The sequence below is a fragment of the Anopheles marshallii genome, chromosome 3 (genome assembly GCF_943734725.1).
Source record: "Anopheles marshallii chromosome 3, idAnoMarsDA_429_01, whole genome shotgun sequence".
Taxonomy (NCBI): domain Eukaryota; kingdom Metazoa; phylum Arthropoda; class Insecta; order Diptera; family Culicidae; genus Anopheles; species Anopheles marshallii.
The window spans coordinates 67,340,211-67,451,877 of record NC_071327.1 but is presented as its reverse complement, the minus strand read 5'-3'; the positions used below and the strand labels follow the sequence as shown (position 1 = coordinate 67,451,877).

Here is a 111,667-nt window from a genome sequence, read left to right as displayed (position 1 = left end):
TTTGTTTTTATTCCTTATCACCCCCTTCTCCCCGCGTTCTCCACCCGACTTTTCGTGTTTCATTTGTCTAGAGTGTTAAGTAATGGTACCTAGTATGCGAGCTTCTGTATTCGCGTCCGCTGCTGTCGCACGGTTGCACGCCCATCAGCACGACTAATCGTAATAATGTATCACATTTTGATAATGACGAAACGAATGTTTAAACTAAACAGATCCTTCACCCCCGAACAAGCTTCGGCTGTGATATATCAAGTATATAATTGGTTTACATTCGATAATCGCTACGGTGCTGCACTTGCGTGGAATAGTTTACAGTATCTGCTCCACTTATCCGCTCAGCTGTTTGTGTGTGTTTTTGTTTGGTTTTTGTTCCATTCTGAGAGCAATTTGTTTGTTAAGTTGTTGTGTTTAGGCGCCAATTGGTTAAATATGAGTAAACCGTCCACCATTCGCTTCCGACCCATCGCGGTATTGGCAATGTTTTAAAATGTTTTTTTTTCTTCTTTCGTTATCATTTATGTCTGTGTGTGTGTGTGTTGCTTTTTGTTTGCACAATTTGCATACTTATACGCTTTATATTTCCTTTTGAATTATGTTGCTAACGTGAATAAACGTGCCGGAACGATTCTACTGCACTTCTGATTGGTATAGCGCCTAAACTTCCCCTTGCGAGGTGGCAAAAAGAATTGCGTATGCGCTAATGGAAGCAGATTATAACTTCATCCCTTCAGCTCTTCATCTCTTATCGATTATTAGAAAGTTTTGACTTATGATTTAGTTGTTTTCTTTACTCTTGTTACGTTCGCTTGCTTATTCGGCATAGTTTCATAGCTACATTTGTTATGTACACTTCGTCGACTAATGGAGAAAGTTGTGGATTTTTTTTTATACTTTACACGGTCTGTACTAGAGCTTACTTATTTTACTAGCCTTGGCAATAATGAATAGGTTCTAGTTGTAATTTGCTACCGTTACCGTACGAGTTTACGCTATATAGTGTTTACTTGATATTGCCTCTATCACTAACAATAAACCGCACTCAAGAAAGGAAACGGAAAGTAATCGAACTACCTGCTGATTTTCATCTAAATCGCTTTGCAAAAGTGTTTGCAGCATTCACATTTGAAATTTCGATACCAAATAAAGAAAATAAAGGCTTCGCACTAACGTTTTTTTTCGGTCTACTTTAATTGGCGACGCCTACGCCGTGGTGTAGCATTCTATTCTGCTTTATGGTTTAACTCTATCGCACAGACAAAAAGTTAAAATGTGCTGGCAATGGATATGGGCTCTTCCAGCTCATTGCAGCTTTAACTACCGAAAGATGAACATGTTCCATTCCGCTCGCTATCCACTTCAGCTGCACCTGCCGCCGGCGCGTCTTAAAAGCATTTGTTCTAGTTTGGTTCAAAATACTATTCTCCAAATCAAAAACCCGTTTAGCATCTTCTACATGTATAACATTTCCGCAGTGGAGTTTAATAGCTGTGCCTTAATTGTTTATCGAATTAGATTTCATCTTTGCTTTGTTTTGCTCTATAGGTTGGGTTTTTTTTAAATAACATCGCCTCGGAACTATCATCGTTTATGGTTATTTATTTCATCTCTTACGTTTAAGTTCATGTAAAGCTCTTGTACCATTTTCTGTGATCCCTTTATTTTTTATGTAAAGTTATCATGTATATTCAAATTGTTTGGAAAGTAAGACAAAGTGTTGAAAGAAGGACTGTTCCGAACACAAGGGGATGTGTAAGTAGGAAAAGTGTTTGAAGGAAAATAAATAAGTTAAACAACATGGATAAATACATATGAAATGATTTCAGTAAACAGTAACAAAGCAAATCATTAGTAGCATTGGGTGTTCAAGTAAGTTTCTAAGGTTCAAACCATAACCAGAGTGTTCGATACAGAAATGAAAGATCTCATTTTCCATACTTATTGGTAGTGCATTTGCTCATAATATTGTATCATTATATTTTGGGATTACCTAATGGAAATCCAGAAAAATCATGGCACAGGGTGCATTGGAGAATTTACGTGTATTGAGTGGTTTAAACGGGCTGGCAGATAAAATGGCAAATTCAGGAAGATAAGAAGTTGGGCGTTTTGCTGAGAATCTCTTGCATTACGGACATCTTGCATTATAAGAGACGAGCCAAAGCAATTCATTCCTCTATTTGGCAATGGATATTATTCAAGTGAAAGCCAAATAACATCAGAAATGTTAGAAGCAAGTGTGTCGAGAGTATCACTCTGGAATTTCGTAATTTCACCAAATAGACGAGAACTTGTTCTTGTCCAATATCCATCATTTGAGTTTGTAGTTTCCGATAGCAAATCCTTTGATAAAAAAAACTTTGACTATCGTCCTTTTTTTTCAAATAAGATTGAAAAAGATTGAAAGGGAAAATAAAAACATAAGCTAACTCAATTGTACACCCAATGTAATGAAAATAAAAAGGGGCGTAATTAAAACACAAAAGAAACTAAATTAATTACAAACGAAAAACAATCCTTGAAATAGGACATCCAAAAGGTTTCAAATAAAAACCACCCAAATGGAAAACAATTCACGAACTGTACTGTGTTATAAGTATAGTAGGTAATACAACTCAGAAACTAAATTGTAACAAAAACTACAACTGAATAGCTGAATTCGTCTGTCGATGTTAAGGGACACACATAATAACGTTTGTTCAAACAATAAAGATGTGTGTAAGTAAATGTTGGCTTAACTACAATTAATAGGTTCCTGTCGGAACTCTTGTTTCTCCCCAGCTCCGTCTGTGTTTAGCTATATAGATAGTTTTTTTTGTGTTGTGTTACCTCTTCTCACACTTACATAACTTACATTCTGATGCGCCAGGGCATATGTTCAGACATTGCATTACTATTTAACCCCCGATAAAACCCAGCTGACTTGAAACCGCATTTCCACGCGATTTGGCAGTCGGTAGTAGGAACTTTTGCAACTGAACAGACCTGTTGTGTTGTGTTTTGTTTATTTGCTTCGAAACGTAAGGGACGGTATAGTCAGACATCTTTAGTTTTGCTTCTTAAAGAAAGGTGAATCGTTTTACGATCCGTTGCAGGGAACACCTTGTTTTACGCTCTCTAAAACCACTCAAATGTTTCTTTGACAGTAAATTAAGTAAACGAATTTCACAAGCTAACAGCAAAATTTAGCTACTTCCAATCACTAGGCAGCGCTCAACAAGTACTGGGAGTGCTGACTAGTGGCTGAATGGGTGAATCTTTTTTGTTTAACTCAGAAACAACACTACCATATTACCGTACCTTTCCATCTCTTTATCTCTCTCTTTGTGAAGCGATTACATTAATGTGATTAAACAATACGGTTTGACGAACTTACGCTAGCTACACGTTATGTGGTAATGTGTACGGCCTTATATACGGGGGGGGTGTTGGAAACTATTGTTATCTCTCTTTTGCTGTACATTCGGGGGGCATTGTGCGGTGTCTATGAAACATGCTATCCATCAGTTTCGATTCGATTCCCTAGGAGTGTAACGGGTATCTTTCTTGCCAGGTGGCTGCGGCACCACGCTATGTACAGGTTTGATGAAACGTTTCCTTAAAACTGTGTTTCCTTTTTTGATTTACTGAAATTTACAACGTTTTATCCGTCTCTTGGTTGAGTTTTTGTATCGCTCGCCATATGTACAGTGTTACATCAACAGTCTTACATCGCTAATGATCGTAATCAATCGTTTGAAGGAAGAATAAGTAATGGGAAGAAATTTAGCAAATTAAAAAAATAGATAGAAAATAGATAACTTTGAAAGCACAAAGCAATGTCATAGTGCTAAAATATAAAAAAAAATAATGGTGCTAGGTACAGTTTAAAAAAAAATAAACAACAATAGAAATGATCATTTTAAAATCGAGAATAATAAACAATAGACAATGCAAATAAACACATTAAGTAATAGTATAATATATAGGAAAATTAAAGACCATGAAAAGTGAAAACCAAGCAATACAACTAAATAATAGAGCTAAAAGTGTTTTTAGAGTAGTTAAATAGTATAAATAGAAACATTATATAAAAAATGAACAAAAAATAGTAGAATTAATAAATAAGAAAAATAAACAAAACGAAGAAACATACCTTATAATAAATAAAAAAGCTAAGATAAATATAAAACACTAAACTCATAATAAAATATTTCACATATAAAATATCATAAACAAAACACAAAAGTAGAAGCTGAAGCTGAAAAAAGGATTGATGATTTATTTAAAAATGTAGATAAATGATAAATGATGTTTATGCAAATATCAAAGATGAGTACAGAAAAGTTTAGGTAAATAAAAATCAAAATGAAATAAAGTACAAAAAAATAATCAAACAGTAACAATTTTTGCCTTTTTTATTGAAAAACAATATGAAAAATATGTATTCAGAAGTTCGTCTGGGAGCGGTAGAATAACGTAACAATGATTGATAAAGGGGACTGCAAAAATATCATCAACCGATAACCGAATGAAACGTTCTTAATCCATGTGCTATATCTTACCCGCTAACGCTTACCGTGCTAATTAAACCTAGCAATTATCGTCCTAGCAACTATATTCACGCGTTTCCATTGGAGCAGAAGGTTGCCATGGTTGCCAATGGATACACGCTCCGTACACGTTTTTGCACGCGTGAAGGACGACATCTTGTTCGTTCGTTTTTCATTCTTCCATTCTTCCAGGGTTTTGTAATATCACTAGTGTATTTTGATGGCATTTGGGTTCAGCTATTTGTTTAGCGATTTTGTTTGTTTGTTTGTTGTGTTTTGTTTCCTTTTGATTAACCACTTATTGTGTGTGTGTGTTTTTTTTTTACAACTATGAATACCATACTACTACCGCTGGCGAGTGTGCGTGAGTTATGTTTTCGCCTAATATTTGCGACCACCTCCAGCGCCGTCTCACTTCATCTTTCACGGTTGGCGAGATTCATCGAACTTTTCTACTCATTCGCTACGAGTCGCGCTCAAGGTTAATAGATGTTTTGTTCCGCTCGCTTAGTGGTTGTTGTTTTGTGTGTTCGGTTTCAAGCTAAACACGCTTCACTACTCATACATTATTGTCTTCACTCGTTCGGAGTGATGTGCGTTCTGTTCTGCTTACTTTTGTTATGTTGTTCTGTTTATCGCTTACTTTACAACTCTAATCCTTCCGGTTCTGTTCGGTTCTTATCTTCGCTAAAGCATTAGGTTAGGTTGCGTTATGGTTTGCGAATTCGCCTTCATTTCTCCCGCTCATAATTTGTTGTCTTTTTTCATGTAGTTTCTCATCTTATCTAAGTCTTTGCTAAAATGAACAATATCTCACCGTTATAACAAGTGTTTTTTTTCTAATGATGAATGTCCGAATGGTGGTTGCGAATAGTAAAACTAAAATACTTGTTTTATATTTAATTTTTTAATTTCGTTTACTACTGTCTGGGTGATTTAAACCACACAGCTCTACGTTATGCCATTTTGTGGTTGTTGTCATTTTCTTCTTCTTTATTTTATATGTGTTGTGCGAGCTTCGAGTGTTTCTTTTATACCGTTGTTGTTGTTCGCTTACCCATTACTAAGATTAATAATTGACATGTTTGTGTGTGTGTGTGTGTGTTTTTTTCTCTTTTGTTCATGTTTCCAATATCCAATACCACATTCCGGAACGGAAGTCAAGTGTCAATATGCCGTGGTTTTTGGGTGAGTTTGATCGGTTTTGGTTTTGATTTGAAATCGTTCTTCCGGTGGCACGTTTGCCAACCTCTCTTAATCGCTATGAAATCCGTTTTTGGCCATTTTATAATGTCTATATGCTTTTGCTCTAGTGCCCTACCTAACCACGGTCCGGGGTACGGGGTGCCTCTGCTATGCCTCCCGTTGCTGTTGTTTCATTTTATTCGCTAGTGAATCTTGAACTACTTAACAAACTGCATGTTCGCTAGAACGCTAGGAGGAATTAAAGTAGGGTATAGAAAAAATGCGCTATCATTGTTAAAACTGTAACAGCTGCAGCAATGAACCACCATTCGCTGCAACACACTACGAACGTTAACCGTCGCACTAACGCGCGGTGAGAATAATGGGTTTTTTTTTGTATTCTACAGTAATATTGTTCATGTTCACTAAACCGTAATGTGTTTGCTAAACCGCGGTAGGGCGAGCTGGCCCATTTGTGCCGCACACTCCACCGGTTCGAAGGATATTTAAGTTGATCTACAGACAGTTAGCGAAAAACCGTCATCGATTCGAAAAAAGAAACCCGAAGAAAGGATGACCACGTGACTACGCAAAACATTAATGGCGCCCAAGGTTTACACAGAAGATTGGCAATATTAGGTATGGTTGCTAATTGTTTTCTTTTTTCCTTCTTTCCTCCTCCCACGATGCAATGGCGATCGAGTGCGTTGCAATTCACCTTTGACTGCAACGCGAACATTACACAAGCAAAAGCCGATCGTTGATCGTTAATTATCATTTCGTTTAATTTTTTTAAATATCGTGTGCACTTAATGCTGCTTTTCGAATGGATTTCCTTTGTGTCTGGCTTTATGCTACAAAACCCACCGCCCATCGTACGGCCCAGGGAAAATTCGAAGTGGCACAAGAAATAACAGACCATAAAATAGAGAGTGTGTGTGGGTGTGCGTAACTAGTAAAACTAAGCAACGTTCGTGTACTGTAATGGTAGCACCATATCGATGAGTTGGGGAATACAACGGGATCGAAACGGCAGGGTGATCTGCCCGCTGCGATCTAGAGAGCGATTATGATGGATAGTTTGGTTTTTCTTTACCGGCGTAATGAGTATGAGCGTCCCTATGGGGCGAGAAGGCTTTAATCAACAGGGAAATTAACATCTTATCCATTTCGCTTTCCACCCCGAAATGCGCCTACATCGTGTTTGCGAAATTTCGTGTTGTAAGATTGCGGCTAGAGGCTACGACTATTCAACAGTAGACTGTAACAGACAACAGGACCGTCTTCTAGGAAGGACATTTGGAGGCGAATGAAATCAGGTCTCTAGGAAGTGGTTTTGTGTTGCGTACTAGCGCCACGGTTGCTTTGGTGCGAACCGGCCGATTAGCCCGTGCCCGTCTGCCACGGAGTGCCGTGGTCCCGGGAGACTGTGCACGTTGGTTCGTGGTCGCGTGGAGATCTCGCACGATGCGTGGCGGCCGAGCAGAATGGTGCTGCTGCTTCGAGCAGAACCGTAAGCAGGGAAGATAGGCCGATAACGAGCGAGGGAAGCGATGAGTGCTGGAGCGGACGAATTGCACGGTAAGCGATGGGCGTGAAGGGTGCGTGGTGTTGGATCCGGAAGGGATGGTGCTGCGTGGAGGTGCAGCCATGACTGGCCACTGGGGATGGTTTCAGCCATTCTCATGTATCGTCCGAACCGTTGCTCGCTCTCTCGGGCTTGAGCGAATCCATCGCGCCGCTTGGGCCGGTAATGGCCAGCATCGGTTGCTGCTGTTGCTGTTGAAGTTGTTCGCCTTCATTGTTGTTGGCCGCAACCTGTTTCGACCGCCGGTACTCTTCACTGTCCATTCGATTTAGCTCGAACGCTGAGCTGACCTATTGGACGATGGGAGGGAAATTGTGCAAATGTGTTAGAGTTATTGTAGGACTTTTTTATAAAAGAATTATTACATTTCACTGATAGATTTTTTTTTCAAACAATGTTTAATAATTATAAAAAAACCCTTCAAACACAAAAATAGTTTTAAAATGTCTGCAACAGTTCAGATACATTTTTAAACACTTTTTATCGCTGATCACAACTGATCCTTGCCGTGCAACGTTGTAAGTATTGAAATTGAAATTTACGATGGAGACGCCTGGTGGATGTTGCCAAAAGCAGCATATTCCGACAGGTCAGCTTTGGGTAATGAAACCATTCCCATCCCTTGATCGGAACCCCAACTTACCGGGCTGATAGGCGTGACGATGATTTCCGTCTTGGCGGCAGTTCGCAACAGTGCCGTATTTTCCGTCGTATCGTCCTGATCCTCCACGTCCATGTCACCGTACACGTCCCACGGAGGGGAATCGGGATCAATCTCCGCACCAATATCGAGATCCTCCTCTTCGATGTCCTCTTCCTCGTCCTCCTCATCGTCCTCCTCGTCCATCATGATAACTGGGCGCACGGTACGGTACGTAAAGACAATGGGGGAGAATGAAACAAAGAACGAGAAAGAGAGAGAGAGAGACACAAAACACACACAATAGAATGCGTTGCAAGGGATAAATCGGGTAAAGAAAGTAACTAACCGAAAACGAAAACAAAAAGTTACAAAAAAACAACAACACCGGTGTGACGGGGTGGTGGGATTAACAAAAAAAAAACACCGAATGAAATAAAACACACAAGAAACATTAATGTACAGTGAACTTCCAAAACACAACATTCAGCACAGCAACATCGACGGTGCCATCGCAAAACGAACACAATCAACGGGAGATCGTTGTTGACCGAAAGAGGGAGGAGTTGCGGCGGGATGCTTTTCCGTGTTTCGGAAGAATGTACCCCAAAACAACGGAATAAAACTCCCTATGACTGTGTTTGCGTGTGTATTTGTGCATGTTTTACAGTGTATTTCTTCGATGCGTTACACAGCTTAATCGATATGAAAAAAAAAAACACAATACCTCAAACAATACAATTACAATACGTCCAACAGTAGAAAACAAAACAAGGGGAAAGAACAGGAAATCAAAATGGTGGTACAATCACGGTGTGCATGTGTGGTTGGGGCCAGCAAATGAATTGCGCTTGGTAAGCAGGTAAGGCTTCGGATACAAACAACACACTCACACACGGTATCACACACATCGATTCGACACACATTCACACACACACACAGTTGGACAAATGGAAGTGATTAGTAAGGTTGGTTGGTGGTATTGGTTTGCCAGTGATAACATTGGGATCACGTTAAAATGGTAAAACATTCATAAAACAATCAAACACACACGCACACGCGCAACAACTTTCCACGTGTACACAGATGTTAAGTAGGCCGTGAAATGCCGGGTGAGCTTTGGCAGTGTGAGAAAAAAGAGGGAGGATTGTGCTTTTTTCGTTGTCAAGTGCCACTCGTGGCGGGTGAAACTGTGCGTCAAATGGGAACAGCAAAGTGTAAGTGGTTCACATTCCGGTTCGCACAAACGTGTTTAGCTTAAATTTATATCTTCCACTCGTGTGGAGCCATAATGCGTTAAAGCTTCGCCTAGTGAAGTGGTTGCCGCTGTCAGTTAAACGTGACAGCAGGGTGCACATTATATATCATTTCCGGCTTTTCCGGCAAAATGTCTACCCCAAAGCGATCGGTTATAATAAACATGTTTCGCAAGGAATAGGTTCGAGTGTTCGAATGGACCAATAACCCCCAAACTAACTAAATCCTAAAAAAAAAAAACACATACATAAACATACACTCTCGCCATTACTGGGGTTTTATTACTACTCGGGGAACAAAAAAAAAAACATTAACGCAAGACGAAGAAAAAAAGGAAACATAAAACACTTTCCAAACAAAACAAAAACACCGTTTAACACGTACATGCACCACAGCACCAAAATGGGCGTTTTTAGGGGGAGGAAATAAAGAGACATAAAAAACAACGAACAACGATCACAGCTTGAAGCTCTCAATCCAACCCCTTGACGAATGCTTCTTTATCGCCGCCTCCACTCGGCGAGGGAGCCAACGCCGAAACCAAACAACACAGTAACATAAATTGTGAACTCTGTGCAAAAAAGGGGTAAGATGAGCATCGGAACAAAAAAAAAATTCTAACCTCACTTCACCACACAAGCAACGAGCTGGCAGACGAGCGGTTGTTGTTTTTTGTTTGTTTGTTATCCATTAAAAACCCTTCGATAATCGTCTGAACGCGAGCGCGTGAATGATATCGTTAAGCTCGTTTTTCGGCTGTCGATTGCCGTAATGACCTTCGTCAGCACGCTTCTGTTTCTGCACGCGTATCACACCACCGCCGGAATGGCCATCGATAATAATTAATATTGACGATTATAGGGTAAAAACACAACCCGGCGGGAGGGAAAAAAACGCACTTCCAACTCGCAGTGCGATTTAAGTTTGAGTGATTGGAGAAGTTGGCGATCTTCCGCGTGGAAATAAAAGGGTATAAAATCAAGCGTCTACCTTTTATTTCTTCTACAAGATTTATGAACACATTTCAATCGAGGGTGTCGGTTGTAATGGCGGATGCCTTTTTCGCGGTGCCATTCTTGTGAGGCAGTGGAAAAAAGAAAACAACGCCGCAACGTGTAGCGTGTGTATCCGTACAACCGAAAAATCCATCTTCAACGTTCTTGTGTCGTGCACGGAGCGACTGGAAAGGCCATTTATCCTATCATTCTCATACTCTCGGCGGATTTCCGAGCATGCCGATGTAAGGGAACCAGAAGGCGAATGCATCAGTAGCGGGAAAATCCTTGGGAAGTATGTTTCTTCATTAAATTTTATGCATCCCTACTCCATTTTCTCCATCTTAAAATTCCAACAATTTCCGCAATTTCCCGGCGCAGCTTTGCGTTGCTTCAGTTTTGTTCAAGACAAGACCCTCCGCTTCACCGTATGTGACGTCACTCCATTGTGTACGTCGTCAGCGTAACGATCGCGGCAAGATCGCAGCAAGCCGAGCGTATGTACGCGTTTATCGTTACACTTGTGAGACGAGAGCTAATTAATTAGTCTTTACTAGATCGGGCTGCTGCCAGCATACGCCGTATCTGCCATCCTACAGACCGTGGCGCTGCAGTTGCCGGGGCCGTTGCACGGCGCTAAACTAATGGTTCGTCTACACCCGAAACCGTGCGCAAGTTTCGAAAAACCCGTACCGGCTTGAAACTTTGTTTGACATTAGTGGGAAACATTATCGTTAGCAGTATTAGCGGGAACACGCGGGCGTTGGATTTACATGCAGTTTGGTTATGTTTGGCGGTTCCCAATCCAACCGGCAGCCGGAGTTTTCGGGCGTGCTTCAGTAAGCGGTTTGTAAATGTTTAATAGAGTTCTATTCGCTACTCTCCGGTGGGGGAAAATTTGGGGTCGGGAGAAGATTATTTGTTTTACCATTCCGCTTAATGGCACTAGGGGGGAGATGTTGAGGGAACAATAAAATAGAACACGGCGGCCGTCTGTGAAGGGTGGAGCGGTTTTTTTTACAACGATTGGTTTGTTTAGTTAGTTTATTGTAGATCGTGCTTTAGTTGCAATACGACCCAACTGGAATCTGTTGCGCATTTTTTCTTGTTGAAGTTACCGCACAATTCGATGCCGTATTGGCCAATTGGCGTATTGGCCGTTAAAAATATGTTACGCTATGCGTTGGATGCAAAACGCCTGAAGGTATGCACTGGCGTGTTTTAGGGTCAATTTTGATTGAAGGTTGAGTTTTAAGAGACGGGTTTCTAGTTAAAATCATGCTCGAGTTGACTCAATGACTCAACGAAGTCGTAGAAACTTAATTGGTATATGATGCTTTAAAACAAATTGCATACTTGTAGGCTTGGGCACTCAAGATGCTTCTCAGGCCGGATAGGTCGAGAATAGTAAGATACAAGTATCGTCTTTTTACGTGTTTAAAATAAGCTAACTTGGTGATGTAATAATAATTGAAAAACTGATTGATTTGACGTATGCTTCCAATGTAATCGTTTACGCCTAAAGTTATGCAAACATCCAAACATTACTGCTTTAGAAGAAGGCATACGTTCTGAACGGTCATGTTGAATTTTTGATGGGTGATCCACAAGTTTACAGTCTCGTTGAACTTACTGTAGTTCCGTTAGGCACGCCTTACAATCTGTACCACAACAAAAACACGTCGCCGAGTATAAATTGGTGATTTAGGGATACTTTTAACACATCCTTTACCATCATTTTTTTGCGTACATAAGCTACAAACTGCTCGATTTGTTCGCAAAATGCTTCACAACCTTAAAAATAATTACCCGCTTGTTTGGTTTGCCAGATAGCTATCGTGTCCGTTTTACGGTGCCCAACTGTACGGAGATGCAGCTCGAGACTGACGCCATGCTACCGTTAACGTACCAAGCCAATCATGCACGAAGATCCGAGACCGTTTAGAAGGGGGGGGGAGGGGGGGGTGAGGGATGGCTGCCCGTACAAAACCAGCTGGCAGCAACACATCCTACGGCAACGCATACGAAACGAAGTTTCAACGGCAAGAAACAACAATGTTCTGGGTTGTTATCCTTCTTCCGGTAGAGCATGTACTCTAATGATGCTGATACCAAACTCGCTCGCATTCCACCACAAAGCTTCCAACCGCAACCGGGTTGGGGTTTTCTGCTTTTTCACCGACCTTTTGCATCATGCTAGGCAAAACTACACGCCAATGGGCCACCGGGTGAATTCACCCCGCTCACCAGAAAAGGTTGAAATGGTGGCAGAGCATAAGCATTTGCAGGATGTGCCGGATCGTCTTCATCTTTCTGCCAGCGAGGAATACCTCTGGCTAGGTTTGGTTGGTGGGTGGTACGCTTTTCTAGATTTTATCGACTGTCGACTTCCGGTTCTTGAGTTGGAAATTATGTACCTTCTGTGTAGGCTCCGGGATGTTGGGAAGCTGATGACAGGGGGTCGCCTTTTAGGGTCGACGTTACACAGAATTACGAGGAATGCGAAGTGTGTTAATATGCATACATGCGGTGGATGGTAGTTCCGTGATTGGAGCGACGAAAACGGGGAACACGATAAACACGATCAAATTATTATCGAACCGTGAGATATGGTACGGTCGGAGCCACAGCTGATCCCTGCTTTATGATTGTTTGTGTAGATCGGATGGTAGGAAATTGAGGAAATGGGGAAACATTTCATCCCCATCCCGGACGGCCGGTGTCTGGGAGGGCACGTAAGCCACGGGAATGTTTATTTTGCAACTTACCGGACATTCGCATAAAACCATAAGGTAAGGCTTTGCGGAACATCTGCTTGCGTCGAATCCAATAATCCTCTTTGGAACGATCAAAAAACCCGGACAACCGCAGCGCTGCCAAAGCGATCCGCCACGAAACCGCACGCTTAGCAAAACGCCGAGTCCAAGAGTTCCCGTGGGATGTGGTAACCAAACGGTGACACGCCTTTCGAGTTGGCCCCAGGGTTTGTGTAACGCGAGGAAGGGTTGTTCCAGGGGAAGAAGCGTAACGCAATAACGTCCAATCAAACGTTACTGCCAGCGGGAACAAATGTAGCCTTGTGCGTCTTGTCATGAAAAAGGAAGCGGTTGAGAAAGCTTCAGAATGTAAGTAGTACTTAAGCTGATGTTCGGTGACATAGCTACGGTGCCGTGTTGAAGCGTTGGTTCGTTTCGTACCTTTCCTTCCCAGGTCCATTTTCGACCGGAGTCGCTAAAAGGCACTATTGATGAAAGCTACAATCTATTTCCACCGACAAACGCACATGACACTCTTGGCGTATCCGGCGATGTGGGGCGATAAAATCACCCCCCTCAAAGCCACCTGTCCGGGCGGGCCGTAACGAAATGAAATTTTTCTTATCGTTCGTCCTCGAAAGGGCGGCTGCACGATCGTTTACCCTTCCACGTGGGAGTGTGGGTGTGTTCCCGAGGGACCGAACATCCTTCCAGTAATGCATTCAGCAAATTGAACTGGAAGGTTTAATAACACGTCCTTCGTCTGCTCGGCGGTGGCTTGTTTTGCTTCGTTTATCAGACATCGTTTTTCGATTGAATTGTGTGCGTGCGGGTGTGCTAGAGTCGGCCAGAGTCGTAGTTCAAGCGTCAGGTGTGTAGCGTAGCTACCGCCTAGCAATGGGTTTGATTGGAGCGACGATCCAATCATCAGCGTCCGGATATCGGATACGATGGTTCGCTTACATGTTATTGCAAAGCAAATCAAAGCATAAGCGAACCGGACAGGGGAAGATATGTACGTACACGTTGCCGATGTGCCTGCGAAACGGTACACATGCAGCACCACTGCATCCGTTACATTCAATTTAAAAGTCAATCGTCAGTCACCGGCGTACGGTGTGAGCTGCCGTACGCGTGGTGTTTCAATGTTGCACCGATGTTGGCAAACACACACTGTGTCCGCGCGGGGAAGAATGGAGACGAACGTTTGCTACAAATCAAACACACGTTCCGGCCCTTGGGTCAATATCTCACTGCAGCTAAAAAGGGATCCCATCCCGTCGGAACATGGCATGCGCACGGTGTTGTTGCACTGAAGACGCATTGAGCTGAGTGAAATTTAGGCTGGCGATGTTGTTAAACGTGTTAGTCCCACCACCATTTTCCTTCCTTCCATTGTTTTTATTACTTTGTAAATATGATCCGGCAAACCCAACCAAAAAATGCTTGAACCCTGCTCGAAAAACAAAACATTCGTGGAAGGATGCTTTCTTGTAGTGCAATTGTTTTGATTGAAATTGAAGCTTTGCATCAAAGTCAAAAAAGCTTTACCTTATTCTTTTTTGCTACCCGATACGATAATCGCTTTCGAAAGGTTCTTTTAAGGGGATCCTTTCGGTGTGTACTTGCAGCATTACCAGCAAAAGTATCGATGGCGCAAAGAGCAGCGCATTATTCCTTTGCACCTTCAATGCGATATTACAGAACAGCTCGTAATCAATCCGTATTGGGGCTATTGGCCCAAAAAAAAACAAACAGTTCTTCGCTTTTTTTTTTGTTTATTATTCTTGGGCAAAAGGTAACTCGACCCTCGAGCAGACAACCATTTTCGTGTTCATCAGTTTTGTGTACACCACTTACTGCTGCGTTACTGCTGTCTGCCTTTTAGTATTTGGTGGAATATTTTCATCGCACTTTGTGATGATTTGGCATGCATGAGCCATGCAGCACCCGTTAGCATTTGCCCGCCGGTAATGCTTTTTCCATTTCTTACACACTTATCGTAATGCTTGCACGTGGTGCATGCTTCCACAACCGTGGCACGATCACACACCGTGATCCGCAGCAAATGGAGAGTAAAACACACATACATACACACATCCGAAAGTGGAAGGTGAAATGTATTGGAATGTGAAATGGAATGGAAAAACCCTCGCCATCAGCCGGGAGCAGTACCGAGGCATGATATGATTGTACAGGTCGACCCAAAAACCTCATACCGTTACAGGGCCGTTTCAGCTTATCTGTCTGTCTTTTTCACACTACCGTTTGTGTGCATGTGTGTGTTTTTTTTTTGTGCGGTGTGAGTTTAGAGATTGGAAAGGATTAAGTCTCCATTTTTGGGGACGTTATGTGTGAGGAAGCTTCTGTTTACCGACCGGGCAGACGGGTGGCGCACATCTACCCCGGGGCTACGGGTACGGTATAGAGAGGGAAAGTTTAACGTGTGAAAATTGCTGGAAAAAGTTATCTTTTTTTTGTAAAGATAATAGCCTCTCGGTCGCTGGAAAACAGGTGTATGGATAATTGGATTTCGAACAATTGTTACGTATCTATTTCTGGCATGACTTAGTGGAATTTATGTGTAGAAATGGTTGAATATTTGTCAAGTGTCAAATAATGCTCTGCTAACCTTTCACTAGCTGTTGGAATGTATCATTCATAATATTTATGAATAGGCATATGAAGATGACCGTGGTGACTATATTATTAACAGTAAGAGGCTTTATAGAAGCTTAAAGTTGTCATTAAACTTTAGCATGAAAAGTTTATATCAGTTCACGCGTTGAAAAAGTTATCAGTTATCTTAACCATTTTGTCAAGAAATTAATTGTAGTAGAACATGCTTATTACTAAATTACTCTCATGTCGGAATTCATTTGAAAATAGGTTGACGTTCATTGAGTCAATGATGTTGACATCTGCATTTTCCACGATCATTTGTGGTTTATTTTAAAACATTTTATAAATAAAAAGCAATCAATGTACACAAATATCTGTCATTGATAGTTTTTAGAACATTTAAAGCAACCTATTTCTCGTTTACAGTATCTTCTTTCAAGTACTTCAAGCTTATTGAACTTTGAAGATGTATTTATCTCTCCCTTTTTAACGGAATGATCTTCAAGGAAATGATATTCAAAGTAATTAGTAAACAATGTACCACTCAAATTCCTTATAGATAATTAAGACTCCATCTGTAATGACAGTAAACACTTTAGTTTTTGCATTCTCTTTGTACTCTCTTGGTTGATTGTTTGCATCAGTATGTGTCACTCGCATAAGAGGGAAATTACGATTAGCAATGAACTGATCACAACAAATGAATGTAGAGAGAGAGAGAGAGTGAAAGTTTGTTAAAAAAAATAAGAATTACTAACGAGTTAATTACTGTACAGCGTAGGTAACTATTACCGTACAAAAATACAGTCATTACGGATCCTCTCACTAGAAACCCTTCATTACGATCCTGCTTCTGTCTGTTAGCCTCCAGGCAGGTAGTCTAATTTTAGATACCAATCCGAGCAGAGCGAACAAAAAACCCTTCGATTAGTTTTTCAATTTTGCATAGCACGAAAATCATCCGCATTCGAAAATAAAACCAAAAAAAAAAGGTAGTCCAGGGGTCCTCATGATCAGATACAAAGATAAACACTCAAGGATAGGGTCCGGTGGTCGATACGTTGCACCGAAACCAATATCCGATTAAAGGCGAAAGAGAGAAAACGACAGAATAAAAGAAAAAAAAAACCAACGCAAACTAGCCGGAAGTTTTCAAACTCAAATTGGATAGTAAAGAAGCGACAAAAATGGGAAACGACACATTTACAAAATGATCTAGAACAAAAGTGCCGGTCCGAAAACGAACAGAGGACTAAGAAAAAACAAACCAAAAAAAAAAAGTCCAAACCAAAACAGAACAAAAAAACGAATGGAATCGGATCGGAAACCCACCCCCACCCAGCGGAGGGTGTTTGTTGCTCAATTTTAATCCAATTCGGAATGCTACCGATTCGACGCTATCAATGGACTATCGGGACACTAGTTTGTGGTAGCAAACATTTTGCTTGTGCGTGAACCTGCCAATGAACAGTGGTGGACGTGAGATTGGCCCAAAACGATGGCACTAGGGATGGCAAAGCTAAACGTGTAAACATACAAACAAGAACAACACATTGAATTTGAAAGGACACTATGAATACAGACAGCGGGAGATAGATCGGTAAGAAAGACGGAACGGGAGAGCGTGTGATTGTAGAAAGGGGAGACAGAGACAAAGAGGGAGAGAGAAAGAGAGAGAGCGAGCGAGATAGACAACGAGAACATCCAGGCAGACACAGGCAGACAGATAAGAACAAAGCAAGCAACGGCTTTCAGGGAAACAGAAATAAGAAAAAAAGGAAAAACAACAGAGCGAGAAAACAGATTTCACAGACTCACTATCGAATGGTTTTGATGATGTTTGTGTTTGCTTGTTTTTTTTTTGTTTGGTTTGTTTTTTGTTTTTGCTTCGTATTATCATTATTGTTCTCTCTCTCTCTCACTCTCTTTGCTTTGCTGATGAATCTGGGTGATATGGTGGGTGAGGTGATGTTGGTGGTGATGATGGTGCGGTACTGTTCTGTTGATGATGGTTCGAGCGGGTCAGCACAGCCATGGACGCGTACGCATTTTGTTAGTGAAGCTTAAATGATTATTTGGGCCACCGGGCGCCTCCATCTGATAAGCCGTTGGGCGGGGTGGGATTTAAATTTTGTTGCATTTCCATACGCTTTTTTCTCCCCCGTTTTTCTCCTGCCTGCATCATCTTCGATAGCGGCTTATCGGGTTTCGGTTCTGTTCTGTCCACTGCATATCGACCACAGCGTGAGAATCGATTTGAAATTATATTACCACGCATGCAAACAGATCGAACGGGACAGGTATGCGAAAGCTCATCGGTCCAGCCATCCGGTTTACGTCCATTGTCAATGTTTGGCTGGTTGAAAATTGTAATCGCCCACTGCGATGGAGAGTTCCATTTTTATCCCCTCGTTCACCTTTTGCAAGCTTATCGCACACACGGCCGAGTGACGCACGGGGTCACGCACGGATGTCTGTTATCGATGTGTGGCACATTGGTGGCCGCTTTGAGGTGTGGAGGCTGTTTTCATCTCTCCTTTGTCCACACGCACTGTGCCCCATTTCGTGTTGTTGGGTTGGGATCAAAGGTTATCCGATTATTCAAATGTTTTCCCCGACCGCTTGGAGAACAATCCGTCCGGTGTGTTGTGCATCGCAACGCCCCATACTGTGGCAGATGTGCCCTTTGTGCGCCTGTTTATTCGATGTGCTTTGTTCAGATAGTTTCTCGATGACGCGTAAGCGATAGTCCGGGATAGCGAGACAGCGAATGGCAGAGTGCCGTGTGCCATCGACTGATTCCGTTGCTTCATTTGCCAGCGGGTAGAGTTCGCGGCTCAGTTCAGCCCCAATGGCTGCAGGCTGCGCGTCCTGTACACTCCGGTTGCCACCGTGGCCGCCGTCGACGCCGACACTGTTAGAGCGATGTGGATGAACTATAATCGTCGTACGATGGTGCTACGAAGTAGGAAGGTAAAAGGCCAGTTTTGCAAATGGAATGCAAGGGAGTTTTATTGTTATTGGATTGGTCGGCATATTTTTTGTCGTTGTTTCGTTTGTGTTTGTTTGTTCTTTTTTTTTTGCTTCTTTAAGTTCGTCCGAGCAAAACCATCCGAATCGGAGTGACGAAATGGGGGCACGTTGATTAGAACGAAAGGGGAATAGTGGAATAGTGCGAGTGGGTACAGTAGGTTTTGGGGAGAAAAAGGTTGCCACTTAAGAAATCGGTACGATTTATCACAAGCGCAACATTGTTAGGCGCTTCACGTGTGGTAGGAAAGTCAACTAGAGAAAATAGGAATACGTCGGATTGAGAGGATTTTGTTTGTTTCCGTCAAGGGCATGTTGAAAAAAAGGGAAAGAATCTTCCAGAAATGAAGCGGACAGGGCTTATTATTGAGCACATTTATCAATATCGAAAAGGATCACATCGTTCTTCCATGGAATGGTAGGGTTGTTTAAAAAATGGAGTTCTTTAATAGCCAATCAGTAAATTAAATATTCCTTTTTAACGAACGATATATGGCGCATTTAGACAGGTATCGATGTAGAAAGACCATTGTTTTAAAATTGCATTCTTTCAGGCTTTTTTGTTTTGTCATACCATGTGCGTAGTAAAAGCGACGAACGTTCTATCAGCATAACGCCGGAAGTTATGCAATTCGCACACAATTCTTATGAACAACTGTGTAAACGTGTTTTTTTATGTAGAATTAATTCTAAATGGATATTGAAGAACTTTTAAATTCAGATATGTTTTAAGGATCGTTTAGTTACAGCTACAGTTAGTCCCGAACATACACGGTATAAAGAAATTCGCAGAGTCGAATATTTGACAAAGTAAATGAGTTTTTTGTAGAGAAAATCTCAAGCAACTAGGACAGCAATAGTTGCAAAATGTGTTTCATTTTTGTTCATCCTATTTCCTTTTTGATAATTGATTGTTTTCTAAATTAAAAACGCATTAGCAGCATATACGAAAAACCGACCTCATAACTTGAAAATATAAACGAAATTTTATCAAGATTTCACAGATGCAAAAATTCCGTTTCAAAATTTTTAAATTTCAAAATTCAAAACTTCATTAAGCAAAGCTTCGTGGCCAGCTGTTATCGTGTATATCGGAGACTTTCTGTAAACTTTGTTTAAAGATAATTTTTAGTAAGTAGTAAATTTATTTCTTAAAAAAAAGATAATTTAATCAACAGAAGCTAGAATAACTAAGTTATAAGAGGGTTTTAAAAAGTGATTGATGGAAATTGATTGTTTAAGCTATATCAAATAACAATTTTTTGCATAGTTCAATATTGATTACCCCAAAAATTAATTCCACCCTAACGACCCTGCTTAGTGTAGAATATCAGACTTCAAGAAAAGTTTGATGGTACTATTTATAGACAAAAATTCTCAACAGTGCTCGGAATAAAGATAAAATTGACGAGTTATGTTCTCCCGCCAATGAACGGTGCTTGAAATCTTGTGGTAACGAAAAGGCAACGCATAAAAAAGAGGACGCAAGAAGAAAGTATTTACATCTTTGTCGAAGCGAACGGAAACATTGCGGAAGACACAGTGGGGAACGCTCTCGGTGGGCACTAGCAAAGAAAACGAACGGTTGTAATCTATCAACAAGTTTCATCTTGCACGCAATAGATGTGCAGTTTTTGGTTGGTGTTGGTGTGAGCGTGTATGTGGGGTTTCTTTTTGGCCTACAAACCGCCAGTACGGTACACATCAATGCTTTGTACAATTGCTTAACGAGTTTGTCAATGTGAATCCAGCGTTCCACCGTAACGATCGGGTGGCCCGGGGAATCGGGCGACCCGAATGTCCGTGGACGCCGGTTCGAGCAAACTGGTGGTAGTTTTCCTATGTTCAACTACAGCGATTTCGGTCAGGGTAGTACACTAGAGCCACATTGCATTCGTATGGTGCGGTATGATGTATCTTTCTCACCGGCAGTAGTTTGAGTTTTGGTGGTCCACCCGGAAGGGATGGACAAGCCTACACACAAGTCTGTATGCGAGATCCTCGTCGAGTGGAGTACTCAGCAAAGCAAAAGTTTTCTAATTCTGACACTGACACAAGCGGGGTCGGTTCGCAAACGGATTTGTTTGGTTTGATTTTTGGTGTTTTTTTTTTGCAGGAAGAAAGAGAGAAAGAAAGAAATTTTATTAGAGCGCGCAGAAGGAAGCGGAATGCAGGGTTTGCGCAGGTGAGTCTCACCGAAAACCTTCATTATTTTAGCTGGTGCAATGAAATAAAGAATTTACCATAGAACTATGGTGGAAAACCCTGTTTAACTTTAAATTTCGTAGGAATAAAAGCATAACTTTTCAAATGAATCTCTTAAAAAAATGATAATCAGATCTGCCTATTTCTAATACAAGGGTAACTATTACTGGATGTCGATTTGAGACGTTTTGTGTCTACCATTAATGCTGTACTTTAATACAGTGCGCAATATAAATATATGTCAACAAGTTATTTGAGAAAAAATGATAAAGTTAAAGAGATAGATAAGATTGATATAAACTATACTTTACTGTACAAATAAATAACGATATTATCGAATTGGTAATCGATGCAGCACTGTGATAAAAAATATAGCCTTATATTACATGAATAAAATACCAAAACTAATAGCTCATAAAATATTTTTCTTAAAAGCACACGAAATTTTGAATCGGAACGCTGCGTTATTTCATGTGGTTCGGCTTGTATTTTTAACGAATGTTGAACAAATGTGAAGAAATTAAACAAAGAAGTTTAAAAAACATTTTCGTAATATTATGATTAATCTTTCTATAAAGATTTGAAGATTCTTGCACACAATATTTTCTATCCTTTGAACTTTGTCAATTATTCTCCGACTAGAACGTTTTGTTCTTATACTTATAATACCTACTGTAGAAGTACAGTTGACTAAAAAAGGAGCAAAGGAATAAAACGAAAGTGCAGAATTTTTATGTCAGCGAAAGATTTGAAATCTTTTAGTTATGTTTCCTAACACGATAGGAGGTCGTTATGTAAAATGATTGTTAAAAAGTTCCCCATTCAAAATAAATGTGAAAAAAGGAGAAGGAAAACTGTAAACAATTACTCAGAGCTTATGTCAAAGAAATTAAGTGTATTCAAAAACAAATGTTCGTAAGAAGTTTTTGGCAGCAATAAGATCTTTCAAATAAAATGTAACAGAAAATAAAAAAAAGGAAAATGAATAAAACTCATTTTAAATTGTTCTTTTAAACGCATTCGCTTTACATTGCGTGAGTTAATTTAGGTGACTGTCATGTTGAGTCAAATTTAATTTTGTTTGTAATGAAGCCTCCCCAACAAAAAAAGCCCATTTGATATTTTAGCATCGCTCTTGGCGTAAACACGTTTTTTTTTTAAGTATGTGAGGTGTGCAAAATGTATGTACAGTGACGTTCAGATGTTAAATGCAACACTAGCAAACATTCGTTTATAGCGGCAAAAAGCGGCCAACACTGTACTTTCGCTGCAACACCACAGGAATGTATGGAAGAAAACGTCGGTGTCGTTTGCTTGCTTGCTTCGGTTAATGTTTGTTGATTGCTTTTATTTTTACACAACCGTACCGCCGGTACGTGAGCGCTTCAGCAGATAAACGACGGCACACGGAGTTAGGCGAAAATCAACAAACAGATTTATCAAAATGGTAACACTTACTTGAACTTTCCGTGATGGTTTTGGGACTGCCCGGTTCGATCTCGATCTCCGTGTCGATGCAGACGGAGGCGAGATCCTCGATACCGACCGGTTCCAGATGCTCGGAATCGATGTTCGGTACTACGATCACAACATCGCCACGTTCCGATGGCTGGCCGGTACTGTTGCCAACGTACTGTGGTGGTATCGAACTAAGCAAGTGGGTAAATAGAATAAAAAAGAACTCCTGGTAAATTTTCAACCCCGAGAAAAGTCTCAGCGATTCGCGTAACTTACCTGAGCGTGACGCGCTTCTTTATCCTATGGCCCAAATCGGAGAAGCCGCGCTGCATTGGGGGACGTTTCTGCTGCAACGGTTGTTCCTCGAACGTTTTCGCTATCGGTGAATTCGGTTCCGAAAATTGTTTATCTACTAAAATAGGCTTTGGCTGGAAGGGTAACGATAAGCGGTGAGTGTTCAGAGGATTCATGTGTAAAAAAGTTCCCGAGGCCACTTACTTTCAACGAACCACTAGAACTAGTTTTCACAGTAGTGATAACAGCCGCTGCTCCACCGCCTTTCGGTGGCAATGATGGAAGGTTTGGATTGTTGGAATGTGATGTGTCAGGATGTAGTGGAAGTGATAAAAGACGCATCCGATCCTGCATGTATAAATCTATAAATGAATCTACCTTTGTCTCTATGTCGTCAACCTGCGTTTGGTGGGAGTTACAACAAACCAAATAATGATCAGTGCACCAGTCCTTGGCGTGGAACGATGTGCCACTTACTTGTCTTTCAATTTTCACTACACGCGAAGCTAAACTAATTTTCGATGCATACACATCTTTTGATTTCGATCCTTGCTTGCCAAGAATTTGGTCTAACCTGAATTTCGCAGTGGCCACACGGGGGTGGGTGAAAAACCACACCGGAGCCGGGCGGGGAAAGGATAAAAAAGAAAAATGCTGCATTAGATATCACTCATTATTGTCGATGCATAAACTGCTGATGCAGTACAGGGGGAGTAGAAGTGCATCGGTTCGATGAATGCACATCAAGAGATGGGAGTTTAGTTTTATTTGTTAGTCAACAACAAACACACGGATAGTGGCAACGTTACAAAACCATAGCAATGGTACGGCACGAAAGGATGCAAACAAATTACCAACCGACCTCAATACTCCAAGACTTCGACTTCGATTGGAGTGATGTGGTGACGCGTAACGCTACAAGACACTGGTTCGTGTTGCAATCGAATTTGCATATTCCGTCGCGATTCGCAGGGCGCATATATATTGTCCAAAACGGTACGTTATTCAGCAACGGGTGCATCGAGTGCAATCGATTGATACCAAGCACATCAGCGTCGATGAACACTAGATGCAGCGATTCACAAAGCGCACAAGAAACGCTTCGGTTGTCTAGACGACCTTGGGTGTATTTCGTATGCGGAGCTGAGCTTTTCGGAACAATGAAGCCTTCGTCGAAGGATGCGCGGGTTGAAACTTTGAGCTACCGATCGATGGCCGAGATGCATCAGGCGCTGAATAAAACATCGCAGTGTCATTTATGATGCTTTGCCATTTCTCTCCCCCCCATTGTAACATGATTGATTCGGTGGAAATTTACTTTTATCACGAAAAGCTTCATTGTCTATTTCGACCACCATTTTGCGCGGAATATGATTATTGCTGCGTTTGCTGATTTGTTTTCAGCTCGAAAAACAATTTCACACTGCAGTGGAATCGAGTAGCGTGCGACCGCGTCTGCGGCAGTACGAAAACTTTTGGCCCTTTGTTTGCAGCCTTCCGTGCCGGGAAGGTTTTGTCCTGTGCCGTTTTTTTCCGATTTTAGACTTTAGGTTAATGGGATGGTATTTTGTTTTTTTTCCTTCTACCGACTACAAGTCATTTACGAGAAAAGCAATAAGCAATCAAGAGCACAACAGAGAAATAAAAACAAAAACCATAGCAATTGAAAAGCGAGGTATGCAGAAGCTTCAAACAAATCGGAAGTTATTTGACACGACGGGCTTATTATGGCGTATTCGTGCACAATAAGCATGCAAGCCAGGTTGAGATTATCATTTTTCGACAACATGCACAAGATAGCTACAAACACACACACACACAGAGATACAAACATGCACACTTACACTAAACAACTATAGCGAACCTAGGAGGTGGAGAGATAGAAACTATACACAACAATCCACCGCCATTTTAAGCTTGAGATAGTTTTTTGTAGTAAAATAAGCAACGATAAAACTATAAACAGACTAAACCAAACAACAGAAACCCGAAAGCAGTCAAGCGTGAAGGAATTAATCCGAAAATGAAAAGCCTTGTTGATTGTGGCCGTGTGCAGTGAAAATGTGTTGTTCGTTAAGCAGGGAATTGCTTTTTTTTTGCTTTGCCCAAAGCAATTTGTTTTATTATTTACAATCCGAAACTTTTTATAATCAGACGTGAGTTTTTGGGGTTTTGCTAGCTCTACACTGTTTGTGGAACATTGCATGTTTCCCTACGAACAAACACATTTTTATTAAAAGCCATAATCATCTGGTACGGCGATTTCCATTAGGGCGCTTAACTACTTGGATGAAAGCTGTCTAAATAGATGGCGGTAATGTCGGGACGGTGTCGGCAACTACTAGCCGAAAACAAAAAAGGAAGAGGTAAAACAGTTACTAAACAGTGTCAATCATGGTGGAAAATTATGAGCCACAGCCTCGGAGGGCTCGGAGGGAACTGTCGAACGGATTTTGTTTTCCATTACTTGCACGAAAGCGCTCAAACGCAGGAAGGAATAGAGCGGAACAAAGCGTCGGCCATTTTTAACGCTCGCTGCGGACACTAAAGGTAAAGTTTTGGGAGTTTGTTTTTGAATGTTTTTGTTCGTGTGTTTACGGGTATGGTTACTAAACGATGCATTATCAAAAAGGGGAGGGGCGACGAAATTGTACGTTCCATCTTCCGGAATACTGTATTTACGCTAAGTTTAATTAAATCGCATTGCAGTGAAGCTACACGCTGATGTATTCGTGCTGGTAAAAGGTCTGGCCTAGTTTATGGACGTGCTGGGAGGTTTTCTTTTCCCCGACTTTCCGGACATCCGAAGGGAAGTTCTTCATTTGAGCAAAAGGAAGACTTCTGATAGTTGGAGGGTGATCACGGACGGAACGTAACGAAGGTGGTTAGTGTTACAAAAGCTGGCACACAGAAACTTCACCACATCAAAAGGGACATATGTTGTGATGTTTAACCTTTCAAAAGAACCTTCATTAATCCGATTACATTTCGCTTTGTCACTCGTGGTTGTCTAAAGCGGCAAACTTCACAAACTATCATCCCGGCGTATTGATTGTGATGTTGCTACATTGCTACAGAAATGTGTTTCTCATTGCTGAGAAATCAAAGATAGTGTCCGGTGAGAACGATGCCACAAACAGATAAACAACACGAGTACATCAACGGACAAACACATTTCGTCCAGGGGTAGGTGGCAGTACCAGTTACTAAGCCGAAACTTATCATGCGTGTGTAATGGTTCGTGTAATGTCCAGTGGCGTTGGCTTTGAATGTCCGAATGAGACAGGCATTCATTTCTCCAGGAACCAAACGCACTCGGTACATGGCGGTTCTGTGTACTCCAGGTGTTTCTAGGGGAAGTTTCTACTTGCAAACATAAATATTGCCTCAATCTACTCGTAGCAAAACTACACAACAACATGCACTTTGCAGGTCATTTGAGACAGCAAGCATAGAACGGGGAATGAGCTGGGGGAGGTTTTTTTTGTGTAGTTGTGGGGGGAAAAACGACACCAGGAAGGGAATGTGGTTGGGTTTGTGCGAATGAATAGAGATTGGCAGGAGTAAATGTTCTACATACAAACAGTAGCGGAGGAGAAAAGACTCGAGGAACGTGCTGGAGATCCCGTGAAACGACAGCAGTTCTAAGTATGTCTTCCGCAAGACAGCGATGGAGTCGTTTGCAATCAATCAGAGATGGCTGAGACAGAAGTTATGATTTGAGTTCATCTAAAAGTGTCCTCGTAGCGAATGTTTATAATGTTGTTCCTTGCCAATTCTGCATTTTTAGCATTGGTCTTTCTATTTAAATTTGTTATATCCCTCATAGTTGTCCTTTTTTAAACATTCGATTACTATATTTATCTACGTTACCTCTACGTCTTTATTCCTGATCGCAAACGGTAGCCTGGTTTCTCACCTTAATCTAAATATCTTGAAGCTGAGCTTTAGAAATTAAAGGAAGTTATTAAAAACGCTAACGTTTACAAGCACCTTAAGCACACTATTTACAAAGCCATGCGGCTACGAAAGACTTTCCGCTCGGTTTGGCCTAAATATTACATGGAACGAATTTGGCTTTGCAGGTACGTGAATGGAAAAATCAACATGTTTGCTAGTGCTGCACTGCTCCGAAATCTTTTGAAAATGACTCCCGAAAGGCACGACATCAACATGAACGGGCAAGGCAACTACCACAAGCACGGTTGGGGCAGTGTTTTTCTTGCCTCTTGCCCTTCTTGGGAATTTACTGATGTACAATCTTAAACCTGGGGTCAATCATGGGGCTACCGTGACCTGCTGTTATTCAGCACCGAGTTCCTAGCCTGGAGTTGCCACAAAAAACGTTGCTAAAGGAGGGATAGTTTGAAACTGTGCGCATAAACCAATGAAGTTGATTTACTTGCGAAGCTGTCGCGACAAATCGGTAACGAAGGTGTTGTTATTCTTTCGTTGGCGGGTACGAGTGTTGAAGGAGATGGCAAAAAATAACCGAAACCGGCTCCGGGGTTTTGACGTTACGGATCAGCACTACACGGGACGGGACATTGAACACGGTTATCGGTGAGTGTGAGTGTTTTTTTTTTGTTTATTTACAGTGTGTACACGATGGGATGGAGCGGGAGCAGTGTAGGTCGGGTAGGACGATTGCCCCCATCGTACGGGGATTTGTGTGTTTGCTTTGAGGAACACTGGAGCGGATGGATCGTTGACGTGTGTGGGTAAGGGGTTTTCTTTTACTCTTTGTTGTTGCTGCTGTTCATTTACTCGTTTGCACTACTAGCTGTTTGTTTGATCATCTACTGAGGCACGGCTGCAACTACGGCATTTAACATAATGCTGTATGGCTGATTGTATGTACAGGTGACCGGAACGGCCCATCATTATAGCCCGCGGGGCCGCTCCCGCGAATCGAACAGCAGGTGCGAGAGCATTTGCGATTGGTACGGCACGAACTCTTCTACGCTACTCGTATTTGCTGGATGGGAACGTACTGACGACGCGTTTGATCCGGCGCAAAGTAAACAGAACGACGCACAAAACGCGACTGTACAAACCAACAGGCGGAAATGTCCAATCAACAAGTGTAGCTTGAAACGTCATTGATGAAGTTTTGTTGTTGTTAATGCTGTTGTTTTGAACTGACTCACTGTGTGTTGTAGAGATGTTTGGAAAGGTAAATATGGAAACATTTAGTTGGATACATTTACGTTTTGTAAAATAAATATTCGATCGCCTCATCACATACACAGTAATTCAATAATACTCGCAAGCATCTGTACGGTTTTCCGGATTGCAAATAATTAATATTTTGTATCGTTACAAATGGATATTTGGTAAAAATCAACTGAAATGTACATCTCACAACGATCACATCGAAAACTAAAAACGATCACATCAAACAGCGTGTTTAATTGAGGGTTTGTTTTTTTGTTTTGTTTTTATTTCAATCCGTTTATTTCGCTGACTAGCGTTTAGCAGTTACTATCGATTTCGAGAAGGATTTAGTGAGCATGGGGTTTATAAAAATTGTTACACAAATTAAGGATGAATATAGATACAAAACTGACAAAACCTGACGCTACACACACGGCAATGATGTACGAAAGAAAGGGAAATGAATAATCAACAGGTTTTCGGTCCCAATAAACAACAAAATCACATCAATGACATTCAAAACTATTCGACTTGAAAGTATTTGAGCGTTATTTTTGGGGGCGGAAAATAAATGTTGGGAATAAAAGAGAGCGAGATAGAGAAAGATAGAGAGAAACAAACATACTAAACTGAACAAAACCAACGAGACGTACATCACGTAAACTCGCAAAACTATTCTAAAACGGTATGGCTGTAGCGGTAAAATACCATACGGCAAAATTGGCAACGGAAAGCAAACTGAGCATACACATACAAACGCTGCTGATACGGCAATAATAAGGTACAAGGGGGTTTAATATGCTTTTTGGTTTTGGTTTGATAAATATGTTTGTATGGTATAAAACAAAAAAAAAACAAAACCAAAGATAACCATACGAACGGTTATAATTTTTGTACAAAATATACGACATGTCGAAGTTCGAATGAGCTGAAAACACGCAAACGCGAAACAAATGAAATATTTAACTGCCTAACACGGGGTAGCACAATTGAGGTGGTTTGAAATGGTCACAGAGAGTTGAAAAAATAAATGGGCAAACATTGGTCGGTTGGAAGCTGCTAAAATGTTGTAGTTTTTATTGGTTGAATAACAAATGGAATAAAAAAAACCAAACGGAACCAACCAAGGAAAATAATCTTTATGTCGTAACCCATATATCGATAGGAGCTTAAAACAAACTTTGGCAGTTTATGGCGTTTCATGGAGCAGTGAACCATATTGGGAAAAAAAGAAAGGAAGAAAGAAAATATATAAAAATCACAATAACGAGATGCTGAGGGCAAAAGTGTATTGATAAATGAGCGATAGAAGTTATTCAATCGTAAGAATTCAATAACTCGAGTGCGGCACAAGTCCTTCACCACAACAGGCACCTGGAACGGCGGCAGGCAAATTGATTCGATGCAATTTTACAAAGGAATGCATAATAAGAAAGCGTTGAGTTTGAAGCTCTTCTTGAGAAGCTTTTTAGCATTCGGCAGGAGAACGATCCAGCAATGGTTTGTTTTTTTTTTTTCGTTGCTACCAGGATCGCAAATACAGAAGGCAAATGAAAATGAAAGAAATAATCTAGCAGCCATTGGATGCTCGAGAGTTCGACCCATAGTGATTGAGGTAGAAACAGAGCGCAAAGGGCGAAAGGGCAGGAAAGACAGACAGAGCGAGAGAGGAAACTAGAAAAATATCTTTAAAAGATGAGGCAGAACAATCGTCGAAAGAACGGTAATGAAAATGGAACTAAAAATACCAAAGTAAAATGAGTAAAATACTGCAAAATACACGGAAAATGAAGAATCAGTCATGGAAATGAAGAGAATAACAAAACAGACGGTAAAGCAATCGGAATAGAAAGAGTAAGTGGAGTAGTGCTCTCACCTAAACTGTAGGTTCCTGACGCGGGTCAGCAGATCCGCATGTCCCGAAGTGTACTGTTCCATAACATCTTTCACATCGTACGGTTTCTGTGCCTCGCGGAATTTTTTACGTGCCACGAAATACTTTAGCTATTTGAAAGGAACCGCATAAACGGAACGAGGGGAGGTGGTAGAAGGAATACGGGTGTGTGTGTGTCGGTTTTACGTGTTTGTGGTGGAATATATAGGACGCATGATGTCGATATTCACAACGTGGGGAAAAAATCGTGTATGTGTTTGGGTGATTTTTCACGAGTGTATTTGTGTGTAGGTGTGTGCATTTTACACAAAACAAGGATTGTGCGTGTATTTGCAGTCGTGTTTGGGAGTTTTTTTTAATGTGATTGAAGGAAATGGGCACCGCAAACATTGTGTCAGCGCCGGCATGTATGCAATTTGTATAACAATATGTTGGTTTGTAATTGCAACAATTGTACGCAAACAAGTTAATTTACAATTCGAACATAGTTTGTACATAGTTTGATAAGGTTGGATGTAACAAAAGATTGAAACGAAACGAATGAATTACATTGGATAAGTTACGACAGCGTATCGGTTTAGTACACGGAGTGAGAGAGAGAGAGAGACAGAGAGAAAGGCAAGAGCGAGAAACGGAGAGTGTGTGAATAGTGAGAGTGAGAGGGGAGAAAGAGAGAATAGAAGAAAGAGTGTTATGAGTATCTAATAATGTCGTACAGTACATACAGTATTGATAGAGTGCAAACACGGTGAGGTAGTACAGCTGAATGGCTTAAGTCGACATAAGTCGACTTTCGGAGCTTTCGGCACGATATCAGCAGGTTTTGATTTTAGAACAACTTCCAAGTTGATTTCTTATTCAGAAGTATTTAATTTGATGAGAAATATAGTTATACCAGCAGTTAAGTTTTATCACAAAGACCTACGTAATGTGAGAGTAATATTTCATTCAAGAAAACCTCAATGTTTTAGTATCACTTATGTAATCCTAAACGAAAGTATCAAGACCGATTCTATGACAGAGCCTCACCAGATGCATAGTGCAGACTCAACTCAATTACTCCATGTTTGGAGTGGGCAAACTACCATTAAGCCACATACACAAAACCAAGTTTGGTTTCGTATAATTGCAATCAAAGCGACAACTACCACTACCCATTCGGATAATCGTTTTGGACCATTGTGCTGTTGGACAACGGCTGTCTATGCAATGGAGACCGATGGACTGCTGCCCTTTGTCGGTGGTTGCTATATATCACCCGAAGAACGTTCACCACAGACGAAGTTCCGCAAGTTTACTCGGAGAGTTTGTGTAATTCGTACTTACAGCACTGTTTACGCCACTGGGAAGGAGAGGCACCGGGAATCTTCCACGGTGGTAGTTGGCAGGTAATAAGCCGAAGGAATATCCTCATCGGACCCGGGAACGAAGATGTCCGTTTCGGTTACTGGACAAACATATCCGGTGCGTGGCAAACATTCAAGACGATTTTCAAGAACCCTCGAAAGTGGTACGGAATACATACACAAAAAACATGGGCAAAACCTGGCTTGTTCGCTTGCCTGTGCCGGAGGATGGCTTTGCGATGATTTATACGCCGACCGACAAATATTTGCTAGGGCTATAATACCCGTTCCTTTTTACTTCGCCACACGCGCACTCACTGCTTCACGCCCGGTAATCTCGATTGGAGCTGTGGTGCTGTTTGCCGGGGGCGTGTTTTTGTACCCATCCGGGCAACGATTCCACGCTTGGCATGCTTGTCTTTACACGGAAGCGCTTTAAAAGTTGCTGACTTGTGTTTGTGTTTGTATTTTGTTGTGAAGCTTTCCGTTTCACCCCCTCAGCCCCAGGGGCCGGAACACTAGGAAAATCGACAGTAAAGCATGACTATTCGCCGGGCAGAAGTTGCTCTTCACTACTCCGGGTTTGCAAACGCAACGGAATCGCGCTGCCGGCTAGGTGGTATCGTTTCACCTACTGTTGTTGTGGCTCCAACTAGTTGGTCAATAATTCAGAGATACTTCGGTCAGCGGTACAGCTTTTAAGTTTCATTTCCTGCTCGCGCGCGGGCTTAACTGCGGGTTAGCGCAGCAACACAAGAAAGCGGGCACAAATTTTTCACATTTTATTTTGCCCGCGCGCCACGGTGCCAATGGCTTAGAAGCCACGGCGGTGAAACGGAATGGACCAACTAGCGAAATGCAAGGCGGAAACGGAAGTGAACGGAACAAACAAACATCAACAACAAAAAATGCCACGAACCGGGTATAGTTGTGTTCACCGGCCGCGTGGCAAATGGTGACCGGGCGCTTATTTGTTATGCGCATCAAAGTATCCGGTCGGGAAGCTATGAATAATTTACCGCCCACCAGGAAGCGTCCGGTTGTGCTTTGGTGCTGTACCCCCGGGCCAGTGCAACACGGGCGGCCACAGAGGCAAACCAAAGAGGCTAAACTTTAGTACAAGATTTTTGGACGCAAGCTCTGCTTCGAGACGGGAAGATGTTGGTGAAAGTAAACCCGGAACCGTTGTCGAAATGGGATGGAAATCTTGTTGTTTTCCTTTTTTTCTGGGGAGGGATGCTTTTAAATCGTTTTCCACAGAGAACTAGCGGTGGGACCATAAATGGTTATGAATCCGTGCCGTTCCGTTTCCCACCAAAGTTTTTGCCGAAGCCATCTTCCCGTATCTGTGGCACACTGGGAGTGGGATAGTTTTCAACCTCAACCCGACGCCACCCCATTTCCCGCAGGAGCTCCCGGGGGTGGGAAATTAATTCAATTGTATGTTGTCCAAATCGGACAGTTTAACCGAGGGGTCGTGGTGTGCCCTAATGCGGTGTTTGCACTTTGCCCTCCGCAGCCCCCAAGTGGATGGGAGAATAATGGAAGTTTGTTTAATTTAAATACGTATCCACCGTGCAACGAGTGGAGTGGCGTTTGATACAAATTTGTACCTTGTTCCGGTGGCCACCGCTGCTGTACGGTGGTGGCTGTTGCGGGTGTTAAAATTGTTATTTACACTCCCCAAAGACTAATTCTGCCCACTAGTCGAGTGTTTCGTGTTCGCTGGTTTGTGGCAATGGAGGCTTTCGCAAGATTACGACGCTCTAGAATGTATCGTATCGTACATGGCGTGTGTGCCCAAGTGTTTGTGTGTGTGTGTTTGTGTTTGTGTGAATATGAACAGATAATCTGGGCAAAGTTTATCATCCAAACGGTGTAAACCTATGAAATATGAATTTTCTTATCGATTGTTTTACATTCAGTGTGAAACACCTACGTGCCGCAACTTAATGTTGAACAACGCATAATAATCTCATTTGTGATCTTCAATTCTTTGTGAGATGTAAAAGACGTGTTTGTTTAACACTTAATAGAGGCAGTTAATAGAGAATGGTGAGAAATATGCGGTACTGGAATGGGTTGAACAGCCAACATGTATGGAACGGCATGGGTTTTGTCTCAGTGTGGAATAGATCACTACTGCCGCACAGTGAGGCGTTTAGACAGTGGGTGGATATTGCATGTGTTGAGCTGGACTGAATCGGTTGATGCTACTGCGGAGAGATAGAAATCAGTGACGGTACAAAAGAAAAAAAAACACACACACACATATACATACAAATGAAATAAACACATACACACACAGACATAAATGTATACAATCGTATAGAGACATATCGAGCAATACACGAGTTACAGTAAGCGTAAACAAATACACATTCACATTGAGAGAGTACAACAGCGACAACGACATCCACAATATTGTATTTCGAGCAGTACGGGCACACCTAGGAAGTAGAAACCTTGGCAGGTTGGTTGATGGTTTAGTTTTAAATAATCGATGTTATGACACAATGAATGCAGGTGAATCAATATTTATGATGCATGAACACATAGTAAGAATGGAAATGAATAAAACTGAAAAGTACACAGAACAAATCCAAAATCCAACATTGATCAACACGCACACACACTTTACGGTTACGATTTTTGATCCAATTTGAACCGTGTGTTTTATAGCCATCGCGAGAATTAAGTTTGAACAATCTTGCAAATAACATCATTAAACAATAAGATTCGAGCACGTGTTGGCATGAAAGGTCGCAACGTTGCATGCGGGAAACGCTAATAAAACGTGCCCAAAATCCACTGTTTTAAGTCCTTCTTTGTAGTGCGGATTATGAACTTCAATCAGCTACAGTGTGTGTGTGTGTTTTTATTACTGCCGCGTGAGCATTCGTTAGATCCGTTTTTGCAAACTTTTGCTTTACGACCGGATTCATTCGCGTGCGTTAAACCAATTAACAACACATACAAGTGCCGCGCCGCAATGGATGGTTCGTTGGCCAATCTTTTCAAATTTTCATCCTGCGGTACACTTATTTCATGCTGTTTTCATGGCTGATGTCTCTTTGTGAACCGCAACGGACTGGAAGGCCCGTACACCGTGCCAATGGGGGTGGATTTTTCTTTTCTTGTTGTTGCTTTTTTTTACGGGGTCAAATCCATCCCATTTTTTGGGGTTTCCATTTTTACGACCAGCAGCAATCAGAATCGGATCGGGACCCATTTTTCACAATTGTACAAGAAATACTTAAATCCCACGAATCGGCCATAATCGGGGCCCCGGACCCGAACGTGGGCATATGGGGCGAGTGCAAAGATTAAACACCATAAAAGTGTAAGCAGTTTTCACACCGCGATGGCGAGTTTCGATACGTGGGTTGGATTTATGGCTGTACGTTCGATACGGGAGTTCGATCGCTGACCGCATGATCTAGGTTTGAGTGTGTGTGATTTTTTATTGTCACCGAAATCGCCATCGAACCGTGATATTTACTGTAAGGGATTTTATATTTTATGAATTGTTGCGGTGCTGGGATGATGTTTTTTTATGGGTAAGTCCGATCAAAGCCAACGAAGTAATCTATTTTTCACTGTTGATGCGTTGACATAACAACAAGAAAGGATGCTTCAATATACCACCTTGCCGTTTCTTAAATGCGATAGAAAGCATGCGTAATATTTATAAAAATAAACAGAAAAAAAAAATCCAACACAATTAGTCACACGTTTTCAGCGCTTTTAGTTTCATTACCATAATACCCTACCCTTCTGTCAGCATTTCGTTACCACTCTTGCCAAGGTTATGAATTTGATAATCTCCCGTTGAGCATATTTAATCTGCCAAAAAGGTCTGCTTCAGGTTGGATGAAACCGCCCCATTTATGTGCCATTTGAACTTATGGAACAACGTACTTTCCAAAAAAAACCCCCCCAAAAAAAAACCAGACACGGCACTGTTGAACCAGGGACATACATCGGTGTTATGAATAAATTTACACCAGGAAAAAAAAAACCACACACGCACACCTTTTCTCCGACCATTTTGACCTCGTGTGCTCGAGCGCGAGTGAGTGTAGAATGTAGACGATTGTGCAAAGTGAGCAAAGCAAATTCATGTTCCCATATGGTGCGTTACTTTTCCACGTAATGGCTTTTTTCTTCTTCCTTTGAAGAGTGAAAACAACAGCGATATTACAATCAAAACATCAAACGGCACCAGGCGTCTCCATTGATTTTAGTTTCGTGAAGCACCAGGCGCCTCCATCGGTTTTAGTTGTGCGAAGCACTAGGCGTCTCCATCACGACAGAAAATGATGTGCACCACCAGGCGTCTCCATGTCAAAACTCTCCTCTGCGGAATGATACTAAATATTCTAAGTAAATAACTTATTAAACATAACGAAACTCTGGGTAGAGTTTTGTTTCGGGCGATTTTTTTTTTGTTATTGCTGAATTTAAAAAGCTTTTTTGGCTTTTTCACTTCAAACGGCACCGGAAAACACTTCGGCGAATTGAAGTACCTTAAACTGAGTATTATTCAATGGTTCATGGGCGTTCAAGCTCGTTAAAGGAGTTTGATACGGCGGTACGTGGAAATGAGTGGATTTCAGCGAAAAACTGAAAGGCAAGCTAAAAGCTACAAAACGACTCCCAAGAAATCCACGCACACACCACAAAACATTGAAAGCATACACGAAGCAAAAGGGAGAAAGAGGGAGAGCAAAAAAAAAAAAAAAACACCTCAGCAACTTAACGCAAAACACTTCCCCTTCATGATCGGATTGTGGGCGAACCGGTGCTTTTCGGCAATGTGGGAACTGCTTTGGCAGACAGCCATAAAATTGGTTGATTGAATTACATTCCCCCGAGAGAGCGAGAAGAGGAGTGAACATTTCGGCGCATTTTTCAACAAAACCCGCCTTGAGAAAGTACTGCCTGGTGGTGTTCCGTTTGGTTTATGACTTTGTTTCGCCTGTTTTTACCCAGGGGCACCGGGTACACCCAGCGCCGGGTTTTATGGTTTAAAATGTAACAAACAAAATGAACAAAAAAAAATGCAAAGAACAAGTTGATGAGGAAAGCAGCAGCACAGAGCGATGGGCGTGGAAAATTGGAAATCTGTTTGTTACGGCACGGGCCTAATAGCTTCGGTGCGATACAATTGGAATCGAATTGAATTGATTTAATTATTGGCAGAATAAATTCCATCAGCGTGCACCCCCGCGACCGATAAATCACTTTCACGATCGTCTTTCAACAGCTAACCGCACCGCGCAGCAAATCACGGTTGGAATGTTCATGGAAAAAGCGACCACAGTCGGAAGGGGGAGAGGCATGTTTTTCCATGCTTAATATTTTAAGAGTGATTTAAGCACTGGGCAACGGTGAGGCTATAATTTAATACCACATAGATAACATTTTGTTTAACTACCCACGTTAATTGATGTACGTTCCGGCTGATTAGCTTTCAAGAGAGATTAATGTTGTGGAAGGTGAAAAGGGGGCACACACACACAGTGAAACCCACCAACAGCAGCACTCCCATTAACCCTTTTAACCCGATCCATCCCAACGCACGAAGGGGTAAAAATTGCCCGCAGATCAAATGAATGAATGATGGACAATTTGCTGGCCGAACGGTAAAGTTTGTCGGGGGGGTTTTTTTTTATATCCCGATCATAAAATGTACAACATAAACGTAACAGCTGGAGATAAGGTGACAGGAGTGTGTCGTTAATTCTGGCGCCTTGTCTTAAAAAAAAAAACACCGCCCTCCAATGGATTATGGCGTAACGCGTACAACCCTAGCCGAAGTATACCGCTTTTAATGGTTTCAAATCTGTCTTTATGGCTTCACTTTGATGGTTTCGTACAACGTTTAAGGTTGGCGATAATAGCCACAAACACACACACATACACACGAGCACAAAATGGAGAAAGAAAAACCCAACCGATAACATTCATCTTCGATCGATTGTGTGGAATTTTTTGTCGAGCCACAGTGTAAAGTCGCTCGGTCGACCATTTCGTGTTAGCCTAATCGTTGGAAGCAAAACTTTATCTCGCTCATCATTAAATTCGCCATTTTTGAACCAAACACAGCTGCAAAATGTTACTGGCTCTGCAACAGTATAGCGCCGATGGTCTATTGTGTGGCATTTTTCGCTGAAAAAAATATCATTCGAGCGGAAAATGAATCCAATTTTGCAACGACAGTGGCCGCCATTGCTGTGATATTTTTTCTTTTACCTCGTCAGCACAAATTCGTGACAAGCTTGTCACGTTACGGATAGTAGTTGATTATTGCACGACATAAAGCCGCCACTGTGTGTCCTTCCGGTCATTGTCTGCGACTTTGCGTTCTGACGCTGGCTGTCCTTCAGCTGTTTAACCTTTATTTTTGCATGCCACTGCTACCGGGGAGGGATTCTTGATGGTGTAAGCTCATCATATTTTACAACCAGGTGAAAGGATTGCCGTGCCACTGTTGGTCACCGGGATGACCTTCACAAGATCAACAGTCACGGCCTTTATTCGTGTGCCCTAGCCCTAGAATGTCCACTCCAGCAATTTCGACTTTCTTCGAACAACCTTTGCTTGGCAGGAAGCGAAATAAAAGGACATTCAACATATTGTCCTAAAATATGTTAAAGTGCCTTCTTCAAATCTCTTTAAGTGAAGCAAAAAAAATACAAACGCAAACGTAAGTGGTCCACGCTCGAAGGTAACTCCGAATGGGGATAATTTTTCAGCCCTCCCTTGATGGTTTGATGATACCCAAATTCGCAACGTGATTTATACGTCACCGGGAAGCACCGGCGGGTGGGCTGACGTTTCTTTGAAGATTTACATCCCGTGGCGCTACTTCATTACCGTGGCTGGTGCCAGAGCGTACGCGCCTAAACGCGAGCAACGAAGCACAATAAAGGCAAACGTTGTGATTTGCCTTGTTCACGACTGTTCCGAACTCGCCGTAGCGAACCGAACCGATCTCCGGCATCAGTTTTCTGCCGCGTCGGTGTGTGCGTGAGCGGAAAGGTAAAACGTCTTTGGTGCCCACCTAACCAACCGAAATGGGAAAAAGGTAAACCAATTCCATTAATATCAACCCAAGCGCTCCGGCCCACGGTGAAGCACGTGGCTGCGATGGATCAGCTTACAGCATTAAAGCTGCGCCTTGTTAAACGTTCTTGGTGTATCCCCTTTTTTATGTGCGTGTGTGTGTGTGTGTGATGTTTCATTGTCCTAAAAGCTAATTTTAAGACCAGCACATCTTGCGCAAGATGGATCGTACCGAAGAATCTTTAACGTTTGTGATAAACTGCCAAGCGTAATTAAAATCACTCCGCGCGTACCACCTTTAATGGGGCACACGGAGCAACGCGCAAATTTCAACGCACCTCCAGATGGGTGCCGACGCTACCAAAATCGGCTAATCGCGCTTCATTTGTTGGTAATCCATTGTTTAAAGGGACATTTTATTGTTTGCTTCCGGGACGTGCCGTTGCTGATTGAGAAGCGATAATCAGGGGATTAATTACCGACGCTTGATTGAAACGGGCATGGGCACCACAAAGAAGTGGGATGTTAATTTACACTCGACTTACAAACGTAATCACTGTTTGGGCTGTTTAATGCTGCAACAAAATATCGCATTTACCAAACAAACATCGTCACGGCAAAAATTCAACCCAATTATTAAATACTCCCTTGTTATTGGTATGAAGTTCTCCCGTCGGTAAACACTAATCATTAAGTTGGGTTCTTATCAGCTGGTCCAAGATTCCAATTCCCATTAATTCCCTCCCGCAGCCCTGCCGGGCATGTCTACGAATTATCTGCTAATGATAACCTTGATAACCTACAAACGAGCATCAGATACGAAACAGTAGCCCTCCGGCATCGACAAATGATAGAGACATCTCATCATGGCTCCGGTGCCGGGCCTTCGCATCTGCACAATGCATGTACTCGGGAAGATAATCGCTTGCCCGTCGGACATTATTTGGACATAAATTTGACAGATCTGTTACCATTGTCTAACTTCTGTCACACGACAGTGCCGCCGGCGGGCTTTGGGCCGTAGCGTACCATTGTCTTCAAACATGGAGGTTACGAAAAAGGGAACCACATTCTCCGTCCCATGGAAGACTTTCGCTAACGCGGCAATGGTCGCCATGTTGAAGAGCTTTGTTTTGCAGTCAAAAATGTTTCGTGCTTGTGTGCACCGTTTCGTACTGCCTTCGCAGCCACATTTTATCTTATTGATGGATTCCTTTCGTTAGCAGAATTTATGGTATCAAATTTGTCTCGCAACAAGATACACTCTCACTCTGCGAGCAGACGCTGTGCTCGGCAAAATCCCTTGGCGTCCTATTAGGGATGGTATTCTGTGACGGTGAAGGTCCGCCGTTTGGTTGTGCGGACGGTGTGTCAGCTAGTTGACCGTTTGGTTGGACTTGTTTTGTACGATTTGCATAGGTTATCCGTCACCGCTGTAACCTTCCGGGCATAATGAAGAAAGAAAACTGACAGTATCACAACAGGATGATAACAAAAACGAACCGATGACGGGTGGACGTTGCCTTTGCACCGACAAACACCAGCAACCCAAAGCAAAGTCGACAGATTTTGTGCAGTGTTAATGGTAATGCCGACAGGCATAATAGTTTCGACAAACAATCGATATCACCGGTCGTTGGAGCTCGCTGCCAGTATCGTCTGAGGTCACTGGGACTATCGTGCCTTCAGTGTATTCTTCATGTCCTGTAGACTTTGCCCTTAAGGATCCTAAGGTCAGAGGTTATTTTTATATGTCCTTTGGCTATACGCGGATCGCCAAACGGTGCTACGACTTGGACGTCTTGATAGAGAAACTTTCGACACAGAATCGTACGCGCACCGGCGAACGGCTAATGGCATTCCAATAACCGGCCTCGGCCGTCGTTTTATGTGTCTCCAATCATCCGTGCAACGATGTCCTTCCGGCGATTCGTACCATACGATCGAACTGAACAGCCGTCAAGGTGCTTTACTTAAACAACTCCCAGCCCATGCCGGACTGCATTCGATACCTCATTACCGTGTGTTTTCATGCTGCAAGAACCGTGAACCTTCTTGCGGTGACGGGTTTTCTACCGACCAAGCATCCACCAAGGGTTCCGGTTCGTCTAGACGACAAAAAACCTCGACGATGGCCAACCTTTAAAGCGCTCCAAAACCAATCGAAGAAAAACTTGCCCACCGACAAACATGTTGTGCTCTCGGTAAAATCGTCCCACACTGCGACCTACGGCCGCCAATATGGCCGTGTGAAAGGTGTGTCATAAAAAAGGCGAGAAGCAAATTTTGCGCTCGTAAACTTCCACCATTTCACCAAATTGCGGACACGTTTAGCGCACACCGTTAAACGGTTCGTGGGTGACACACTTTCCCACACGTCACCCGTGAAGAAACTTTGGGTGGACTGGACTGGACTTTATGTATTTTTTTTTTTGGCGATAGCATTAAGCGGAAATATACATTCTAGCCGTCGTTACCATTGAAAGCGTCCTAATAGACTGTCAGTGGCGTTAGAGTGGGTCCGTGTGCGAAGGCAGGAGTCATAAAATTTGTAAAACGAACTCTTTTTATGGCAAATGGCCAATGGTACGCAGTATATGTTTTTTTGTTTTTGTGCTGTAGCCTGCCATAGCTGTCTAAGTTTAGAAAACATCGTTTTAGGGTATAAAATTGGATCAAATATCGTAGATGTAAAAAAAAGATAACATTCCAAACATATAACTTACAAATAAATAATTTAAAATAAGACAATCGACAATAAAACAATATCAACACTGAAAGCATAATACATAAAAGGCAAACAAATAATAATAATCAAAATACAGGTAAAATACATAAAACCGTAAGATGGATATTGATGTGAAAAAATTAGAAGCGAATTTCGTAAAAACAAAAAATCACTTTTCGACAGTTTATTCACACACCCACACACGCACACACACTACTACTAAAGAAAAGAAATACAATACACACGCACACTCATAGACACACGAGACACACGTGGGACACGCTCTAAAGAAAAAACCCGTTACAAGTGACAAAATCATTCCACAGTGTTAGTGTGTTAGTAGTGGTAGGAAAGAACGAAACGAAAAACAAAATGGAGTACCATCGAAATAAAAAAAAAAATACAGATCACGACTAGCGCCACCGGGGTGTGGTAAGAAACGGTAGTACAAGAGAAACACAATAAAAGTGTTGTTAAAGTGTTTAGGAGGTAGCTGCGAGTGGCAAACAGTTTTGCTATGAAACGAGCTCGTTGTGACGGGTGGTTTTGAGAACATTGGAAGGAAGAAAAGGTTTACACTAGACAGCGGCACGTGGCCCGTATCGAGCAGGACAAAAAAAAAACGAATGTGTTTGTGTGTGAGTGTCTTATCGAAAGCATTATTAGTTGCATTAGTGATCGAACGCATAAGTTTAGTTTACGGTACACGCACTTATGGGTATTGAAGGGTTGGAAAGTTGTTTTTTTTTTTGCAGCAACCTTGCTTTGCTTGTTTTTTTTTTGTTGTTGTTGTTACTTTCCACCTTAACAACAGCAACTTCCGAACGCGAAATGTTAACTTACACACAATCAAACATAACAAACTACTACCAGTTCCCGAGAAGTGGGCGGGGTGGGGTTGGGGTGTTTGGGTGGTTGAGAAGAGAGAGGTAGAGGCGGGCGGGTGAGGTGGACATATTACTGTTCGTAACATTAGTGGGTTGGTTTTGAGCAAGGGTTGAAGCATGAGCTCGCTATGGTTCGCATTTTTGTGATGGCTGTACCTAGTTTGAACGTTTTTCACGCGGCCAAGCAGGTCGACATGTCCGGCGGCGTATTGCTCCATGACGTCTTTCACATCGTACGGTTTTAAGGCCTCTTTAAACTTGCGGCGCGCTACAAAATACTTCATCTGCGGGAGTTTTGCAACCGTCGTGCGGAAGAAGGCCATTGGCAAAAAACGGAAACGAAGAGCAGAATGGTGTGAGAAAATGGAGTTATCGTGATATATATCGTGCATTAGCATATGGTACTACGTTCCGAGCGTATCGGGCCACATCCAGCTGGCCTTGATGCTTCGAAAATCATGATTCTCGCTAGCATGCATTACCTTCATCCTGTCGGCCATTGCACGTTTTCGCCCGTTTTTTACGCACAATAAATCGAATTATGTTAATACCAGCAAGCGTACCATCCTTTGATCTGAAGGATGCACGATCCAATCGACGTGTATTGCACGTGCTCTCCCTTCAGGCGATTGCGGTATGGAGTAAAAGTCTGCTCACGCATTCGGAATGCAACATTACACTCATTTACAACCTTTCGGGGGATTTTCTGCATTTGGTAGCTATTGAAATTGATTTAAACCGATAGCATTAAGGCGCATTGTTTGAGGCCCCCGAGTGGGCAGAAGTTTTGGCGTCAAAAATCCCCCAAGGCACTCCGGTCCATAAATTACGCGATCACACGAAATTCCCACGCGCTCGTGCAATCTGAAATATTCCCAGCCCCATGTTTGCGCGTTTGCGCCTGCCGGAATTTGCTGCTCACCAAATTGTATGGTCGGTGCGGATAGGCATCTCATCTCGGCAATGGTATGGTAACTTACCTTACGGATGAAACGGATGGCCCCCTTGTGCTGGTTCGTTAGCTGCACACATCTCGGTTCCTCATCTTCGTCTGCATCGGCAGGCATTTCCACGGTGGAAAGTGGCAAATGTGCCGCGGTGTCCGGATCGCCACGCCAGGTGTATCGGGTTTCGACCAAGTTATCCAAATGTGTGTAGGGGGGGGGGTTGGCATGGAACATTTTTATTATTGTGTGTGTGTGTGCGAGAGAGAGATTTTTTTTTGGTTGTTGTCGTTGAGCACCCCGTCCAGGTGTTGTACGGTGTGTTGTTGTTTCGGATTGGCAAGCAGATTAAAATTAATTTTGAACAAACAGAGGCCGTTTGAAACGATTTCACCCGCGTTGCCAAAGCATCACCGTTTAGAGATTACGACGAAGGAAGCGTTCCGTCGGGTTTTTTTGTTCGTTTGGTTTGTTATCAGCGGGAATGTTTTTGGGGGGGTTTTTTTCGGTTCGTTTTCGAATTTTCGAAACGAAAATTGGGCGCATGAACGGTGGAAGGGTGGGAGAAGAAGAAGAAAGAAAAATTGTAATTAGAAATTGAGTTATGGAATGTTGAAACCTTACGAAATACGTTCTAATGCTAGTGTCTAATTTATTGCTTTACAAGAGGGAGGATATAAATTGTTAAGGTGATGAGAACATTTTTCACTTTCACGGCTTCTGGGCATATGGCAAAACGTGTTCTCTTTTTTCGCTTGTTGGCTTTAGTGTAGAAAATTTAATTGTCATTGCTGGTGCGATGTACATATTTACACTCATCGGTACGCGGTGGGAAGAATAACGACAGAAGAGCTAGCTAATTATTAACTAAGATATTGCAAATGTTTGTGTTGTACTGAGTATCTTAAAGATGTCTTGAGCATCTTAATTATCGCTTTCAAATTTTGATTGATTAAGGTTCTATAATTTAATTATTTAATGAAGCCTTTTGAAGGAATATTAAATCAAAATACTCTTACATCTGTCACTGATGACAGTTGACAGCTAACGTTTTATCGATTGGTGCGCCATCTATCGGGAAAAAATGCAACAATCCACTGTGATGTTTAATTTTATCATTTTTTTTTTACTGTTTCCTATACAAAACTTTATGTTCATTTCGCAGATGGCTCCGTAAGCTCGTTAAAAAGGCACCTTTTACGTGCCAGACACATTGAATGTCTTTCCCACCCCCTCGAAATGAACTCGGCACCGCCAAAACCCCAAAGGTTATGAAAGCACGATTGAATTGCTTTTGTCATCCGACAAGTAAACTCCACATACACATACACAAGATTATAGTAAAGCGATACACGCCCAAGACTGCTATCGTTGTTGCAGAAGGAATCGAAACACATAACGACTGCCGAACCGAGGCGCTAACCTTGCGTAATGTCCCAACGGTGCCGTCGTGCCCGTTGCATCGTTACAATAAAATCAATGTGAATGTGTCTTTTTAATTGAATTCTTGATCGCATTCGGAAGGCATCGCTTCGGCTCGGTGCTGCATCGGTTTCGTACAACGTTCGAGCGTTGGTGTGCTTCCTTTGAGCTGGTGAGCTTGCAGCCCCGGCAATCTTAGCCGAAAAGTCACTAATTTGTGTCTCTGGTGGGATGTACATTGTCAAGTGAACAAATTCTAGCCAAACCTCACTGGGGCATGGTGCACTTGGGAGTAAAATATGGAAATATATTCCAAGCTTACAAGTTAAAACATTGGAACTGTAGCACCATTTCTATTTTTATTTAACCAAATTATCACCACACAAAAAAAAACAATCACGTGCCCTCTTTCTTATGCCCAGGATTGATCGGTCCTCTCATTCTCAGCAGTGCCAAAAATGCATGGATTTTCGAAGGAAAAATGTTCTCACCCCTTGCCAACGCTATGACGTTTTGCACTGCTTTTATTCTGTACTGCTACAAAAACAAAGGTTCATGTTCATCTTTTGAAACATCTGTAACTGTGGGCACACTATTGCGGAGGGTATATCAGCATTAGTATTTGAATAGTAGTGAGTACAAAAAGTGATATCGGCTACCGTAGGATTCAAATATTCACACGGTGAGTTTGATGCTAACGGTGGTTTTTTTTTTGGTTTGTTGTTTTTGGAAATGTTTAAAGTAATAAAAAATTGTCACTGCTGTTAAAGGTACAGCACAGTTTATTTAGGCTGCTAGTTAGAAGGTTAGTTAAGTGTTTATATGTGTGTGTGTTCGTATTGTTTGTTGTTTTGACTTTTGAACTCTGATGTCTGAGTACTGAAAGTAGTGAATTTTGACTATTTATTCTTACACTGGTTTGCTCAATGGAAGGCTCTTTGTTATCTTACACTATCACTAGTTAGTTATGGTCTATGTATAACTATACATTCTGTATATACAAAATGTACACAATCGAATGGAAGTTGTGTTGGTGAATGTCACTATGAACTCATCAGCAGATATTCGTGTGGAGTGGGTAGTGTTGCTTGTGATGTGATGTACGCACATGTGGTGTATTACGGGACGTGTACGAGTGTGTGTGTGTGGGTGTGTGTTCCGTATTCCACTGTGTAAGGTGGGTGGTTTGATGTGAAGTAGTTTGACTAAACAGCTACCAAACAAACATGACACATTATCTGCGAGTGGGAACGAGCAAACAGCGAGTCGCAACAGCAGCAGCAACAGCAGGAGCAGTTTGAAGAGTAGTATACAGAGGGCACAATTAAAGCAGAACAACAACACTCACACGCACACACACACATAGTTGCTAAAGAAACAGGGGTTTAAAACAGGAAAACAGAGAAGCAGCGTCACACACACACACACAAAGAGCAAAACAAAAAGCAGAGGAAACACAACAGAACGATAGAGTGCCGGAAAGCGCTGGTCCACCAGCAGCTGGTGGAAATGTAAGAGCAAATGGACACTTTCTTTTATAGTTCAAAGCAAAGTTTTTTCTTTTCCCGTACATTTTCCGCATGCAACAACACAGCCAGGTTTGCAGCAAACAATGGACAAACTAACAACATCGTGCAGTTGGGCACGATTTGTTTGCGCATCCGCGCGTAATCAAGCGGAGAAAGTTCAAGCGCCACAGCATAATTGAGTGTTGCAGCAGATATGCGAGTGGCGCGGATGGTGCACACAGCTAAAACGCATAATGGGTTTATGTACAAGTGTTTTCTTGACGCCGTTTGCTGCTGTTTTTGAGACGCGAGAAGCCCTTTACACACTTGCGCATGCAAACACACGGGGTTGGGACGGGGAATGGACCCGGCAACGGGTGATGTTGGTGTTATAATAAAACAAATTAGAAAAGTTCACAGAATTGCACATAATCACGCACATCAAGTGTCGGTATACAACAGTGCCTGAAGTACCTGAAGGACCACGCGAAAGACGGTGGCAAAGGGGAATATCGACATTAACACTAGTGTACGCGCTAGTGTCCCTGCGGCTGAGGTAACGCTAACGGAAGAGAAAGCCGGAGACGGGCGAGAGATTGAGTAAGTGAAGGATTTATTTTTAATTTTCCCTTTTGTTTTATGTGTAGCCTCCTTTTTCAAGCGTCACGGCGCGGCAAAGAAAAACACCCGCTCCGCGCCAGGGATAGTTGGAAGCATCGGCGAAAAGAATACAATCAGCTTGATGGAGCAACCGAAAGAAGACGAAGACGCTTCCGGGGCGAAGGAGAATAAAAATAACTACCAAGCACGTCCAGTCAATTCCGCCGGCACTTAGCTGTTGCCCTTTCGTACATCCTGCATCTCAACGCGTTCGCAGCTTTGTGCTGTGCTGTGGTTTTTTTTGTGTTGTCGTTGTTGCTGAGCTTCCACCGAATTGTTTGCCTTGGTTTCACTTGCGCTGGTAAAGGATACTGGGTAAATTGAATTAAAACGACACGATACCAGGTAGTGCAGGCACGGTGCTGTTCCTTGCGTCCGGTAAAGAAAATACCCGCCGGTTAGCGGTTGCCGGTGAGTTGGTTCGGTTTAGATGGTGACAACGCGCGGTCCAAGGAATGGTCATTTTCCAACCTTTTTTTTAACGACCTTCGACCACTGCTACCCGTACGCCGGGAGTGTTCTGTGCGATGATGTGCTAAGAAAACGGAACGCGAGAATCGGTTCAGCAAGCTGGTTCCATTGCTGGTGATGAAATGATTTTGTACTTTACTCATGCCAACCGGTGCGTGCGCTAGGTCGCCCCGGTTGCCTTTTTTGCCGGGCAGTACTTCCGTGGCACAGTAAAAGGTGGACCGTGGGCAATAAAGCGAATATTAGCTGTGGTTATGGCATTTCTTGACTGATGTTTAAGAGGAAAAAAAAAGCGGAAGGAAGTGAAGAAGGACGTGGGCTAAATTTGACTCCAAGCACGTCTTGAATTATGTTTGTCAAATTAGGCTCATCTTGCTCAACTGTAACCCGGAATGAATCAGATTGACTAAATAAATAAATGTTGCAGGCGAGGCGAAGCAAGCTGCAATTGCTTGAAGGTATTACAAAAACAAAAACCTTAAGCAAAAAAAAAAAAACATGAAAGAAGATAAGCACCATGAAATGTGTGTAAATTAACTATAAATTTTCATTTCGGTAAACATATCCTTATTTCAGAGCGAAACAATTCCAAACGTCGCGTAACATGACTGTTTGAGAGTCGAAACGCCGGAAGGTATGCAATTAGCGATACTAACATATTTTTTTAGCAAATGTTGTCCTGTATGTTTGATAGTTTTCTTTGTGCATTAATGAATTCAAAGTTTTTTTTTTATTTAATTTGTTTCGTGTAAAACATTTTGTTATAACATATTGTTAAACTTCACGAACTAGAATTTTAATTGTTGGATTTTAGAAATTTTTGAAAATTAATCTGATTGACCAGATTTCTTGATCTGGAAAGTATCAAAAAACTTTTCAATCTATTACCCATTCGAAATTCCACGCTAAAACGCATTATTGCATACCTACAGGCGTGCACGACGAGACATAATGAAAAACACGCTAGTATCATACTTCTTACACAAATAGACAGGAGTAATCTGACTGATCAGATTATGAAATTCAATGCAATTATTATGCATCTCTTCCAAGTCAAATAAAACAAAAATCCTCCCTAATTACGCAGTCAAAACTACGAAGCAAAAGGAGTGTGATGAATGAGTCCCTGGTGCAACCCAGGATATCATCGATGCATGGCACAATTCAATTGGTAAACATAACTAAACGGCATCGATTAGAGGAGCTAGACTGAAAGGACTCGAACGGTAAAACCTGGCGGGAGTTTCAATTCGTGAACCAGCGGTAATAGTCGAGTTTGTTTTTCTTTTTCGTGAAGTGTGTACGTTCGAACCAGGTTAGCACAATTGATCACCGGGACCACGAACGGGCGGGGTAACAAAAAAAAAAAACTCCCGAATGTTACGAACATTCGATGCATACAGTGTGGTGTCCCGTAGTTCCGTGCCGTTAATTACGAGCAGTGTTGTTTTGCTGTGTCGGATGCAACTCTCGAGTGGACTTCCCTACCTGCGAGCTGATTGCCGGAAGCAGCGACGGTGGCGGCCGCTGCCGCAGCAATCGCCGTTGATGCCGACGACCTGCTGCGGAACAGTGACTCGAACGGCGTCCTGAAACGAACGATCCGGTATCGGTGCGATGGTTGCTGATCTGCTGCCAGCGTCTGGGACACAAGCTCGCCACCAGCGGCTACCGGGAACGAAGAGGAAATTCGATCAATTATCGATATCTGGTGCCGGTACGGTCGATTTACCGGTGGTGCGGTGATGGTGTTGGCTGCAAACGGTCTCGATTTAGTCACAGGGTTTTGTGGATATGAGTGCGGGATTTTGTATTTTTTTTTTGCGTGTGCGCACCGGTTTGGACCAAATGGCCGAGAATCGTTGGGCCGTTTGAACGTGCAAGTGATATTTTAGCCACCATATCCTGTGTGTTGGTTGGAAGACCGTTCGAGAATGCTGGCACAGACTGGACCGGGTGGATGGTTTTATTTTTACTACCCAAACCAGTTTCCCCAAAAGGATCTACTTCTTAACGCTAGCCGGAAGCTTTTCTACTCTACTCAACGTCAGGGATGATATGATACCGTTCGTTTACGTCTACAAACAATCCGCGGTGAGGTGTGCGTGTGGTTTTTTTTTTCGTATGCGTTTTGTGAGTGTGGATTGACGTGGATGAGATGAAGAACGAACATGAACGATGAGGAAGCAGTGTCGAGTGTTTACGTTAAGCCGAAAACGTTCGACGTTGATGGACTCCCAGCAGTCTTCCAACGGAAAAAACCATCCCCCAGTTGCTGTTCTTGTTTGTCTACGGGAATTCGCTTCAATTTTTTAGCCGTAAACCAGAACAAATATCGATTTTTGATGTCTAGATTTGAGGAATTCTGGTGCAAAAGCTTCACTGTTGATTCTACTCCTCCACGCCCCCCGGCCAAAAGCCAACGGCGGGACGCTCGTATCCATCTATCGGATTTCGTTTCGTAAATCACGTTTTTGGCTGCCCCAGCAAAATCGTCTGTAAAATGTGACCGACTACAATGCCGTGCCGGGCCTCGGAAACAGCGGGACGATCCGACGAGTTTCAGACGAGCCGCGATGAGGCTTACAACCCGAAACGCAGCAAGACCGAACACGGTACGCTTCTATGACGGTTTCGCTACCGGAATTGCTTATTCAGCAACGGGTAGCGAAACCCTTTTTCCGATCGATCGAAGAAGATGGTTTGCCGGTTGTTTAGCAATGTCAAAAGTACGCACGGATGAAGATATTGCGGGCGGAGCGAATGAAACACGCGCGGGAGAAGGCTCAAACTGAAAAGGATTGCCGCACGAAGATATCCCAGGAAAACCTGACGCAAGACGTACCATTGTTTCAACAGAAACAAGGTAAACAATGGACCGATTTGGTTCATTTCAAGGTTCTGCCCTCCGGGAGGTGATGCCGCCTATGCCGAATTCCAATAATCTATTAAGATCTTTTCTAGCCGATAGCGATACCCGAACCTTTTTTGTGTGTCATGCTGAGCTACCTCTTCTCTGGAGATGCTGGATCTTCTGCGGAGGGATGATGCCGAACGTTGTCCCTAACGAAAGCCCTTACCTCGGCAGCTTTTTACATCAACTGACCTGGGACACGTTGGATTACGCGCAGTCAATAGCTCACGAAGAAAACATTGCCGTACCAGAGCTTTAACCTTGCGCTGAAGCGAATTTCTGGAGCGATCTTCATGGGACTATCCGGAAAGGTTTAGTGACTTCATGAAGTGTGCCTATTTGCATGCGAATGGTACTCCATTTGCGTTTGGTAGGTATTTGAAATTGGGTACCTATTGATTTAGGATACAGGCATTGACATTTGATGGTTGGAAGTTTTGTGCCACATCAGCAACATGGAACCATCGGAGTTGATGGTACGCATATTTGGAAAGGAAAAACGTCACAGAGTTGATTTATGACAAGTACTTCTACTATTCCATGTGAAATGACTCCATTCGCATTAGAAGCTTTATGCTTTTCTGCTACACTTTAGTATAACTTTGCCCAAAAATGCTGACTTTCATCGTATACTGAACTCTCGGCGTAAATCAACCATCCATTAATGTTCTCGTCGTTTCATTAGCTTTCAACGATGCGTCGCATGGAACACATCCTTCCGAGAGAGTGAATGTGCCGAAAGAACCATCTCACAGCGTCTCCAACAAGTACCCATCTCTAAACCCTTATTTGGGTTGACTGGCTGGCGCTGACCTTTCGGGCGGCAACATTATGACACTTTTGGCTAGACATCGGTCAGGCTCGCAGCTACCAACTCCTCCCAGCGTTAATTGGCCACCATTCGACAGTCGGGGGCGACACAACATTTCTGGACTGGATGAAAATTAGGATTTTAATGGCGGCACCTTCCCAAAGTTGACACAACGATTGGTGTCGGTGGGAGCGTTTCCGACGAGCCAGGGAGCAAGGTTACTAAACAAGTTAAACTGTCGCTTACACCAGTGCGCAGAACTTTGTGGAACCCAAAGGTGTAAACTATCTCGCATTAAGAAGGGAATATGAGCAAACAAACACACACATGCATATGCGAATTAGCGAGAAAGTGGAGTTAGAGCCGCTAAACTTGGTCTTGAAAGGATACGTCCCGAAACTTGCGCTCAAAAACACGCACGTGAAGATAACTGTGAACTTTTCCAATTAATGGCACGAGTTGGGTTGGGTTGTGTTTAGCTCGCTTGTGCAGCGAAACAACTGGCTAGAAGGCTAGTGCTAGAGCACTACAGGCACAGACAAAAACTATCGAGCACCACAATTAGAGGATGCCTAACGCATTACGGACCGTGTACTAAACTGCGAGTGCACGCGGGTGGATGTGGTGATGTGGATCCCTGTACTAAACCTGGTGACCCGGTGGGTAAGCGGATTAATTAGCAAAAGGGTGTCATTCGCACGCTTCATCTCAGCGAAGCGATCCATTTGGCAGTGTTGGGTTGAGTGGCAAGAGACAGGAAGCGATTAACAGGTGCAGCATGCTGGCAAAAGGATGCGCTCGCAACCGAGAAGTGTGCAGCCGTGAGATTTGTTTTGCGTGAGCTAACGAGTGCGAGCTACGATTTACTGGCTACCAAAAACTAAACAGCTTAAAGTCGAGCTTAAAGTCATTTGCTTAGTGTTGGTGCGGCTTGATACAAGTGGCATCGAAAACCTGCTGGCTGAGACTGAGCTAAAGAGCGCTTTTGTCTGTACAAGGAGGGCGATGTGGAGGAAATCAAAAACTTTCCATAAACGAAAGAAACTTTCATAGCAAGATTAGCAAGAGAGATATGTAGAGAGAGAGAAAGAAAGACTGAGAGAGAAGATAGACAGTAAGTAGATAATGTACAAAAAGCATTATTGTTAAGTACATTTGAATGTTGCATTTGTTATTTGTATATTTGGATTTTATGGAACTTCTTTATAAAAAGAAACAATAGAGCGAGTGTGAGTGAGATAAGCAGTGCGTTCATGTAACTCGTTCGCTCCGAGTGGGCTTTCGACGCTCAATCGAAAACGAACGAAGCGAATATTTATAAAAGTCAGAATTACTGTTTATAGGTCATGGATTGAGTTTAGCTTGTTTTAAAATGGCAGTTGAAAATTGTTAAATATTATGGAAAACTAAAAGTAAATGTTTTCTTCACTGCAATGTTCAAATTTCTACAACATTTCCACACTTTAATTTATGATTTTTGCAAAAAAAATATATATAAAAAGCCTCTTAACTGCAGCACAATCGCGGTTTGTTTCCCACACAACCGGGAGGGAACGCTGCCAAGAGTTCAACGTGTTAAAATCCATCTAAGTAGACCGTATTTTCGCAATGAGGCGAAATGAGCGCACATGTGCACCCGGGGAGCACAATGAGTTGCATGATCGCACTGAAGGGAGAAAGCTAGCGCGAGCAACAAAGATAAGTGAGCAGGGGTTCAGTGATAGTGAGAGAAGGTAGTAGAGCAAGTAATATTTAGAGTGAAACGGTAGTATGGTTTCTTTTTTTTTTGGTTAAGAATAAAATCGACTGATAATTAATTACGCACTGTTTGTGCTAATTAGATGGTAACTCATCGAGTCAATGGTTGGTTGTGTGAAAAATGATAATTGTCTGTTAGTATGCTGCTGGACGAGCAGTTCTTTCTGCAGCTGCCCGCAGAGTAGGATCGGCAGGGCGGATGCACCGCCGAACCTGAGCATAGTGGGCACGTGCCCAGCGGCCTCGCTAGCGTCAACAGCAGCAGAGGAAGTAGTAGTAGCAGTAGTAGTAGTAGTAGTAGTAGTAGTAGCAGTGGTTCTAGTTGTAGCAGCGGCAACAGCAGCGGCAGCACCAGCAGCATTAGTAGCATGTTTATGATTAATACTAGTATTGTCATTGAGCAACATATTACTGTTAAGGGCAACGGTAGCGGCGGCGTGTGCTGCGCTCTCGTTTCCGCTGCCGCGCCGCTGTACGGCCGAGGCGAATATGCCACTGACGAAGCTGCTGCGCCGCGATGACGATGGTCCACCACCGCCAAAGTGGCCACCACCACCACTGCCGCCGCCGGTCGAGAGGAAGCTACGGCCGCCGATTGCGATATCATTGCCGGTGGCCACCAGTGGGCCCGCGCCGGCCGGAATCGAGGACACCGAGGCCAGCTCAAGTCCGGCTAGGTTTCGACGCGGGAAGTGCACAACGGGCAAGCAGCAGGCAAGTCCGCGATGGAGCGAAACGGGGTTTGAAGGATTGGTGTGCATTTATGTATTTTTTTTGTTTTTGTTTTCGTTTGTTTTAAAAAGGAGTTTGTTTTATTTGGGGGAGTTTCATACAGTGCGTGCGATTGAGAGAAAGGTAGCAAGTATTTTTATTATTTTTGTTTTTTTTTGTGAGTTCGTAACATGAGTTCGTGTGTTTTTTTCCATTTTGCAGTGGTCGGTTTAAAGAAACAGATTGTTTAATTTTCAATTTACCATCGTACAGCACACAGGTGGCGACAGGGCGAAGAAGAAAAATAAAAGAAACAAACGGAATAAATCAGACTGGATGCATTTTCCTTTTGGCACTGGGCTCACTGAGGTGGGTGAGTGGGTGTTTTTTTTTTTTGCTGGTGGGTTGGGTTGATGACGGCGGGAGGGGTTGGTGTTATTTGTTTCTAAATTCTTTATGCGTCTGTAATTTTCATCTTGGTGCGCTGGTTTGATTTACGAGTAGGAAGTTGTGCTGTGTGGTAACCGGCAAGGGGCGAGTGGTAGATGAAATGGGGAAGTTCTGGGTAGTTAGGTATGGTGGGTGCGGGGTCGGTAGTCCAACCTCCCAGCCAAAGCAAGCGAACAAACCAAGACCAAGGTGGTTAGTGGAGCTTTCGGGGATGTTTTAGAAGGAAACCCGCCAACAAAAACTTGAAACACGGTGGGTTGGAAGGATCCGTCTTGGGTTGACCTCTCGCCATAGCCGTCGGGAGGCTTTTTCATTGGGGAGGAAAAGGATACCGCTACGTGGTCTCCAAAACCCCTGGCAGTAAAGGTACTGGTATAGTAGCCAGACACAATGACACGGCCGTTGGAAACGGGTGCTGCTCCGAGGAACAAAAGGACAGAAGATAATTAGGGCTCATTCATAGACACGCTGTTGTGCCCGGGGTTCATAAGTATGCGAAAACAAAAATGGGAGGAAAACAAAAAAAAAGGGGGGACGAAGATCTGGCCACTGCGTTCCGTTGCGCATGGCTGATGAGGTCACGTTTAAGAGCATTATCTTCGTCAAGTAGCAAAAGTAAATGAAAGTATGGAAAAACAAATATGACAGAAAAACAACGGCTGCAACAAAAAAAAAAAAACAACAAACAACTGGAAGCGAAAATAATAATTCCTTCTTTCTTTCGTGTTTGTAACAAAGCGTGCTACCAGACGCCGTAGTGTCTGGAATTACTATCCCCACGAAGTAGTTTCACTTGTTGGAAAGCTTCGCGTTTCGTCCGACTGGAGAATGTAGACTGCGCCGTGTTTCTGCTTCTTTTAATTATGTCGCCTGCCTTCTGCGGGCTACGGATGGCGTCAGGTTAAGGGAAGCGAAACAATGCGTTCGCTTGACATGTTTAAACTCGTTTGCTTGTTTAAATAGTTTGTACGCTTAATAAATATTTAACGACGGTTATTTATATACGGTATTTAGCTTTGCATCTATTGTTGCGTTTAACAAATGCGTTATATTTAGCTCAATCTAGAGATGTATGAAAAGGAAAAAAACATTAAACAACATACGGTACGGTATTGTAACAACTTTAGCAAACAACATTTACAAAAAAGAACATTACAAGACACTGGGATAAGGCGGCTGCCCACTTGAACGATGTAAATGCTGAAAGCAAACTTCAACATCCCGAAATGGAATAAAGAACGACAAACGAAGTTTAACACCCACAATACACGTGCGACATAGAGCTGAATAAAACATCCAACAAAAAAAAAATGGCAGAAACATTAAACTCTAAACAAATGAACAAAAAACCAACAATAACAACAATAGTAAATAATAATTAATTCCAAACATTGGAATATGAAACAACAACAACAGATTGGAAAATTTGATTTGGGTTTTAATAAAGTGTGAACAAAAAAATAACAAAGTTGAAGAAATGTTTATAAAAACTATGCAATAGATAAATAGATGATGAAATACCTTAAAAAGTCACAAAACACAACAAGCAAATAAAGCAAAATGGAATTGAACAAAAAGATAACGCAAAAGGATCACACTGGAAACAATCATAAGAAAGCAAGAACTGTAAAAGCTTTGTTTATATCCATGAAGCTTCGAAACAACTAGCTTTCAACGTCGAATAACGATCGAACGATACGATGTAACAGAAATGTTTATGTTTAAAAATGAACGAAAAAAAAAAACATATCAAACTATTCATCTCAGGAGGACGACGAAAGGACGATGTGGCGGGATCGAGTAGGAACAGATAGTGTTCAATTGTTTACGCGTGGTTTTTGTGTGTGTATGTATGTATGTATGTGTGTAAGTAGATTTTTTTTATATAACCACGCCTGCTCGATTAGCGAGGTATGATGGTATGATGCTTTATAGGGGGAGCAAAATGAAAATGATTACGGCAGGGATCTGAATGGGTGACGGTAGTTAGGCTTAGGCGGGGTGAGATGTAAGTTATTTTCTGTTTCTTTTTTTTTTTTCGCACTAGAGCTGACTGACATTAAAGCACGTGAACTCACCATCGGAATTTTTCTTGGACAGTGCCGTTTCCGCCACCGAGTCTTCGCTGAGACTTGGGTTCATGGGTCTACCATTGTTGGTCACTTCTGCGCGTGAATAGCGGGTTGCGAAGCGGATTCCATTTCGGTGTTTCAATGTGTGGAGTTGTTTTGTGTGTGTGGATGTGTAAGAGCATTGTTTTATATTCCATCCCATCCGGTCGGTTTTTGGGGTGGGATGAGGGCCACAAAAGCGTTTTACGTGTGTGTGTATGTGAGTGTGATTTAGATTTCGTTTCGTGTCGTACGCAGCATGGCGTTGCGTGGCCATTATGACACCAGTCGTGGTCAGTGGAATATGTGTGGTAAGGTGATCACGCAAATAAGAAAACAGATCGTTTGTATGTGAGTTTTTATCAGATTTGCGTTTTTATAAGTTATTGCATTAGCAAAATGTCCTCGTCCAAGTTCATAATCACAAAATTTATGTATGGTTTTTTTTTATTTGTCGTTGCATATAGAACGTTATCGTTTTTTCGTCGTTTGTCGGCGGTGTCGCATAGCGTAATAAGAAAATGTGGAAACCAAACGAAACAATATGAAAAACAAAAGTTAATAGTCAAAAAACGCCCCCGACGCACAGCATAGCGATAAGAAAAAGAGATAAAGAGAGAAAGAGAAAGAGAAGGAGAGAGAGAGAGAGATGAAAATGAAGGTGAAAAAATCCCCTTTGCCCTGTTTTTTTTTTGTTTTCGGTGAGGGCCTTGTTCCGTTCTGAAAGAATGTTTCAATTTAGCGGGTAAAGTGGTGATAAAAGGTAGGAAGTGATACGCGGTAGTGTGCGTTACGCTACTACGCTAACAAACGGGACCTTATGCTTCAGCAAAATGGCGGCTACGACAGCGTATTTGGAAAAAAACGAAGGTGTACAAAAGATGAACCAAACGGTAACAGTGATATCGGTGCATCAAATCCGTGTCCTTCCGCACACACACACACACACACGCACAAACACGCTTCTTAACATGCAATTGCACTGTAAAGTTGAAATGGAAACAAAACCAAAAATTGACACAAAACAAGAAACAAAACAAACCCGGACGTGAAATGAATTTGACAGCGAGTGACATGGTCGTGTGATGTTGCTGTACAGGATTCGGAACATCTTGACGGCAAGTAAATGGCAAGAAGTGTGTTTTTTTTTGCCTGTACAATATTATAGCTGACTAGTAATGAAGATTGCGCCGAGTGAAAAACAAAATGGTCTCTGCTTACTTGAAAATATCGTCAGAATAAATATTTGTTTGAATCAGCAGCAGCGCTAGCAAAGATTTTAATTTTAAACAGCCACTCACAAGTGTAAAGCTTGTAAAGCTTAGAAAGGAGCCAAGCAAAAATATCTTCACCGTGAAGTATCTGGGCTGGTTCGGTAAAAGAGACCAGGGAAGATATAGCGAACTGGACAACAAAACGGTGCACTAGGGTATCAGTAGAACCTCACCAAAAGTCGCGGTGCAGTAGTATAGTGGTTTATAAAAAGGTTTTCCTATCCATAAAAAATGATGCATCAAAGCCTGCTGAGCGAATTGTGTAGCGAGTGTAAAGGGGAATGTAAATTGAAATTCGAATTGTCTAAAGTGTGTTTTTATTTTTGCTTCAAGCTTCAAAATAGGAATCTGATTTCCTCTAAACACTCTGAAGATATTGTTTTATTACTTTAAAATACTGAAATACTTAAAATCTTACTGCAAAGCAGACTCAAAAAAGAATTAAAAGTGTAAATAAAAGAGATTCATTATTCATTCACCCAAAAGCGCGAGTGTTCATTTTGGGGGAAAAATGGACTACAACACACTGCACAGTAAAGTTTCAATACATACTTTTCCGGCCATTTCTTTATCGGTAGCGAATGTGATGATATCGATAAGGCCTTTTCTTGAATAGTTTGTTATGCGAGCAAAAAATAAATAAAATTAACTATTTGTGGAGTTTAAAAACTGTCCTCAAACTATGTCCACTGAATCTGAATAATGATCAGAAAAATAGGCTTTTTTTGAGATGACATCTACTCTTGGGACATGGCTTTAAATTCAAGGATAAGCAATACGCAGTCGTTTGACGTTATGCAGATCAATTTAGTCTCTTACTAACAAGAAACGTCCAGTGTAAGTAGCATTTATTGATTATGTGTAGGTTCATGTTTGAATGGTTATTAGGAAATTACTTCAAAATTTCTTAAATTGAAACTGAAGTGTATAGTGCGTAATGGCCCTGACAGCTTAAAGTGTTTATTACCTGTCAAAGGAAGAACCGGGACTTTATTAGCCCCTTTTTATCAACAATAAAGTATGTAACGACTCTGATAGCGTTCAAACGTTCCTTAGCTGTCAAAGGATGAATAAGAGTTTCAGTTTTCCTTATTTCCCACATTGAAACTCAAGTGTGCAGTGTGTTATGGCCCTGGTTGCTTGAAGCATTCATTAGCTGTCAACGGATGAATGGGTTGTGTATTCTTACTTTTTTCCTAAAGTGAATCTCAAATGTACAGCGTTTAAGGACCTGTGCGCGTCAAGCCTATACAAGCTGTCAACGAATGTCGAGCAACTCTATTCTTCGGTTTGAACAGAAAATATGGAATCGAAAAGCACACTTTATGATAATGTAATTGAAAGGAATACTCTTTATGAATAAAAATGAACCCCAAATCACCGTAGGATGAGAATGAGTGCGAATGAAAACAAAGCCGTCCCACAAAACGTAAGCGATGATAAAAGTTAAATGAAAACCCAAACAAATACGGACATTGCCGGACATTGATATTATTGACACATACACAGAACGCGCGCGCGAGAGAGAGAGAGAGGGAGAAACTTACACGCTACGGGAGCATTGATGAAAGTTACGATGGGACCATTTATTGGGAGCTTATCGGGGGTATGGGGATGAACGTTGACAATGGAACGGTCAACTCCGATCGGCACTTACCCAGATTTTCCGATGAAGCATTGATGTCGGTCACGCGAGGACAACGGCCCGTCCGGCCACTTCCACCACCGCTCGGGGGCTTCGGGTTGCCGGGTGAGTGCAGCGATTGGCTCTTGTGCCGCCGGATCGTGGGCAGCCGGGCCACGAACGATGCGTTGTGCTTGAAGCTCGAGGACGCCCGCCTAATAAGTGATTTATGATTAAGTCCATTGCTATCAGCACTTTTCGGGGTGGGATGGAAATTTTGTCGAGTGGGTGTGTATTTCGTGTGTATGTGTGATTTGGTTTCGGGCCAAGTGATGTTTTCCGTTACGAAAAGGATAACGGAAAAGGGGAGACGTTTATGTGTGTGTATGTGTGTGTGTGTAATGGTAAAGGTTGTATATCGTGTGACAAAACCATTTAATGGATTGACATTTGATCCAACGCGCACCATTCGTAGCCCACACCGCGTTTTGGTGTTGTTGTGGTTGTTGGTTACGAACGATGGGCGATAAACCAACACCAATTCCAAGAATACGGGAAAATAAAGAAACAATCAACATCCAAACCGAAAGCGGATAGAACAACAGCACACACCAAAAAAAAAAAAAGAAACATAATAATAGGATCACGCACACAGGCACAGACACAGTACAGATTAAGCAGGGTTTCACACACCGAACGTGGTTCATCACAGGCGCAGGCAAAAAAGGCAAAAATGGCAGCAAAGAGATCAAAAATGGCGTATTACACGGAGAGACAGAGCGAGGAGGGTGGCAGTGGGCGTAAGAGCGATTCGTGGGTTTAGCGGATGCACCACATCAAGCCACATACGTCACGTGGTGCACCAGCAGCGGCCATATTTGTTTTCCATATTGACCGATGCGTTTCGAAAATTGATTACGATTATGCAGCGAATAGCGCGGATTTGCAAAGCATTAACATCGCAAAACGGGCAAAATGGAGAGAAAAAAAGGAAAAACCAAATTGAATTGTGCAGCAGTGCAGCGTTAACAGTGAGTGCAAAGTTGCGTACGAGTGAGAGAAGTAAAAAAAAACGCCAACAGAAACGAAGAACAGGAAGCCAAAATGCGATGATTCCCAATAGTTATGGTAATAATTCATATGTGATGTGTGATACAAAGGTAATGAAAATAAAACCAAACGTCATGTGAGAATTTCCGCGGTGCATATTGATGAGCGCCATTGTCCATGATGATCGTGCATGACGATGGTGATGATGATTATGGGTTGATGTATTTCCGGTGGTTTCCGATGGATGTCCATTGATGGGAGGTTTTTTTCCCCAGTTTGTGACCAATCATTAACCATCATTTTTTTTGTTTGCAGTCCGATCCGGAATGTTTCGTTGCCGACCAGCGGGATGTTGTTGTTTGCGCCGTTTTTGCCATTATGTTAAAAAGAAAATCCATTTTCCAAATTTAAATCGCCCCAACCACGACGGGGCCAGGTGTTGTAACAGGATCCAGAACAGGGTACCGACCGGTTTCCGGTTGGTTCAGGCGTGGTTGGACGGTTTGGTGTCGGGCAGGTGTAACCGATGTCGGAATGCAAAACATGGCCGCCGCAAAACGGGTGCAGCCAACGGTTGATGTACCAAGTAGCATTGAAGCGATGCGTGAGTGCGTGCCGTTCATGAGGTCAAACGTCAAATGTGGCAGACAGGCACGAGACACGCGCAATTGTAAGTTTTTTGTACGATAGCCGTATGCGTGTGTATGTGTGGTTGAGCGCGCGTGTAACATAGCAATGGTGTTGATTGATTGAATGGCATGGCGAGATCGAGCAGGCACAACAAACAAGCAGGAAACAACATATAGAAAAGTGGGAAATGAAGAAAAAAGAAAATAAAAGAAAAATTATAATCAAGTTGTGTATTCGATGGCATGATGACAGAAGAAGGTTAGATGAACTGTGCTTAAAGATTGAACAATAAAATCCGAAACGAAGGATAAGGCGTAAAAGAATTCATAACAAAAAAGGCCATAAATGTGGTAAACATTAACCAGAAAAATCAATGCTAAATAGAATATTTTTGTTTTTTTATTTAACACGAATAATAGATACCGAAAATAAAAAGAACTCCGATACCGTTGCAAATGAAGGTATAGCATGATATAAAAGTAAGAAATTGATTACAAAATTGAATACAAATTAATTTAAAACGGATAAAGAGTTTAAAAACTCAACCAATTGAATAGTTTTCTTCACATTTATTTGATATAAAGTTGAAGAAAAGGAAATCCTGTTTTTTTTTTGGGGAGAGTGATTGTAGCGATCGATATTAAAACAAACGAAGATGTCCAGTATGTTATTGATCCATAAAACAGTTTCAACATGTTTCATCGCAATTGCATTTAGAAACATATAAAGCCTTATATTAGAGTGCCACACCAATATGCACCATACATCAAGCTGGATCGAATTGCTATCTCGCAGTCCTTAGTCAAACGGAATAAAATGGTTGATTATTGGGGATGAGAAATAGGTCAAATACGACGATATTGTGAGAAAATGGTGGAATGGAATGGAAATGGAAATGGTGGACAAACCAGGACTAACGGCCACAAAAGGATGTACTGCATATTTGGTGGCACTGGAAGGAAATCATATACTATGAGTTGCTTCCATATGACCAATTTCTAAACATCAGATTGACTAACATTGGTCAGAATCGGACAATGATGCTGTATTCCCATTTGGTATCAGTAGACCATTAACGTATGTAATGATACGCACCTTTTAAAATGGTTGCAAATCTTTGAAAAAGTCGGTTATTATTTGACCTTTCATTGGATATTCCCAGAAAAGTTTAATGAAGTTATGTATTTCACGGACAAACAATGGATTTCATTTTCTCCAACCTAAATTAATGTAGGAAAAAACAAGTTACCAAACACTTTCCTAACAAAACCGCGCCTAACAGACTTATAAAAATGAGTTATTATCAGTGAAAACAAATAGAAGCAAAACAAAGAAAGCGATGAATTAGACGAAAGCGAAAACTTCAAACTTGAACTCCATAGTAAAGCAATAAACAGGAAGAGCGAAGCATATTTTTGTATAGAATTACCACAGACAAAACATGTTCTATTTTGCGAATATTTATAAGTAAACTAATCACATTATTTTTTTTATACAAGATGTCCCTACAACTAACAGAGTCGAGGAATGACATGGTGCGTCACAAGATTAATCGCCTCGACAATCGGTTGCGTGGAAAAATGCTGATCCTAACAAAACTGCTTTCGTGAAGAATTTGCAGCATCCAGTAAATCGACAAAGGAAGTTCCAGTTAAGCACACACATATACACGCTTGCAAGGAAGTACGGAAAGAGCAGCACTACAATGTCCAACACAACACATCCAGCCAACGACCCTGGACAAAACGGAATGCCGTGCCGTGGGCCCTGAATTCTACTGAGAACGTGGCGTTCAAGTAGATCTACGTGACACGGAAATAATGGAAATAAAAGTCCTTTCCCCAGCCCCGAGAGACAAGTTGGGCCGTCTGTTGATCCTTGGTTAGCCCCTGCTGCTTCAGTGCGCGGTGGGCGCGGAATAAACTTTGCTCGGTAAACCCGGGAGTCCCGGCACCCGGGGAGTGATAGTTTCCTTTCGTTATAACTTCATCGCATTTGCATATGGTGACAATTACGATGGTCGTCTCCAGGAAGGTCGAGCATGGTGAAAGCTACCGAGCGTTAGCCGTTCGTTTCCTTCGTTCTGTTGCGTGCTTCAAGGTATGTATGTGTGTGTTTTGGGAGGAATGGGAATGGAATGCTCAGCTTTGTGCAGCTTACGGTCACGGAAACGGAAGCAAGCTGTCGGGTGTATTAGAATAAAATAAGGGAACTGAAACCGTCGAAAGACTACGACACGAGCGTTACACATGTTAACAGCACTGTGACTAATGCCACTGCACCCAATGTATTCTGGGTGAGCACGATGGCCCGTTTCCCACGAAGGGGGAAGCGGAAAATGAAACGGAACAGACGGAACACACACTTTCCCAAATTCGGGCTGGGTCTGCACGGGACGCGGCGTGCACGATTTAGAACAGTCATTTACAGCTCAGCCCCGGACAGTCACTGACATTACAATTTAATGAAACGGGATTTATTTATTCCGGCTACGGACTGGACAGGTGTGGTTTTTTAATTATTTAAATTAAATGTGAACACAACTCTCCATCAGACTGGTGCAAATTGTACGCTAACTTTGGTTCTGAAATGTGTAAAATAAATGCTCAATTTATAAGTATGTTTTACGTAAAATATTAAATCTAAGAAGAGAAATAGTTATTATGAAACAGTAGAGAAAACGGACTAAAAGCATTACAGAACTGAGCAGCTATCAACACGCTAGTGTTAACTTTTTTTTCATAAACTTTAAAGCACATTATGAAGAAAACGGTACGAGGCACTAAACATTCTATACTGCGAAACTCCAAATCTAACCACTTGAAACACTCGAAAACAGTTGAGAAAAGAAAAACAAAGCAGTCGCGAGATGGTTGCCATTCAAATTGAATTAAAACATTATGGAAAATGCAATCGCAGAACAGTAAAGGGCACTTTCCAAAAAAAACCAACACGAGCACAAAACGGTACGACAGCAGTTAAGTTTCGTTCGAGCTTGCCAAGAGTGGAGCAAAACACTATTCTAAGCATATTGAAAACAAACTCCCTCTCGCACTGCAATAATCGGAACAATTGCAAGGGCGAAACCCGATTTGCATTTCAGCAGTGAAACAAGAGCCGCTAAACGGTCTACGGTAAGAGTGAAGCGTGTGGTTGTGGTGCTACAACAGCAACAAAAAGACATTCAATTAGATTAAAAAAAAAACAAAATGAAACGCTAATTAGACAAGAAACAAAACTCCGCCTATAAACGCTAATCGTATTCGACGGAGCAGATCATTGTCCGATCGCAACGCGCTGTCACTGTGTTAGAGCTTAGAGGTTGTCGTGTATGAGTGTGTGTGTGTTTTTCACTACTGAGCGAAACACCAGGTGGACACCCCTCAGCATGGCAACACTTACGCGGCACTGGATGAGGCGGCCAGTTTTTCTGCTGCCTCCAGCTTTGATCTGGTCGGTTGGGTTGTTGTTGGGAGCCACCCCCCCAAAAAAGAATGGGAAGTTGTTGGATCGTTCGGGTTGGCGATGGGGCGTTGGTAGTTGGGAAAATTAGAACACAATTGTAAATCGGTATCATCCAGGTTTTTTAAGTCGCATTTAATGATTGCAAAATTGTATTTTCAACGGAAACGAGCAGTAGAGTTGCAATATGCAGACGTAACAAGTTTGTAAGTAACAGAACGGTAAGAGCAAACGAGAGAATGAAACAAACAGAATGAAACAGAACGGAAAGAACGTACAAGGCGTACAGATAGAGACGAGGTTCGTTAGGGCGTACGTGAGACATACCCGGTTACCGAAACCGGTTGGGTTCTAGACAGAACAGACAGGATACGGCATACCTACTATACACTACTATCAAACTATTGGCAAACGGTAACGGCTGTGTAATTAATAACTGGACGGTGCCACAGCGCACTAATGCCAGAGAGCTAGCTCGAATCTACACGCTCGAGTGAGGTGTTTTCCGTGTGCGTTTACTAGAGCGTCACACTGGTACACTTGGCAACCCAACACACAGTAGCAGTGCAGTCCAGTGCCGGTACGAACTATGCTACGATAAGTGGCTAAGTGTCACACAACTACTGTTGCTACCCGTACGGGACGGACCCATGTAGCCTAATGCTGTCAAAGAGTCCCCGACCTGTGGGTACAGTGTACGAAAGATACGACAAACCAGCAGCACAAGCACAGCAAGATGTTAGAAGTTAGATAAACGGAGCGAGAAAGAGAGGCGAAATTTTCAGCGCAAAAAGACGATAAACATTAACCAAACGGGCGAACACAGTAGGCTACGAAAAAGTGTGATGGTTCCAGAAAGCTGCAAATGTAATTTAATTACTGTCCCTACAGGCCAACGTGTCTAGCGTAGCTGTAATAGCACTTTCCTGGCATATTGATTCGGGCACTGTACACTCTATAGTGGAAATATTTAATTAATCACGGAAGACCAGAAGACCCTTTTTAAGAACAATGCAGTGGGATGAGTTATGCAAACGGTGGACAAGAAGACGACGAACTATGCGAGAAGTTGGAGCATACTTCTAGGGTGCCATGCAAATAGAATGCTTTAAATTATGCTTCATCCGTGGAAGAGAAAGCGAGAAAGAGTGAGAATCATTACAACAGCGAGGAAAAGAAAGATATTACGCACGTACAAAAGCATGTCGTCTTGTGATAAATGTATACCAAGGACGTTCTAAAATCTCTTCTGCAAGAATTTCCATCAAACAAGAGTCTCGGAAGTCTTCAAGCGATGGGACAACTATCAAGTGTGTGAGTAAGTGTGCTATTACTTCCCTTCATTCTCTTACTATTTTAATAGACTCAAAGAAAGCTGACCATTTTCCCTTTTTTTCCACACTCGCATCACCCGACCCTGCCCAGGCCAATCAAAAGGGCGTAAGAATGGCATTATTCTTTTGCTCGGTAGTTAACGATGCTTCTCGAAAGTGAGACAGGAAAAGAAAACCCCCCACTGCACTAGAGCACAAAATCGTGGCGTTGATGCAAGCGTCACGTGGTGCAGATTTGATGCAACAGTTTGTCCCACTCACCCGGTTAATGGTGTCGTTTTTGATGTTCTATAATTAAAGCACAGTGTTTTTTTTTTTGCACGACCCTTCTGCAAAAAGTGGCTGCACTTTGGCGTAATGAATTTCTACACCCAGCCACCCCGTGAGGTCCACCCGGCTGGTGCGGAGTGGGTCAATTCCGTCGACCAGGGTTTCGTGACGATTGTGCTGCAGGGCGTTATTATTACCATTATTATGGCTGGGAATGGGGATTACACTGTTCGCTGGCGAGGTGTCGTGTAAGTGTTGAAATGCTTATGAAGTGTGCATGCACATTAGCATGCCCTGAATGCGGCCCGTTTCGTTTTGCGTTGCACGGCTGGGACAGACAAAGTTTATTACTTTAGTGGTGACCTTCGGTGGGAATTTAAGAAAATATACTTTGAAGCTAGATTAAATTTCGAATTACACATCTTCCAATAGGTTCAAATCTATCGGGACTATGGCTCCTAAATTTATGCAATTGTCCAAACATTTAGGATATTAAGTTCGTATTAGTTATTTAGTAGTTATCAGCCAAGTCAAAAAACCACCTCTAATAACTAATTTCTACAACATTTTCTAAACACGTCAGTTGTCTTACTTTTTAAGACAAAGCGAATACATTTTTGTTTTTTTTGCATTAATTGTATTGCTTCATCAAGCATGGCGACATTTTCCGTATTGTCACATTTATGAAATGCTAGTAACATAATTATATTACTTCTTTTTTATTAGCACAACGGTCTCTATTGTTAGCAATACGGCCTGGCCGTTCTTATTAAAAAATATAAACAATCTATGAATTTCTTTGATAAGCTGTAGTAAAACAATAGAATGTCCTTTAAACACGTGTATGAAGAACGTATTATGTTTTAAATTCGTTCCGATGTGTCCAAAATTGGTTACAAAAGGGAGTGTAGTATTAATTTTATGTGGCACTTAATATGACCACCATCACACTTCATAAAATGACTCCATTACTGTAACTTGACAAATTGCCGCACCAGCTCCGTATATTGTTGGTACGTCTTTCGGCAGGAAATTAAAATTCCAGTTCCGTTCGGTAAAGGTCAGCATCGTAACGATAACGAAAAGTATAATGTAGTGGAGTTGATTAAGCAACCACCCTTAATTATCATCGAAGAACAACCAGTCCAAATTACATACACTCACCAGGGGGAAGAAAAAAAAAACCCCGTCCCCGTCTTGATGTAGCTAACCTAAGCTACATCACTTCACAACCGTAGGCGAGATCAAATTTGTTCAACCCCAAAACCCCCACAACCGAATGGAAAAAAAGACGACCGAAGCCGAAATGGAAAGCGGCGAAACACTTTGCCCACCACCCAAAATGCGTCCATTATTTGGCTTTATCTATTTTACTGGCACTCACTTAAGAGCGTCTGGTTTGTTAAAAAATGCTGACCGAATGTATTGGTCTGTGTGGTGTTCGTGCGGGGCCGGGCCGGCCGGGCTGTGTGTGCGCCGAGACGAAACGATCTCAAAATCAACGGACGGCGGTTTGTTTGAATTATTTTAAATGCTTTCGTTCGCAAGACAAAAACCGGAAAACTCTCCCTCCCGCCGTAATAAAGTCAGCATGGCATGAAATGATGATGGACCACAAACCACCATCGGGACGAACCGCGGAACATTTTCCTTTTTACATTCTACGGCGTAGCGCTGGTGCGCGAGGTAGTGCGGGAGGGTTCTTTTTAATTTTGCACATGGCAATGGGCATAAAAAAGCGAAAACGAGACTAAGCACCCACGACCAAACGAAATCCACGGATGGGCTGTACAAATTATCTTTGCCCAACCCGACATCGGTACGCCATCAAGCGCATCTCATTATGATGCAATTACAGCGGAATTCGTCGCCTTCCGTTTTCGTTTCGTTGCCCTGGCGGAGGGATTTTGCTCGCGTTCGGCTAACGAACCACTCTAACAAATTGAAGCGGAAACGATCAAATAATGCTGTTGACAGTTTCTGTTGCCAAGTGTTGACGATTGTGTCGCGCCTTGCAGCGCAAAAACACATTGCAATGTCTTTCGTTTTAGGGGGCGCCCGCCACCTTCTTGATCGGCGAGCGTAATGTGTCCCTTTGGTATCTTCTCGTGAGTAAAAGTTGGGAAAGCAAAACGCGCACCACACTTCGAGCATGGAAGATAATAAATTCAACTTTTTCCCCTAAAATTCCTGCACGTGGGCCCTTCTTGCGGTGCGTTGCTAAATAGGGAACCATTAATTCAATGCCAGCCCAGTTTGCTTGGGTGGTAAAAATACATTAAGCTTCGTTGGAATGTGTTCCACCAGCAGCTGCAGCTTGCAGCTGCATCGATGGGAACTGAACCGGTTGGCTGGAACTGGCATGGAAAAACAAAACGGCAATCGATAGCTTACCCATAACAAGCAGCTGGCACAATTTATGTTCCATTTTTATCCCTTTTTTCCGCTCCCCGAAGCAGTCAACTAGTTTCGTTGCGCCATTTTGCAGCGCGTAGAAGGGGAAGCGAGAAGCGAAGAACAGGACGAAATGGAAAATACGTCACGCATCAAATTGGAACGCCCGATATGCCGGAGACGGGAAAAACTCAATTCAACTTTTCACACATGCCCCGACAGCACGTCCTCGTGGGAAGTTTATTGCCACAGGCGATCCACTGCCGGAATGCACCAATGCAGTCATTGTTGCGCTTCGTTTCGGGCGGAAGAGAGCAGCCTTGAGCAAATAATGGTAACTACATGGCAGCAGGGGATCGTATGAAACCGGTTCCGTCCGTCAGAAGATTCAATTAAAAATACTTCCATTGCCCAAAGGCGAGTGAATAGAGTTTTTCTTTTACACCTCTGCTGGCCACATGAAGTGTTGACCTAGGTGCCAGAGTGGAACAGGTGTTAAAAATAAGATGAACAACTAGTTTTATGCTCTTTGTACGTTATGATACCAAGAAAGGTAAAAAGAAAAGCCTCGGTTAGAGCTAACTTCCAGTTAAAAAAAACATTTTACTACTTTTGGATGTTGTCCAAATTGGAGAATCAAGTAATTTTAATGTTAAAGTTGGACATTCGTCAGCTTTTTACTATCAACAAACAGTTTTTTTAATCAAATTTCGACTTGATTATATGAAAGGCGTAAAGAAATGTCGCCCCATTTTTTATTCAAAATTAAAGTGTCATTTGTACTTTTTTTAAATAAATATTTGGCGAAAGTTTTTTGAACGTGTTCAAGCATTCAAGTGTTTTTCAAGTGTTTTCCCTGCTTATCCGGGTACATCAAGTACTAGGCGTCTCCATTGTAACTATTTTATAATTGTTGCATTTTCTCGCGTTATTGTGGTTGTAAATCTGAAACTACAAAGCTCTGAGCTTGTTAGTAGAAAGAGAGCTTAAGAACACAATCAGCTTCCTAGTGCAAAATATACATAAAGTCCGAAGAATTCCAAAATTACCTCGGTACATTCTACATTCAGTTCAACACGACAACATAAGCTGCAACATAATTTAAAAATGGCTCCGATATGGTCAGTTGCTATGGAACTGGAATTCGTGCGTTTATTGTAATTATCATAGTTTTCCTTCTTGCTAACTTCAAATTCAATTCAAACTTCAATTGTTCAAATGCCATTTTATTTAACGCCAACTGGTGCTATAGTTCAGAACTAAACTAAACCGAAGAATTCTTCACAAAGCACTGTTAAATAACTCTTCAATTGAATATTTCGTATGCAAGATTAATTGTATAAGCAGATAATGTTTGATGTATAGAAGACCTAACAGGAATTTTAGAATTCCTGAAGATTACCAGCCCTATCTCTGAAGAAAAGTGGACTATTTCCCTGCAAGGATTGGCTTCATGTTTGAGACTCATGTGAATTCATTCATCGTCTCAACGCCTCAAAGGCCTCAAAGTCTAGCTTCACAATAGTAAAAATCGATCAAGTTAATAGTTAAAACAATCTTTAAAGCTCACAGATCAATAATAAAGTACGAATTTCATGATCCTTCTAGACAATCCCTGTTCCTTCGAAGCGATCTGCTGTGCTTCTGAACAGACGAGCACAATTCGATAACAAAATATCACCATTCAACTGCCTTTACGAAACATTTAGCAGCCAATTTAGCGTCTATCCAAAGTGATTCAGCAAATTCAAACCACTAACAGGCAGACAGGTCCCCCAAACATCACTCTCAGCGATACACCATCTGTTGAGCCTCTCGTAGCGCACGGCGAGGAAATTCAATTCACCATCACTCCGATGCCTGCCGGAAGTTGACAAGCGTCTTCTGGTTGGCAATCTTAAGGATCAAACCACCGGCTTCCCTTATCTGTCCGTCTATCTGTCGGGTCTTTGTTTCCTCCTTACACACACACGCTTATGTACAGCGTGTCTCACGGCGGCTTCCTCACCGGAAGGAAGTCTCACAGCATCGGAACCGGCGGTAGCCGATGGAAGAGAAAATAATTTCCCACTAATTACGTGTTTCCAAATTAGATTGCCGTATCATGCCGCCACCACTTAGTGGCCGCCTCACGGCAAGTGAGCGTTGCCCCGCCAGACCGGGCCTCCTACCGGCTCGCATAGCAATCACGCCGGATCGCTGGACTGTCAGTGCGCGCTAATAGAAGTGTCAGGATGTGGATTTTGTTACGCTGACGCAACATGCACTCGCCTTGTTCTAGCGTGTGTGTGAGACTGTTCGCTGTCCCATTCAATACGATCACGGGTACATGGGTTTGGTCGCTGTCGACATGCCCCAAAGAACGGTGCAACGGATTCGTACCTCGTTCGGAAAATCGATAACTTACAACGGGGTCAACTTATCGCCGGGGTTGGAATTCATAGCGCCCTTGGAGGTGGTGGGGTGCATCATGATTTTCGTTTTTTTATCGGTTTCATAACAACTTAAATTATTCAACTCAGTGCGCTCAACCCGATCACCATCCAACCCCACCCGACCCACCCACGGCACGTCGAACGCAATCAAAACATTATCGGCAGGTCCTGTTGTTGCGCTTCGTTTGTTTGTGTTATGATGAACATAATTTACCATCGGTGCTGGTTGTTGTTATTGAACCGCCCAGCACTCACGGTTCCGACCAAACGCTGGACGCTGGTTGCGAGGCAGAAAGGCGTGATTGGATCGGTGAAGACAACAACAAAAAATGGCACCTAAAAGAATGCCCGGCCATGGGGCACAGTAGGGAGTAGGTCGATATCAACCACTTTTTTGTTTTGGTACGATGAAACTTTCCAAGCTTGCCTTTCCATACCCTCACACACACACACACACACATTTTTCTGCTGGTCCCAGCAGCGAGTTATGCCGTAGAAAATGTTGAATGAAAAATTGATTGAAATTCTTCATTTCGAACGGGGTGCTGGGAGGGAAAGGAAAGAAGTTGAGCGTTTCTTAGTTTTTTTTTTGCAAACAAAACGGTTGCAAAACAGGGCGAAACAGACGGGAAAACTGCCACCACACACACCCACATACAGAGACGGATTATTATGAAACGGGCAAAACAAATGAATAAGTAAATATTTTTCGCTTCCTTCCGTTTCGTAGGCGCACGTGATTTTCCCTGTTTCGCATTTGACGGTACCGCCGGTTCCTTCCCCGAATTGGGGTGGGGCTTTTAGTATTCCAACCCGCAGGAAGCTTGCCGACGGTTGTTCAGTGCTGTAATGATCCTTTTGTTTGGCATGATTTTTGACCAACGGCGAAGGCACGGACAGTCATTTGCTTTAATGGGAAAGAAATCGAAGCCGTTGTATTGCCGCTGGGGCGCATTCGATGGTGCTGGTACGGTAGAAGTTTTCCCCAGAATACTAAGCCGCTTATAAGGTTTTCCTTTCCATCATCACTAAATTCGTGTTTAAAGAAGCCGCTACAGGGGTTGGTAGAGCTCGTAAGGCGATTTAAAGTTCCCACTCAGGGTATTCGCTTTAACGAACTGTGAATTCAGTTTAAAAGGGTAAAAAGGGGCAGTTAAAGTTCAAAGCTTTCATTGAGTTTGATCATAAACTACATAAATAGAATTAAAACGATGCAAAACTTGGGAAGGTTTTCTGATCTACTTCCATACATTCCAGTTCAACTTGATGAGTAATAGTTCCAACTATGCAACTTGAACTCTAAAATTCTTTATAAACCTAGTTAGTAGAGGCTATTTAGGGAGTAATTTTAGGAGGTAGTTTTTATAGAAGCAAAATTTATGTATTGCATTTACAGTTACATAAATTTTCTGCATCACATGAAAGACATCAGACGGGATTATCTTTAGAATGATGAATAAAAGTAAATCTTGCCGAAAATGGCTTACAACTTGGCAAGATTTCGAACAGAAAACTCAAGTACACAAATATAGTGATGAAATTTTGATAACAGATATGTAACCAAATAAATAAAATTTCAGTCAATCTTGCACCTAATGTGTCGGTGGCGTTTACCACCGTTAAAATTATGCAAACTATCATGTAGACCCAACACGTTAGCAAATGTTTTACAACTTTTCTGTACAAACCTTAATCAGATAAGGTGAAGTAACACATAATTATTCTTATCTTCTTGTAGGACGATTTCTTCAACAAAAGTTCTTCAGCTTAAAAATGTCAACGTAGATGATTTTTTTTTCACATTTAAAACAACCATAAAAGGTGCTCTAACTCCATTTTTCTTTGCACCTCATAATTTACATCCTTAATAAAGGTACACATTCAAAAACAGTATAATAGTATCGAAATAAATCTTCTATAAGCTGCGGATTCCCTTGGTGTTAAATACGACCATTTCAAATAATGTCCTCAACAGCTTGGAAAGCTTTCCACTCCATTTCCCCTACAACCGAAGGTGGCAAAGGTGGTGAAAAGTTCCACCATGTGGACGATGATCACATTGTCTTGTGTGGTGCAAAATAGAATTGTGTTATATCATCTTCAAACACACACACACACACACACCGACACTTGGGTGAAGGGAAAGTTTCTATCCTTAGTGTCATTTACACAACACATTTACACCGAAAAACCCCATTCCGAAATGGAACGGCTTACACACCGCAATCGTTGGCCAAAACTTTGTTTTCAAACTCAAGTCGTATGTAGCCGCGTGTGCATAAATTTTTGGTGCACGCATCAGCAAAAAGTGTGATAAATGTAACAAAAAAATAAAAAAAACACACAGGGTGACACTAACGCTACGGAACGATCTCGATCCATCGATAGGATGGACATCCCGTGCCGTGGAACCCTTGAGCCAATATTGGTTTTTGCTGAGCCGGAGCGTGATTCTCGGGTCGTAAAGTGAAGGATGCCGTTCCAGAAAAGTTTGCAATACTGCCCACACACACATAGGGGCGTGCTTGTCCAGACATCAGCTGCTAGACGCATTCATAATTCAATCCTAGAAGTGATTGACATGTTGAATCGTGGTGCTGATGTTTCTGCTACGGTCGGCATAAAACCGTTGCCCGGGCACAGGCCGGACCGATTCGTTTTCATTGGCTGTACCGTTCCGCTGTTGGCTTCAGCCCCAGCGCAGCTTGCGGTTGCCGATAAGTGGACGGTTGTTTTGTTGGCTCCAAAACGGGGATCCAACATCACTTCCCATCCAGGCCAATCGTCAGCCGGCACTAACTTTGAAACAGCCCGGTAAAGTACTCCGGTAAATAGCGGCAGCCCCTGCACAGTCCGGCTCGAAAGGCAAAAAGAAAGGGATGTCGCTGCCATCACTTTCCCGTGGGTGAGATACAAACTTTTGTCGGAAAAAAAGGGGGTAATCACATCATTTGAGGCTGCTGATTTGCGATGCGTCGATCGGTGCGCCGCAACGTTTGAAGCGTGCATGGCCTATGATTGACATGACGGATTGCAGTTGACGGGTGCCTGCACGAGAGCAAACTGTTTCATCCCACACAGCATAATAAAAAATAACATTCAGCGACGCTTGAGAGTGTGTCAATCGTTTCAGCTCATTACGCAAATTCCAGCTTGCTTATCGAGTCATTTGGGGGACTGTGTATAGATTGTGGGTGGTTGAGACCCGACCCGTGTTCGAAATTTTTGCAGACAAAAGCGTAAATATATAGTTTAGTTTTTAAAAGTGTTATCAGCAGTTGTTAGTATGATGAAAAGGGTATTTAGAAGGTAAACCGAACACTACACCTAACAAACATAAACAAAAGGAAAGGATAGTGTAAGAAAGTGCATAGAATAAAACACAGAGAATAGAAATTCGTTAGTTCTACATTGGGCCGGTGCAAACCGATATCGGATAAAGGATGGTAGCGATATGCGGAGGAACCGCTTGAAAGACACAAAACAAAACAGAGCGGTACAGTGGTGTACAGAGGGAAGAAGGGGTAAACATCCACAACAGCTGGACAATGTAGTGACAACGAGTATCGACAATCGTTACGGCAGGCAGAGACGTATATGTATACACAATGCTAGTAGCGTAATAGGAAACCATACGGTACAGTCGGAAGGAAACAATCAAAACAATAAATCCAATCATCCGAGAAACACACACACACAGACCAGTGAGCATAACACACACACACATTCAAGACAGGAAGAGAAACACTGACGTTATTGTTGTATGCTTTTGTTTCGTTTATATGGGAGACCAACCTTTCCGTGGCACTAGGGCACCTTCTGGCCAGAAGATAAATTTTTTGACCACGAAAGCTTTCAATACACAGAGAATAATGGGAGTTGTTGTGATTTGGTCGTAATTGCGATGTATTGGGTATGTTGTTTTCGGGCGCCATTCGAACTTGGAAGGGATATTTTTTTTTTAATGTTCTAAAACTAAACTGTAAAACTTTTTCGTTGGAATGGTAGGAAGTTTAAAGTGGATGTGTTAAGGATTAGTAAGGCAGAGTATTTTTTTAATGTTTGAAAGATAAAAAAAAAACTCTTATACATTTCCCAAGCAAAGCATAGTTGGAGGCTTAAGGTGAATTCTACTTAAACACACTAAAAGATATATTCGTTTGCAGCACAGATTTGTCGACAGAGCAACATTTGGAGAAGAATACAGCTTTAAGCGGCTAGCTTCGCATCGTTCATCCGATACATTCACATCCAACGCTCGGTGCCGGATGGATTTGGTAGGAAAAAGCCACTAATATCCCTAATTAATGACATCCGTCCAACTGTGTATCATCCCCCCAGAGAGGGGGATGATATATCCACTGCCAACGGCGAGCCAATTTTGCTGACACTAACCTAATCATCCGATCGTTTTCGTATCGATGATGGACGGAGCTAATCAAGCACCGAAGCACAGCAGTGGGTCAAAGGGACACAAGTGCGGACCTGCCCCGGATGTAACTCAATCAGTTCTGCAAGCAAGGGCGAGACATTACCACCAATAATGACCTGATGCACGATCGGGCACGGGCATCGATCGGTGGACGGACAAACAACGAACGCAACACTAAGCCAGGAAGAATGCCGGTTCGGTTTTGGTGGGTGTACGTACTAGCGAAGGTGGGCCGCCCCGGGGCCGGAAAAAAGCTACTGGGACGGAAGGCGTAAGCGAAGCCAATGCGCAAGAAAGTGAATGTAGCCGTAGAAGAAAAGGGTCCGCGAAAGGTTTTTACTGCGACGGCAGCAGTTTTCGGCTGTTTGGACAATCTTGTCGACAACCGGCGACATCACCTTGCAACGTTAAAACACGATAAACCGGGTAGGGTGGAATCGGTTTGAAGACAGGAAGTGCAAATCGATGACAAAAATTCCACGCATGTTTACCTTGTGTGGGAATTTTTCGCCCTACCGGTAGAGAAAACAAAACCAGAACGAACACACACGGCTGAATAAATTTGTTTCCTTTTTCGCAGTTACGTTGTGCTTTTTAGTCAATCGTTTCCGTTACGCTCAAACGACTTCTCGTGTGGAAAGAAGAAGGGTGTACCGAAACAATGCAGGAAAAACGTTCGAAATATGGACCGTGAAGGATAAAAGAAAAGAGAGATAGAGAGAGAGAGAAGAGAGAGAAGAGAGAGAGAGAGAGAGAGAAGATAATAAAGGTAAAAACGGGAGGAGTAGAGCGATGGGTAAAAGTTTAATAAACCAAAAATAGAAAACCAGAGCCAAGAACAAACAAGAAACCCAAGTTTTACAAGTACAAGAGAGTAAGAAGTAAGAATTGGAAACGTTCACAAAGAAAACGAAATTACCTATGGATATTCAAGCTTTCAAGGAGCATATCCCAGTAATCGGTTCTATGTAGATATGTATATATATATAAAACGAATCAGAAACACGTACATATATGTATAAATCATAATCGGATTTGATTTTTTTTGCAGTTGTTGTGAGAAGAAACACATCATTAAAACAGGTTCGGAAAAGGTTGGCAAGCGTTTTTTTTTTAATGTTGGAAGCGTTCATTTGGACTTTGTTGGAGGTTACTTTGACGGAGGTGATTTTCTGTTGTGTGTAAAGTTGGAATTTGTTCTCCGTTTGTTCACATACACCGGTGCGAAAATTGTGCGGTGAAGTGAATAACATGGGTCGAAAGGGATTGGGCGGGTGGGGCGAAGATTGAATGGAGCGAACTAAAAAGTCGACAGATGATGGCGAACGCGTTTTTTTGGCATCGGAGGCATAGCATGCGAACTTTTTTTTTTGCTAGGCCCTCCGGTAAACTGTACGCCGAAAGTTTGGTTTCAAAAATTGTGTTTTAAAGTTGTGCTGAATAAAATTATGTTTTTTGTTTCATTCTGCCATGAATATGTGGTCACAACAACGTGTACAAGGGGCACAGTTGATGCGTAAGGGTAACAATGTGCTCTAAAAAGAGTGAAACTCTTCAGGCCACAACTAGCAAACGGGGCACATTTGATAACAGAACATGTGATTCGATATTAAACAACAGAACGTTTAGAAGAGAAAATCATATCGAGTAAGTGATGAAACAAAGACACATAAATAATCAGGAAGAAATCGAAACACAACAAGACGCACAGAAACAGTGGAACCCTGTTCAAGACGGTTCAGATCGAAAGAAAAACATCGAAGGAAAACGTGAAAGGCACATCGGTATGTACAGACGTAGGGAAAACGGATGACATAAAGGAAAAGAAAGACACAATGGACAAAACACAAGAACAACGGAAGAAGGAAACAAATGACAGAAGTACAACGAACATGATCACACGACGTTCAGCAATGGGCACAGGAGCAAAATGCGAGAGTTAAAATGGAAGCGAGTGAAAGTAGGAGGAAAACGACAGTGTAAAAGAGCACACCGCTCCCAGAAGTTTTCGTGAGATAAAATGGTACTGCCGGGATCTTCCGGCATTGGGTTGCATGAAAGGAGGTTACTGTATCAGGAAGGGTGAAAATAACATTTCATCATTTAAAGTGCGATAGTTCCGTGCGGACGGACGGTGGACCATAGCAAGGCTATGTCAAGCTTCGGAACGGTGCAGATAAGCGTTCCAATCAAGTGTTTCCAGAAAAGTGTTTCCCCCACGCGGTGGCACAAAGAAACATCACAATGTGGCGAAACATTGACGAAAGGATGCAGTAACAACTTGTTCAACAGTGGCACTTTTTGATGAGAACGAGTAAAATAACATGGCAAGAGTAAAAAGAGGAAAGGTATTGCAAAAAAGGACGAAAGTGGCATAGCGCCTTCTTGACAAGCATTTTGGTAGAGTTCTCGACGTGAGATGGCAAGATGGGGTCGGGGGGGAAACGGTGTGAAGTACGGAGAGTTTCCCCGTAGAGCTTGATGCGTTTCGAGTGGGCAGGGAGATGGGCTGGGTTAGCGAGTCAAGGGTGAAATGGCACAAAGAGGCTGTGTTTCAGGGTGCTGATGATGAAGAGACGGACTGGTGCACGGTGCAATGATGGTCCGGTGCAGGGCATCGATAGAACGAGAATGTGTGTGAGAGAGCGAAAGGTTGGGAAGCGAGCGAAACAGAAAACAGAGTGAGGAAATGGGTGAGAACGGTTGGATAGAAGGGTGGACAGACGGACGGACGGACGGGCAGACAGGCAAGAGCGCATGGCAAAAAACGGTACAGTGGAGCGGGCAGGAGATCATGCACAAGCGGAAACGGGAAGTACTTACGATGGTGGGGGCGACGGTAAAGGTACTTGGTGGATTTTCCACGTCGCCTCGGACATCGAGTGCTCGTCGGCGGCGTAACATCTCCAGAGCGACTGTATCAGCGTCGCGGCCGGTTGCCGGCGCCGGATCATGTGCTTCTGTCGCTGCTGCTGTTGCACCTTCAAGGCGAACCCGCTGCCAAGGATGCCCTGCGAAGAGATGGCACACGAAGGAATGATTAAATGAACAGCTACGCCATATAACGCTGCACACTACAGGTAAGGTGTAACCCCGTTTCGGGCACGGATCGCGGGCACACATAAATAATCACAATTGCATCGACCGTATGGTGCACCGAGATTAATTCCATGCAATACCGGGAGCAAAGAAGGGTTTTATTACGTGCGCTCTGGTACGCAGCTGGTGATTATTTACTGGGCAAAATGTGGCAGGGAAAGATTCTATTGAAATAGTTTTAACATTTTCTGGAAAATTAAAGCAAGACAAAAAAAATCTCTTATATACGTCTATTTGTACGATTGAGTATTGAACTCATTAGTGTAAACTCTTGTCAACTGTTGTGAAGTATTTGACATTTAAGCTGTCAAACATTAGTAATCAAACACGACATTTACACTTATTCAATTCTTCTAAAGTTCATGTAAGCCAGTTTAAAGTTCTTGTGGAAATTTTCCTCCTAGCTCCGTTTCATCACCTTTACCACTATTAAAGCTGCTCTTAACAAGTGCTGCACAGAGCACAAATTACTTGCCACGTTCTTAAACATCCACTGCGACCCGGTTACATTCGGGCACAAAAGTGTAGGAAACTTTTACACAATAATTGGCATAAATTGCACACTGTAACCTTGGGGTTGGGGTGTTCTGGACGACCGGGGCAGTGTCAGGTGGAGCACGTCACCCAGAAACGTGAACATGATTGTAACCACCATCGGCGTACAATAAGAAGCAACAAAACAAAGTAACGAAGAACCCAACCGTGGAAAGAAGCACTGCCGAAGGTAGACCAACTTCCAAGAAAGAGGTCAGAATGCAAGATTTATCCTCTCAGCTGGAGAGAGTCGATGGCGCAGAAGGGGTTAAGGAATCTACTGCTCGAAATGCCACTAGTGTCCCCTTTGGATGTCTTTTTTTGCTGTTGTTGCGAGTGTGTACGTTTCTATGTACGTGCGTGTGTGTGTGTGTGTGCACGGTGTTCCACTTCAAAAGTGGGCAGGTTGTACGACTCTCGACCGAGTGCCACTTCACATGGTGAGGGTCAAGCATGACGTGCTTTAAAAATATTATACACTCGGGAGACTCAAGCGTACCCGTTAACCGTTTGCGATGGGAGAAAATGAAAAGTCCTGTACGACTTCTGGGCATGTTCCACAAGACAGACGGGATGAAGATTGCATGAACTACAAAGTGTGGACGGGAAGCTGTGGCCGGAGCAAGTTGTGTCGGTAGCAAGCAATCTTGCGCCTTTCAAACGGCTTTCCAGTTTAAGTTTTGACGTGCCCTGTCGGCCTGCAGACGGTCGGCACACGGTTGCCTAGTCGACCGAGTTTTTCGTCGGTTTCCCTAGCGGCCATCACAATGCAAAAGGCACGTGCTTAAAAGTTCATTCGTTTTATGTTCAAAGTTTCTCAGTAACTTATTTATTTATTCGTCTTTTTTTTTGTGTGGGCTAAGTGCTTTCCGACCAACCTTACCCAATCGGGTTTTGGACGAGCTTGGCGCTAGGTGAATAGTTTGAACGAAATTCGTTCCGCCGCTCGATTGGCGACGGTGCCGTAGCATACAAACGGGATGCTGAAAGTTTTTCCAGCTCAACGAGCGGGAGGGCAATTTTCGTTTTCCTGTTTTTTTTTGGTTTCTCACCCCTGGCGGGACTAAAATCACTCATTTTTCAGATTGCTTCTAATTGAATTTACGAGCCCGGACGGAAGTGGTCTATGTCGTAATAATATTTCATTTTCACATCACAGTCACGATGAATGATGGGAGGCAGATTTTTGTGGTATTCACATTTCAATCTCACCCGTACCCGTGTACGAATCTCGAGTTTGCAACAAAGTGGGGTATAAAGTTGTTAAAGTGAAGTCTTCGCAAGATGAATCCCTTTAAATCAGACAGAGCAGTAAAGGTATTTATTACTTTTGGAAATGGCTGAATGTCCTTAAAGGCTTCAGGCCCTTAGCTTTAATTCCTTACTGCAATTTAAAAATGTCCTTGATAGCCAATTGAAAATAACGTGTGGGTCCCTTGTTTCGGATCATGTTTTGAAGAATTCCAGGACTGTATTTCGACTGAGTTTTCGTACATCTGGCATACGTGTATTACTAGATATATGGAATTGTTGTAGTTACTACTTCCAAATCTTAAATTGCTAGTAACTAATTTCATCATTTTGGTCGATATTTTGTATACAACGTTTAACAATTAATATATTACATCATACAGTAAGGCATTAGAATCTTTTTAATTTTTATGCTATAAAGAAACTTAAGACGTTTTTTAATAAGAATTCTTATCTGCTAATCTGCGGCAAAATCGGGGTATTGCTCCAAGATTACTGATATTTTTCATTATTTTATTGTTTCTAGTATTGAGTACAATATTTTCAAATACTTTTTGGTAGCAAAACTGACTGTTTTTTGTAAGATTTATTTTATCATTCCATAATACTTCGTTTGTGTTTAACAACTGTAGATATATTTTCATGTTCCATATTAGCAATAGTTTAATTTCCTCGCAGTGCCACTGTCCGAAGAAATCGATGCCCTTTCACCTATCTTATGTTTCATCGTGCAACACCAACGAACATGAGCCCCCCCAGGGAGGGTATGTTTTCCAATGTGTAAAGGGCACTGATTTATACGCACCCAGCAGTGCAAAGACACCTACAGACAAAGGGAAAGATACTTTTCGAAGGTGTCTTCTATAAATCAGACTGGCTTAGTCGTATGCGGGATGGTGCATAGTGTTTTTTTTTGTTCCGGACCGACCGTTCGGACCGGAGCGACCGATCCGAACCAGCAGCAGGAAGCAAGACATTACAAAGTAAAATTAATAGCCCCGATCAGCTATTAACAGGCGTTAGGATGGAAGAAAGTCCGTCCAATCCTTTTATTTGCGGTACACTGTAGCACCATACTACGCCACATATAGGCAACCATTTTTCTCGCACCGATTTACCGTGAGACAAACGATCCCACCACGAACGAACGGTGCCCCTGGTAAACTAATAAGAAAAATTAATAAACAAACACTTACCGCGGGCAGCGCGAAGAAGGAAATGCCTAGCAGGGCGCAGAACGACGCTATAATTTTGCCTTGCCACGTCTCCGGCACCATATCGCCGTACCCGACCGTGCACAGCGTTATCTGTTGCCGCGTTGTGGTTGTGGTGATGTGCATAGCAGGTAGGAAAGGAAGAAATAGTGATAAGAAGGTAGAAATTATGTTCATTCGTACTATTTCTCATTAGCCACCGAGGGCCGATGAGCAATGGGGGCCGAGATATTTATATTATTGAATAAATTTAACGCGTGCGATTTTGGGCACGAAGGATCTCTGAAGGATATGAGGTTAAGCACTGGAAGTAATGTTCATCCACCTATCCCGAACGCGATCACGCACACTCCTGCGGTGCTATAATTTAGAATTTAATTTGCTTCCGTTGAATATTGAAAATCTGCACGGCTGCGGGTGGTCCCAGTCTTAAGCAGCCGCCTAAGACGACCATTAGGCTTTTCCTGGGAATCTTTTTGTTTCGAAGTACTTTTTTTTCCTGCTTCGTTTGGTTTGACGTCTGTGCGGATCAGAAACAGAACGAACCGGCACATACGGCCGGCGGAAAAGCGTTCTACTTACCACACCCCACCACAACGCTTGAGCAAAGTTGCTGAACTTAGTTCCCCGCACATCCTTCTCCATTAAATACACTAAAAACGAGGCAAAAATAAGGCCCAGAAACCCTATATACAAGGTTGTAATTAATTCCTGCGGAAGAGAAAGAGAGAGAGAGAAAAAAAAAGAAAGATAGTTAGTTTTGCAGGAACGAGCTCGAACGTCGGTAAAACGATTATGTGTAAAAGTCCTTCGGTTGGCACAGGAAATTAAATGAGTCCAAGGATAATGCGGTTTGCAATGGTGACCAACCGGGCTTCAGCCACGGTTACCCTTACGCCCACGGTCCGTGCTAGGCTGACAGGGGGGCGCAGTTGAGGATATCGTAAAATTGGAATTAGCTTTAGCATTAGCCCAGTAGCCGGTTTCCATATGAAAAACACCCCATGTACCGCATGTGAGCCTTCCGCCTTCGATCGGGCACTGGACTGCCACGGCAAAGGTGTTGCGGAAGGATACGATGGACACGTGACCGATTCGCAACACAACCGATATCGTGTGGATGGTTCGGATGGGTTGGGAGCAAAATTAATCTAGACCGAACCGACAACCCTTGGGCCAAGTTGGAATATTAAACGGACGAGCGTCTAAAATAGCACATTCCCGTTTGATGGTTTCGAAGAAGCCAAGAACGAAGTTAATACAGGTTGGTTTCGGTTGTGCGGTGGCCAAGACTTTGGATGGTTATCTGTATTCCGCACAGTACTGCGTAAGGATAAAGGTAGGCACGATGGGAACCATTACTCAATGTTTTAGTATATACAACGAAATTGCTGATTTGCGTTTTTTCCGATTCAGAGACACTCTTCAGGGACATACATCTCAGACGTTATGAAAATTTGAAAGTTGTCTAACATATCGAAAAAAAAATACATTTTAGTAACTTGATAAATTCTTAATATTACACAAAATGTGGGGTGCAGGGTTACCAAGGCGAAATATGTTGAAGAAGTTTTCGAATAATTATCGTACAATGATAGTCGTCGGAACTTCAAGTAGTCCTCGAGACATACAGTACCTGTTATTGAACATCATTGAATTCACCAAATTTGTTTAAAATGTTGGTATGTTTGATATTTTTCTATCCAAGTTTTCGTCTGAAAAGCTCAATTTATTATGAGCAATGGAGTAAACTCGACTCCACAACATACAACTATAAACGATATAGGTTTAGTTGGAAATTCAAAGTATACGAATATCTGCAAACAGATATCTGCAAAGTACAAATTAATGAACATAATTAGTGTTTTGTCCTTTCGCTATAAACCATCTTTAGTATAGTTTCCTTGTAGTATGGTTCAAAAGAACACTATTAATTAATTTTAACTATTGCAATGTAGTGTGGATTAAATAATCCAGATATGCACTGTAATTAAACAATTAAAAAACAATGTTTCCATATCACTCTAGCACTATTATCTTTATTCCCATGGATCGCCACTTTAATTGTGCAATTATCGGCACAATTCATATATTATCCAATTACCAGCTAGTTTATCACAGATGAAGTATTATTGCTACACCACTCGATGCATCAAATGCCGGCTTAAACCATTCGTTCGCTTATCTAATTGAACAAATAAAGCAATCGCCGACGGTAGAGCACATTTAGCACGGGTTGTTTTGACGAGATCGTTATCTGCTGTTAGCACCCGTCACGGGTAGCACTTGAGATGCGTATCAGCTCTCGGGACAAATTGCAGTTGAATAAATCCTCACCTTTTCAAAGGCAGACACCGCCACCTTCTTATCTTTATTGCCATCGGCTATTTGGCTAAATGAAAATGATCTTCTCAACTTTAATCCAAATCATTTTTCATACCACACGAACCGCAACTGTGACGTTCTGGGCTATTTAATATTTGCTGGGTGCCGTTCTTGGTTTTAGCAAACGTTAAAAATGCCTTAATTCGCTATCGTTGATGATGGTTTAATCCGCTTAGATTAAAATTTATTTTATTTCGCTTACGGCAGCGTACAAAAAACGTCGAACCATTTACTATCATTTGTTCCGTAGCGATTGCATTCGCTAGGAATGCATTTTTCTTTGTGGATAATTGTCCTTACTCCAATACAGCATGCATTTCTTTCGCACATTTTTGTAGGCATTTTGTGCTTAAACCAATATCACAACGCGAGTGCTGTGCAGGCAGATTAAAATGTGTTTCATTCCAATTAACTTCCCACAACAATGGAACCGTGGTCGGAGTCCACTTTTCGAGCGGTGGGGTTCGTTCATGCACACGTGATTAAACGGTTTCTCGATTTCAGCCAACGTTGCGGTTTTGTTTGCGGGAAAGAACGCACACAGCAGATGAAAGTACCGGGAAGCAGTAATGAAAGTAGTTTGGCCATGTTTTCGGGATTATTAATTGGGATTTAATCCTTCATATTGTACTGTCAGCCGCTAGCGCGACAGTGGACAGTGGGCGAACAGGTTTGGAGGCGAATCGTCGTCGCTGCCGGAATGCCGATAACGCCGTCTGGTGCGAGTTCTAATCCGATTCAACAGAGTAGGCAACGGTGGCAACATCAATTCGTAATGTTCACCATGCCGCGCCAAAGCTTTTTGTCTGGGCAGTGCTAACGTGATGCTTGGGTGCAGGGTTAGACATTGGATTTTGTCAGAAGCTTATTATTGTTATTTGTTATTAAATGAAATTGATGGCCATGGCCATTCTACATGAAAATAAAAATTTAATTATTTCATCCGATATACAAATACATCAATTATCAATCAAAAGTATTTCGAAGTTTTCAAAAATTGATGGCCTTGAACTGAACCTGGGCCTAACAGAATAACAATAGAGCGTTTAGCAATACAAGCTGACCTTTTGTTTTGTAAGAAAGGAACACATGTACAATTTAATTTAACAAAATCAAATAGAAAATTAAATGTCACAAAAATGAACTGACAATTATAGCCGATTTTCTAATAGTTACAACTCCGTTTAGTGATACAACTTAGTAGTTAATTCTTCTTAAGTAGAAGTTTTTCTAAGTGGTTGGTTTGATTTTACATATTGTTGTATTGTTGCAGAAGAAAACAGTAGTTTTTCCATGATGATGAGCGAATTTTATCATTTACTTTTGGATCCTATTCCTTCATTTTGTTTCGTGAACTGTTTTTCAGTTAGTATGTCAAAGCGTTATCTGAACTGTTTGCGTTACACGCTAAACCAGCAACAACCTGTACGCTGTTGCTTGAGAACCCCTGCAAAGCTTTATTGTTTTGGGGTAGACAGGGTGTCCTTCTGGCTATGAATGAAATAGACCGCTCACCGGAAGCACCATCCACATTGGAAAGATAAAATAGGATGGAAAGTATAAAACCACTTTGTGCATAAAGCCATACAATTTCATCCTTCCGCTTGCACGTGTGTTCCGCTGCCCGCCCCGAAAACGAACCTCTTCCCAAAACACACGATAAACACGGGCACCTGCTCGACATTTCCGTAACGGGGGTGGCGATTTTCCATACCAACACAATCATTCTTCATTAATTTCACTTTGTTTAGCAGCAAAACCGACTACAAGCGTCGCATGCACAAGTACGGTAAAGCTTCGCCGTACTGCACGGCAGTGTTGCCAACTCGCACTCGCTGAACGCCCCACTTGCGACCCTACACCGGCGGGACGGAGCAACAGAAATGGAAACAATTATGAAAGTTAAATGAAATATTGTTACACTCTGTGCCCGCCATCCTTCCGGCACGTTCCCCGTGCAAGTACCTTCCGCTTCGCTCCGAAAGGGAATCGGAAACCGGATTATCAGTGGCACGGAAAACAAGCAAATGTATTTGCAATTAAGTGCAGCCGGGAATGTTTCCGCAAAGCGTGGAAAAACACAATCCTCCGCCTGGTTGTAGCATGGTGCAGCTGGCAGGGAGAGCATTGCCGGGAGAGGTACGAATATTCATTCCGATGGAAATCACACGGAATCGGAACCAACAGGTAAACGGATCGTACATTCAATGTACACGACCACGTTGCGCACCGAATGCATTTGGAAGCTGCTAAAACCCGCTCCTATGCGAATGCACAGTCCACACGCATTCACCGACACGGACTATTATCTTAATGAAGTCTTGCAGCATATTGCACGTACGGAATCGCACGCAGTCCGGCTTTGCCAAATAGGACCTGAACCGTGCCGCTCATTGGTGTGTAATTGAATATGTTACGTGCTGCTCGTATAAAATCTATCGAAGCGTAATTCTCAAACGATTCTATTTGCTATCCATCAACAGCTAACTTGAAACAGTATACCGATGCAGTGTAGCGTTTGTTTAAGAGAGTAGGAGAACAATAACATGGCGAAAGCTGCTAAGTGTAAAAGTTTGTAATGCCAAATGCTATATTTGCAGCACTAAAGCGATGGGTTGGTTTTTTAAAGAAGAAAGTCATAACTTTTCCTTTACGATTATTGATACGATTCCTAACATAAATTTTCCATCACGATAACCATCGTGGCTATTATTCATATCATTTGGTACACAAACGAAAAGCTTTCTAATGGGCGAAATGGATGAACAATCTTTAAGGCAGGGTTGCTTGATATCAATGAAACTTACAGTGAGCAATATTTAAATTGTTTTAATAATATTTTTTTTAACATTTGACTCATTACATCACAGGGATTAGAAATCTTAATCCAAATGGCATGAAACTTAGTAGTCCTCTTAGAAACCTCCTAGTTCCTTGTTAAGAAGTTTCTTCTAAAAAGGAGACCTATGACAGTATTTTCATACGGCCATCGCCATAACTCAAAATGTTCGACAAAATAAAATAAAAGGGCTCGGCTATTTTTTTTGTGATTTTTTAAAATAATTTCAACCAACCCTGTAAAGAAAACCATTTGCACCCTGAAGCATCGACCACTCAAACCATCCAGAGCGCTGGTTTGTGGTTTGAATATGGCTGGGATGTTTGGTCATTTCACTGTAAAGAAAGCTTGCAATGATATTTTCCTACCCCACCCCCTCGTTCGGGACCGTAATTCGACTGATAGCATCAGGAAAACCGCTACTGGATTTAATGGCCGCATAAATCAGAAGGGTTATGAAATTAAATGATTTTATTTTCCCTTTTTCTAAACCATTTTTACACGGAGCTCCCGGACGGAGCGGCAACATAAATCCCGCCCACACGTACACACACAGAGAAGCCGAATTCGGAAAGCTGTGGTAAGAATATGTGTGCTTACAGGTTTGCGGCTATCGGTAGTAAACGCAGCAGCAATGGTTCATTTTCCCATGTGGTCAACGGGAGGTTCCCACAGTCGTCTAAATCCTCCCCGGGACATCCGGTAGGGTTTCAATGGTTAACATTCGCATCGCTCCCGCTCCTGCTGAAAGCTTCTTACGGTTTTTTTTTATTTGTCTCGAGAGCTCTTTTGTCTTCCAACATCTCGTCCATGACGTACGTGCATCGATACTAGAAGCGCTTTTGCAAAAACTTTGCACGATAAGTTTGTCCGACATTTGTAAAAGCGATTATAATTTACACTACAATGCCGCGAGCATGATTCGGTACTGGCTACGGGAAAGTTTTTCCAAGACCCTGGAGTTTCACCGGACGTTGATTGTTTGTGTCGGTTTGTTGTAAAAGAAAGAGAGAGAGAACAAACATCCTACCACTCAACAGCACAACATAAACAACGGGTTTTGGGCAAGTTTTGGAAAAGGGTTTACGGACAACAAAGTTTTTCCTAGTTCGGTACGCTTTTGTTGTACCGGAGATACGACGAGTGGGAGCTGTTTCGGACGGAAAAGGTGAGTTTGGATGGTGGCGAAGGGGAAAACTAAGTGTTCACTTACGAACGCGCCTGACATTACGAGTTATCTGCTTCGGTTGAAAATGATGAATGGCGGTACCTGCTGAAAACCCGGCCCTTGTCCATCCTTAGTGTGTGAGTGTGCGCAAGTGTGCGTACGTGTAAGTGCACTTGTACATTCATCATAACCGCGTAACCGTTTTCAAAACCAACCCAAACGAATCTCAACGAACCGCGAAAGGTGCGCCGGGAACGAAGCCTGTCAGCCGTCGATGGAGGCGCCTGGTGGTTGTTAACACGATCATTAATAATTTTCATTGAAGCGGAAGCTGCCGGCTTGTTCACGTTGCGCCCTCCTTGTCAACCTGATCGCCCACGCTCGCGCTAAATTATGCACGATTATTGCTATTATGCGTAAATTGTTGTGGCACTTTTGCCCCCGGGGTGTGCGAGTGCCGAAGCTAATGTCAGTGGCGTTTCTACCTCGGTTGAAGTGGTTTGAATTCTTCTCACACGTCTTGCTCATTTTGGTGCTTCAATTACGTTTCCACATCGTGCCTTCACAAATCATTCGTTACTTCCACATGGGCGGGTGGAAATATCGCTCCTATCATCGATTCTCCTTCATTAGCCCTTTACAATCGTCAGCTGCGGAATCAAACATCTTCTTCGATTTCAGTCGCCCAACCTTTACGTTTGACGAGAACCGTTCGGAACCCGCAGTAAATATGCTGTATGACAAGTTCTTCCAGCTCGGTACACTTGCTACTCCACCGAGACGATGACGGACGTAGGATATGGGCAAATATTCTCCACACACTGTGTGCTATCGTCCGGGTTTCACCATTAACCTTACTCTGCACGCCGTTATGACACGTTTGACGTCATCGAAAGGCCAAAAACCGACCGACGGATCAACAACATATCGAATCCTCGCAAAAGTGACATCCGTGACTGACCATTGCGATTCCAATAGAATCGTCCCAATGCCATTTGATCCAGGTTTACACGAACGCTGGTGTATGCCATTGCTCGCCATCACACCATTCCTCAACGGGTGTGGAAAACCCTACCAAACCGGGTATATCGTCTCGGTACGGCTTTTAAAGAAGTGGAAACCGAAACCGTGGCGACCCATTTTCTTGACAGCATCAGCCTTTTCCTTCTCACTTTTCCACCACCAAAAGCATGGGCTGAATGTTAACGGAAACAACTCCATAGAAAGGCACTAAAATGGGCGACAAAAGCCAAGGGAAGCAAAACCTTTCCAATCGAAGTTCGAATCTGTACGCGCCTGGGTGTATGCAATCACGCGTGCAATCTCACATTTTTCCTTCATTCTTGCGTTACCTACTTGGATCATTCGTGAGTTTTTTTTTCCCTTTTGCTTGTCGAACCTTTCACCCGACAGTTTCGGTTTAAGGGACGGGCCCGAGAAAATCCCGTCCGCCCACGGTGTTAGCCATTTTCTCGTCTGCCCAATAAATAGCAATAAATGGGAAAAATGAACGGCCACTAACCATTGGAGACCGGGCGCACGATGGTTTCTGTTTGTCGCAAAGGGGGGTTTTCCTGCGAAAATCAAACCAAAGGGAAGGTGGGCGGAAAAAGGTTATTCCAGGGGAACCACGGTGTGAACAATCAGAAAAAAGGATCTACCCTTGGGTCGTGCAACAGGATGGAAGAATGAGACAAAGTCATCTTTCTCTCTTTCTCTTTCTCTCTCTCTCTCTCTCTCTTCACTCGCACAACAAAGAAATCGATATCCTCCCCATCGTGCCAGCTGTTGTCGGAACTTGAGTTCTCCTCATTCGAACTCATACACCCTCACTGCCCAGCACGGAAGTGGTCAATGCGAACGAAGAAAAGGAAACCGAACCCCCATTTACAAGTCAGGGTTCAGCAAACAGAACATGAAACGAGATACTCGGACAAAGAAGTGCTTCAGTGAAATGTGATGGTTCGAGCTGTTTACACTTCACGTTTGAAGAGTGCAGCACGCATCGCTGGCCGTGGCAATGTTGGATCAAACAGAAAGCTTACCTGTCTGTGAGCGTAGACGACACTCCCGAGCAGTTTCCACGTGCCACCACGCCGGTCCATGCGCACCATGCGCAGGATTTGGAAAAAGCGGAGCCCTCGAAGCGCACTGGTGGCAAACACCTGCCCGGATGTTCCCATTACGAGCACCACGATGGAGGCGGCTATCGTTACTATATCTGTAAAGGTAAGGCAAAAAGAAAAAAAAAAACCACAGCACAGGTTGAAATTATTTCCAAAGTTAAATCAAACCCAATGACACGTGTCATGCGTACCTATGATACAAAAAGGCCTTTTTAAAAACTTCAGCCTCCCCACTGCTCCTTGATAGCGCGAACGGCATCCTGATGACCAAAGTCTGTGGAATGAAAAGCGAAACAAAAACAGGAGGAAACAACGTAAGTGAGTGAACTGCGTGAGTCCGAGCGAGACGGAACGCGGCAAATTAAAAGCATATTTATGTTAAATTTAAATTTTAAACAAACGCGTCCGCCGGTGACCCCTTCAGGGGGTTTAATTAAATTGGCTGTTGTCACCGATGTAATTGGATGGTGGCAGTTTACCACGATCCTGTCCGTGCGGTACAAATTTATGAGGCGCAATGCTGTTATGCCCGTAAAATAAAAAACGCCACACCCCGTTAACGTCTACATTAGAAAAGAAAAGGGGGATGCATTCGAAATTAGCTTTTACGCAACAACACATCGGCTGGAGAGCCGAAACCGAAAAACCAAAATAAAGTCCTGGCAGCAAAAGAGTAATGGTTGTAATTATGTGCCACTAATTGAAGAATCAGCAGTCGGGTTGGTTGTTCTTATGCGAGGCACACAGGGCGGCGTGATACAGGCGACACGAAACGGTGATGATGTGTGGTGTGGTATGCAGCATTTTCCAGAGCCATCAGATGAAATGAAATTATCTCGAGCGGTTGAATTACACATTAGTAATTTAGGAGCAACTGATATGCATATTTTCGGGGGTGAATTGTGTTGATGCGGGTGCCTCGACAATTGCAAATAGTTCAATTTGTGCCATGTATCTTACTGTGACATCGGTGGAAATGGGTAATTATGACCATCCCAATTATGGAGATTGAACTAAAAAAACGCCACAACAACAAACTTACTCAACAACGACAACTTTTAACTGATATTTTCATAGGGATGATTGATGTAATGCCATAAAAATGCCACATTGTTGTTACGTCTTACAATACTCAAGGGATGCAATAAATTGAAGAACTTTTAAGCTGTCATATTTTAAATATTTCAAATTTATAATAATATGAGAAACTAATAAAAAAGTTAAATAGTTCACCAACAAAACACTTTACAGCTGGTTGAAGTCGGCAGGTCAATGCAAATCGTGTTTCGTTTATTTTAATAAGTTAAAATGAAGACTCTTGTTTTGTGAAACTTTTCGATATGCATTTTCACCATAATTTAAATGAAATTAAAGCATTGAATAAAAATTGTTTGTTAATATTAATTTAATATTTCCAATATGAAGGCTTTTGCCGTATATTCATCTATTTACATTCTTTTTTTAGACAGTTCAAATAGTCTGTGTACTTATCTACTATTGGTTTGATAACATTTTTTCAACATTTATCAAAATCGAGAGCATAAGTGATTACATTTTTCAAATGAATTTAAACCTCTATAGAGGGGGCGTATATAACAGCACCTTTAAAAATTGTCAATTTATTGATCGATATTCTCATCGCTCGCTTGATTGCTGAAGGCAATTTCACTCCCAACCGTCGAACTTTGAACCATCGTCAAGCACACGTACCGTTCGATAAATGTGCTCTAATTAAACGTAGGTGAACACACACACACCAAAAAAAAAACCATCCCACAAAATGGTTCCCAACGTGGGGAAGCACAAGAAAACGTAACTTAAACGACGTTATGTAACGTCGCGTCCTGAAAGACCGGGCGCCTCCATCGCTGCCGATAACAAGGAGCCTTTTCCGCTTTGCTAACCATTTCTCACCCACCGCGTACCAATTGACCTCGGGTACACGTACTGACAGCACGCAATCGAAATACGACTCCCGCTGCACAAACACACGGCTGACGAGCGGCAAGGAAAACCGGGCTACCCGCTACCACTGTACCGTGGCTGTTCGAAATTGAGCGAATCCAAACAGCGATCCCGCCATGCTCGAACGGTTAATTGAACGTATCAATCATCAATCAATCAGCCCGGGTATCGAGTGTGGCAGTTTTGGGATAATCCTTCGGGTCAACTACAGACACACGAAGCAGCCGAACGATCGGGCACACGGTATCGAATGATACGAGCAGCGCTGGCAATGATTCGCAAACAGTCCAAGATGGCCACAGGAAATGAAGTCAACCACGGTGTGTATTGCATCTTTCATGTTCTTGACATCTGCACCACAAGCCGCACGTCACGAAGCCCGGCCAACGGTCTACAACGTGTGCGTGTCCTCAGCCAGGTCGGTCCGGATGCTCGGTTGGCTTTTGTGCTGTAAATTACCAAACACACCACAGCCACGTACAGCACTAGCCGCACCTCCATCAGGACGGGCAAGCCATGGGAGAAATCGATTAAGATATAACCTCAATTTGCACCCATCGTTCAAGCAGGGTGTTAATTCTGGATGTTAAGTCCGACATAAACACCTCTAAAGCGTGTGAGAATTCAATAAACGTGACTGCAGCTCGCTGCACTCGACCCGGGGTTGGCACCGGTGCCAGCCGGGAGGGAAAACATGATTTAATGGATTTCCGGACATTTTGAGGAATGTTTGATTGATAGATGCGCGATCGCGGAATGCATCACCCCACGGCTGAAAGCTTCCGCCCTGCCGTGGGCGCATTTAAGCTTCACAACCATCGATAAATGCCAGCAATCGGAACCATTTTGATTTATAAACATAGTGCAAACGTACTACGCCCTGGCCAAAGGAACTGCTTTTTTGTGCAGCACACGATGACGGTGATGCTTACCCGTGCTGCGTCACGAACAAAATGGATGCAGTTCGGGGTCGGACGACAAATGAAAGCTATCTTGCCGCGTGCACGAACTTTAAAACTTCTCACGTAAAACTCTTACCGACCAGTCGTTATGATGCGAACGCTACTAGCTCCCCCCCATCCCGAAAACACACACGTACGGTGGGAAGGGGCCGGATACACTTTGCCACTGTCGCATAACGGCAATGCGTATATAATTTCCGGTGCACGTCAGCGTGATCAATGGCGCAGACAAATGAAGGTACGTCATGCAGAGATGGCAGACCATTGTCGTCGTTGATGTGGGGGGGGGGGGGAGTGTGCGCCGGCAAGAAATGGATACCACACTGACACGGAACCAGGTTTGTGTCGTTCTTGCTCGGAGTATGATAAACTGCTTACCCGTGGTGCACTGGTTCCGTTTGTTCCACGTTTCAAAGGTGGCACTCATGACAGGATGAGCTCTTATGGTGGTTTCTGCCCCGTTTTGTTGGGGCGGGCCAATTTGTTTATTGTCCTAAAGAGTATGCTGTTATACCCTGGTAAGCTGCACGTACGTACGTACCTTAGGAAGAACTCGATCGAGAACCATATTACTACTATAATCTCCATGACGAATAAGATGGCGATTGCTTGTTCCTCGTATTCCTGAATAGTTGAGAAGACACTTAAGGCCAAACATGTGAACACCATTAAAAATCTGCAAATAAAGAAGGTATTGTTATAAATAGATTAGAAATCTGATCACACTTTGAAACTGTACTGAAAACAAACAATATAAGTTGTATACACAGCTATAGTTTTTTGTTATTTAATCTTTGCTCGGTATGAATAATCAAACATTCATCTTACATACTAAGGTACTAAGATCTGACAGCGAGGGTTTTACAGATAGATGGCGCTGTTGTCATCGATCAGTATGAAGTCGGGTTCGTTCGGACTTAGCTTAATCAGTATGGTGTAGGGAAAAATGGTTTCTGCAGGAAAATATAGCATTTAAAAATGTTTTAGAGTATAAAACATAATACTTAAGAAGACTATTCGTGTAATTTTTTTGAAATGAGATTCAATGAATTTAGCGACAAACATACAAATTCTCAGCAATCCCAATGTCATTGTGTAGGTTGATGAGGTAAAGGTCTCGGTAAGTGGTCGAAGAGATAGATTGATTTTATAGTAGACATGAGGCCACGTTCTATTCAGAAATGTCGACAGTCGACATAGAATCGGCATAGAGGCCGTTAAGGGTTGAACATAAACTGGTCAGACCTCTTTCACAAATTTATCTTCAAAAAAAGCCGATTTGTTGTTTTTCTTATCATACAAAATGCCCTTTCCTTTAACGATCTATTCTAATGTATTCTTGTGTATGTCTAGATAATCTACAAGTTTCCTGATTGTGTTTGATTTAACATGTTTTTTTTTTCGTTGAATAACTCAAAAGCTCCACATTTTCCAATCATTATCTAGATCCACAATCGCCAGAATGTGTCCTTAAAGCACACCGAACATCCTGATTGCTATACCGCCAATAACCATTGAGCATATCGCTCGTTCCGAGCAGGTGGAATCGAATTTTCTTCACCAATCAAACCATCCGGACAGATAGAAACGCGTCCGCGTCATTACTTCCATCAAATCGCTCAACTCATCCATGACGCCATTCCGGCAATGGCCGCTTCCGCTCACATGTTCGCACACTCCGCCCGATCCGTAAGGTGCCAATCAGCTAATCCCTGCGAACAAATATTCGCACGACACCTTCAACCTTCAACCCAAAATGACACCGACGCGAAATGTTCACCGTGCGACAGGAACATACCAATTCCGGCCGACTGTCGTCCTGGTCCGGAAATGGGTGCCAGGGGAATTGCGGTTCCGGGCGGCATCCCGGACGCAACCGTGTGGCGAACGAGCGCAAACCGTGACAGGAAATAGTAATCAACCGAGCACCGACGAATCGTGCAAGCCGGTCTCATCGCGAAAGTGTCAAAGTTTAATAACGGTTCTCCAACCCCGGACGTGCCCTTTTGTGGACGATGCTTAAGAACGCACCGGCAATTGCGTCGGAATCTAACGGGCCAAGCGCCGGCAGAAGGCTATGTTCCGGGCCTGGTGGAATGCTTGATGAAATGTATTCACCCGCAAGTGCCGTGTGAAGGCTGAGGTCAAGAAGGATCTTCTCATCAGGTCGGGAATAGTTTTAATGCCCAAGCATTTTGCAGAGAACCAGCGTCGAGAAATTGACCGGAATCGGGGTGGTGGATATGTGTTTGATTTCCAAACGGCATGCTATAAATTCCGGCATCGTTGTGCTTTTTGTGCCGCCTGCCGCCCAACCACCGGCGGCGCTAATGACTGTTCAACCACGGCAAAAGAGGAAAAATCAATAGCGAGGCACTCAGAATCCGGCCGGCGTAAGATAGATGAACTCGTACTTCACGACCCTTCGGATAAAGTCTTTTGCGAAGTGCGAGTGGATTTATATCTTGCTTTATCATTCTCTCCAGTGTCATTGCCGCACGCCGGAAGCAGCCGCGTCACGCGCCCCCAGTCGGGGGTTGGGCGGAACATAACAAAAACTGCTCGCAAACCAGCCGGCAATTTGGCACTTGGGCTCACTTTTATGACTTACGAACGAAGCGAACTTTTGGACGCGCTCCAAAAACCACTTGTTACAGGGATAAAGTGCGTCGCCTCCGGGTTTCCGATTAACAACCGGGCTTGGCTCGGTCTTGCGGGAAGTTTACTAGTCGTAAATGATCATAAAAACGCTTACAGATGTTTTTGGCACTAGCGTTTTACTGATTGCATTAGTCTGGCAAATGGGTGGAAAACGCGAGTTGCTGGTTTTTTTGGGGTAGTTAATACAAATTTAATTTAAAATTAAAGAAGGGAAAGATATCGATTTAACACAACACGCTAATTGATAACTTCAAAGTGCTAATAGACACTGCTAATAGCTCGCCTGTTGAGAAGAAATATTGTTACAGCGAGCAAGCTTGTTATGCAAGCATTTTATTGGATGACGTAATTTGATTACAAAGAAATGTATTTTTGAAAGATATGTTCCTTTATAGAAACATATTAGTTGAGTTAAATTTTATGATAAGTATGTTAAGTATCTAAAGTACTCTAGTACCTTAAAGTACTATGGAGATATGAAGAACATGTTTTATCTTTATTTGGATCTTTAACCAATTTTCAATCATTTATCAACTATTTTTTGAACTTTTGAACTTTTTTCTGTTTAAATTTATTCGTTTTTAGTTTTGAACATTAGTTTGATAGGTTTTATATTCTACGATGAGGTCAATATTGGTCATTATTTAAGTTTTGAATTGAAATAGTAATCTAATTTTAATCTACTTCCAACGTAAGCTAGCATTGCCTGAAGGTGGTAATATAGTTTTATAGAAATATCGGGATTTATAGAAAAAAAGAGATTGTTTAGTTATAAACAGTAGATTTTAAATTGTAATACATGTAACTATGTTTGAGAATTGCTTTATTCTTTGAATGATCAGTACTTACATCAATCTTAATGATCAATACTACTTAATCAATACCTGAAAAATATCAATACTTGCTTAACTGCAGTGAAACGAATAAAGAGGTAAATTAACAAAGCATTTCTATTGAACAATTCGCAAATACAAATACATATCATTCGTGTTAAACATACTCTCTTGTAATGGGCTACAATAACACCTTATTGCTGCTTTGTTTTTATGAGTATCGTTACCGTTTAATGATGGATGCTTTTTAGGAATATTTGCATACATATCTTCACTAGAGCGAACAATTCATACAAGCACCCTTAACACACACACCCTTAAAAACTGGACAAAACTTCTTACGCCTCGTTTGATGTCTTTCATTTCCACTTTGGGCCGGCCTGTTTCCTTCATTAACCTCGTCAGCCTTTGGGAAAATGGACGCCATCCTGCCCAGCCGGCACTCGAAAAAAGGACACTGCCGGATAGGCATGGTTGGCTATTTAATAAATCGGAAAAAGGTCACATTCACCGACTGTATCGTCCATACGCTCGCCCATGCAAAGGTACCCGATGGTCGGTTCTATAACCAGACCAGAACAGGAATGTGACTCTTTCGGTGCTAATAACGAGCGAATAGCGCTACATAACCGGAAACACCCGCGCGAAGTGATAGACGTTCTCACCAAACCGACAGGCGCCTATCATCGTTATGAAAATTTAATTAGGACTTTATGGCGCGTTACCTGCGCTGCGCCTCGGGCCTTAATTGATTTACGGTGCGCGTCGCCGCAGGTGCTGCCGCTGCCTGGCAATGGTTAAAACGCTCGAGTGACAACTTTTCTTCGGCGGCAGCAAAAACGGTGGAGAAAATTCGACGAATGATTTCTGACAAAGTTTGTACGCTAATTGCTGTTGTCCATTTTGTGCCGGCTTTCCTTATGGTGTTGATGTGCGTTGCGCGACTGGCGACAGGATGGGTAGATTTGTTTAATTACTTTACCATATTTCAGATTGATGCATAAATTCTGAACTTGTGATGGGATAGAAGCTGAAGAAAATCTAGTTTTTAACTGCTTTTACTGTGCAGTTGTGGGGATTGCGAGTTTACACTTGAAGGAAAACCAATCTCAACCGAACTGGCTTTACTCAGGGCTGCTAAGAAACAATACACGTGACCACTATGCTCAGGGTGAATGATTGGGAATTAAGATTAGGATTGTTTTGGTTGTCTAGTTGCAATGTTTTCTACAGGATTATCAAGTATCTTTTAAAACCAATAAGGATTGAATGTTTGTGTCAAAGATTTTGACACAACCTGCCCATTAGAAAGGATCGGAGTTCGGAACGAATGACGGAAGAGGGCGCCACCGTCAGTAGGGATAAAAGGGGTTGCATTGCGTGGATCGAGCCTATGCCAGTTACAGATTATCAGCAACGCAGTAATAAATTTTAAAAGACTCTGACCATAATCGAGGCTGTTAATATTTTTCGAAAAAGTCCAAAAGTTTGCAACAGTTTGAATAACCTATTGGTGGAGATCTCCATCCTAGCATACTAGAACACTAAAAGTTTAATACTCAACAAACCATTTCGATTCTTAATACTCACATACCCCTTTAAGAGATGGATTCTATTCAAAGCTCAAGAAAATCTTTTAGATTCTTCCAGAAGGGAAAATAGTCCGACGAATTAGAAAAAAGTTAAAATCAAAGCCACTCACTAAACAGAACCCAAATGTATAAGATTTACATGTTAGATTATTATGTAAGAAGTTCGGAAATGTTAGAACGTGTACGAAAAGCTCTTGCGCCACGCCAAGATCTCTAGCGGTTGTATGTCTAACGTCTCCTTGCAGACTCCCTCTCAGATTCAAGCACAAATTGTTTTTTTTTAACTAATTTTACGAACGGCTCAATAGTCTTCGTTTTTTACTAATTCATTATAAGTGAACTTAATTGGCTTCAAATGTGGTTTTGCGAAATGGTTGTTTGTGTTTCAATGTTTTTTAGTACATATTAAACACTCCTTCCAGTTGAACGAACACTAAACCTTCTTTCAAAAGTAATCAGATCAGAATTGCTATTGTCCTTTGATGATACTTACACACAGACATGGTAGAAAATCGCTTTGAAGCCTCGGGGCCGCTCGAGAAAATTGTAGACCCTGCTCTGTAGCCGCCTATAACGGGCATCACGCCGTGAGCCACGATTATAGTTGAGCGGCTTCCCCAACAGTGACATTCGTGGTCGTGCAAGCCGGTCGGCCCTATTTTTGTCGGAGAGTTTGCACGCGCTGAAAGTATCAGAATGGATAGAGAAATGTTGTTAGTAAATATGACAAGATTAGATGATAATGATGGTTGCGGTGTCTTCAACAAAAGAACTTTAAAATACATTTGTTCGCAGCAACCAAAAATAACCAAAGCAATCGCTGAGGAGGCCGTTATTTGGCAGGGTAGTTTAAATATTCATACCATGACACTGACGTAAAGCTGCAAAGTTTCGAAATGCTTCATCAACTCGGTACAGAAACAAAGCACAATGTTCAAGACTGACAAGATGCTACACATGCTCACCAGCATCGCTGCCTCACGCTTTTACGCTCAAATTCTTTGTACCGCCAGAAGATACTTCTACCGTACTATATTTATGACACTGATGGGCAATGCCAGTATTTGCATCTTAAAAAAACGCTTCCCCCATGCTGTTTCCCTCCCTGACCAGCGTTCCATTTAACAATTATAAAATCGCTACGCCAAACACCTCCATCCCAGTCGAACGCAATCCAACACACCCGCAGCTGAAACTTTTCTCCCAGCTTGATGTCCGAACTTTCTTGCGCCGAGTGGCCCGAAACAAAACGAAACTGCTCACCGTAATCTTGTTTGCGAAATGACACCGCGAAGACGCGAGCCTTCGCATGGTGCTGAGCTTTAGCGAAACGGGAAAAGTTTTCACCTCGTCTGCCAGCGGCATTGTACAGCTGACGCCCGGGAATGCAGGACGACCCCCCGGGTAGGAACGGTTGCCAGCGCCATGCGATGATGTTGATGATGGGTTCAATTTTCTAACTCACATCTCACAACATTGCCATTGATGGTGCTTTCCACCACGAACGAACCCTCCAAACCCTCGAGACAACAAAGCACAACCCATGGTTGAGAGAATCCAACGCCAAAAAAAAAAGCAAGGCGGCTAGCATCTATGGCTGGCAAATTCGTGCCAGAATGCCACCGGACTAATTATGCAAATATAGTGAGCATTATGCTCGCCGACACTGTACACCCCAGGTCAGTAGTGGATCCTGTCAACCACGGCTCACAGTCACGCCCGCCATGGCATAACGACGAGCGCACTGACAAAAGGATCATAAACGCTGACTTGTGTCCTTCGTGGAGAATGCTGCACGGGTGTGAAGAATTTACGAGCCAAACCACCAAGAGCTACCTAGTTTTATGAGTTTCTAACATAGGGCGAACGAAGCAAAAATAAAAAAACAGGGCGTGCGTCAAAACGGCGGGACGGATGATGTAAAATGTGATCGAAGCTTGGGCGGCAGATGACAGGGGCAAGAAGCTACCAACGCAAATAAACGCAGCTGCCACTACTTCGGTCGGTACAGCTTGGGTGATAAAAGATTACGGTGAGAGAAAGACATTCGAATGTAAATGTGGAACCGTACGTACGGATTGGGAGGATCAGCCCAGTGTGTGAAAAGCCGTAAAAGTAAGTAGATGAGTTATTTTATCGATGTGTGAAAGTGCGAAATACGCAGTTTAGGTAGTTCTTTTGTCAGCGATGCAACGAAACTAGGATTGTACTTTGAAATTACTTTTATTCTACCTACTCTTCGGATTTGAGTCTAGACCATACATGGGATAGTCCCTTCCGCTACCAACCAATATGCTTTCCTAAAGGACAAGCAGCTTTGAGATGGAGATAAAGCGTAACTGGTGCAGTTTTGTTTTGCACTACCGCTGAACTAACTCAACTGCCAAATTAAGTACAACGAAAAAAAAAAAAATCACACAGCTCCAGCTTATCCAGCAGACCCCACCAGCAACATGTGTGCAACCGTCTACATAAACTTCAACGCTCGACGTTTATAGGATTTCCCGCAGAGAAATACTAGCAGCCGCTGTATTTCCCCCCTCCAAGTTTTCATCGTACAATAAGCACAGCAAACGGGAAACTGCCTGCCGGAATCCTCACGAGCGTCGCGCATGTGTGCCTCTTCCCCGGGATGTCCGTTGATTTTGTTTTCATACATTTCGTGCTATTTTTTCTGTGTAAACTTTCCCATTCATTGCTCCCTCCACGAGACTTCCAGACAGGAGAGTTGGAATGTGATAACTGCCGCACACATACACCCACACACACACGGACACACAACCGCTGATAGTGCTGCTAGTTTTCTGGGGATGCATTTTCTCGATGCGACTTAGCATCGTTTTTCCACTTCCATCGTGCGGTAGTTGTTGATTCCATAATATGATATTCATATTATGATGAGGAAACTTTTTGAAAAAAGAATAATAGCTTTAAATAAGCAATAAGTTCGGAGTGGAATAAACGGCAAGCATGGATAGGTTAAATGTGTCGGTTGGGAGAATTTTGTTTAAATTGAATGAAGATTTTGTTGCCGTTTGATGCTTTGGAACTTTATAAAATATTTAATTTTCTTTTGTAATTTTTTTCTTCTATATATATGACACATATAAAGGTGTAGTCTGTGTATTACGCACAGAACACAAAAGTATTGAAATTTACTTTCGTAAAGTAATTGAAAGTTTACTTTCGTTTTAAATTTCAAATAAAAAAATACTCAAAGCCAATGTCGTCTAGGTCGACATACGTTATACAGTGCTCAAAAACAATGTCGACTTAGTCGACATACGTAATATATGTGCTCGAAAACAAAAATTTCTTTGAACTACAATTATTCTGCTCTGTGTTTGAGGGTGTCTTTGAGATGAAACGAAAATTGTAAAGGAAGTTCAACGATCTGCAAAGTTTTATAAATTGCAGGGTTACATTTTTATTGGTCTAAGTTGTTAGTACATTAGTCAACATCCGCTCAATAAAAAAAAAACCACAGCTTCAAGAATATATAGTAACAACTTAGCCACTTAAGGTAACTTATTAAATGGGCCCCATCTTTTGACATTTAAGTCCTGTTCGTAGTATGAAAACTGTTTAACACATCATACGCTAACACGCTAACAAATGCATGCAAAAATCAAAGTTCAGTTGCGCTTGTAACCGTAAACCCCATTCTTATTGTTTTGCCGGCACTCGTATGACAATGCACAGACACGTAATGCAAAAATATGTCCCGTCCCCTACGATGAACCGGAGTATAAAAATCGATCGCTAACGGTGCGTTGTGTTCCGCTGTCTTTCAACCGTACCGGACGGTTTGGTGAATAAAACTGACAAAAATGTTAATATGTGATAAAAAGGCGTACTTTACGTATCGCACACACCAACCCAACATTGCACGGCACATCACGGTCGGATGGTGCGGAAGCAGCTCGTTTGTCGCTGTACTGGCGACGTGGCTGTTCGTCAGAAATTGAACATCCAAACGCGGCCCTCGTGGAAACGGAGAGCAAAATTGTCCGTTTTTGTCTTTGAGGGCAGATGAAATGGGGCCCGTTTTTCTTTAATAGTGTGTGTGTGTCCGTGTCCGTGCCCTTTGGAATCATGCCCAACTCACTCCACAAACCTTGGAGCTATACCCACACCCGAGGGCAGCAGAGCAAATGGAAACGGCAAACATGTCCTGCTCCATCGGCTGACTCCTCCGAAGAAGATCCTCGTTTTATTTGGATGTGTTTTTTTTTCTTTCTTCTTCTCTGTGCTGCCTTCTACAAAAAAGCCCGTACGAAGGGACAACGCTTTTATATTTACTTTTCTAATGCTCTGATCCCTCTCCGTGTCCCCATCGCACCAAAAACGCAGGGGCTAGTTTTCACCAGCAACAGTCGCATCAGCAACAGCAAATGGCTGCAGGGTTGTGTTAAGGTTATTTTGTTGCTAACTAACTGAAAACAACAAATCCGGTACCCGGGGGCCGTACCGGATGCTTGTTCTCGCTGTTGCTGACATCGGTCGAAAAGGGAATGAGGGAAGCGAGGGAGGGAGGGAGAAGAGGGGCTTGAAAGATGGCGTGGAAGGTCACCGCGGGAAAGCCACCACCAGCGAATGTGTGGATGGGATGCGCGCAACGAACGAGACTTTGATTGTTTCCACGATCTTCCCGGCAACGTTCGGTTGTCCTCCGAGTGAAAGTTATCCTCGATGTGGCTCGATGGTGCCAGAGCGTGGAGGAAACGAGGAAGGCTCACCTTAACCAACGCCGCAAAGAAAGAAGAACAAAAAAAGCTACGGACAAAAACCCCCGGAAACACGTTAGCTTATGTCGAAGCAATCCTGAACACGGTCCGGCTAAGCTGCCTGGCGATGTTGGTCGCAATGGGACCGACAGCACACAAACATTCGGCGAGCAACAACATACCAATCCACCCGTAGTGTGTGTACGTCCGTACGTGGGGTAAACCGTATCTTTTGATCTTTTTCCCGAGAAACGATGTCAATTCTGACATGGAGGAAGATTAAAAGCAAGGATTAATGTGTTTATTTTCAACCATTTCGTTCGTGGGGTAGTTTTGAGCCTTGTCCATGTCCGAGCGGGGGTTTTTCGCTTTTCTCTGTTTTTTTTTGACGACCTCTAGCGTGGTGGGTGGGTATGGGAGCTAAGTTCGGAAGTTGATTGAAAAACTGAAGGTGCTAAATGGAAGGTACAAAGACGACGACGTAGAATAGGGCACAAAGTTCCTTAAGACGCCTCGTGTACATCTCACTGATATGACGCGTAATCTGATCCTTAACATGCATCAAGACTCATGATTAAATTGCCTTTAATGGATATTTGCCTTCCAGCGTAGGCCGACCGGCTTGTCGGCGCTGGTTGAGCTCATAATCAGCAAGACAATCGAGTTTACTGCGAAACCATTGCGCTATGATTTATCGCACTGCTCAATACCACCTGATCTATCGTACGATAAATCAATCCCATTACCTCCTGATGCCGACGGAACACAGGCGACCGGATCGAATATCGTTTTCCGGAAAGCAATCACATTATTTCGGATCGGTTTGGATCGATTCCACTCGGCACGCACGCACGCCCCGTTCGCAAACCCATACCCACACGGGCACACTTGTTGATTGGTCGGTGGAGGTGGTGGAGGTTATGGGGGTGCTCGGACGGCATTGGAAAATCATTAAACGAAGAAATGAGATACCGTGGGCTGCACAATAAAAGAAAAATGCCTACGGAAACAGACACAAAGTACACGCCCGCTGGATGCTGGGTTTGCGATGCAGCGACAAACGGAGCGACAGTAAAACCACTCACGGTGAACCACAGGCAAGATGAGCTGCTCAACGTCTTGCCGTTTGCTTGCTTTACGCCCGCAGCATACACACAACCGAAAGAACGATACGACGTTTTCCAATCTCTACAGGATATCGAATGGCATTACGAGTGCAAATTGGACTTGGCCAAAATCGAATCATGGCTCTGACTTGGGCCTGAAGATTCGGCCCGGGCAAACGGCCATATGGCCGAGCCTGAAGATGGCTCCGGGCTCGGTTCAGGTTCAGCAACAGACATCTTAGCGCCCCGTTACGCCCCGGCCAGTCCCCTCGACCATCCGCGGGCCGACAGAGCAACAGGATGTGGATGACGCAATGTCCAAGCGTTCGGCACGAAAGAGATACAGCGCTCTAAGGCTGTCGGAAACTGTCGACAAATTGAATTTTGGAGAAAACGTATCGAGCTCGACCTACACAGCTCAAACATGTGTTTTCCGTCAAGGATCGTAAGAAAACAACCGAGCCAAAAGGGAAAAGCCAATCGTGGAAACAGCACACACACACACACAGAATCCATTCCACTCTGACACAATGCACTCGACGACGAATTCGACTTTCGACCGTGCCGACCGAGCCAACAGCAGCGGCAAACAAACACCATTCAATTGTGGCAACAGCAACAGGAGCACGAGAACGAGTTCCCACACTCGATGCAGCACACTGTCGGACCGGCAAAGCGTTCTCGGGCCACTCCGGAGAGCCTGCGGGCTGTGCGGTGACAAATGAAAATTTATCGTGCTCAATAAAACGCGTTCTATCGTTTGACCGTACCGAAGGCAGTACCGGGCGGGTCAGTGCTATTGTCTATGCTCCAGAAAAGGACCTCAAAGTCATTTGCACTGTATCGGTTTTTGTTCATATGCGTGCGATGGCGTTGGGTGGGAGGGAAATTGATGACTTGCCGAGAGGGATGTTCGTACTTCATCAACACATCAACTCACTTTTGGATGGTTGCGAATGGTGGAAGAAGTGAACCAGATTAGTTTAGCTAGTGATAACAGATTTGATTGGGTAACGTGCTCGGTTCTGCTGTTTGGTGAGTGTGTAGTTTAAATTAAAATCGACAGCAAGTTGCATGGGAGACAGGCACTTTATTGGCAATGTGTTGGCAGAGCGATCCAAATTGCTTTAGATGTGGTGTTTTAATATAATATCCAGAGTTGGAGTTGAAGAGTGGTTTTAGGTTTTATACAATGATGATTTTTCCGGTCTACTAATCATAATTAATTAACTTTTTTTTTAATATAAAATTAATCAATACTAAATATGAAATCGTTGACATCATTGACATACTGCACTAAAATTTAAAAATGTTTACAATAAAATATTGTAATTGTTTAGATCGCATTCATTAACACAAAATATATTTGCTGTTGTTAGTTGACAATGCCATTCATTAGTAAAATATTTTATTTAATTGTTTAATCGTAATCTTATTATACAGGTTCGAATAGTGTATTGTCTATTATTAGGATAGCCAACCAAAGCAATAACAATTGTTTACATTTTGGCGCCATCTACCGTCAAAAACTGTAAACTATTTTACTGATTACACTTAGATCAGGATTGCGTATTAACCGATTGTTACGTGGCAAGGATTTACTAATTGTTCTAATCAAATAGACAAAAATGTGCTGAGAACTCCCGAGAAAAACTATTCATGATGATTGCGTGTCTGGAAATTAGTGCAAAAGTGTTTATACTTGCTAGTTGGAAAGTAGATCCTCATTAAATTCAGCTTTTCAGCCTGCATTCAGCATGTATTCAGCATTCCTGACGATATTAACAAACAAATAACCAATGAAATTGATATGAATCACGATTTTTTCAACAATTTCGTACAATAAACTAATAAAGTTGTTAAATTCCAATATACGTTCAAACATTCAAATCGCATTTCTGCAATCCTCTGTGAACCGCAGTACAATCATTCACTTTGTAAATTAGATTGCATACGCATCGCTTCATAAAACTATCCCTATCAGCCCGATTATCAACCGAAGGCGCGTTAGTTTGAGATAGTAATAATGTGTGTTTGGTAAGGATTACAGAAACCCGAACCGTCATTAGCGACCGAACCGAGGCAAAAGTTGTGCGTTCGATTTACATGTACACAAAGTAATTAGGAATGGTGTTGCCGTAGCTGCAGCGGGCAGCATATTCCCGTCCGTGGGGCAAAGGGCAAACAACATACCGGTCCGGCGTGCCGTGGCATCGGCTTGTTAGTAACGTAAGCTTCAGCGACAATAGTTAAAACCAACAAGCACATTGCGACAAAGCGTTGCGCAAAAGCGGGCAAAACGGGGCAGATGTGTAATCGGGCCAAACCTATGGTAATCTCGACCATTATCCTCGTCATCGTCATCCTCCTGTTCGTCCTCCTCATCCTCATCCTCGTCGTAGTCATCTTGCAGTCCCCGGGCAGTATGGGCCCGCTGCAGACGGTACGCCCCACCATCCGTGTCGAACGCGTAGTCATCGTCCTCGTCAACATAATCAGCCGCGTACAGTCGCAAATCCTCCCGGCTATACGATCCGTACGATCCGCCGTTTTCCACACGGTCCCGCTCGTCGTAAATTGTAAGGAAAGCGGCGGACAGGGTCTGGTGCGTTCGTGTCAGGCTTAAGCCTTTTCCGCCCGCCGACGACGGCGCGGACGGACTTGAGCTACGGCGCCGTGTCGAATGGCGCCGCAAGGTATGCAATGCCAGCGCTGGATCGTTCCGTGCATTACCAGCGGGCAGCTCCGGTTCGTCTATAACGATTTTAATTTGTGGAAAGTGTGGTTCCCGCTTGCGATGGTCATTACTGTTTTGATTGTGTTCATTACTGCAATTGCCAGTTGCGGTACCGGGACCACGGTCAGTCACTGTCACCGGCACGGTACGATGCTGCATTCGGTCACCGCCATACATGGTCACGCTATCACTGACGGTCGATGTTTTACGTGATGCCATTGTTCCGGTACGGTGCGTTTTTCTCGGCCCACTTCACCCGACCGTCCGAATGTCACTGTATTGCCGTTGCCGATCGTCGTTTCCTTCACGCCCGGTGCACGACACGAGTGTTCTCTTCCCACGACCCAGCCCCGACGGAGCAACTTTGTCTTTCACCGCACCGATTCCGATCCCGTCCGACCAGCCGATGGATGGACCGACTTTAAACGACACTATTAAATGGTGGCTATTTATCAAGATGCATGAAACGTACGATAGCTGCAACGACACGGGAGCAACCGACCCATTTTCCCAAACCATTAGCGCGCGCAAATGCCATTCAGAAAATGCATGCATCTTACGATCTTCAGGCATGGTTTTTACATCCTTCTCCCCCCTCTCTCTCTCTCTCTCTCTCTCAGTTTCCATTCTTTCTATGTTCCATGTTTTTAATCTACCGACGGCAGAAAAACAACCTCCCCAGCACCTCCCCTTAGTTCGGTCGCCGGTGAAAATGTTTCACTCAGAATCCGCCCGGCAGTTCATTACCGGGGAGCCTGGGACCGCTTCACGATTAACATCGCGCAAAGTGAGAGATACTTTAGATTATTTTTACATCCCCGCGGTAATAGAAAATACTTTACGTGACTTCAGCTTTGTGTGAACATTGGGTTACACGTGGAGCGAGCGTGATGGTAGCAGCGCGCAGGAAAGAATGTTGCTGAATGATGCTTTCCCATTTGGCGGAGCATAAAAGGCTGGTGCAGGAAACCCATTTTCCAGTACGTGTAAAATGGCCAGAGCGGAACGTGGATCGTATCACCGCCATGTGCAGTTTCGAACGGATCTTGAAGATGCTTTCTCTGTACCGTCTGTTATCAGGTGAACACAAAAAAGGTTCATTAAATTTTGTTAATGATGGGAATTAAAGAGCTTTTCAATGAAATGTTTTCATCTTGCTAACATCACACATTTTTTTTTCTTATAATTAAAAATAAGTACGTTTTAACGTTGAATATATGAAGGTTTTGAAGCCTACAATGAGAATTACACAATTTACGCCAATTATGGTACAAGTACATTATATTTATGAATAAATTTTCAAGGTTTGTTGGCACAACATTGTGACAATGAGCATGAAATCAAAAAATCCGGTTGGAAAATGCCAACCAAGGAAACAAATCACCGTATTTGGTTTCAAGACACAGCAAAGTTCCTCACCAGCAATTACCAGACATTCAAAAAAACTTGCTCAATCTCCCATTTACATTCTTCAAGGGGTCTCAATAATGTTCACTGCGTCCTCGACCTCAAACACACAAAAACACATTGGATTGAGTTGAGAATATTCTCCCGAGACTCGCCAGACTAACAATTTAATCCCGTTGCTATGCAAAAGAAATGTTAATTTCCTCAAGAACACATTGACACCGTCAAGATTTTGTACATCTCCCACCACTGCCCCAAATGAAGACAGAAACACGTTCACTGGGCAAAGTTCCTAAATAACGTACAATTGCAATTTTTCACCACACCGTACATCCAAACATTCGAAACTCCGAGTTGCGTTTAAATCACCCGCACGCCCGAAGCTACTAACACCTGTTCCGCCGGGCGGTACCTTTCTCCTGCCGAATGCAACCCGGGCGCTGTCTGGTTGGATATGGTACCATGCCCCGGTTTTGTTGGGTTAATAAAGGTGGAAAAAAGGGAAGCCAACACCAACCACCCCGCCTACCCCGCCACAGTCAGGGTGTAGCAACTCATTAATCTTACCGCAGCACCGTTTACCGTCGACCGGTGAGTCGAGAAATGAGTCTACTTTCCAAGATAAACAAACGCGAAAAACACACGCAACAAAAATCTGGCCGCGTGCGGCGCTTCACCCCGAAAGAGCACGCGTAGGCCAACCGTGGCAAATGGTTTCCATCAGTGCGGCCACTTGAAGGTGTTACTTGGTGTTACTAGTCTGTCGTAGCGTTTTTTTTATGCAATTCTCCCAGAAAAGAAGGTACAAAGAAAGGAAGGAACAAGCACCCAGATACGTGCGCTTAATGTGCGTTTATCTGTGTGGAAGGTTGCCACAGGAAGGCCCCGAAGATCGGCGAAGAAACGGTAGAGAATCGTTAAAAATAAATCCATCACTCGACCGAACCCAGTTCCCCTGGTGCGCTGGTTGGGGTTTGGTTGCGGTTGTGTTCCTGGTGGGAACAAATTTTCCTTTCATTAACTACGAGACGACCCGAACCTGGCCGGACGCTTGCTGGGACGGGACAGTTGGCAAACCTTAACGCCGGGCGATGAGCGTATGTTGTTGCTCATCAAACGCGCCAAAGTTTCATGATGCCGCATCATCAACAACTCACTAGCATAACGATTATGATGGCAAATGATGTGATTTGATGAGCTTTACGTCGAAGCGCCCTTTGGTTGGAGAAATAGTAGCTAGCAGCAGCAGCACCATAGAAGGTAAGCAACAAGACGAGCAGTGCGCCCAGTTCCACTGGGGACGCGTTTGTTGCCGTAGCTAAAACGTTTTTTTTTTTGCTTTACTTTTCAGCTGTCGCATCAATCGAGAAGAAGGAGAAAAAAAAAACAACAAAAACAGTACGATCCTCCGAACGACCCCACAACGACTCTCGCACACCGCGGGACGTCCACGGTGCTGTTGGAAAGAGAGAGATTTGCTCGTTAATTGCTCGTTATCTCGTTTCCCAGGGAAGCATCCAGCTGGCGCGTCTGGGATGGGTTTTCGGGACCGGACTTCGTTACCATTTTCACCGAAACGAACGAAACGCGTACGGGCACAGCAAGACACAGATTCGCCATTTTCCTTTCGCCTGCTACGACCACACAAAATTAAAGGCAAAACCTCGCAAACGCACACACACACACACAATGTGCACGTTTTGCGCTTTGCTTTGGAAAAGTTTCATCTTTCGGCAGCATGTGACTCATCCGCGGTTTGATGGCAGCTCACTATTTGTTTCCGTTTTGTTTTACCTCAAACGTCCCATCTGTGGGGAGCTGTTTTTTTTTATATGTTTTGTTTTGTCTGCTTCCCTATGTCACAGCGCTCACGCTCCTTGAAGGTAGAAAATATTTATTTTCAGTTGATGAAATGAATCTGTGACATTCAGGCAAGACCACCACGGTTGTGGTTTTTTTTTGTTTTGCTTTTGCTTTTGCTATAGCAAGAACTTCGGAAACCATTTGCGACGGACGGCTTCCGTTTGTACTCTGTTTACCTTCGCGTTTCCTGTTCGGTCCGGACCGGAGACAAGCTGATAGACAAAGCAAGACAGAATGCAACAGCAAAAAAAAAACATTACAGAAGTAGATGTGAAGCACAGAAAGGGAATGTACCACCCGAAATGCCAAATTTAAGAGGATCTGCTAAATTTTATCGCATTACTACGGTTGAGCAATTACTTTTGGGCTGCGATGCAAAAGATGAGAAATTTCTGACGCAGCGAATGAATGGTGGATGATTTTTTAATAATAACAAAATACACGGAGTACCCTTTTCTTCACTTAATCATCTTTTCCCGAAAGGATCCTCTTAAAAGAAACCTCTTTTTCTTTAACCGTGTTCCATTGTCCCAAAAAGTTAATTAAACGGATCATTTGCCGAACAAGGGTGCTTTAAGAAATTGGGACAGTGAAAGGCGATGAGCGATGAGAGATGAGTGTTCGAATAAATTGAATAATTTTAAACTACTGAGAAAAAGAAGTTCCAATATTATAGCAATAGATTTATAATTTTTATATAATTAACCCTCTTCATTTAAAAAAACATCGATGACGTCTGCTGCGGAACCTTACAACAGTCCCGTGAAAGATCTTTGCTTACTGAGATCTTTATGTTTACAAAACTAGATTTTAATTTTTACTTAACACTAGGACGATTAAAAATTATTTTAAATAATTTCAAATTAAAATAAGAATTTTAATTTCAAAGCACAAAAATGGTTTCGCCTTCGATCAATGTTTTAAAATCCCACCATTGGAAGTGTCATTCGCAGATGAATGTTGTTAAATTATTCATACACCAGTCGCGCTTCAAAACATTCAATTAATTTCTTCCCATCAAACCATCCTAACCAAACATCCAAAACGCACCGAAAAATCAGGAAAATATCCAGCAGCTACTCAAATCAAACAAATCACAATGCCCAAGGCGAAAATGGACCCATTCGCTTCACACCGCCCGCGCCACCATGCAGCGATCGATCGTGCAAAAGTAAACGGTCAAACACGGAAACAATATTACTGCTGAACATTGTTCGCATCTTTTGGCAACTGTCAATTTCTCCGGCAAACCGAATTTGTTGCACCCGATTGTACCGGGCTCCACGGTACGTTCGCGTTCGCCCACTTGGCACAACATTTTTGGCCGCGCGTCGGCTAATTGTGGCACATTCCGTTTTTCCAGCATTTGTCAGCTGTCTGTCAGAAGCGGTTGATTTGATGAGCGCAATTATTTCCCATCCCCGAGCACGGCCGCTGGTGTGGCGTTAGGGCTATAATTTGAACGCTGTTTCCCTCATCACATTATGCGTTGGGAAATTCGATGGCAGGAAGAGAAAATTAGCAGCAGCGAACGGACTGTCATGAAATTTTAAATACTTAAACGCCTCGTGGGGGATCGCCTTTTGGGTGGTAGAAATAGAACGCGCGTTCCGCGCTACATGACACTAATTGAATAGCTGTTGTTATTTGAGCCGAACGATCTGTAATGCTGCCACGATGGGAGGCAGTCACTCATTAGATTCGTCCAAGGATTTTTCTTTTAATTATCGATTGTGTATAGTACGCAAAACTAAATGTACTAAATTTAGAACGTTGTCTCTTGAGGGAAATTTTATTAACATTGCATGGCATACGCAAAATAAAATAGACAACAGTTTAATTTATCCATTATGAAATATAATGATTGCATAACATTATCCCACAAGCCACATAACGAAACAATAGAAATTCGTAACAGTCCATCCATAACGAAAAGTTTGCGCAATTGTGCTCCATCCGCCCGTGCTGAATGATAATGAGAGTCTGCTTCGGACACATGTCACATGTTTACTTGGCGGTGCCCTAAAAACCTGCAATCATAAAATTCACTCATGTTTGCAAAAAAAACAAATAAAAAAACGCGTAATACAAACAACCCGAAACAGCAGTCACGAAACGAAGTCAAGGTGAACGCGGGCCAGCATCAAAAGCATCCAGGCCCCGTACGCAATTTTAATGAATATTCGACTGTTGCGCAAAACGGATACAACGTTCCTCTCGGCGCGGCTGAAACAAAGCGATAAGTGATGTTTTCTGTTGCTGCCGTTGCCTTTTCCCAATGTTTCATGCGTACGCACACGGCACATCCGTTATGCTAAGTGGACAGAATTGACCGGTCCGGTGTGCTCAAACCAATACAGCCTACTTAAAAATGCAGCACGACCAGTCGCTTAAAAGTTTTACGATCACTTCACTCATACTCCAAAGTGCCTGTAGAACCATTGGTGCAGCATTTTGGATTTGGTTTTGGCACACGCTGTGTCCTTATGTTTAATGAACGTGTTACGGAATTTTGATTTTTTTTTTGTACCGATCACTTCAGCTAGAGTGATTCATAACAAGCAAAGATTCTTTTTTTCGCACCCAAGCCCGAAACATGTTGAAGTGACGTGGTTGGGTTTGTTCTGCTTTATCACACGATACGGATTACAATAAAGATGTAAAGTTCATTTTATGTGACGACCAGCGCTTTACACCGCATTTACGATAACGACATGATAAGTTTATGCAAGAAATTTCCACACAAGTTGCGCTTTTCCCTAAGTACCTCATTAGCTTGCCAGTTTTTTAGGGAGAAGTTTTACAAACGCTAAGCATACAAAACATGCCGGAAATGTTTTACGAGCAATGTTTACTGCCAAACTGGTACGTATGGCAGATAACATTATGTA

At 42.7% G+C, this 111,667-nt stretch overlaps 1 protein-coding gene across 1 annotated transcript; it reads right to left on the bottom strand.

The window, feature by feature from the left end:
• Positions 1-7,342: 7,342 nt before the first annotated feature.
• On the bottom strand, positions 7,343-97,614 carry LOC128714575 (potassium voltage-gated channel subfamily KQT member 4-like). The gene is made up of 20 exons (XM_053809448.1): positions 97,430-97,614; positions 92,392-92,526; positions 89,115-89,197; positions 88,843-89,018; positions 80,988-81,116; positions 80,388-80,498; positions 77,131-77,318; positions 63,383-63,430; positions 58,334-58,515; positions 55,370-55,456; positions 52,543-52,803; positions 48,136-48,315; positions 42,623-42,693; positions 29,593-29,720; positions 23,037-23,133; positions 22,764-22,958; positions 22,542-22,693; positions 22,266-22,456; positions 7,946-8,157; positions 7,343-7,592 (listed from the first exon to the last, which is right to left on the bottom strand). Exons 1-20 carry the CDS (start codon positions 97,564-97,566, stop codon positions 7,398-7,400), a joined length of 2,958 nt encoding a protein of 985 aa, XP_053665423.1. The 5' UTR covers positions 97,567-97,614; the 3' UTR covers positions 7,343-7,397.
• Between the last annotated feature and the right edge of the window lie 14,053 nt (positions 97,615-111,667).

Excerpts from the sequence above, each read along its gene's own strand:
- LOC128714575 (XM_053809448.1), bottom strand. The coding sequence starts at position 97,566 with ATGTCACTGTTGGGGAAGCCGCTCAACTATAATCGTGGCTCACGGCGT. Across the intron at positions 63,431-77,130 it reads TTACCGTCGCCCCCACCATC|ATCAAAGCTGGAGGCAGCAG; the intron begins GTAAGTACTTCC and ends CCAACCGACCAG. Across the intron at positions 52,804-55,369 it reads GTCCAAGAAAAATTCCGATG|CCGGACTTGAGCTGGCCTCG; the intron begins GTGAGTTCACGT and ends GTCGAAACCTAG.